Here is a 108107-nt window from a genome sequence, read left to right on the forward strand (position 1 = left end):
CTCCTGGATGAGTACATGGGACTTAATAGGATGGAGGGTTATAGGTAGGCCTAAAAGGTAGCGATATGTTCGGCACAACTTGTGGGGCCGAAGGGCCTGTTTTGTGCTGTAGTTTTTCTATGTTTCTATCCGGCACATCTTGGGACACAAGGGGCAATTTACCATGGCCAATCCACCTAACCCGCACATCTTTGGACACTAAGGGGCAATTTAGCATGGCCAATCCACCTAACCCGCACATCTTTGGACTGTGGGAGGAAACCGGAGCACCCGGAGGAAACCCACGCAGGCACGGGGAGAAAGTGCAAACTCCACACAGACAGTGACCCGAGGCCGGAATCGAACCCAGGTCCCTGGCGCTGTGAGGCAGCAGTGCTAACTTTACATTTGGTTAACCTTGTTAACCAAAAGCCCTCGCCTGCCCCGCGTGCTTCCTTGCCCAATGATTGAAGCCTTTATAAGGGACAGCACCAAAATGCCTCCAGTCAGACTCAGCGCTGTACAATATAGGTCAAGTGTAAGTGGAACTCTTAATAATTCATTCTTGCTGTTAAATGCAGCCCTGGTAATCTCTGGGAGCAATCCAGAGAGTCCTTGATGCTGCAATTGTTCAACTTGCCGTTTGCATCTTGTAAGGAGGTGACATGGAAATGTGTCACAACCCTTTTAGCTGTCTGTTGCCATGCCAACATGTCTGTTGCACCACGCAGAGAGAGAGAGAGAGAGGGAGAGAGGCGAGGGAAATGGAGAAATACTGTTGGTTTTTCCAATCGCGCCACCCCCCCCACCTCCCCACCCCCTGCCCCCCGATGGGATTGCGTCAGTGTCCTTTGGGTGTGGGGGTGTGTAGGGTGGGGGGGAGGGGAGGGGGGGGGGCGGTGGAACAACATGAGTCCTTAAAACCCCCAGGGAATCAGCACTTTGTGGAAGATGGGGATGAAGGAAAAGGTTGCTCGTTAACAAGCTGGTGAAATTGGAACACATTTCATCTTTCTATAGCAAGCTCAGAAATACTGAGAACCTAACCACACCACCAGTGAGTGCTGGAGTTACGCAGAAGGTCCTTCAACAGCTAACACACAGCCTCGCTTTTCAAACACACACCTTGCTTTAGAATTCAGTTTGTAATGTGTATCATTACTGTTTGTTTTTCTCTCTCCACCCCTTCCGCCCGCTCTTTAAGGTGTGGTACTAAACCACACAATCCTAAAGCTCTCACCCAGCCTCATCCCCATCGGAGACCGACAGTGGCTGGGCTGCACCAGTGACTCTGAAGAGCTTTGGCCCGTCTCGAGGCCATGTAAGGCACTACGTAAATGCGGCTGCCTACAACTTACAACTGATCTCAGCGCTCCTGAGGCTAAGGATGGGCTGGGGGAGGGGAGGTATCTCTAACGCAGCTGCTCCAGATTGCCACATTCCAAATATTTATCCATGGTAGATTATAAAACCATAAAATATAGCAGCAGAATTATCTGCCCGTTCTCCCGGTGTCTGCGTGGGTTTCCTCCGGGTGCACCAGTTTCCTCCCACACTCCAAAGATGTGCAGGTTTGGTGGGTTGGCCGTGCTAAATTGCCCCTTAGAGTCCTAAAAATGTGCAGGTTTGGGGGATTGGTGGGATAAGTATGTGGGGCTACAGGGATAAGGTGGGATGCTCTGTCAGAGTGTCAGTGCAGACTCGATGGGCTGAATGGCCATCTTCTGCACTGTAGGGATTCTATGATTCTACTTGTATTTAGCACTGTGGCAAGGAAGGAAATGCCACTAATGTGTGTAGGCAAACAGCATTGTGATAGTAACCAAATAACCTCTTTTAGTGATGCTGGTTGTAGGATATCACAGAATTCCTACAGCGCAGAAGGAGGCCGTTCGGCCCATCGAGTCTGCACGGACCACAATCCCACCCAGGCCCTATTCCCGTAACCCCACACATTTACCCTGCAAATCCCCCTGACACTAGGCTCAATTTAGCAATGGCCAATCAACCTAACCTGCACACCTTTGGACTGTGGGAGGAAACCAGAGCTCCCGGAGGAAACCCACGCAGACACAGGGAGAATGTGCAAACTCCGCACAGACAGTGACCCGAGGCCAGAATTGAACCAGGATCCCCTGGCGCTGTGAGGCAACAGTGCTAACCGCTGTGCCACCAGAGGAGAATGTCCCCGCTGTACTTTGTGACATGGCTTGAGAACAGAGATTGGGTAAAAGCAAAATAGCGCGGATGCTGGAAATCTGAAATAAAAGCAGAAAATGCTGGAAAAGCTCAGCAGGTCTGGCAGGGTCTATGGAGAGAGAAGCAGGGCTGGAATTCTCCGACCTCGCCCGCAGCTGGGATTCTCCAGTCCCGCTGCAGCGAATGGAGATTTGACTGAGTGCCAAATTCTGTATTCTCACTGACAGTGGTAGCAAAGCGAATGGGATTGAAGAATCCTGTCCAATGTTTGGAGTCTGGATCACTCTTCCACAGAACCAGTTCCACAAGTTCGAAACATTAACTGTGTTTTTTTTCTCCACAGATGCTGCCAGACCTGCTGCATTTATCCAGAATTTTCTGTTTTTGCCCACGTAGGCCGGGATTTGGTTTTGCATCTCATTTGAAAGACAGTGCAGCACACCCTCCGTGCGGCACTGGGAAAATGAGCAAATGTCTGGAGTGGGGTTTCATGACATTGTGACCTTGAGTGTGTTGCTAATGGCTGACTCTGTAGTTGTGTCGCATCCTGACCCGCAGATCTCGGACTATCCAACATGTCTGTGCAGATAATGGACAAGAGAGAGGAATCTAGGTTGCTTTTTGTAGATGGTTCAGCAGTCACAGAGTCATAGAGTTTACAGCATGGAAACAGACCCTTCGGCCCAACTTGTCCATGCCACCCTCTTTTTAATCACTAGGCCCCTCTGAACAGCAAACAACTAATAGAATCCCGACAGTGCAGAAGAGGCCATTCGACCATGGAGTCTGCACTCCCTCTCTGACTGTGTATTTTACTAGGTTCCTCTCCCCAGTCTAATCCCTGTAAACCCACACATTTACCATGGCTAATCCGCCTAACCTACACATCCTGGGACACTAACGGGCAACTTAGCACGGCCAATGCGCCGAGCCAGCACGCCTTTCGGACTGTGGGAGGAAACCGGAGCACCCGGAGGAAACCCACACAGACATGGGGAGAACGTGCAAACTCCACACAGACAGTGACCCGAACCGGGAATCAAATCTGGGTCCCTGGCACAGTGAGACGGCAGTGCCAACCACTGTGCCACCGTGCCACCCTAGACCTTTAAGTCTATCTCACTCATACGAATGACTGGCACACCAGATGGGATACCCTGGGAGATTGCTCCTGTTTATGTTGGTTGGGGAAATCTACAACATGGGGGCACAGTCTCAGGGTAAGGGGGTCCAATCATTTAGGACTGAGATGAGGAGAAATTCTTTCACTCAAATCTTTGGAATTCTCTATCCCAGAGGGTCGCGGATGCTCCATTGTTGAATATATTTAAGGCTGGGATAGACAGACTTTTGTCTTTTAGGGAATGCGGGGGGCACAAGTTCAAGGTAAGGGGGGAAAGGTTCAGTGAAGATGTGCGGGGGATGTTTTTTACACAGAGGGTGGCGGGGGCCTGGAACGCACCGTCAAGTGAGGTGGTTCAGGCAAATACGTTAGTCACATTTAAGACTTATCTTGATAGGCATATGAACAAATGAGGAATAGGGGGATATAAGCAGTTGGTCTAGCTGGGACAACGAGATCGGCGCAGGGCTGGAGGGCCGAAGGGCCTGTTCCTGTGCGGTACTGTTCTTTGTTCTTTGACATGGGCAGCAGGCAGGAGAATGGAATTGAAGCCCAGGACCAGCCAGGGTGGTGTTGAATGGTGAAGCAGCCTCGATGGGCAAAGTGGTCTACACCTGCCCCTATTTCTTGTATTCTTACACATACTCTTCGAGTCACTGAGGAAACTCACACGTCTTACAGTACACTCTCACCATCCACTGACATAATGTTGGCAGCTTTCGAAATAACATCTCCACACATCAGGTGTTGATATTCACTCCAAAGGGCATGGAGGAGGGAAGGATGAAGGGATGATGATTCCTTTGTGACATGGGCCTTAATTTCCTCAGTCCAGAATGCACACTGTCCCCGAAGCCCAGTCCGCACGGTGGCACAGTGGTTAGCACTGCTGCCTCACAGCGCCAAGGACCTGAGTTCGATTCCCGGCTTGGGTCACTGTGTGGGGTTTGCACATTCTCCCCGTGTCTGCGTGGGTTTCCTCTCACAGTCTGAAAGACGTGCTGGTTAGATGCATTGACCCAAGCCAGAGCTTGGTGACTAGGGGAATTTCATAGTAACTTCATTGCAGTGTTAATGTAAGCCTTACTTGTGACTAAGAAACAAACTTTTCCTCTCTCTCTCTGAATGATCATGCTTCTAGTCTGAAGTAGCAAACTAATTCAGTGCGCTGTTCCCAAATTAAATCAGAGAACTTTTACTCGGAACACAGCAGATCCTCTGGGAGTCAATCAGAGTGGCGTCAAAACAATACAATAATTTGTTCATAAATCCTCAGTCCCATATAGTATTCCATCTCAAACTGTGTTCCTTACTGTCACAAACCGCGCTGATGGTATCTGCGAGGGTGTCTCAACTTGAAACAACGCTTTGTGGTGGTGTATATTTTTGATTTGGAATGGTTTGAGGAGTCATGCGAAACACCCCGTGAGAACAACCAGCCCCGTTGTCGTGTAACATTTACTAAAGACAATTTATTAAACTAAAGAAAAGATTTGGGGTGGCACCGTGGCCCGGTGGTTAGCACTGCTGCCTCACAGCGTCAGGGACCTGGGTTCAATTCCAGCCTCGGGTCACTGTCTGTGTGGAGTTTGCACATTCTCCCCGTGTCTGCGTGGGTTTCCTCCGGGTGTCCCGGTTTCCTCCCACACTCCAAAATGTGCGGGTCAGGTGGATTGGCCGTGCTAAATTGCCCCTTAGTGTCAGGGGATTAGCAGGGTAAATATGTGGGGTTACAGGGAATAGGGTCTGGGTGGGATTGTGGTTGGCGCAGACTCGATGGGTAGGGATTCAATGATAAATACACATGGATAGCGCTATAACGCTCCAAGAGAATTAAATAAATAAATTAATAAACACACACACAGTTTATATAAAAATTACCCCTTGTTCTAAAATATATATATCTGCGATCTCTGAACTCCTTAAGACGTTGCAGTTCCCAAACAATATCCAAGTTAAATAAGTCTAGAAATCAAATCTAGTTTATAGTTACCATACAATACAAGGCAGATGATAGAGTCTGGGAAAAGTCTTTTCCTGGTTCAGTGAAGAGATTTAAACTGTTTTTGCAAAGGTTCCTGCACTATCTTTGCTCTAAGACTTATTAAATGTTAAGGTGGCCCCTCAGACTCTAAACTGTAAAACTGGCCTCTCCAGCTCTTAGATGTTACAATTGGCTGTTAGATGTTAAACTAACCTGCCTGCTTCTGCAGGCGCTAGCAATTATACCCTGGTTCTTCTGTGATTTTTCCCTTTGTGTATCTGGATTCTCTGCATCTCTCACATTCCATGACTCTTGAAATTAGCATCTGTATACCTCCACTGATCTCTCGGTCATCTAGGTAAGCTGTTTCCTGATTCTGTCTGGATGTCTGCTAATCTCGTTACTGGGAAAGGCAGCATCTCATCATCCCCTTTGAATCCTGGCTATGGCTGTTGCTCGGCAGATCTTTACCTGCTGCTGGGCAGGTTATGTTCTATCATTCCTTGTTACATTCTTGTTCCTGCTGTTACTAGGGGGCATCGAGTATAAAAGTTGGCAAATTATGTTAGTTATATAAAACATTGGTGAGGCCACATTTGGAATAATGTGTCCAATTCTGGTCACCACACTACCAGAAGGATGTGGAGGCTTTGGAGCGAGTACAAGAAAGGTTTACCAGGATGTTGCCTGGTGTGGAGGGTATCAGCTATGAGGAGAGATTGAATAAACTGTGATTGTTCTCCCTGGAAAGACCTGATAGAAGTTTATAAAATTATGAGGGGTATAGATAGGGTAAACAGTTGGAAGCTTTTTCCCAGGGCAGAAATCACAATTACAAGGGGGCACAAGTTCAAGATGAGGGGGGAAAGCTTCAGAGGAGATGTGCGGGGGAAGTTTTTTACACAGAGGGAGGTGGGGGCCTGGAATGCACTGCCAAGTGAGGTGGTTGAGGCAGACACGTTAGTGACATTTAAGACTTACCTGGATGAACAGGCGGGGAATAGAGGGATACAGGCAGCCCTAGATAGGGCAATGTGATCGACACAGGCTTGGAGGGCCGAAGGGCCTGTTCCTGTGCTGTACTGTTCTTTGATCTTTGTTCTTTGTAGGCAGATCCATAACATTTACACATCTTAATCCCATCCTTTATCTTTTAAACTCTTCAATCCCATATTAAACTCTTATCTCCTATAATCTTTGATACTGTGCTATATGTCATTTATATCCTTCAATTTTTTTAAACTAAAGAAAAATTATCAGGTTTCCCCTTGCATTTTTCCGACTTTATCTGCTTCCACACTTTCATTGAGTCATTTTATACACTCACCACATTTGATGTAATTATAGTTACCTCTAAGCCCCAATTTGCCTCCAAATTGCCCCAAATCCTGGTTAGAGTTTGTAGGTTCAGAAAACACTTCCAGACATTAATCGCATTTTAAGATTGGTAAAAAATAGTGCTGAAAATTTGCTCTGGTTGGTAAAGTGTTAATATTCATGATCTTAGTTAACAAGGATTGTGAGATGGAGACTAAACGTCAAAAGCTGCGTTGACAAACTTAAGCCATGAGGAGTTGCCCCATTGCTGCCATCGTGTGGCCTAATACAGAAATGCAGCTAAGGTGCTGGGCAATCAGGACAAAGTTGCTCAGTGTTGTAGTCACTGATTCTCCAGCTATTCACTTCAGTCGCTGGATGCTGAAGAATGGTCATCCGCCCAAAATATCAACATTGTAAATAGTCGCTTGGTAGTACGGAAACTTGAATGTCGCTGACAGAAAAAGAGAGACGTGTTGCAGAAGCTTTTCATCTTCAACAGGACGAACACAAGAGTGCCACATTTTAAACACCAGGGGTGGCACGGCGGCACAGTGGTTAGCACTGCTCCCTCACAGTGCCAGGGACCCGGGTTCGATTCTGGCCTCGGGTCACTGTCTGTGCGGAGTTTGCACGTTCTCCCCGTGTCTGCGTGGGTTTCCTCCGGATGCTCCGGTTTCCTCCCACAGTCCAAAGATGTGCGGGTTAGGCTGATTGGCCATGCTAAATTGCTCCTTAGTGTCAGGGGGACTAGCAAGGGTAAATGCATGGGCTTACAAGGGTAGGGCCTGGGTGAGATTATTGTTGGAGCAGGTTCTTTTTCCCAACGGAAAAAGATGGAAGAGAGTATGTCCGGAGTGCATGGGGTCCTTGATTATGGTGGCTGCTTACCTGAGGCAGCGGGAAGTGCAGACGGAGTCAATAAATGGGAGGCTGGTTTGCGTGATGGACTGGGCTGCGCTCACAACCCTTTGTAGTTTCTTGCAGTCTTGGGCAGAGCAGGAGCCATACCAAGCTGTGATGCAACCGGAAAGGATGCTGTCCATGGTGCATCTGTAGAAACTGGTGAGAGTCGTAGCGGACATGCCGAATTTCCTTAGCCTTCTGAGAAAGTAGAGGTGTCGGTGGGCTTTCCTAACTATAGCGTCGGCGTGGAGGGACAAGACACAGGGAGGGGCTCTTTGAGTGCTGCCAACTGCTACCAACATTACTTAGCATCATATAATGCGATCCACTGTGTGGGCTTTGTGTGTCAATGTGGTATACTGTGTGCATGGAGTAGAACCCCACAATCGGAGCCCAAAGTTCATAAGGTAAATAATAATTCCTGCATCTACAAACTGGATGAATTGTGTGGCACCAACATTGTAATGCCAAGGATAATTGATAACGTTAATACATCAAAGAGAAAAATAAATATATATATAGATATATTTATTAATTTAACCAAAAAAATACAACTAATAGTTAAGTATTAAGCACAAGACTCGGTCTAATACAAGAAGATTGGACTAGGGCATACAGCTTCTTTATATTCGCTACAGAATCTCTCCAGCCTTGTCGCCAATGCTGGGCATTAATTAGTTGTCCGTTTGTCTCACGCTCTATCCGTGACATCTCTTTCAGAAAATACTCCTTGTATGTCTGTGGAAAGCAGAAATCCAATAATTACATCAAATAAGGCCATTAAAATGTTGGGCTTTATAGATTGTCAGAACACTTACAGAATGGCACATCCGAAAAGTGACCCATGTTCATTCAATGGAGTCAGGATAGAAGAGACAGAGTTATAAAACAGCGGGGGCGCTTACTGAACTAAAATAAAACCTGCAGATGTGATAGCTGCAATCCTTGAGGCGATGGCAGCCCAGAGGGATACTTTTGTTTGGGAGTTGGACCTAAATTATTTTAAAAGCATTCAGTGGACCCTGAAAGGTTGTACAATCCATTTACTTCAGCGGATTATGAGGAAATTGTACATGAGGGATAATTAATTAAAAGGTCAGTTTGAGGACAGCCCAGAACAAGTTATGTCATCATAGAGGTGGATAGAGCTTAAGAAGGTTCTCTGGCTTCAATTTATATGGGTGGTTGCTGGAATTGCAGTTGAAAATTACAGTTAAATAGACCTGCGCTTTTAAGAGAGTAAAGAACTAATATCATCATTGACCGCGTGGAAAGCCGCTGAGAAGACACATCTCAGCTTGAGATTTGTGAAAGAGCACAAGCTTGAAAATTGTCTATCTTGAAGATGTCTTGTAAAAAGGAAGAGGGAAGCTTATGTAGGGATGAGGAAACAAGGTTCAGATGGCTTGATTGAGGGTTACAAGTTAGCAAGGAATGAGCTGAAAAAGGGGCTTAGGAGAGCTAGGAGGGGGCATGAGAAGTCCTTGGCGGGACGGATCAAGGAAAGCCCCAAGGCTTTTTACTCTTATGTGAGGAATAAAAGAATGACTAGGGTGAGGTTAGGGCCGGTCAAGGACAGTAGTGGGAACATGTGTATGGAGTCAGTAGAGATAGGAGAGGTGATGAATGAATACTTTTCTTCAGTGTTCACCAAGGAGAGGGGCCATGTTTTTGAGGAAGAGAAGAGGTTACAGGCTAATAGGCTGGAGGAAGTAGATGTTCGGAGGGAGGATGTACTAGCAGTTTTGAATAAACTGAAGGTCGATAAGTCCCCTGGGCCTGATGAAATATATCCTAGGATTCTTTGGGAGGCAAGGGATGAGATTGCAGAGCCTTTGGCTTTGATCTTTGGGTCCTCACTGTCCACGGGGATAGTGCCAGAGGACTGGAGAGTGGCGAATGTTGTTCCTCTTTTTAAGAAAGGGAATAGAAATGACCCTGGTAATTATAGGCCGGTTAGTCTTACTTCGGTGGTTGGTAAGTTGATGGAAAAGGTCCTTAGGGATGGGATTTACGACCATTTAAAAAGATGCGGATTAATCCGGGATAGTCAGCACGCATTTGTGAAGGGCAAGTCGTGCCTCACAAATTTGATAGAATTTTTTGAGGAGTAACTAAGTGTGTTGATGAAGGTAGAGCAGTTGATGTCATATACATGGATTTTAGTAAGGCGTTTGATAAGGTCCCCCATGGTCGGCTTATGATGAAAGTAAGGAGGTGTGGGATAGAGGGAAAGTTGGCCGATTGGCTATCTAATCGAAGACAGAGGGTGGTGGTGGATGGAAAATTTTCGGACTGGAGGCAGGTTGCTAGCGGAGTGCCACAGGGATCAGTGCTTGGTCCTCTGCTCTTTGTGATTTTTATTAATGACTTAGAGGAGGGGGCTGAAGGGTGGATCAGTAAATTTGCTGATGACACCAAGATTGGTGGAGTAGTGGATGAGGTGGAGGGCTGTTGTAGACTGCAAAGAGACATAGATAGGATGCAAAGCTGGGCTGAAAATGGCAAATGGAGTTTAACCCTGATAAATGTGAGGTGATTCATTTTGGTAGGACAAATTTAAATGTGGATTACAGGGTCAAAGGTAGGGTTCTGAAGACTGTGGAGGAACAGAGAGATCTTGGGGTCCATATCCACAGATCTCTAAAGGTTGCCACTCAAGTGGATAGAGCTGTGAAGAAGGCCTATAGTGTGTTAGCTTTTATTAACAGGGGGTTGGAGTTTAAGAGCCGTGGGGTTATGCTGCAACTGTACAGGGCCTTGGTGAGACCACATTTGGAATATTGTGTGCAGTTCTGGTCACCTCACTATAAGAAGGATGTGGAAGCGCTGGAAAGAGTGCAAAAGAGATTTACCAGGATGCTGCCTGGTTTGGAGGATAGGTCTTATGAGGAAAGGTTGAGGGAGCTAGGGCTGTTCTCTCTGGACCAGAGGAGGTTGAGGGGAGACTTAATAGAGGTTTATAAAATGATGAAGGGGATAAATAGAGTGAACGTTCAAAGACTATTTGCTCGGGTGGATGGAGCTATTACAAGGGGGCATAACTATAGGGTTCATGGTGGGAGATAGAGGAAAGATGTCCGAGGTAGGTTCTTTACTCAGAGAGTGGTTGGGGTGTGGAATGGACTGCCTGCAGTGATAGTGGAGTCAGACACTTTAGGAACATTTAAGCGGTTATTGGATAGGCACATGGAGCACACCAGGATGATAGGGAGTGGGATAGCTTGATCTTGGTTTCAGATAAAGCTTGGCACAACATCGTGGGCCGAAGGGCCTGTTCTGTGCTGTACTGTTCTATAAAGGAGGAATCCACAGTGGTCCTCACAGAATTTTGAGCCAAAGAAAGCAACAAGCAGATCAGCTTGAAACTTCTGAAAAGGAACCAGAACAAGGAACCCTTCAGACCAAGGAGGTCCTAGATTAAACCTCCAGTCTGTGTTGATTGTGGCCGTGAGTACTTGTAACCCTCCTGATTGCTCGTACAAATGTCCATTCTTCATGTCTGTACTGACAGAGTGTTAGCAGCACATTTGAGAGTGGAGAGATCTGCGGCTGAGCCTAGTCTTTTCTCAACCCACATGATTCAATAGGAGTCACCAGATCAGGGGAAGAAATCTGAGCTGACTTTTTCTCCTCATTTCTCTATCCTTCTATCCAATTGAAAGAAAGAACGAACTTGTATTTATGTTGGATCCCAGCTCACCCCAAAGCACTTTGCAAATAATGAACCGCTGTTGGAGTACAGTCACTGTTTTAAGATGTGAAACGTGCCAAGCAATTTGTGCACAGCAAGTAGGGGCATCACAGTGGCACAGTGGTTAGCACTGCTGCCTCACAGCGCCAGGGACCCGGGTTCAATTCCAGCCTTGGGTCACTGTCTGTGTGGAGTTTGCATGTTCTCCCCGTGTTTGCATGGGATTCCTCCAGGTGCTCCAATTTCCTCCCACACTCCAAAGTGTGCAGGTTAGGGGGATTGGCTATGCTAAATTGCCCCTTAGTGTCCCAAGATGTGCAGGTTAGGTGGATTGGCCAAACTAAATTGCCCCTTAGCGTCCAAAGATGTGTAGGTTAGGGGGGATTAGAATGTAAATAGGTGGGGTTGTGGGGATAGGCCTGGGAAAGATACTCTTTCAGAGAGTTGGCGCAGACTTGATGGGCCGAATGGCCTCCTTCTGCACTGTAGGGATTCTATGAAGATCTCACAAACAGCTATCTGCTAACAAACAGGTAATCTTGTAAGTGACATTGGTTGAGGGATAAAGATTGTCCTCCTTCAGAAAGGTGCCCTGGGATCTTCACAGGTCCCTGAGATGGCAGGTGGGGTCTTGGTTAATGTCACACCGCAAAGCGGCGCCTCTAACAGCGCAGCACTCCCTCGGTGCCGCGCCGGAGTGTCAACCTACAGCACGTGCATCTGGTGTGGACCTGCAACCAGATGTCTGAGGCGACCACGTCACTCAGTGAGCTACGGCTGACACCAACTGCAATGGTGCAACTGCTGCCTGCGCTGGTCTCAACTGATTCATCCCAGGCAGCAAGCGGGGAGAAGCTGCCAGCTCCCCTGTCAGTGGGGTTAAAATCACTTGCCCCTTTTTAAAGACACAAATTATAGAGAAATATAAGGGCGGATCATTAGAAATTAAGCAAATGGTTCAAACTAACCGCGTAAGCAGAGTCTCTCGCTTCCACTGTAGCTAGATCAGCTAGCACTGCCTTAGCAGTTGTCACTGTCGCAGTCTCTCGAGGCAAGGTTGACGTGGGTGCAGTTACCTTGGCGATGTTCTCCATACATATTTGTGAAAATTCATTGGCTGGAATTCCTGGCCAAACTCTTCAAAGGGGAATAATGAAAATAAAATGAGATGACACTGTTCACCAGCAGCACAATCAATCTCACTCTGGCACAGCTCAGGAAGAAAGTTCACCCAACACAGAGTGGATATTGGACGCGAGTGAGGGTCTTGGCGATACTCGCTTCTACATCACCATTAGTGGGAAAATATAGTCCATGCAATGACCCAGAATTCCTCATCAACCTTCCATGATGGCCTGCAGGGTAAAGTTACCACCTTGTCCTCACACACCTCCTCACCTCCTCTCCAACCTCCCTTTCCTCTCCAAAGTCCTTCAACATGTTGTCGCCTCTCTACCCTGCAATTGTACGGGGTAGGGTGCTAGTGAAGCCACACCTGGAGTATTGTGTGCAGTTTTGGTGTCCTTATCTCGCCGGCGAGATCTTGTTTCCCGATTTTACCCATCCCTTTTAAGGGGCATCTGGGCAAATAAATGAATAGGATGGGAATAGAGGGATATGGTCCCTGGAAGAGTAGGGGGTTTTAATTCAGACGGGCAGCATGGTCGGTGCAGGCTTGGTGGGCTGAAGGGCCTGCTCCTGTGCTGTAATTTTCTTTGTTCTTTGCTCCTTGCCAGTGATGTAATGAAGTCCCCGCCCTTTCTTTTGAACACATTTTAATATTATTAACACATTTCACTGCCACATGATTCCCCCCTCACTGAATATTCAAGCTCGCCAGCCTTACACCACGTTGGCGAGGTTTAGAGCAGCTTCATAAGAATGGGATTCGATCAAGGGAATCATCCCAGGGGCGCCAGGGGGTGAGGGGCATGCCTGGGCAGTACCGGGGGCACAAATTGGCATTGCCCCCAGCACAGGTTGGTACTGCCGGGTACGGTGCCAGGGAAGGCCCTCTGGGGAGTCCCATGAGTGGGGTTCCTGTTATGTGAGATGTTGTGCAGAGGAAAGGGCCTGTGACGGGATGGGGGCCGATATGCAAGTGAAAGGGGGGGGGGGGGAACTTGCCAGTGAATGAGGGCGGGGGGGGGAAGACTCACTAGTGAAGGGGGGAGGACTTGCCTGCTCTATCAGGCTCTGCCCCGCCAGACAGATGGCACGGACTGCGCCCTCAGATTTTATCCTGTCAGAGTAGCTGAAGATCTGGGCAGTACACCTGGAGAGATAGACGCTGGTTTTCAGTCAGAGCCTGACACTCCGACAGATTATGGGAAAATTCCGCCCAGTGGAGCTCTGTCAAACAGCAGCGTGTTCCACTGAAAGTCACGGCTATCGCTGTGCCCGCCAGCCCCAGCCTCCTCAGAGTGAGGCCAGGCCCTCCTGGTGTGCAGCGCCAGAGTTCAAGAGGGTGGGTTTGAGTTCGACCAGTGTACACCATGACAAGGTGCTGGAGGCTATGTGCATTGTCGAGGGCTTGGAGTGCAGGCTTGTGCCCAGGCTCATGGCGAGGCTGGTGAGGTTGTGTTCTAGGATGTGTCGGGTACAGAAGCGTTGATTTCCGAAAGAAGCAAAAAAATTTCTAAAAGGAATTGAAGCCGGGGAAGGTGGTTCGAGCAGCTGCAGGAACGGGGCAGGCAGCCCCGTTAGTCAATCTACAGCAACAACTGAACTTTATGTAGTGCCTTTTAATATTAAAACACTGCAAAGAATGAGACATGAGAACAGATACAGTTACGGTTTCCTGGATTAAGTAACAAAGAATAAAGAACAAAGAAAATTACAGCACAGGAACAGGCCCTTCGGCCCTCCAAAGCCTGTACCAAACATGCTGCCCAACTGAACTAAAACCCCCTACCCTTCCGGGGACCATATCCCTCTATTCCAATCCTATTCATGCATTTGTTAAGATGCCCCTTAAAACTCACTATCGTATCTGCCTCCACTACCTCCCCCGGCAGCGAGTTCCAGGCACCCACCACACTCGGTGTAAAAAACTTGCCTCATGCATCTCCTTTAATCCTTGCCCCTCACACCTTAAACCTGTGCCCCCTAATAATTGACTCTTCCACCCTGGGAAAAAGCTTCTGACTATCCACTCTGTCCATGCCCCTCATAACCTTGTAGACTTCTATCGGGTCGCCCCTCAACCTCCGTCATTCCAGTGAGAACAAACCAAGTTTCTCCAACCTCCCCTCTTAGTTAATGCCCTCCATACCAGGCAACATCCTGGTAAATCTTTTCTGTACCCTCTCCAAAGCCTCCACATCCTTCTGGTAGTGTGGCGATCAGAATTGACCTGATCACTACACTGCAATCTCAGCTGGAAGTACCTGTCCATGATAAGATCATTGTGGTGTCCTCTTCCTCAGCCTGTCTAAGACCCTACATTCAATACGTTACTGACACTTGGGACTATGGCTGGAATTCTCCGATCTCATTCGCCCTCCCCACACCCTCCCCCCAAACTCTCCCCACCATCGCTGCCAGAGAGAATTTGGCACTCAGCCAAATCTCCACTCACACCAGTGGGTCTGCAGAATCCCAGCCACAGCGAGGTCAGAGTATTCCGGCCTACATTTTTGGACATTTGGAACAACGACGGTACATGGAAACTCTAGACTGTCCTCACCTGGCCACCATACAGCAATTTGGCTATATTTCACCCTCCCTGAAGCGATTACCTGATTTCGTAGGCAGTCCCGACTGTGGAATTACTCTCCATCTCTTGCAGTTGGGCTCCAGCTCGCTTCTGTCGAGTTGTTTCATTTGCTGCTTCTACTGCTGTAAAATACAAAGGGGACAGAGACCACAATCAGACCGGAAGGCAGACCTTGTGATTTCTTGTGCCATTTTGTTTAGCCATATTTCTGGTGCTAGCCACTGTGCTACCATGCCACCCAGATGATCTGTGCCCCTCATTATTTTATAGACCTTGTGACTTATAAATAAATAAACTTATTTAAACCAAATAAATAAACCAAACTCAATAGGGTCTTTTAAGAGACTCCTGGATGAGTACATGGAGCTTAATAGGATGGAGGGTTATGGGTAGGTCTAGAAGGTAGGGATGTGTTCGGCACAACTTGTGGGCCGAAGGGCCTGTTTGTGCTGTAGTTTTTCTATGTTTCTATGTTTCAAATAAATGACAAGTGCTGAATGTCAACAGGTGAAGTGCTTGTGGAGCATTCTCAATATATCCCAGCTAAAAGGATATCCTTTCTCTGTGACCCTTGAAACTACTTATGTTAAATAAAAATGACTGCACAGATATATCATCAGCTTACGGGGGGTTTGGACATTGTCAGCAGTGAGGAAGTTGTCAAATTCCAAGAGGAGCTGTTCAGAGAGGGAAGAGAGTGCGACCACAAAGTCCTCAGCATGTTCGAGCATACATTTCTGTGAAGATATCAAACGATCACGTTAAGAGCATTTACAGTTGAGACCAAAAGGCAGAATTTAACAGAGACACAAGACACTGGATAGTGAAATACTCCACAAAGTGGGAATAGAATCCAGAGCTCGAGCAGCTCGCTCATGAGGCAATCAGGGAGGTTGTTCTCCAAGTAGAGTAGACTTTTACTACTTTGAAAATACTGTATAATCTGTGAAACTGTGGATATAATGGGGCATAAACTTGTCCTGGGTTAATGCGAACGGGCTGCTGATTCACCAGAGCAAAGAGGAGTTCACACCCGAACTGTTTATGGGGTTGGCATGGAATGACCTTGTGTTTCTATCGAGACCGTACAGAGATATTCATTCCTTTGGTAATGTACATATGTAGCCAAAGCCTCAAATTTATGTGGGAGTGAGGGATAGTGGGCTGTGGCAATTAGCTTCAGCTTCACTGGAGTAAAGATACAAACATATAAATCAAATAGATCCATGAGTCCTGCCATTCAATAACATCATTGGCTGATCTGATTGTGGCCTCAGCACCGCTTTCCAGCCTAAGTGCAGATCTGTATCTGATATTCTTCCGCCCTGTACCTGGGCTCTGACACACACAGTGGATCCCAAAGTGTGCTGGATAATATGATAATAGGGCGGCACGGTAGCACAGTGGTTAGCACTGCTGCTTCACAGCTCCAGGGTCCCGGGTTCGATTCCCGGCTCGGGTCACTGTCTGTGTGGAGTTTGCACATTCTCCTCGTGTCTGCGTGGGTTTCCTCCGGGTGCTCCGGTTTCCTCCCACAGTCCAAAGATGTGCGGGTTAGGTTGATTGGCCAGGTTAAAAATTGCCCCTTAGAGTCCTGGGATGTGTAGGTTAGAGGGATTAGCGGGTAAATATGTGGGGGTAGGGCCTGGGTGGGATTGTGGTCGGTGCAGACTCGATGGGCCGAATGGCCTCCTTCTGCACTGTAGGGTTTCTATGTTTCTATGTGCTCTCCATCACCTACTCACCCTTCTATCACAGTGCGATTCCTGACTCCAAAGAAATACTGCGGAGGGGTTCCCCGCCTCTGCTTCACTCTCCTCCATCCTCCCTCCCCTTTGTTATTCTCCTTTTTTTGCTTCCCTCTTTCTCTGTACTCCTTCCCTTTTGTCCACACGTCCTCCTTCTGCTCGGCTTCCTTCTCCCCTCGGGCCTACCTGTACACTGGAAAATCTCAGCTGATCTGACAGCATCTGCGGGGAGAGAATAGAGCCAATGTCTCGTGTCTGGATGACCCTTTCATCAGAGCTCTGAGATTTTCCAGCATTTTCTGTTCTTGCTTCAGATTCCAGCATCTGCAGTATTTTGCTTTTATCTACCTGTACACTGGTTTTGTCTGAGGCAGTGGGCTTTGGTCAGGGTCTGCATTTAAGCTTCACTGTGATGTTTGATTGGAGCCCATAGCTTGCCAGTTACTGTTAATGCGTTATGGGGCAGCACCGTGGTTATCACTGCTGCCTCTCAGCGCCAGGGACCCGGGTTCGATTACCGGCTTGGGTGACTGCGTGGGTTTCCTCCGGGTACTCCGGTTTCCTCCCCCACTCCAAAGGTGTGCGCGTTAGGTGGATAGGCCATGCTAAACTGCCCCTTAGTGTCAGAGGGACTAGTTAGGGCAAATGCATGGAGTTATGGGGATAGGGCCTGGGTGGGATTGTGGTCGGTGCAGACTCGATGGGTCGAATGGCCTCCTTACGAACTGTAGGATTCTATGATTCTATGAGGCCCAGTTTCAATCAGGTCAAAATAGCCACTGATGATTTCTGGAGTGGGGAGCAATCTCCTCACTGATTAACTAGCTGTTTTGGATACATGTCCAATGGCTTGGTGTGTTTATCCCCCACTCATTTCTCTAGGATCTTCATATTATCTATTAATTATCACTGCTTTTTCAACCATTGTGCACCTGCTACTAGGAACTCACTTCCCATAATCCCAACATCTTGCTACCTCCCTTTCATTCTGTTGAATGTATTGGAAAACATCTCTTTATAACCAGGCTTTCACCTTAGCCCTCTGGTTCTTAGAGAGAAAAGGTTTCTTGAGTGTCCGTGGCTCTCTGTGAGCTCACCCACGGTCACCTTGTGGCAACTACATCAGTGAAGAGCAAATCAAATTTATCTACAATTGATGTCCACATTTGCATAATCTCCAGCACAGACGGTGATCAGGAGTGAGAAGTTTGGCTCATCTTTATCCCTCCTACCTTGCCTTGAACTAAGGCCAATTATAACATCGCAACTGCCCCTACAGCTGACACTCAGGGCTTTATGTTCGATCTGTATTCAGGAACCCAATGTTCAGATAATTCCTGCGTCTTGACCCCATGCTGTAATCAGGTGATGCCCCAATTGAGCCAGCAATGAGCCTATTGCCTAATTATTGGCGTCGAGTCTTACTAGGAGGTGGATGGGAGTTGCCGACAATGAGTATGATCGTCAAAGTCAGATGGCAACCAAGATGGACCTTGCCACCGCCTTGCAACAGAAAGTAGGCAGCACCTTGAAAGGACCAGCAACCTCAACGCACACAAGTGGGTCCAAACAGCCAAATTGAAATTAAGGCAGCACGGTGGCACAGTGGCTAGCGCTGCTGCCTCACGGGACGCGGGTTCGATTCCCGGCTTGGGTCACTGTCTGTGTGGAGTTTGCACGTTCTCCCCGTGTCTGTGTGGGATTCCTGCAGGTGCTCCGGTTTCCTCCCACACTCAAAAGATGTGTGGGTTAGGTGGATTGGCCACGCTAAATTGTCCATTCGTGTTAGGGGGATTAGCAGGGTCAATATATAGGGTTACAGAGGTAGGGCCTGGATGGAATCATCGGCGCAGGCCCGATGGGCTGAATGGCCTCCTTCTGTACCGTAGGAATTCTAGGATTCCAATGTAAAGGTCCCAAATTTTTCATCATAAAATTAGCCTTAAATTTATGCCCGCATTGAATCCGGCAGCTGAGTACCAATGTGCATGTGCGTAGCTTATTAGTGGATATTGGCTAAAATTGGTGAAAATGAGTTACTGGATGTTAGGAAAGTTTTCATTGTTTTCTTGCCTTCTGGTCCTCTGCATTGCTATAAATCTCTGCAGTCTCAGTATCCTGCCTTTCCTCCTCCTCTCTGCAAAGACTTTCCAGCATCTTTAAGTTATCAGGATGACCCAAAGTTGAGCGCAACTTGTGTTTGTTGTCAGTCTAATGAAAAGAAGTAGAACAAGAGGAAAATAAGTACTATATAATGCACACAGGTCAATGTTCTTAGTCCCAATTATAATACATTCTAGTTTATTCAACATGACTGTTTTGTGAGCTCAGCAAGATAAGTGAAATGAAACACTAAAGGAGTGGGACTTTCTGTCTCCTCCCACTGACAGAATCTTCTGGTCCCGCCAAAGTCATCGGGGATTTGAATGGACCATCACATCCACTGTGGTAAAACCCACTGTGGCAAGGCCAAAAAGTTTCAGCGATGGTTTTAATTATAGATTCCATGAAAGAACAATTTACCAAAGTCCAAAGGCCATGACAAAAGATCCAAATCGCACCTCATCATCACCACACTTATTCAACCTCTTGGGAGCATTCTACGTTGGGCACCTTGGAGCGTTGAGGGTTAATGATCAACCGTTCTTGCATTTTGCAAACAACAGCCTTCTTCAAAATTGTGCCAGATTTCTTTTTATGTTCACCCAAGAAGGCGGCCTTGCTTTAATGTCTCATCCAAAAGACAGCACCTCCGACAGTGCAGCTCTCCCTCAGGAACTGCAACTGGAGTGTTCAACTCCACTCTATCATAGGGGGGTGTGAATGGATTTAGAGGCTAGGATTGGGGTGACAACAGCCCTCCAGAAACATCCAGACTGAGGAGCATGGGAGAAAAACACCTTCAAGCATCAGTAAGAAGAAAGAGGCAACAAGCATTGCTATATATTCTTTATAAATTCAGATTCTTTTCTGTTTTGTTCTCTTACCTTAGTTTTCTCCAATTGCTTTAGTTTCTCCCCATTTGTGGAACATTTTTCTGCCAAGGCCTTTGTGATAAACTCCATTTGCTTCTTGAGAACATCGTTGATTAGGAAAGGAGGTATAAAGGAGGCGAACGTCTCGAACGACTTCAACTGCTCTCTGAACTCTGAAAGAATAATAATTCTTTATAGAGACTAGAGGAGCGGTGAAATTCACTATTACAGAAAGCAGCTGAGGCCAAAACAGTGGAGGTTTGCAAGAAGGAGTTAGATATAGCTCTTGGGGCGAAGAGGATCAAAGGATATGGGGGGGGGGAAGGAGGTGGGATCAGGCTATTGAGTTGGATGATCCGCCATGGTCATAATGAATGTTGGAGCAGGTTTGAAGGGCTAAATGGCCTACTCCTGCTCCTATTTGCTATGTTCCTATGGCCTGTTGTAGTGGAAGAGGAAACCTTTTTGTGGTTATCAAAATTTGAAAGGATGGGATTGAATCCAAAAAAAACTGTCAGATTATCACAAATTATACAACCAGGGCCGTGGATTCAAGTTTAGAAGGGTTCAGATTTTTTGAGTTTTTTACAGGCATTTTTTAAAATTTCAGATTCCCAGGTTTCAACCTCGTTGCATTTAAAACTTTGGCAAAATTGGCTTTGGGAATCAGGAAAACTGTCTTGAAATTTGCTCTTTCCTTCAAGGTGAATGGCGGGGGCAACAAACTGAGAAGGGAACATATTTCCAAACCTTTAAAGAAAAATCATTGAATGGGCATGTTAAGTTTGATATTCAGAAAGTAAAATTAATGCGAGGGTGATAGAGATCCAGGAGAGGGTGGGAAAAGAGTGAAGCTGAATAGAGGCCATTTTCTTGACATTTTTGCAACGTTACATAATATTTGTGAAATATTTCATCATAAAGCTATTCCTGACATTTCAGTACCACTGACGGTCCTGTGCTGAGTTACTGACCTCAGCTAAGGTGAGGCTGAGGGCCTTGCTATTCTTGGGGTAGGGCAAGTAACAATCAATTCTTGTTCCTTACCCCTGCTGGAGAACGGGCAGGGGTAAGGAACAAGTAAGTTTGGGTCTCCTTACTTGAGAAAGGATATACTGGCACTGGAGGGGGGGCAAAGGAGATTCATGAGGTTGATTCCGGAGTTGAGAGGGTTGGCTTATGAGGAGAGACTGAGTAGACTGGGGCTATACTCATTGGAATTCAGAAGAATGAGGGGAGATCTTATAGAAACATATAAGATTATGAAGGGAATAGTTAGAATTGAAGCAGGTGAAACCAGATCTAGGGGGCAAGGCCTCAAAATAAGGGGGAGCAGATTTAGGACCGAGTTGAGGAGGAACTTCTTCACACAAAGGGTTGTGAATCTGTGGGATTCCGTGCCCAGTGAAGCAGTTGAGGCTACCTCACTGAATGTTTTTAAGGCAAGGATAGATACATTTTTGAACAGTAAAGGAATTATGGGTTATGGTGAGCGGGCGGGTAAGTGGAGCTGAGTCCACGAAAAGATCGGCCATGATCTTACTGAATGGCGGAGCAGGCACGAGGGGCCAGATGGCCTACTCCTGATACTAGTTCATATGTTCTTATGTTCAGGATTCTCCGATTTTGCCCATTCCCGCTCCACTGGCAGCGAGAACGGGGAATTTGGCGCTCAGCCAAAACTCCATTCACTGCAGCGGCACCGGAGAATCCCAGATGGGGGTGAGGTCTGAGGTTTTCGGCGCATAACTGTCAGCATTGATTGCGAGCAGAATAATATTCTTCTCTGATCAACCTCCAGTATGAAACAGCTCCTTCACACGCACTGCCTTAGGTTCCAAACTGAGAAGTGCCCACAGTGGAGTCAATGCCCATCGAACTGTAACCCAACGAGAAAAAATGCCCTCAGGACATGAAGGAGGGGGAGAAAAAAAGTAGACCAAGGGATGAAGCCAAAATACTGCGGGTGCTGGAATCTGAAACAAAGACAGAAAATGCTGGAAAATCTCAGCAGGTCTGATGGCATCTGTGGAGAGAGAATAGAGCCAACATTTTGAGTCTGGATGATCCTTTGTCAGCATGCTGTTCTCATAGAGTCATAAAGGTTTGCAGCATGGAAACAGGCCCTTCAGCCCAACTTGTCCATGCCGCCCTTTTTTTTTAAACCCCTAAGCTAATTCCAATTGCCTGCATTTGGCCCATATCCCTCTATACCCATCGTACCCATGTAACTGTCTAAATGCTTTTTAAAAGACAAAATTGTACCTGCCTCTACTACTACCTCCGGCAGCTCGTTCCAGACACTCACCACCCTCTATGCGAAAAAATTGCCCCTCTGAACACTTTCGTATCTCTCTCCTCTCACCGTAAGCCTATGCCCTTGTGGTAAACCACTGTCGTGCCTTCGGCACGGTTGAGCTGTATATATTGTTGCCACTACTGTTCGTATATGAGACACTCCCTGTTCTGTTTATTGTCTGTTCCACATCGTTCCTTTTTAGCGAATAAAAGCCTTCTGTTCCTGGCAACATCAGCCTTGTCTATTTATCAGACACGCATCAGCCCTCTAGTTTTAGACTCCCCTACCTTTGGGAAAAGATATTGACTATCTAGCTGATCTGTACCCCTCATTATTTTATAGATCACTATAAGATCACCCCTCAGCCTTCTACGTTCCAGAGAAAAAAGTCCCAGTCTATCCAGCCTCTCCTTATAACTCAAACCATCAAGTCCCGATAGCATCCTAGTAAATCTTTCCTGCACTTTTTCTAGTTTAATAATATTCTTTCTTTAATAGGGTGACCAGAACTGTACACAGTATTCCAAGTGTGGCCTTACCAATGTCTTGTACAACTTCAACAAGACGTCCCAACTCCTATATTCAATGTTCTGACCAATGAAACCAAGCATGCTGAATGACTTCTTCACCACTCTGTCCACCTGTGACTCCACTTTCAAGGAGCTATGAACATGTATCCTTAGATCTCTTTGTTCTGTAACTCTCCCCAGTGTTCTCTCTATACAGAAGCTGTCAGACCTGCTGAGATTTTCCAGCATTTGTGTGAAGTATACAAAGGGTTTTGTTTAGCTTGCTGCTTTCCTCCCCGAAAATGAACCGACACAAGCTATGAAAACTAAAAGCACACACAGGTGTATAGAAATCAAAATGTGCTTCAAGAATAATGCCCACAGTGTACAGCACCTCTGGCTCAGTAGTTACTGTGTGGAGATGCCGGCGTTGGACTGGGGTAAACACAGTAAGAAGTTTAACAACACCAGGTTAAAGTCCAACAGGTTTATTTGGTAGCAAAAGCCACACAAGCTTTCGAGGCTCTGAGCCCCTTCTTCAGGTGAGTGGGAATTCCCACTCACCTGAAGAAGGGGCTCAGAGCCTCGAAAGCTTGTGTGGCTTTTGCTACCAAATAAACCTGTTGGACTTTAACCTGGTGTTGTTAAACTTCTTACTCAGTAGTTACTTGCATACTTTGTTGAATGATGTTGATGAAGTTTTCATTTGAAATTTCCATTACCTTGCAGACAGTTATTGTAATATACACCAGACTGAGCTTGATACATCAGCATCTTCTGAGTCAACTCATCTGCACATTGTTCAAAATTGTCCTTCAGGTATTCAGGTCTGTAGACTTGGTGTCGGTCTTTCTTTCTGTAATATTCCTAAGGCAGGTTAAGAAATGGCACACTCTTTAGAGTGTTTTTTCAGTCCACAGAAACAGGGGGAATGATACATACAAAACTGTTGAGTGTTGCACAGCTATCACGGTGAGAGCGGAACAGTCACAGGACATATACATAAAAATAAATCCTTTATCCAGAAGCTTGCCAACCCTCCAGGATTGGCCTGGAGCCTCCAGGAATTGAATATCAATCTCCAGGACGCTGCTGTGGCACGGTGGTTAGCACTGCTGCCTCACAGCGCCAGGGACCTGGGTTTGATTCCGGCCTCGGGTCACTGTCTGTAGGGAGTCTGCACGTTCTCCCTGTGTCTGCGAGGGTTTCCTCTGGGTGCTCCGGTTTCTTCCCACAATCCAAAGATGTGCAGGTAAGATTCATCGGCCATGCTAAATTGCCCCTTAGTGTCTGGGGGATTAGCAGGGTAAATACGTGGGGTTATGGGAAATAGGGCCTGGGTGAGATTGTTGTTGGTGCAGACTCAATGGGCCGAATGGCCTCCTCTGCCCTGTAGGGATTCTATGAATAAAAATCATGGGGAGATTTTAAAAAATGCTTTTTTTGTCATTTTCTTTGGTTTTACCAGATATAAAAATATTGAAAAGGGGTTAACAAAAAGGCTGGTTGACTGACAGTCAATCATCATCCAACTGGGTCATGAGATGTTTGTTTTCTAATTTGGTGCAGGGAGACAGTGAGTCACAAGGATGAATGGTTGAATAATGGCTGGAATGTGGGAGCAAGTCCTGTGATGAAACCTCCAGGAATACCTTTAATTACACTTGGCAACCCTAATAAAGTCACCTTAATAACAAAACGAGAACTGAAAAGGCGTTTCAAAGATCAACGTTGTCCCTTCAACAAAGCACATACAATCTATCCGCCTGGTTTGATTTGATTTATTATTGTCACATGTATTAACGTACAGTGAAAAGTATTGTTTCTTGCGCGCTATACAGACAAAGCATACCGTTCATAGAGAAGGAAAGGAGAGGCTGCAGAATGTAGTGTTACAGTCATAGCTAGGGTGCAGAGAAAGATCAACTTAATGCAAGGTAGGTCCATTCAAAAGTCTGATGGCAGCAGGGAAGAAGCTGTTCTTGAGTCGGTTGGTACGTGACCTCAGACTTTTGTATCTTTTTCGCGATGGAAGAAGGTGGAAGAGAGAATGTCCAAGGTGCATGGTGTGCTTACTGAGGACCATATCCCATCTCCTTCATCTATTCTGCATGTATATTCCATTCTAAAGGACACCCTGGTCCCTGGCAGTAGCCTGTGGTTTTAACATTGAGCCTGGGGGAGCACTACTGCACCTGTATTCCCATTAAAAAGCTGGTTAGGTTGCATATGGACAAGATTTTCCTGAATCCATGCGAACCGGCACCATTGCAAACAGGCGACAGACACCAAGGCCAGCACGGTGGTTAGCACTGCTGCTTCACAGTGCCAGGGACCCGGGTTCAACTCCGGCTTCGGGTTGCTTTCTGTGTGGAGTTTGCACGTTCTTCTCGTGTCTGTGTGGGTTTCCGCCAGGTGCTCTGGTTTGCTCCAACAATCCAAAGATGTGCGGGTTAGGTGGATTGGCCATTTTAAATTGCCTCTTAATGTCAGGGGGATTGGCAGGGTAAATGCATGGGGTTACGGGGATAGGGGCTGGGTGGGATTGTTGCTGCAGGCTCGGTGGGCTGAATGGCCTCCCTCTGCACTGTAGGGATTCTATGATTATGCATATGCACATTGCCTGATAACTGTTACCATCACGGGCCCTGACACCCATTGCTTTGTCTGTACTAATATTGCGGGCGGCATACACCAATGACTTTAATGAACACAAGCTTCCTGCGTGCCATGTTGGAAACTGAGATGCCCATTCAGCTCCAACAACACTCAAGAATCCTGACACCATCAAGGACAAAGCAGCCCCGCTTGATTGGCACCACATCCACAAACATCCACTCCTTCCACCACCGACGCTCAGTAGCAGCAGTGTGTACTATCTACAAGATGCACTGCAGCAATTCACCAAAAATCCTTAGACAGCATCTTCCAAACCCACAAACACTTCCATCAAGAAGGACACGGGCAGCAGATACAGGGTTTTTGATTTGATTTATTATTGTCACATGTATTAGTATATAGTGAAAAGTATTATTTCTTGCACACTATATAGACAAAGCATACTGTTCACAGAGAAGGAAAATAGTGCAAAATGTAGTGTTACAGTCATAGCTAGGGTGTAGAGAACTTAATGCAAGGTAGGTCCATTCAAAAGTCTGACAGCAGCAGGGAAGAAGCTGTTCTTGAGTCGGTTGGTACATGATCTCAGACTTTTGTATCTTTTTCCTGACGAAAGAAGGTGGAAGAGAGAATGTCTGGGGTGAGTGAGGTCTTTGATTATGCTGCCTGCATTTCCAAGGCTGCGGGAAGTGTAGACAGAATCAGTGGTTGGGAGGCTGGTTTGTGTGATGGACTGGGCTTCATTCACAACCTTTGTAGTTTCTTGCGGTCTTGGACAGAGCAGGAGCCATACCAAGCTGTGATACATCCAGAAAGAATGGTTCCAAGGTGCATCTGCAAATGTTGGTAAGAGTTGAAGCGAACATGCCAAATTTCCCTATATTCCTGAGAAAGTAGAGCCATTGATGGGCTTTTGTAACTATAGTGTCGGCCTGGAGGGATCAGGACAGGTTGTTGGTGAACTGGACAACTAGAAACTTGAAGCTCTTCATCCCGTTGATGTAGACAGGGGCATGTCCTCCACTACACTTCCTGAAGTCGATGACTATCTCCTTTGTTTTGTTGACATTGAGGGAAAGATTATCGTCGTTGCACCAGTTCACCAGATTCTCTCTCTTTCCTGGACTCTGCCTCGTCATTGTTTGAGATCCGACCCACTATGGTGGTGTCACCAGCAAACTTGAAAATTGAGTTGGAGGGGAACTTGGCCACACAGTCATAGGTGTGTAAGGAGTAGAGTAAGGGGCTGAGGACGCAGTTTTGTGGGGCACCGGTGTTGAGGATGATCGTGGAGGGGGTGTTATTGCCCATCCTTACTGATTGCGGTCTGTGGTTTGAGGGAGTCTAGGATCCAGTCACAGAGGGAGGAGCCGAGGCCTGGGCCACGGAGTTTGGAGATACGTTTCGTAGGAATAATAGTGTTGAAGACTGAGTTGTAGTCAATAAATAGGAGTCTGACATAGGTGTCTTTGTTATCCAGGTGTTCCAGGTTTGGGTTTAGGGTCAGGGAGATGGCATCTGCTGTGGACCTGTTGCAGTGATAGGCGAACTGTAGTGGATCTAGGCAATCTAGGAGGCAGGAATTGATTCATGCCATGGCTTTCGAAGCATTTCACAATGATGGATGTCAGAGCCATTGGACAATAGTCATTAAGGCACGATGCCTGGCTTTTCTTTGATATCGGGATGATGGAACGGTGGGTGGCACAGAGATTAGCACTGCTGCCTCACAGCGCCAGGGACCCGGGTTCAATTCTCAGCTTGGGTCACTGTCTGTGCAGAGTCTGCACATTCTCTCTGTGTCTGCGTGGGTTTCCTCCGGGTGCTCCGGTTTCCTCCCACAGTCTGAAAGACGTGCTGTTTAGGTGCATTGGCCATGCTAAATTCTCCCTCAGTGTACCCAAACAGGCGCCGGAGTGTGGCGACTAGGGGATTTTCACTGTAACTTCATTGCAGCGTTAATGTAAGCCTACTTGTGATATTAATAAATAAACTTATTGAGAGTTTTTCAACCTTTACGTCTGATATAATATAGTTCATATTTCCTTGTTCAATAAACATTTTATTGTTTGTGTTAAAAGTTCATCGGCAGATTCCTACGAATTTTTTGGGTAACTTTCCACCATGGTTTCAAAAACACAGTTAGGATCTATCAAAGCCAGGTTTCACTCTGGGATCTGACCTGTCCAATATTAACATCAGCTGGGATCATAACAAGATGATTACTGGAAATGAGAATTCATGGCAAAATGTTCATCTCTTGTAAAGAACAGGATAAGTGCTCACCTCAGCAGCTGCCAGTAATGCATTAGTGTTCTCCCACAAAATAAATTTTACGATTTCTTTAAAATGGCTGAAAAAGACAAAAGGCTCACGTTAAAGTTTTACACATGTTGGCTCTGAGGTGTAAGTTTCAGTGGTTTGGGGGTTGGGGCGGGCAGGGTTTGGAATGGTGGCCAGTGTCTCAGGGGCGTTCACTGGGAATTCCTATTAGATGTGAGCAGAAGTTCCATCTGCTCCATTGAAGGCCTGATAGGAACAAAGATGTCACAAAGGAGGTGGTGATCGTGGACTTTACCACTGTTCCCACCTTACAACGCCTTAACAAAGCTGAGATAACAACATCTGGATGAGTGCAGCGGTAAAAATAGGTCTCGCAAGGTTGCTCTAGGCCAGAACAGCATTAGACTATAGGGAGCCACACAGCTACAAGATAAAGGGCCAGTCATTTAAAACTGAGGTGCGTAGAAATTTCTTCTCGCAGAGGATGGTGTATATCTGGAATTCTCTGCCCCAAAGTGTGATGGAGGCTGGATCATTAGAAGTGTTTAAAGCGGAGGTGGATAAGTATTTGATAGATTGAGGAATAGAGGGCTATGGGGAGTTGGCTGAGAGTGCTATGCTCATAGATCAGCCATGATCGTACTGGATAACGGGGCAGGCTTGGAGGACCAGGTGGCCGACTCCCGCTTCTATTTCTTGTCTCCTTGTGTAATATTCTGTGGCTGGTGAAGTGCTACTGAACAGCATTCTGGGGTGAAACTTTTCAAGTTACTCACTGCATGTGTACCAGTAACTGAAAGCTATTTTATAATCACTTAACACAAAAATTAAAGATACATTGCTGGCAACTAAAATAATTAGCTTGAAAATTGACATACTCAGATTCTTCTGCTGTTTCCTCAAAGACTTGATACTTTGCATCAAAACGGTTTATCTTGGAGTACTTGGTTGCACTGGAAAGATAAAAATGCTAAATTGTGATTCTAATCTGACCCTTTTTCCGCTCTGGATATGACAGCGAGTTGACCCTGCCTAGAGATTTCAGGGACAACATACAGAAGATCCTGCAAACAAATCCTAAGAAGGGAATTTGACATTAAGTCACAATTCATTGCTAGCGCTGCACAGAGGCTGTATAATAAATGGAAATTGTATGAATTCACCAATTATTAATATTTTCCATGACTTTAGGAGACTCTGGTAAATGTCACCCCCTCTGTGCAGCTGATGCTAAAGGTATGCTTCAGTTTAGAAGGACATGCTTGTTAAAGTAATAGGTCAGGAAATGAAACATTTTCTGTGCTCATAGTCACAAACCCAGCATCTAATGAAATCCTAAATGATAAGATTTAAATGTATACAGTGCAACATCATGTTGACATGTCTCGAAGCATTTCATGCAATCAATTGTCTTCAGACTGAACTGACTTGTTATGCGGATTCTAATGTCTATCCCATGGAGACTGCATGGTGGAACGGTCGTTAGCACTGCTGCCTCACAGCGCCAGGGACCCAGGTTCAATTCCAGCCTCGGGTCACTGTCTGTGTGGAGTTGCACGTTCTCCCTGTGTCTGCGTGGGTTTCCTCCGGATGCTCCGGTTTCTTCCCACAGTCCATAGATGTGTGGGTTAGGTTGATTGGCCATGCTAAATTGCCCCATAGTGTCAGGGGGATTAGCGGGATAAATATGTGGGGTCAAGGTGATAGGGCCTGGGTGGGATTGTGGTCGGTGCAGACTCGATGGGCTGAATGGCCTCCTTCTTCACTGTAGGGATTCTATGATTCTATGACAGGGAAGCAAGAGAATCAAGGCAAGCGGCAAAGGTCAGTAAATAACTATCTGCTGGCACCATATCTCATTTATTTTGTGCTCACATCTCGGTGGACAAAGACAGCAAGTTGACCTGAAATATTTTTAATCCTGGTGATGAGAGGCAACCTTATTGAGACATATCGGATTCTCAGGGGGCCAGACAGCATAGATACTGAGAAGTTGTTTCCCCTTGTGGGAGAGTCTCAGACCAGAGGGCATAGTCTCAGAGTAAGGTGGTTGCCCATTTAAGAGATGATGAGGAATTTCTTTTCTCAGAAGTTCGTGAATCTATGGAACTATTTACCGCAGAAGGCTGTAGAGGCTGGGTTGTTAAGGATGTTCAAGATTGAGGTAGACAGACTTTTAATCAGTAAGGGAATCAAAGGGATAAGGCAGGAAAGTGGAGTTGAGGATTATCACATCAGATGAGCCATGATCTCGTTGGATAACAGAGCAGACTCATAGAGTCATAGAGGTTTACAGCAAGGAAACAGGCCCTTCGACCCAACTTGTCCATGCCGCCTTTTTTTTAAAACCCCTAAGCTAATCCCAATTGCCCACATTTGTCCCATATCCCTCTATACCCATCTTACCCATGTAACTATCTAAATGCTTTTTAAAAGACAAAATTGTACCCGCCTCTACTACTTCCTCTGGCAGCTTGTTCCAGACACTCACCACCCTCTGTGTGAAAAAAATTACCCCCCTGGACACTTTTGTATCTCTCCCCTCTCACCTTAAACCTATGCCCTCTAGTTTTAGACTCCTCTACCTTTGGGAAAAGATATTGACTATCTAGCTGATCTGTGCCCCTCATTATTTTATAGACCTCTATAAGATCACCCCTCAGCCTCCTATGCTTCAGAGAAAAAAGTCCCAGTCTATCCAGCCTCTCCTTATAACTCAGTCCATCAAGTCCCAGTAGCATCCTAGTAAATCTTTTCTGCACTCTTTCTAGATTAATAATATACTTCCTATAATAGGGTGACCAGAACTGCACACAGTATTCCAAGTGTGGCCTTACCAATGTCTTATACATCTTCAACAAGACGTCCCAATTCCTGTATTCAATGTTCTGACCGATGAAACCAAGCATGCTGAATGCCTCCTTCACCACTCTGCCCACCTGTGACTCCACTCTCAAGGAGCTATGAACATGTACCCCGAGATCTTTTTGTTCTGTAACTCTCCCCAACACCCTAACATTAACTGGGTAAGTCCTGACCTGGTTCAATCTACCCAAATGCATCACCTCGCATTTATCTAAATTAAACTCCATCTGCCATTCGTCAGCCCATTGCAATCGGGATCTTGATGGGACTCGATGGGCCGAACAGCCTACTTCTGTCCCTATGTCTTATGATTGGGTTTCTGGTTGCAATGAGTGTCAGAGACTTGGTGGAGGAAACAATATTCGTTGTCTCTGCTGTATTTACCACACACTGACTAAATGACCGAAGCGGTTCCACTGTGACGTTGAAATCTGGACTCGTTGGAGAAAATTACAATGCCCTGATGCTGCGTCATGTCAGATTTTTGTTCTGCATTTTCACCCATAACCATTGATGGAGGAGCTTAATTCACAGCTGCTGTGCCAATCGCTTCAAGAATTGTGCTTAATTTCCCAAAAGGTATCAGCCACTGATTTACAAAGTTGGTGCTCAGTTTGACATCTCTTGTTTGTGGGCAGCACGGTGGCACAGTAGTTACCACTGTTGCCTCACAGCACCAGAGACCCAGGTTCGGATTACCGGCTTGGGTTACTGTCTGTGCAGAGTCTGTATGTTTTCCCCGTGTCTGCATGTGTTTCCTCCAGGTGCTCCGGTTTCTTCCCACAGTTCAAAGATGTGCGGGTTAGGTGGATTGGCCATGCTCAATTGACCTTTAGTGTCAGGGGGACTAGCTAGGGTAAATGCATGGGGTTATGGGGATAGGGACTGGATGGGATTGTGGTCGGTGCAGACTCGATGGGCTAAATGACGTCCTTCTGCACTGTAGGATTCTATGATTCTAAAAAGTAACCACGTGAAACAAAACATTTTCTGTGAGTTAGTACTCAGGAAACTATTTTTTAGGGTAGGCTGTTCATACAGTGTAGATAATAGAGGTATTAAAAATGTGTCATCTTTCTTTGAATCTGACCTTTTATCAGTTTTAGAGATACTGGAGATGGGGGTAGGATGTGGGCAGAAGGCTAGTCGCACTGCGTGGGGCAGTTGGTGGCTGGAGGTCACATGGTGAAAACTCCAGGTACGCATCCAAACTGAGTTGGCAGCTCTTGCCCACCATGTCAAGTTATGCCCTCACCCACCACCTATGGCCCCATATGGCCTTTATGCCAAGCTATGCCCTCACTCACCTCCAAAGTCCCTGTGCCAAGCTATGGCATGTCCTTGCCCATTGACCTTAACAAACCTTTACCTCTGCAATCAATTTCATGGAGAGCCAGAACTGTCAATTAAGCAATATTTTCCAGGGGGTGCAGCTGTGTCAGCAAGAGTAATGGATGTCTGGGCTCTCAGCCAAGCCTCATTATGTATGCTTTGCTGAGAGCCACGACGTCCAATGCTCTTGTTGAAACAGGCTTTGTCACTGCCCCACGCTAAAATAATTATTTTTTAACAAGACCATAAGACATAGGGGCAGAATTAGCCACTCGGCCCATCGAGTCTGCTCCGCCATTCAATCATGGCTGATATTTTTCTCATCCCCATTCTCCTGCCTTTTCCCAATAAGCCCTGATCCCCTTATTAATCAAGAACCTATCTATCTCTGTCTTAAAGACACTCAATGCCTGGCCTCCACAGCCTTCTGCGGCAAAGAGTTCCACAGATTCACCACTGTCTGGCTGGAGAAATTCCTCCTCATCTCTGTTTTAAAGGATTGTCCCTTTAGCCTGAGGTTGTGCCCTCTGATTCTAGTTTTTCCTCGCAGTGGAAACATCCTCTCCACGTCCACTCCATCCAGGCCTCGCAGTATCCTATAAGTTTCAATAAGATCCCCCCTCATCCTTCTAAACTCCAACGAGTACAGACCCAGAGTCCTCAACCATTCCTCATACAACAAGCTCTTCATTCCAGGGATCATTCTTGTGAACCGCCTCTGGACCCTTTCCAAGGCCAGCACATCCTTCCTTAGATACGGGGCCCAAAACTGCTCACAATACTCCAAATGGGGTCTGACCAGAGTCTTATACAGCCTCAGAAGTACATCCCTGCTCTTGTATTTTATCCCTCTTGACATGAATGCTCACATTGCATTTGCTTTCCCAACTGCCGACTGAACCTGCACGTTAACCTTGAGAGAATCTTGAACAATGACTCCCAAGTCCCTTTGTGTTTCTGATTTCCTAAGCATTTTCCCATTTAGAAAATAGTCTATGCTTCCATTCCTCCTTCCAAAGTGCATAACTTCACACTTTTCCACATTGTATTCTATCTGACACTTCTTTTGCCCACACTCCTAGTCTGTCCAAGTCCTTCTGCAGCCCCCCGCTTCCTCAATACTACCTCTCACTCTACATGTCTTTGTATCATCTGCAAACTTAGCAACAGTGCCTGCAGATCCTTCTTCCAAATCGTTAATGTATATTGTGAAAAGTTGTGGCCCCAGCACTGACCCCTGACCACTGACCCCGTTTTGGGATGTCTTTGGTTTCCGGTGGAGTGATCATGCATCTAAAGAAGGTAATTGGTACCCATTGAGATCAGTTACCTTGTTCTGGAAAAGGCTTGGAACCTTCAGAGGGAATCATAGAATCTCTACAGTGTAGAAGAGGCCATTCGGCCCATCAAGGCTGCACTGACTCTCTGACCCAGTACCTTGTCTAGTTTCCCTTCCCTGCCCTATTCCTGTAACCCCACACATTGCTGCCATCAGATGTTAGAATGGACCTACCTCACATTAAGTTGATCTTTCTCTACACTCCAGCTATGACTGTAACACTACATTCTGCACTCTCTCCTTTCCTTCTCCCCTGTGTGCTCTATGAACGGTATGCTTTGTCTGTATAGTGCACAAGAAAGAATACTTTTCACTGTATACTAATGCATGTGACAATAATAAATTAAATCAAATCAGATCAATTTAGCATGGCCAATCCACCTAACCTGCACATCTTTGGACTATGGGAGGAAACTGCAGCACCCGAAGGAAACCCACACAGACAGGGGGAGAACATGCAAATGGAGAGAATCGTACCAGGTTTAAATGGCTAAGGCCCTTGAAGCGAATCAAGAGAATAACTGTTCCTGCTAAAGGCTGAGAACAGCCACTGAAGCTTCTTTAATATTAAAGCAGTGGGGTAGTGAAGAGCCATCCCTTTCCTCCCCCACCACCCACCGAGCTAACTTTAAAGATGTAGTCTAAATGATAGGAATGAATGAACATTTAAAAATTAGACAAGCTAAATTAGAAACTTAAAGATTTAAATGTGACAAAAATACAAGGTTTGAGCACTAATTTACTTTTACTGACCTAGCTGATGAAGCCATCTTTTGCGCTCTGGAAGACATCCCGACAGAGCGCAAATTTGGGGAACCAGATAAAGATGACAATCGAGAACCTGTTGAAGTGAGTGAAGAAGCAAAATGATTTTTTAATGAAGCTACTGCTAACATTCCACATACCTACTGATATTCCTGGTAATGATAAAAGCTAAATACTGTGGATGCTGGAATCTGAAACAAAAACAGAAAATGCTGGAAAATCTCAGCAGGTCTGACAGCATCTGTGGAGAGAGAATAGAGCCAACGTTTCGAGTCAGGAAGGGTCACGCCGCTTCAGTAGCCCAATGTAGCATTCAGTTGATGGAACATTATCCAGGGAGAGCCAGACAAACAAGAAGGGCGGCACGGTGGTACAGTGGTTAGCAGTGCTGCCTCACAGCGTCAGGGACCCGGGTTCAATTCTGGCCTTGGGTCACTGTGTGTGTGTGGAGTTTGCATGTTCTCCCCGTGTCTGCGTGTGTTTCCTCCGGGTGCTCCAGTTTCCTCCCACAGTCCAAAGATGTGAGGGTTAGGTGGATTGGCCATGCTAAATTTACTCTAGTGTCAGGGGGATTAGCAGGGTAAATATGTAGGGTTACAGGAGTAGGGCCTGGGTGGGATTGTGATTGGTGCAGATTCGATGGGCCGAATGGTCTTCTTCGGCACTGGAGGGATTCTATGAAGTTCTATTTTCAATCTGTGCTACGTCTACTGATCTGAACAGCGATGGTGACAAGCAAATTAGTCTCATTGGACTAGATTTTAACCTTAGAGGTGGGTAGTGGAGTTGGGAGAAAGTGTTTACAAAGGAAGGGTTTCATTTGAGAGGGCAGCAGCTAATTGGATTCGGTCATGCCTCCCAAAACAGTTTGGAGGTAGGCACAGGGCTGCTCTGTGCCAAGGTCAGCTGGTTATACTGCCCACCTTGGTGCACTGGGACTTTGTTCCAGTTATTCTATTAGCCCTCACATCCTCACACACAGTCCCCATACCACTTCCATGCCAATTCAAAAACCTCTACCCACCCCCATAGCGTTTCATACCTTTCATGACAAACTCTCCAACTTTGTCAACCCACAATGGACCCCTCATACCCACTGTGCCAAGTTGTGCCCCCACCCACCACCTATGGTCCCACACGGCCCTCATGCCAAGCTATGCCCTCACCCACCTCCATGGTCCCTGTGCCAAGCTATGGCATGTCCATGCTCATTGACCTTAATAAACCTTTACCTCTGCAATCAATTTCAAGGAGAGCCAGAGCTGTCAATTAAGCAATATTTTCCAGGGGGTGCAGCTGTGTCAGCAAGAGTAATGGATGTCTGGGCTCTCAGCCAAGCCTCATTATGTATGCTTTGCTGAGAGCCAAGACATCCATTACTCTTGTTGAAACAGCAGTACCCCAGGCAAAACATTGTTAGATTGACAGCTCTGACTCTGAACTCTATGCTTACTTACCCAAGGTTAAGTGGTGTCAAGGGTTTGTGGCTTCTGGTATTAATATTTTAAAGGGCTTGGATGATTAACACTTTTATTGCTTTGTTATTATCGGGTTAATTGGCTCTATGCAGAAAGAGCAGGCTTTGATTGGTCAATTTGATCTTTTGTTCTTTGATTTGTGACCTTTGCCTTTCTTGAATCTTTGCTTCTTCAGCTGACTTGATTAACGTTTTGGTTCACGGACTTTTTTTTAAGGTTTAAAAAACAATACTGCCTTTTAGTCACGATGCTGCCGGAGCTTCCACGGACTCCCGGGAGGACTCTCACGGAACACCATGATTCCGCGGACCCCAGTTTGGGAACCCCTGCTTTAGAGCCTCTCCTGAAAATCAGACAGCCTGGGATGGAGTCGGAGGAATCTTGGAATCGGGACCTGTCTGCCATTTTTAAGGGCTCCCAAGTCATCCTGATTTGGTGAAGATTCCTCCTGGATGTCCCTGGAGAAAAAGCAGGCAGAGTTCCCATTTCTGATTGGGATTTAGAGACTTCTGCCAGGCGGTGCTTGGGCAACGCTAGGGCAGGCTCGGTCTCCGATGCATATCTTTGGGTGACGAGGAGAGATAGGGAATCAAAACTGGGAAAGAAAAAAGACATAATTTGAGAATTCCTTGGCAATTGACTAGCAAATGTGACATGTTTCCCTGACACACCCAAAATCTATTCATTCCAGGGGAGGATGTACAGTCAAATACTATAACAAAAAGACATTATGAAACAAATATGTTATGAAAATTAAGCTGGTTTAATGATTCCTCTGGGGAGTTGCCAACACTCCAGTAATCTGCACATGTGTTCGTTTCAACAGTTTCAGCAGCATATTGAATGTGGGTGATGTTAAGTTAAGCCCCCTACCTGATATGTACACATACACACTGTCTAGATGGAGGCACTGGAAAGTTGATTTATTTGAGCTCCCTACCCTAACCCAGGTGTACAATTTTCAAATTTCATAGTACATTATCACCACTTCTTCAATTTACAGATGGTGGCATTTCTTTGTTCTGCAATTTTCATTGAACCAATCAAAGAGGAAATACAAATAAACTAAACTTGCGGCCCAGCTATAACTTCTTTGTTCACTGTGTGAGTGGTGTTGAAAATGCAAAGCATTCTGTTTGTCTTACCTCTAACTGTAGATTGTTCCTCCGTTTGTTCAGCATCTGTATCAACCAATGTTTCAGATTTACGGCTCCTACAGGTTACAGACAATATGGGATTATTATATATTCAATACGGAACAAGAATTGTAGCATTGGATTACAGAAGTTTAATGTTAGATGCAACGGACCTGTTCCAACTATCTGAAAAGGCTAGTTCAATTGCCATTCCCCATTCCCTATTATGGGTGGCACGGTAGCACAGTGGTTACAGTGCCTTACAGTGCCAGGGACCCGGGTTCGATTCCCGGCTTGGGTCACTGTCTTGTGGCTTCTGATATTAAGTCTGGACGTTCTCCCCATGTCTGTGTGGGTTTCCCCCGGGCACTCTGGTTTCCTCCCACAGTCCGAAAGGTGAGTTGGTTAGGTGCATTGGCTGTGCTAAATTCTCCCTCAGTGTTACCCGTACAGGCGCCGAAGTGTGGTGACTAGGGGATTTGCACAGTAACTGCATTGCAGTATTAATGTAAGCCAACTTGTGACACTTATCAAAAAAAAATTACTTCTCCTTTTTCTAAGTATTTCAAAGTATGTATCCACTTTCCTTCGAAAGGGAAGGAAGGTGGAGTGATAATGTCATTGCACTGACAAAGCCCCAGTCTCAGGGGACATGGGTTCAATCCCACCATTGCAGCTGATGAAATTTAAATTCAATATAAAGCTGGTCTCAGTAATGGTGACCACGATTGTGTTAAAGACCTATATGGTTATTTGCCATCCTAACCTGGTCGAGGCTACATGTGACTCCAGTGGTGGGATCTTTTGGCTCCGCTGTTAATTGATTGATTTATGATTGTCACATATATTGAGATAAAGGGAAAAGTATTGCTTCTTGCGTGCTGTACGGCCAAGTATTCTTGTCAAGGGGGATTTCCTGTTGCATGGACCCCCTGCTGCCGGGAAGCCTGCAGAGGAGGTTTGCCGGCGGCGGTTCCCGCCAGCATTAACAGTCGGAAAATCAAGGAATCCTACAGTGCAGTAGGAGGCCATTTGGCCCATCGAGTCTGCACCGACCACAATCCCACCCAGGCCCTATCCCCTTAACCCCATACATTTACCCTAGCTAGTCGCCCTGATACTAAGGGTCAATTTAGCATGGCCAATCCACCTGGAGTGTGGGAGGAAACCGGAGCACCCAGAGGAAACCCATGTAGACACAGGGAGAATAATTCCAGCCCCAATTTTTAAAAAAATCTATAGCTTGTCCATTATCAACACACTTAGTTATTTTCTTGAAGAACTTGGTTAATGTCAGATTTTCCCAGGCCTATGCGCTGATTGCGTAGCGCAACGGGCCAGGAAATGTCAGCGGGAGGATGTCTCTGGCTAATAGTAATCTTCCCGTGCATTTTTTTGGATGTAATCTGCCTCGCACCGGGAAACATCACAAGGCTGATTGCAATATGCAGAAGGTGCTCTGCATCTAGTTCGTGAGCCCGGGACTCAATTGTCCAGGCTCGCTCAAGTTTCTGCCCCCATCAGTGGAGTTCCACACCAGCCTGGCACCCTGACACTGCCCAATGGGCACCCGGGCACTGTTCATTGGGATCTGGGCAGTGTCCAGTGGGTACGGAGCCTGAGAGGGACGGGGCCAGATGGTGGCAGAGCCAGACCGAGGATTAGGAGCTGAGGGAATGGCGGGAACTCTGCATCGGGGGTGGGGGCTGGTGGTGGGGTCGAGGATCAGAGTCTGGCCATCGGGGCAGGGGGGGGACAATTTGGGGGTGGGGTCGGCGATCGGGTGGCGGGGTGTCGCGCCTGCGATCTGGGGTGGGGGGCAGGAGGGGCAGCAGAGAGGGTCAGGACCAGTGATCAGGAGGCCAGCAATCAGGAAGCCGGCAATGGGAGGGGTGGGGGTGAGGTGCTTGCCAACCAATCTCTCAATATGCTGGGAGATAAGCGCATGCCCCACGCCCCCTCTGCTGTCCAAAGATGTGCAGCTTAGGTGGATTGGCCATGCTATATCGCCCTTAAGGGCCCAATTTTACCATCAAGTTGCGCCTGTTTTCGGGTGCGAAAACTTGGTAAAGTCGAGCGTGAGGCGAGTAGCGCGATCCGTGCCTGCCTCCACGCTGGTTCCCCCTTTACCAAGGCCCGAAAATGGCTGCAATCGGGACCGTGCCTGAAACAGGCACGACGGCCATTGAAATGCATTTGCATGCATTTAAATTGACTTAACGGGTAGCATGACCAAACTTTACCACCGCGTTCGTCTGTCCAGATTCAGTACGAAACAGACATGGTCCGCCAAGGTCCGATTCGGGCGGTCCGGCTTCTGGGGAAGTACGTTCAGAGCTTCCGGCGGCTCTCTGACTCAGATCGGTGGGGTTTTGGTGGGGGGGGTGGGTAGAGGGAGGCGGTCAGATGGCTCCACTCAGATCAGTGGGGAGTGGGTGGGGGGGAAGGGGGGGGCGTCCGCTGCCACTCTGCCTCTGCCCAGTGAGGGGAAAGGGGGGAGGGGGCCATTGCCACTCTGCGGGTGACCGGTGGTGGTGGTGGGGGGGGGCAATGGGGGCAGTGGGCCACGATCAGTCTGAGTAGCGAAGGGGATGGGGGGGGATAAGGGTATGTTAGGATAAGGATAATGTTGTGGGGGTGGGGCAATGTTTGTGGGGGCCAGGGGGAGGCATTACACGGCCCAGGAGCGATGTGGCAGGGGACCGTTTCTCTATCTTTTTTTCACTGCGCATGCGCAGTTGGAGGCGCCGATCGGAGCTGCAGGATTTTGGGTGCGTTAAGCCCCGCCCATAGGCTTCTGCAGCGCGACTCGGAGTCGCTCTTATTTTTTCGGGCAGAGTGCGTATGGGGGCGCCTGAGAACGGGTCTAAAAATCGGATCAGAAACACTCCCAGTTTCAAATCCGCCCAGCACTTAGAGTCAAAATGGTAAAATAGGGCCCTAAGTGTCTCAAGATGTGTAGGTAAGGGGGTTTAGTGGGGTGATGGGGATAGGGCAGGGGAGTGGACCTGGATAAGATGCTCTGTCAGAGAGTCAGTGCAGACTCAATAGGCCGAATGGCCTCCTCCTGCACTGTGAGGATTCAATGATTCCATGCTGCTGTTGGTTTCCGGCCAGTGTGAGTAAAACCATGAAGCTATTCTCACTTACGTTAGTATTTCTTTGATGACACTAATGGCCACATCATCAATGAGAGACTTTCCCTTTCTGGTGGGATGCAGCAGAGTCTCATTTACTTTACTCTCGTGGGTCTGAAATTCGACACGAGTGGCTGTGGCAATTGGTCCTTGGAAGGGGACTTCTGTTAAGGCTGGTTCCTAGGGAAAAGGAAAATGATAAAATGTCTATACAATTATGATGGACAATGGGCTATTTGGGGCATTCTGATAGATTAATGTTGATGAATGGTGTGCCCATTAAAGCTAAAAATAATAAAGCCGTGCTTATATCACATACGGGACCATCACTGTGAACAACTTGCCATTGCTGCTGAACTTGCAACATTTTTACTGCAGGATGAGAATCCAAATGACAAAGCTGGTGATGCACTATCAATCAAGCAAAGACTAGTTTGTATGCAAGAACAAATAGGCTTTTATTCGCAAAAGACTTGGAGCACACCCATGCTGATGAACTGGTCCAGCAACTGAGGCAGGGGGGTTGGGAGCAGTCATTTTTATACCGGGACCAGGGGGGGAGGAGTCTCAGGCAGGGCCGGCAGGGGCATGTCCAGGCATGTCACACACACACACAGGCAATAAGCTTAACAGTGGTTTACCACAGCTGGCACAAAATGCTGCCACCACAAGTGGCCATTTGCCTTTGCCCCAGAATGGCGACAGGGGAATCCACTCCGGAAGAGGATCTTGAGCTCTGGAAGCAGCAGAAATGGGTTACGAAAGGAGATCTATATACTGAAGCTACATCTGCACATCAGCCACTACACCTTTCCTGGAAGGGTCAATGGAAGGGGAAAAACTTGGGTCCCGCACATTTGTTGAAATGTACACACCATGCGTCTGCTTAACAGAAAGCTGACTTCACTGGAAATGCCCTGGTCAGTTCACTTTAATAAATTCTTCTTGTTTCCCTGTACACATTGGGTCGTGCCAAGAGACCATGACGATGTTAGGGATGGGGATCATAGAATCCCTAACGTGCAGAAGGAGTCCATTCAGCCCATCGAGCCTGTACCGACAACAATCCCACCCAAGCCCTATCCCTGTAACCCCATGTATTTACCCTGCTAATCCCCCTGACACTAAGACTGGAATTTTACCGGCACGCCTGCCCCGATTCCCCTTATTTTTAAACAGTGTCCCCCAGTTCTAAATTTTCACCCAAGAGGAAACATCCTCTCCACATCAATGAGTTATCAGGCAGTGTAATTTTGAGATTTCTTTTAGTTAAGAACATATGCACAAACACACACAAATGCATGGTTTTAACTTACCACCAAACATTTGAGATAGATAGCCCTCTTCTCCATCAGGTCCCGAATAATTTTGGCAAAATGATACAGTTCCTCAGGCAACACAAACTGGGGGAGATGATATCACATTTATATTACTTACAGTAACAGAACTCACACTGACTAAGCCTATTTTCACTGTCTCTGTTAAAGAATGCTAATAAAAGACATAGGGTGGGATATTACAGACTCGCTCGACCCGAGACCGGAAAACCCCCCCCGAGGTCAATGGACCTTCCCATTGTCCTCCCCTCGCCTGCTCCAATTCCCATGGCGGTAGAATTCTGGCGACAGGCCGGGATTTTCCATCGTGGCAGGATCCGCTGCGGGAGACTCGGCAGCCGAGCCAAAAGTCTATTGCCTTTCGGTGGGGCCGGATGATCCCGGTGGTGGGCAGGGCTGGAAAATCCCTGCTCCTAGTCCTGAAGTTCCGTAAAGGAGAGTCACTGTTATGAAAATGGTGGCAGAGGCCTGAACCTGGAAATCCTGCCACCAAGCATGGCAGCTACCATTTAAGAGTTTTAACAACATCAGGTTAAAGTCCAACAGGTTTATTTAGTAGCAAATACCATTAGCTTTCGAAGCGCTGCTCCTTCATCAGTGGAGTGGAAAAGTGGAAATGTGGCACATTTCCACTCCATCTGATGAAGGAGCAGCGCTCCGAAAGCTAATGGTATTTGCTACCAAATAAACCTGTTGGACTTTAACCTGGTGTTGTTAAAACTCTTACTGTATTCACCCCAGTCCAACGCCGGCATCTCCACATCATAGCTACCATTTACATAGGGAGGGGAATATGGGGGATTCCAAATTGCAATTCCTTGGTTCACAGATGCAGCTTCACATGTTAAAGCGCAGCTGCCTCAGGCTGACCTGACTTTCATTGATGAGGTGTCCAAAACACAAAGGGTGGAATTCTACCGGCACACCAGACCCGATTCCGGGGGCGGGCTCGGCTCGGAGAACAGCATTCTCCGTTGGCCTTGAGTAGGATCATAAGAACCTCGGGAGGACGTGCTGGTAAAACTTCACCCAAAGTGTGCACTTTAGACCAGGTAGGAGAAAATCTAAAGCTGCCAGAGTTACTTGGAGGGGTAGGGCACCCTTTTGGAGAGGTAAGGTACCCAGGGATAAGCAAGCTGCAAGAGTGTGGGGAATGTTAATTGTCAGAAGGCTTGCAGTTCACAAGGAGAGTGAAGGTGAGGTGTGCAATCGCTACAGAATGAGGATAAGACACGATTAAAGTGGAAAGACAGCAATGGCAATGAAGAGACACAGAATGGTGGCACAGTGGTTAGCACGGCTGCCTCACAGCACCAGGGACCCGGGTTCAATACCAGCCTTGAGTGACTGTCTGCGTGGAGTTTGCACGTTCTCCCCGTGGTTCTCCCCGTGTCTGCGTGGGTTTCCTCCGGGTGCTCCGGTTTCCTCCCACAGTCCAAAGATGTGCAGTTTAGGTGGAGTGCTAAATTGCCACTTAATCATGGTGGCACAGTGATTAGCACTGCTGCCTTACAACTCCAGGGACCTGGGTTCGATTTCTGGCTTGGGTGACTGTGTGGAGTTTGCATGTTCTCCCTGTGTCTGCATGGGTTTCTTCCAGGTGTTCTGGTTTCCTCCCACACCAAAAATGTGCAGGTTAGGTGAATTAGCCATGCTAAATTCTCCCTCAGTGTACCCGAACAGGCACCGGAGTGTGGCGACTAGGGGATTTTCACAGTAACTTCATTGCAGTGTTAATGTAAGCCTACTTGTGACTAATAAATAAATAAGATGTGTAGGTTAGCGGGATTAGTGAGGTTATGGGGATAGCACCTGGGTGGGATGCTCTGTCGGAGAGTCAGTGCAGACCTGATGGGCCGAATGGCCTCCTTCTGCACTGTGGGGGGATTCTAGGGTTCTATGATTAGAGAATTCGGACATGAGAAAAGAAATGTCCATCAGACAGCAACTATTTTTCCCCTTATATCTTTTTCACGAGAGTGCAAGAGAGACTGCAAAAGCTTCCCCAGAAAGCTAGCAATGTCTCTTCTGGGCATTCCTGGTGTGATTTTCAAACACCAGCTTGAGATGTACTTGCCTGAGATTTATTTTTCAATTGGGAGACCTCAGTAAAAGATCAAGATCAGCAACAGAGGGCACTTAAATACACCAAAATGCGCAGGAGAATAGTTGCACAGTGACTATGTCGCCAAACCTTGGTTATAAAAGCCTGGTGCTCAGGGGAGGTAAGAAAGTGGTTAAAAGATATCGACCCTGTAGACCCAATAGCAACGACCCAAGGAAAAACTTTCCAATAATTTCTCACAGGGTTAGGCTCTGACTGAAAATCACTGTTTATGGCCAGAATTCTCCGGCTGTTCACGCCGGCAGGACTCTCTGTTCCTACAACCCAGAATGGAGATTTGGCTGAGCGCCAAATTCTCCATCCTCCCTTGCAGTGGCATTAGGGCGTGAACGGCCGGAAAATTCCGGCCTATCTCTCCAGATGCAGAGCCGAGTTCTCAGGCCAGATTTTCCAGTCACTCTGAGCAAAAGAAATCTCGAGTACGCGGTTTCCTCTGGTGGGGTGGGTGGGACTGATAGAGCCATCAAGGTCTGCTCCACAGAGATCGGGGCGCCACCTTTAAACCCCGATCAGAGCCGAAAATAACCCCCACGGACATGGGGGACCTCCGCCCGCAAGCATCAGGGCGACCCCAACCACCCCCTACTTCACAATTCCTCCCCCTTCTCCCTTTTTACAGGCATGTTCCCCCCCCCCCCAGGCAAATTGCCCCTTTCACTGGCATATGTCCTTGCCACCGCCCCCCTCCACCACACATAAGGGAAACCCCACCCATGCGGCTTTCTAGAAGGCTCATCTCTGGCACTGCCCCTGGCAGAGTTGGCAGTGCCCCCTGTGCCCTGGGCAGTGCCAACCTGGGGAGGGGCAGTGCCAACCTGTGCCAGGGGCAGTGCCAACCTGTGCCAGGGTACAGTGCCAACCAGTGCCAGGCAAGAGTGCCAACCTGTGCCAGGGCATAGTGCCAAACTGTGCCAGGGGATAGTGCCAATCTTTGCCAGGGAATAGTGCCAACTTGCACCAGGGGATAGTGCCAACCTGTGCCAGGGGATAGTGCCAACCTGTGCCAGGAGACAGTGCCCTGGGATTGTCCCTCTCCCCTCAGGTTTATATTTACCTTTCTGTCTCCAGTGGGATTTCCCTGAGCGAAACCCATTTCTAAATCCCTGTTGTAAGCCTCGCTGACGGTTTGAACATTTCGTGAGGGGGGTGGCATCATGTGACAGGGAGGCCCGTTAATACGATTAAAATGTAATCAAATTTATATTTTTATTAGCATCACAAGTTGGCTTACATTAACACTGCAATGAAGTTACTGTGAAAATCCCCGAGTCGCCACACTCCAGCGTCTGTTCGGGTACACTGAGGGAGAATTTAGCATGGCCAATGCACCAAACCGGCACGTCTTTCGGACTGTGGGAGGAAACTGGAGCACCCGGAGGAAACCCATGCTGACACTGGGGGAAACGTGCAGACTCCACACAGACGGTGACCCAAGCTGGGAATTGAACCCAGGTCCTTGGCGCTGTGAGGCAGCAGTGCTAACCACTGCTGCCACAAATGTATTTAAATGATGCCCGTGCCCATTACGAGGTACGGGGAAAATCGGGAAATGAGATCTCGCCGGTGGCAATCTCGTTTCACAGTCTCGTGGGATTTTGAGCCTTCGTCGCAGTTTACGCTCGCAGCAGACACGGGTGCCAAATCGGCCCCTGCGAATAGTACAAGTGCTTTTACACTACAGGAGTACAGTCAACAAAAGATACCCGATTCTGCCTCTGTTAGCTGATACATTATCGTCTCAATGACACAGGAAACAGACAGCTTTTGTGATCCATGTGGGTTTGTGAGTGTGCTGCTGGATTAAAGCCAGAAGGTTTCAACAAACTAAGTGCAGGGATTTGGTTCTGTGGTTTTGCTCCCAGTGTCTCCATATTGCACGGTGAGGTCATATGTCAAGGGCCAGTTCCCTGGACTGAATGTAAAAAGATATAACTGTCTACGAAGGTAGACCACAGAAGGTAGACCTCCTACGACCACATCACAATACACTAAAGTGTAAAGCTGGAATGGAGCGGCACAGTTGCACAGTGGTTAGCACTGCTGCCTCACAGCTTCGGGGGCCTGGGTTCGATTGCCGGCTTGGGCCACTGTCTGTGTGGAGTTTGCACATTCTCCCTGTGGGTTTCCTCTGGATTCTCCGGTTTCCTCCCCCAGTCCAAAGATGTGCGGGTTAGGTGAACTGGCCATGATAAATTGCCCCTTAGTGGTGCGTATGTTAAAGGGATTAGCAGGGTAAATATGTGGGGATAGGGATAGTTGTTGGTGCAGACATAATGGGCTGAATGGCCTTCTTCTACACTGTAGGGTTTCTATGATTCTTTCCATCATATTGGGGAGTTAGCAGTCTATCAGAAGTGATTGTCATATTTTGATGGTGATCCAGGAAGGTCCTGGTGGTAAAAGAGGGGAACAGTCAACAGCGTAAAACAGAGAGGGAAAATAAATCACATACTGGCCTCAAACATAGAGTAATGTTTCCAAAAAAGAAGAGTTAATTCCAGTAGAAATTGCACTCACCTCTTTGTCCAGATTGGGGTGAGCACATGCATCTATCTTCCTTTCCAATTGCTCGAGGTGGGAAGTTATATCCAGGGCTTGTCTGTTGCTGAGGGCTGCCTGCAATGTAGCCATGTTAATTTAATATGAAATATCTCCCGAGAAGAGCACCTTTAGCAGCTCCAAAGCTAGCCTGGCTGAGATCCAGTAAACCAGCACAGACTGGGGATCAAACCGCGTCTGTCCCAGAGTGTACTGCACCCCAAGCAAGAAGGGAAATTATGAGTATTCCTTTCATTTCTGCATTCCCCAAGTAAAATTAGTTGGTACAGGAAGAGACTTTGTTGGGGTTGACTATGGCCAAGGCAGCTACCTATAGCCACATACAACTGAAGCACCACGGATTGAACATTATGGGACTTGACCAACTTGAGGCATTATGGGACTTGACCAACTTGAGGCATTATGGGACTTGACCAACTTGAGGCATTATGGGACTTGACCAACTTGACCATCACATTCCCATTACTGCTCAGTCACTACAGTCACGGACTGTCAAACTTGTTCAGCAAGGCCTCTCTCATCAGCACGCAGGAAACCGACTTTTTAAAAAATTCATTCATGGGACATGGGTGTCGCTGGCTGGCCAGCATTTATTACCCATCCCTAGTTGTCCTTGGAGGGCATTTGAGAGTCAACCACATTGCTGTGGCTCTGGAATCACATGTAGGTCAGACCAGGCAAGGACGGCAGATTTCCTTCCCCAAAGGACATTAGTGAACCAGATGGGTTTTTCCGACAATGGTTTCATGGTCATCAGTAGATTCTTAATTCCAGGTATTTTTTATTGAATTCAAATTCCACCACCTGCCATGACAGGATTCGAACCCGGGTCCCCAGAGCTTTGGCTGAGTTTCTGGATTAATAATCTAGCGATAATACCACTAGGCCATCGCGCTCACCCAAAATTCATTCATGGGACATGGGCGTCGCTGGCTGGCCAGCATTTATTGCCCATCCCTAGTTGCCCATAGAGAGCAGTTAGTTGAAAGTGAACCACATTGCTGTGGGTCTGGAGTCACATGTAGGCCAGACCAGATAAGGACGGCAGATTTCCTTCCCTAAAGGACATTAGTGGGAACCTGATGGGTTTTTCCGACAATGGTTTCATGGTCATCAGTAGATTCTTGATTCTAGATTTTTATTGAATTCAAATTTCACCATCTGCTGTGCAGGGTCCCCAGAGCATTACTCTGGGTCTCTGGATTACTAGTCCAGTGACAATACCACTACACCACTGTCTCCCACTGCTAAAGGAATAGGCCGGGGTGTGATTGAGATAACAAAGTCCAGAGTATAATGATTCATTGTGAAAGCCCAAAGACAATTAATGTAAGGGGGTGAATTTTACTGTCCCGCCCGCCATGGGAATCGGAACTCGCGAGGGGCAGATCATGGAAAAGTCCATTGACCTCAGGCAGAATTTTCCGGTTTCAGGGCGAGTGCCACTGTAAAATCCCACTCATGGTGTCTGGTACACAGTATGGGACAATCCAGAGCTGTCCACGAGCTAATCACGATGCCAAATTGTTAACTTGACTGGATATGTATATAATCCATTAATATTGCGATTTGTTTGTAGTCAGCTGGGATGGGCTGAAGTAAATGTAGAAGAATGTGTGATTTTCTTTGTGCAGTGGGGCAGTCGCTTGGTGGGCCCAGCTATTTGTTTCCCACAAATATGTAAAATAAAAGCCATTTGATGATCTGAACAGACCTGAGAGTTGAGTGAATTTAAGTCATTCTTCGGGGGCACGGTGGCACAGTGGTTAGCACTGCTGCCTCACAATGCCAGAGACCTGGGTTTGATTCCCGGCTTGGGTCACTGTCTGTGTGGAGTTTGCATGTTCTCCCCGTGTCTGCGTGGGTTCCCTCCGGGTGCTCTAGTTTCATCCCACATTCCAAAGATGTGCGGGTTAGGTGCATTAGCCATGCTAAATTGTTCCTGAATGTCCCAGGATGCGTAGGTTAGAGGGAATGGCGGGGTAAATATGTGGGGTCACGGAGATAGGGCCTAAGTGGGATTACTGTTGGTGCAGACTCAATGGGCTGAATGGCCTCCTTCTGCACTGTAGGGATTCTATGATTCACCAACAACTTAAATTTGGTTTTCGCAACATGCCCACCTTAACAGCCCATTGACTCAGAAAGCGTCTCTTACCTCAGTTTTAATTCTTGTTTGAGTGTTTGTCAGAAATCGTTTAATTTTCTCAATGAAGATCAGATCTGCTGTGTAACGCACAAATTTGTCTTCAACCTCTTTGATCACTCCAGTGGACTTTTTGAAAGAATAAATGAAAGTAACATATTCAAGATCACACTGTGATTCACAATTCATTAGACTTGCTTGCCATGAACGGTTGATGATCTGAAGGGGATATAGGGGTAAAATAGACCTGTCCTCAGCTATAGGGCGGGATTTTCCATGCCTGCCGCGGCATATTTTCTGGCAGCGGAGGCAGCTCACCATTGGCCAGAGGCGGGGTCTTCCAGTCCCGCTGATATCTATGACGATCTGTGTTGTTTGCCCACCCTGCTGCCGGGGAGTCCGCCACCGGTATCACCAGGAACATAAGAACATAAGAACTGGGAGCAGGAGTAGGCCATCTGGTCCCCCCGCCATTTAATAAGATCATGGCTGATCTTTTTGTGGACTCAGCTCCACTTACCCGCCCGCTCACCATAACCCTTAATTCCTTTACTGTTCAAAAATTTATCTATCCTTGCCTTAAAAACATTCAATGAGGTAGCCTCAACTGCTTCATTTTGCAGGGAATTCCACAGATTCACAACCCTTTGTGTGAAGAAGTTCCTCCTCAACTCAGTCCTAAATCTGTTCCCCCTTATTTTGAGGCCATGCCCCCTGGTTCTACTTTCACCCGCCAGTGGAAACAACTCCTCTGCTTCTATCTTATCTATTCCCTTCATAATCTTATATATTTCTATAAGATCTCCCCTCGTTCTTCTGAATTCCAATGAGTGTAGCCCCAGCCTACTCAGTCTCTTTTCATAAGCCAACCCTCTCAACTCCGGAATCAACCTAGTGAATCTCCTCTGCACCCGCTCCAGTGCCAGTATATCCTTTCTCAAGTAAGGAGACCAGAACTGTACACAGTACTCCAGGTGTGGCCTCACCAGCACCTTATACAGCTGCAACATAACCTCGCTGTTTTTAAACTCCATCCCTCTAGCAATGAAGGACAAAATTCCATTTGCCTTCTTAATTACCTGCCGCACCTGCAAACCAACTCCATGAGATTCCTGCACAAGGACACCCAGGTCCCTCTAAACATTTCTGGGTGACTGGTGAGAGCACCAATCAATGGGTCCTGTGGTGGTCAATTGTGCAAGCACTGATTCTCATTCTGAGTGGAATCTGGCAAACCCGAGGCATCTGAAAAGCTTCTCTCAGGCCAGGAAACTGGGAGAGGTCATGATCGCAATGACCTGTAATCAACTGATTTAAATACATCGCCTTCGGTGGGACTGGAAGATCTCGCTGGTGGAAAGGGTTGGAAAATCCCACCATGGGTTCAGTAGGATATTTGCAGTCAAACTCAGCTTTCTCTTTCAAATGCTGACAGGGCTGCTGTGCATTTGCCAGCCTTTGCGATTTTCCCTTTTATCTCTGCCGCTTGATTGGCATCTGGCTCAGTACATGGCCGCACGCATGCCATGTTGTGGAGGGCAATAACCTAGGCGTCCCCATTTTGCACCAGAAATATTCAGATTGGGCAGATCAAGATGTCAGTCAGCGTATACTACTGATTTGAGACTAGACCTATTTTGATCCCCACTGTTTCAGTTAATGCGCTCTTAACCAAGCCAAGCTGAGCATGAGCGACTCTCCCACCAATGCTATTGAAGGGCATCATCTTCCAACTTGTAGGTGAGTTCCTTTTTACTATCCACTTGCTATTCCTGAGTTAATGTCATCTCATAGCTGAGATGACAAGTTATCTTCGGGGGATGGAACCAGAGCTCGCTGAGGAAGCCAGCTGCAGGGCTCTTGGGGTGCCAGTGCGCAGGCGCCCCAATCACCCAGCGCTCTCCTGCCACCTCCCCCCGCGGACATTGGACTCCACCCCCCAAAACGCCTATCGCACCCCCCCCCCCCCCAATCTGCAGAGTTCCTCCTTCCCCTGCCGATCAGCCCTATCTGCAGAGTTCCTCCCTTTCCCCTCATCTATCGCCACCCCTGCAGAGTTCCCATCCATCCCAATCGCCACCTGGGCAGAGTTCCTTCCTCCCTCCCTCTCCGATCACCACCCCAGCTGAAATCCCATTCCCGTCCCCACGTCATAGCTCTACCCCCACTATGGCCCCACCCCCTTGCATAGTTAAGATGTCCAGTGGACAATGCCAGGGTGCCTGGTGGTCATTGTTCGGGTGCTGGGCAGGCAGTGCCAGGGTGCCAGGCAGGCAATGCCAGGCTGGTGCTGCCACTTGGGCAATGCCCAGCCCTGCCACTGACCACCTAGGGGGCCTCAATGACCTCCAATCCCCCCGGCAAGGCCATCACGAAGGGGTAAAGGTAAGTGATTCCAGACAATAACATCTTGGATTCGTTAATGACATTTAAATGATGTCATTAATATTTAAATCAGCTTTGCGCCCGGAAGCCGATTTCGCCGGCAAAACAGGACCGGTAAGGTCAGGGGAGGCGAGAAACCGGAAACCTTTCTTGTCGTCCGCCTCTCACCCGATCTTACCACCTCACCTCACTGAAAGTTGGTGAGAAGAGGTCGTAAGATCAGACCCTCAGCCTATTTCACATATGCATCCACATTGAGACATGGCAACTGATTGGACTGAGCTTAAATAAGCCTTTTTTCAGGCCAATTTTGTTCTAAATACATTAAAAATAATGACATCTTATTTAATAGTCAGTATGTACCTGTTCTAAGGATAGGGCCTCCATTACTTCTAAATCAACCATAATTGTCCCTTCTGTCTTGGCAATGTTGGTGGCTTTCTGCTCCACTTTCTCGTTGTATGCTGAAATTTCTTGTGGTGTATAGTTACCACCTTCTGCAAATAACCTAAAAGTCAGAGCGTCACACAGCACACTATTTGTTAGAAACTGGAAAAAGGCTGAGCATCTGAATCTCTTATGCTGGATCGATCCTATCTTCTCAACTTCTAATGGTATCACCTAATAATTCATTAATTGCCTATATACCCCCCACCTAAATTCTGGGTTTCAATGTCGTGTCTTAGAGGATAGCAACGGCTTATATTGCCATAGGAGCAATGGAGATATGAGGATAAGTTTTATCACGCAATTAGTAGTTAGGATCTAGATTGCACTACCTGAGACTGTGGAGGAGGCAGATTCGATCATGGCTTTTAAAAGGGAATTGGATTGTTATCTGAAAAGGAAGAATGTGCAGGGATATGGGGAGAAGACCGCCAAGTGGCATTGGGTAAATAACTCTTTTGGAGAGCTGGCCTAGAATGATGGGCCATTTGGCCTCCTTCTGTGCTGCAATGAGCAGCTTTATTCCACAGGTCTGTTATCAATTGTACTTCTACATTTTAAACTTGTGCACCCTAGCATTCACAGCCTTTCAACCATTCTCCCTGCCAAAAGACTAAATGGTCACTTCTGTAGCTTCTCCTCTTAACTCAGGTGTCGAATCGCAGCTATCAACTTAGTTGCCCTTCGCTGGACCACCTCCACTGCATGGATGTTCTCATACTACAGTGACTGCTCTAGAACTGTACATGATACTCTAGGAAGGAGCAGAAGAAATGACTGTGGAAAGACCTTTGCTGTATTCTCTAACTATACAGCCCAAGGTCTATTTGATTTCTTTCCTGCTACTGTGTACCATACTGATCTATCCACCAGTATCCCCAAATCTCTCTGCAATGCCATGTTCTATGGGGTACCAACGGCTTATATATAGCTTATATTGCCATTGGAGCAATGGAGATATGAGGAAAAGCTTTGTCGCGCAATTAGTAGTTAGGATCTAGATTGCATTACCTGAGACTGTGGAGGAGGCAGATTCAATCATGGTTTTTAAAAGGAAATTGGATTGTTATCTGAAAAGGAAGAATGTGCAGGGCTATGGGGAGAAGACCGCCAAGTGGCACTGGGTAAATAACTCTTTTGGAGAGCCGGCCCAGAATGATGGGCCAAATGGCCTCCTTCTGTGCTCGAATGATCTTATGATTCTGTGACTCCTTTGCAATCTCATGACTTTGCATTTGTTCATCATCCAAGACCAGACCCTTAAGTTTTTGGTTAGATCCAGTTGGGATAAAAAAACATTTTATTTCAAATGGTCGAGGTTCAAGACACATGCTCAGTGGCTAATGCCTCAAGATTCTACGGGTTTTGATCAAATATAAAGAAACTTTACAAGGTCAAAAAGAAACAACCTACAATACATATCTTATGGTCTAACAGTCAGGGTTAACACGAGTTACATGTGAATCATGGCTGTGTTTGCTGCTAACGCCGTGTATGCACAGTTGTACACTGACGGCAGACCCAGATTAGCAGCTGCCATCTTTACAGGGGGCAATGTGCAGAAGAGCTCACTCGTGGTCATCACTCTCACTGACAGCAGGCGGGGGAAATGTTGTAAATTTCTATCCTGGACTGACAATGATGGATTTTGGAAACTCCTTTTCTGGGGGGTTTGAAGGGAAGGATTTTCAGATGAGAAAGTAAAATAATTTTCTTGTGGGATATTTTTACTCATTCATGTTGCTCAGTGTTTCTGACCTCCGTCTCATTATCTCAGTAATGTAAGTGGATTATAGGTTGCTGTGAATGTTAGGCTATATTCCCTCTCCTCATTCTTCCACTGCTTGAGTTCCAGGCTGCAGACCCCAGCAGTGATGCCATTCCATTTCTCATAGAATACAATCCCTGCAGTGCAGAAGAGGTCTGCACCAACTCTCTGACAGAGTATTTTAAGCAGTGCCTCTTCCGTGCCCTATCCCTGTAACCCTGCATATTTACCATGACTAATCTATCTAACCTACACATCTTGGGACACTAAAGGGCAATTTATCATGGCTAATCAACCTAACCTACACATCTTTGGAGTGTGGGAGGAAACCGGAACACCCGGAGGAAACCCACACAGACGCGGGGAGAATGTGCAAACTCCAGACAGACAGTTACCCGAGGCTGGAATTGAACCCGGTGTTCCTGGAGCTATGAGACAGCAGTGCTAACCACTGTGTCACCATGCCACCCATGCTGGTCCACGCATGTGTGGACCAGTACGCCTGCACTGAGGGGTGTCAGTGGCCATCTAGCTTCACTGGGCTGGGACTGCTGCCAATTTCATCAAGCTCAAATCTTCCCAGTTACACCGAAATATGAATGGCTCCCAGAGCTTCTTCTGTGTCCTAACCCTTTCCAGCATAGAGCCTGTGACCTTCTGCCACTTTCTCAGCTCCCCAGGACTTCTCCTGAGCCCTAATTCACAGAGATATCAAATGGCTCCCAAGACTTCTCCTGAGCCCCAACTACACAGAACCAGCTAACAGCAACACCTTTATTGCATGGAGCCTGCTAACAGCAGCATCTTTCCGGTATAACCTTTTCCCTTATTTCAGAACACTCACACTCCCAAGCAAACACACAAGTAAATTGAAACCTCTAACTTACTTTAGCTTCACCCATCTCCATGACAAAGTAGCCTTCCAGGGCTCACTGAATGCTTTAACATTGATTGTAGCTCTATCACCCAAAACATGCGTGGACCAGCATGGGTGACATAGTGACACAGTGGTTAGCACTGCTGTCTCATAGCTCCAGGAACCCGGATTCAATTCCAGCCTCGGGTCACTGTCTGTGTGGAGTTTGCACGTTCTCCCGTGTCTGCGTGGAGTTCCTTTGCAAGCAGTGTAGACAGCTCATCTCCAATTCTCCCACTAAGCAAGCTCACTTGCTGTTTTATGATCTTATCTTTCTAGCTGTTAAACCTTCAAGTCAACACAGCCCCAACCTTTTAAGTGTAACAGTCTCCAAGCTTTGATTGCATTTATCTCATTTTCTACAGTTAAGCTTTAATTTTCCCAGAGCTACAATATTACCATGAGCCACAAACTAGGTATTTACAACATAAAATACATTCTAATTGTGCACACACTTCAAAAATATCTTTCAAACTTGATTGCACAAACGCATTTTGTGTAGGACTCCCACGGCTGCTAGACAAAGCTAACTTTTGTCCCTGCAACTTAGGAAGGACTTGAATGCAGAAACCCATCTCTCGCCCATAAGTCTCAAAACTGGAACCCTTCATTAATAAGAATTTTACACATCCCACTTGGGGCGGCACGGTAGCACAGTGGTCAGCACTGCTGCTTCACAGCTCCAGGGACCTGGGTTCGATTCCCGGCTTGGGTCACTGTCTGTGTGGAGTTTGCACATTCTCCTCGTGTCTGCGTGGGTTTCCTCCGGGTGCTCCAGTTTCCTCCCACAGTCCAAAGATGTGCGGGTTAGGTTGATTGGCCATGCTAAAAATTGCCCCTTAGAGTCCTGAGATGCGTAGGTTAGAGGGATTAGTGGGCGGATATGGGGGTAGGGCCTGGGTGGGATTGTGGTCGGTGCAGACTCGATGGGTTGAATGGCCTCTTTCTGTACTGTAGGGTTTCTATGATTCTATGATGTGCCCAAAGCTTAGAGTTCGTGACCGAGTCGAGTTCCATCGGTATTTTTTCCGTCAGTACCTGAATGATTTGATGAAATGTGTATTGTCATCCCGCAATTTTGCTTGAGATTTGTCCATCATATTCTGAAAGTTGCGAAGTAATTTGTTGACAGAGTCCATGTATTTATCTTGCCTGCTGTGTAGGGAGTTTAGCAAAGAAACCAGCCTGGGATAAAGCAAATAAAAAACAACTGATTATGTAACAAATAAATCCGGAGAACAACACTCTGACCTTAACGACAGGAAGGACAAGAGCCTGAACACCGTAGGGACGTTATCAGCCTTCAACTCACACACCACTCTGACCTGAACATGAATTGCTGTTCCTAAATTGTTGCTGAGCTAAGGTCCTGAATGAAAACAGAAAATGCCAGAAAAACTCAGTCGTTCTGACAACATCTGTGGAGGGAGAATAGAGCCAATGTTTCGAGTCAGCTCTGATGAAGGGTCATACTGACTCAAAACATTGGCTCTAATCTCTTGATAGACGATAATATCTGTATTATTACATAACACATTCTGTTAAAGTGTGGAACAACTCCGGTGTTTAGCTAACAATTTGTCATGGATGAGTCAAAAAGTATACACGTTCAAGGATACACTCTGTCTACACTTCCCGCTGCCTTGGCAAAGCAGCCAGCATAATTAAGGACCCCACGCACCCCGGACATTCTCTCTTCCACCTCCTTCCATTGGGAAAAAGATACAAAAGTCTGAGGTCATGTACCAATCGACTCAAGAACAGCTTCTTCCCTGCTGCCGTCAGATATTTGAATGGGCCTACCTCGCACTAAGTTGTTCTTTCTCTACACCCTAGCTATGTCTGTAACACTACATTCTGCACTCTCTCCTTTCCTTCTCTATGAACGCTATGCTTTGTCTGTATAGCGCACAAGAAACAATACTTTTCACTGTATGCTAATACATGTGACAATAATAAATCAAATCAAATCAAATCAAAAGGATAATTCTCTCACAAATGTCCCAACATTCTGCCTCATGGAGAATGAATTGTGGGCCATGGTCTTCTCTCTGTGATACCTGAATGATTCCCCTCCCCACACCACCTCCGCCAACATCCTACCAACGATACCCACCCCCAACCCAGCCACCACTGCCTACTGATTTCAGGTGTGCTCTCTGAGCGGAGGCGGGGTATTTCTCTAAGGGCAAGGTCAGTTGGCTCATGGTAGCATTCATGTCCCTGAGTCAGAAGGTTCTGATTTCCAAAGGTGTGAACCACTGTTGGTGGTGCCACTGGCCCTCTCAAGTAAATGAGAGGCAATATCCCAATAGCATCATGCAAAAGAGGAACAGGCAAGTTGTGCTGTGTCATTTGTCCCTCCTCTTTTCTGGGCCAACATTCATCGCTCAACCACCAAAAACAGATTATGGCACACTTGGAATACTGTGTATAGTTCTGGTCTCCCTTTTATAGAAATTATATTATTAAACTAGGAAGAGTGCAGAAAAGATTTACTAGGATGCTACCGGGACTTGATGGTTTGACTTATAAGGAGAGGCTGGATAGACAGGGATTTTTTTCCCTGGACCGTAGAAGGCTGAGGGGTGACCTTATAGAGGTCTATAAAATAATGAGGGCACAGATCAGCTAGATAGTCAACATCTTTTCCCAAAGGTAGGGGAGTCTAAAACGAGAGGGCATAGGTTTGTGGTGAGAGGGGAGAGATACAAAAGGGTCCAGAGGGGCAATTTTTTCACTCGGAGGGTGGCATGTGTCTGGAACAAGCCGTCAGAGGTAGTAGTAGAGGCGGATACAATTTTCGATAGTTACATGGGTAAGATGGGTATAGAGGGATATGGGCCAAATGCGGGCAATTGGGACTAGCTTAGTCGTTAAAAAAAGGAGCAGCATGGACAAGTTGGGCTGAAGGGCCTGTTTCCATGCTGTAAATCTCTATGATTCTATGAGATTATCTATTTATCTCATGCGCCGTTTTGGAGACCCTGCAGTTGGCAGATTAATTACCATCGTACAATCTTCCTTCTGAAACCTTCAACTTTTAAAATCCAAGCTTAGTGCCAACTACACTTTAGTCTCAGGATGTTGGCATCATTGATTGGCCAGCAGCTCTCGAGGGCGGAGCAGCCACCCACGGAGGGGCATAAGTCCCACTCTCAGCTATTCCGGCCTGCGCTGGCGTGTTGTGGCTGCGGGGTGGACATCCTTATGGAATGTCAATTGTGGATTAACTTTTCTATCGGGGGTGGCAGGGGCAAGTAGTCCCCTCCCCCCCACCTCCCCCCTTTTAAAATGCAGCCCATTGAGTGAGATTCTGACCTCCATTTGATCCTGGTGTCAGGGACCCCAAGCCAATGGGCAAAGTCTTGACCCAGGTCTGAACAGTTCCATTGGCCAATGGCCGAAAGGAAAGCTCTTTTCATTCACCTTCTGAACCTGATTTACCTGTCAGATTTATTTGCAGTTTTGAAGATTTCCTCCATGTTGTATATGCTGTCACGGAACCTCAAGATGGCTTTGCAGTGCTCTGACTGGAGTCCCTTAAAGTCTTTTTGCAGTGTTTTCAAAGCTTCATCCACCCCTTTACAGTGACGCTCCACTTTCTCCCTGTGCAGGCGCAGTTCCACTGTGAGAAAAGATCAATGGTCATTTTCACAGAGTAAGAAAGAGGAAGTGGGGGAAATTACACAGGGCATCACTCATCTGTCTGCTTTGGCAGAGGAGGGGGACAAACACCCAGAAAAATGGTGTAAATGGCGACAGTGGTTCCTGCACACTAGCCAAAAGGGAACAGGCTGTGTGGACAGATGGATAACTGTGTCATGCACCACCAAAAATGAGAGAAGAATTGCTGGTGGCTGCCTGGCAAGGGCCAAGGAGTTATGACATTTGTTTGCACATAGTTTCACAAACACTGCAGCCTTTCTTTTTAACTTATGATAACCTTTAGACAGTATATATTGACAGGCTTTTTAACTGCAAGTGGCATTACAGATAAAGCCAGTCCACACCAGACATCCATAACTATGTTCCAGCAAGAAGGCATTGAAATATAATAAGGAACAAATCCTTTGCCAGTTATTTCCACCCTCTACTCCAGGCACTGTGGGACAGTGATTAGCCCTGCTGCCTCACAGCGCCAGGGACCCAGGTTTGATTCCCAGCTTGGGTCACTGTCTGTGTGGAGTCTGCACGTTCTCCCCATGGGTTTCCTCCGGTTGCTCTGGTTTCTTCCCGCAGTCCGAAAGGCGTGCTGGTTAGGGTGCGTTGGCCATGCTAAATTCTCCCTCAGTGTAACCCGAATGGGCGCTGGAGTGTGGCGACGAGGGGATTTTCACAGTAACTTCATTGCAGTGTTAATGTAAGCCTACTTGTGACACTACTAAATAAACTTAAACTTAATTATAGCTTCCTTATTGTAACTCTGGTTGTGAGCAAAACTAGGATCTTCCAGCTATGCATGACACAATATATAATGCTAGGTTGTGCATTCACCAGCTGAAACATGGGGTAGGTGGGGAGTGGGTGGGAAGGACTACCTGAACCCATTCAGATTACATTCACTTTTGCAATAGTACTGGATCTTACCAGCTCTGACATGGAGTATGTCCATCTTAATGCGTTTTCCTCTAGGTTTATGCAGGTGCATTCGCAGGTCCAACTCTGCTTTGAACTCTTTCTTCTTGATCATAGCAATATTCTTGGCGTTTTCTATGGCTTTATCATACCAATCCTCTAAGAGTTCAAAGACATTCACGCGCATCCTGTATAGATGAAGAGTTATACGTTTGGTAGTAACAATACAACTCTAAAGTCCAATGTTGTTAAATTGAGTGGCACGGTGGCACAGTGGTTAGCACTGCTGCCTCATAGTGTCAGGGACCCGGGTTCGATTCCCAGCTTGGGTCACTGTCTGCGTGAAGTTTGCACGTTCTCTCCGTGTCTGCATGGGTTTCCTCCGGGTGCTCCGGTTCACCCCCGCAGTCTAAAGATGTGCAGGTTAGGTGAATTGGCCATGCTAAATTCTCCCTCAGTGTACCCGAACAGGCACGGAGTATGGCGACTTGGGGATTTTCACAGTAACTTCACTGCAGTGTTAATGTAAGCCTACTTGTGACGAATAAATAAACTTTAAACTGAAAGCACCTTCTGTAGAAATATATTGACTGTCTTTTGATTGTAGTCACAGACACTACATGAATACTGAGGGCGAGTTATCAGCTACTAATCCATTTGAGGAATCTAATCTTTCCAGTAAATCTCAAGTTGTTCAGAACCATTTCTCGGATCTTCAAGGTTATTGTCTCCAGTTTACAGATACACATCCTGAATCTATCTGTGAGCATCTGCGAGTGGCACAGTGGTTAGTACTGCTGCCTCACAGCGCCAGGGACCCAGGTTTAATTCCAGCCTCAGATCAATGTCTGTGTGGAATCTGCACGTTCTCCCCGTGTCTGCGTGGGCTTCCTCCGGCTGCTCCGGTTTTCTCCCACAGTCCAAAGATGTGCGGGTTAGGTTGATTGGCCATGCTAAATTGCACCTTAGTTTCAGGGGTACTAGCAGGGTAAATATGTGGGGCTATGAAGATAGGGCCTGAGTGGAATCATTGTCAGTACAGTCTCGATGGATCGAATGACCTCCCTCTGCACTGCAGGGATTCTCTGATTATGTTTGTGTGCATTGTGCCTATTATACTTTAAGCATCACACACTGATGCAAATTCCTGTGTCACACTTGAGAGAAAAGCTCGCATTTGGAGTTAATAGTGAAACAATTGGGCAATATAATATGTCAGTGCCAGAAAGTCTGCACCTTTGTAATCAAATTTCACAAACAAATTCAAGGTTATGGTTATAAGTCTAATCCTTGAATTTCGTCAAATACGTTCAGTGTTTCAGCCTGACATAGTTCATATGTTATAACAATCCTATTCCACTAAACAGCACATTCCCTGGTGTGACATTAGTGTACCTTTTTGTTTTAAATCATGTTCTCTGCCATTGTAAGCAGACCTTTTTACAGCTTGGTTTTCTCATTGTTGTCAAGCTGTCTGGAGAAGTCCTTTTATTGCTACTTAAATGGGATTTTGTTTATTTTTACAATAGGCCTCAGGTACTTTCTGGGATTAGTTTTATGACTGCATTGTGAGGAGGAAAACTGGTTGGCAGGTCAGGTGACAGAAGTCCTTTCGTTTTCAGTTTTGAGCTGCTGCTTAGTTTAGTTTTGGAAGGGACATCAAGCTGAAAAGAAGTCTCTCTCGCCCTCCCTGGTTTTGGAAATTTTGCTGGTGAGCTAAAAGCGAGGGATCTTGCCTCCCTGGAGTAGAGAGTTTGCTGTTGGCGGCTTGACCAGAGTCTCTCCCTGGTAGTCCAGGAAGCTGTTTTGACTTCAAACTGTTCTGAGGGTATCCAGAGGGCTGCTCGAAGTTACAAGCTGAGAAGTCCGATTCTCCAACCAAAGGACTCAGTTCCAGTATCACGTGAGCATTAGTCTTTGCTGTGTTAAACCTGTGTAAAAGGTTTTTTCTTTGTCTATGGGAAGTTTTTGTTTGATTGGAACATTTTAAATATATTTGCAAGGGTTATGCATTATCATGGTTGCTTTGTTTTTGTTTGTAATTGATAAAAGATAATTGCTAATTTTTTTTCCCCGACATGTTAACCATTTTCTTACATAAACATTGTTTGATAAAAGCTCCCTAATGGGTCATTCGAATCATACCTAAGGTGAAACCTATCATGCTTATCCTAGCCAAATTCAAGGTGAAAAACTTATGGTGGGTTCCATAAAACACTTTGAAGTTACTGACCTGAATCATAACACTGGTTTACAATGAACATCAACCCAGAAATCCACTGGCAAATATAAAAGTCTATGCAAGTCTATTAAATTTGCAAATTTCTTTATCACATTTTTCACCCAATTGGCTCAAGTAACATATTTATAAAGAGTAACAAATCACAAATGTGCAGGTAAGGAATGTAACATAACTAAAACAGAAACCAACGCAGACTACATACGGAAAGCTATCAACAGTCACTGGTCAAAAAGCAACCATTATCAATGAGTCATACAATGGTTACTGTCCAGAAGCTCTTTGAGTCCAGACCGATCCTCTGCAAGAGTAATAGTCCCACTCACTCACCCTTTCCCTACGGTGGCACAGTGGTTAGCACTGCTGTCTCACAGCCCAGGGACCCGGGTTCGATTCCCGGCTTGGGTCACTGTCTGTGTGGAGTTTGCACGTTCTCCCCATGTCTGCTTGGGTTTCCTCCAGGGTTTTCTCTGGGTGTTCTGGTTTCCTCCCACAGTCTGAAAGACGTGCTGGTTAGGTGCATTGGCCATGCTAAATTCTCCCTCAGTGTACCCGAACAGGCACCAGAGTGTGGCGACTAGGGGATATTCACAGTAACTTAATTGCAGTGTTATTGTGAGCCTACTTGTGACACTAATAAATAAACTTTAAACATAGCCTTGCAAATTGTTTCACTTCAGATGCTTATCCAATTCCCTTTTGAAGCAAATGAATTTGCTTCCACCACACTTTGAGGCAATCAATCAAAAAATTGATAGGACTAAATAGGAAGTGAATGGGATTACTCCAAATGTGTTTGACAATTAAAAAAGATATAGTGGCCTCAGAAATAAGTAACAAAGTATTAAGAAAGAGCAAAACCATGGTTGCACAGTGGTTAGCACTGCTGCCTCACAGCACCCGGGACCTGGGTTCGATTCCCGGCTTGGGTCATTCTCTGTGTGGAGTCTGCACGTTCTCCCCATGTCTGCATGGGTTTCCTCCGGGAACTCCGGTTTCCTCCCACAGTCTGAAAGATGTGCTGGTTAGGTGCATTGGCCATGCTAAATTCTCCCTCAGTGTACCCGAACAGGCACCAGAGTGTGGCGACTGGGGGATATTCACAGGAACTTCATTGCAGTGTTAATGTAAGCCTACTTGTGACACGAATAAATAAACCTTAAACTTTAAAAACCATTAGACAGTTATGCCAGAAGCATTAAATTATATGCATAACTGATTTAGGTGCTTGAAATGTCTTCCTTCAACACAGAACAGAAATAAAACCTGTCTGCTTCTGGTCAATACGATTCACACAGATCAAGTGCCTTTACCAACACGATCACCAGGGAATCCAAGTGAAACCATTTCAAATTAAACTCATAATTATCTGTTGTTGCGCCGGAAGCCTGGGTCTTGAGCTTCCGAGATGTCCAAACAGAATTAGTCACCATCTGGATTATAATGGGTGCAATTTTCTCAAAAAATTGCAAGTGTCAATTGGGTGAGAAAACAGGAGACTTTTCCAGCGAGACAAGTTACGTAAATTTACGGCATTCTGTGCAATACTGAGGCCATAATCTGATTCCCACCAGTGGGGGGGGGGGGGGGGGGGGGGGGGGCCTATTCATACCAGGAGGCCGGCTGCAGACTGCTAGGACTAGCTAGGTCACTCCACATTCCACCCAACAAGGACATAGCTCCCCCCACCCCCCCACACACCCCCCTCCCAATCTCCAGCCTTCTGATTGATGGGCCCAATCCCTGATGATCACCGGCCTCAACTTCCGATCGCCGGTTCCAACCCCTGTTCGCTGCCCTAACCTCCAATCAGCGGCTCCAACCCCCAATTAGCAGCCGTACCCGACCACCCCCGATACAGACTTCCCTCTTCCCTCCCCTCTTACAGACCTCCCCCCTCAGACTTCCACCACCTGGCTCTGCCCCAGTCAGGCCCCGCCCCTGCCAGACCCTACCCCCTCAGGCTCTGCCACCTTGTCACTGCCCCGTGCCTGACTGATAGTGCCAAGGTGCTCAGTGGGCAGTGCCAAGGTGCCAGACTGGCACTGCCAGGGTGCCCGGCTGGCAGTGCCAGGCTGGCCTTGCCCAAGGGGCACTGCTCGCCTCTGCCCCTGACCACCCAGAGGGCTTCAATGGCCTCCGGTTTTAGAATCATAGAATCCCTACAGTGCAGAAGGAGGCCATTCAATCCATCGAATCTGCAACGACCACAATCCCACCCAGGCCCTATTCCCGTAACCCCGGACACGAAGGGGTAATTTACCACGGCCAATCAACCTAACCCGCACATCTCTAGAGTGTGGGAGGAAACCCACGCAGACACGAGGAGAATGTGCAAACTCCACACAGACAGTGACCCAAGACTGGAACTGAACCCGGATCCCTGGCGCTGTGGGGCAGCAGTGTTAACCACTGTGCCACCGTGCCGCCCACTGGTTCCACTGGCAAGACCATCACATCAGGTCCCTGTTTGTGAGGACCTCCACTGGTGGGGCAGAAAGGCAGGTGAGGCCAGACTATTGCGTCCCGGGCTCACTAACTAGATTAAAATAAGTGAATAATTATTTAAATCAGTTTTGCGCCCAGCCCGACAGAATGGGACCAGCAATATCAGGAGTGGTGAGAAGTCAGGTGCGAGCCTGAATTTTCACCCCTCGCTCATATTTCTCACCCCGCTACGCGACTCAATCAGTGCAGTGAGGCAGATAAAATCCCACCCAATGCCTTTTGAATGGGACACTATATCAAGGACTCATTTGCTTGCTGTGTTGGATATAAAAATCTCCACTACATAATTCATAGATGAATCGGACAATTCTATAGTTCAATCCTCAACCAATACACCATAACCATTTCCACCAAGAACCAGCAATTGGACAACCTCATTTGTCCTTTGTGGGGCTTTGCTAAGCACTGTTTGGTTGTCTAGATTAGAAAATGGTAGCGACTGCAACTTTGAAAGTAAATACTTGCATGTGAAGTCCTTTGGGACATCATGAGGATTTGAACGGTGCTATAAAAATGCAAACTGTTTCCTTTTTCTCTTCTAACTTGTTTTTATAACAAGACAATGCAATACAATGAAGATACAGAGAGCAGCTCTCCCCCACTAACCTTTTCTTTAAATCTAGAAATGTTGTTTCAGCAAGGAAGGCATGTTTCACATAGTCCAGAAGATGCTGCTCAATTTGCAGAGTGGTGATCTGACTTGTGCTGGCGCTTTGAGTTGTATCAGAAATCACCGTGTAGGTGTTCCCTTTGGAGGTTCTGAAATACTCAAATTTAGAAGCACTTTCTGTTTCTTCCACAATATCCTGGAGAAACAAAGAGGGAAATTCTTACTGCACTGTGCTGCAGGGTGTAGAATGTTATTCCTGACCAACTGTCATCAAAAGAGCAGCGCCAATCTACATTTGAGTTAAAACACTTGGTAACATCAATTCCCCTAATGGTCATATGATTAGTTTTAAGTTTATTTATTAGTGTCACAAGTAGGTTTACATTAATACTGCAATGAAGTTACTGTGAAAATCTCCTCGTCGCCACACTTCGGCGCCTGTTCGGTTACACTGAGGGAGAATTTAGCATGGCCAATGCACCTAATCAACACGTCTTTCAGACTGTGGGAGGAAACCAGAGCACCCAAAGGAAACCCACGCAGACACGGGGAGAATGTGCAAACTCCACACAGACAGTGACCCAAGGCAGGTCAAACTTTGTAGCTTTGTTGCAGTGGCTGTGTGAGTCCCACAGCACAATGCTGTCCAGATGGACACTGGTGTGTGGCTGAGGGGGAAGGAGAGATCCCTGTATCCCCTGACCCCAGATGCAGTACTGATCTGACTCAGTGACACAGGAGAGTCCAGCAGCACGGTGCTGTCCAGATAAACACAGGTGTGTGGCACGATGGGTAAGGAGACCCCATTACTCCCTAACTCCAGGCACAGTACTGATCTGACTCAGTGACACAGGAGGGTCCAGCAGCACGGTGCTGTCCAGATAGCCACTGGTGTGTGGCTGAGAAGGAAGGAGAGACCCCTGTACTCCCTAACCCCAGGCACAGTACTGATCCGACTCGGTGACACAGGAGAGTCCATGGGTCCAGCAGCACGGTGCTGTCCATGACGACCAGCTCGGCATGGAGATGGAGGCAGGAACCAGTCTGCCCCGGCAGAGTGGTGAACAGCTCATCAGGAGCAGCATGGCACTATGGCAGAAAGTTGCTGCACTTCCCCCAAAGTCTCTGGCGAACTGAGGACTGCCTTGTGCGCGTCGCTCATTAGCAATCGGGTTTGATGCTGATGTAAATTCCCACTGGCGTGACGCAAGAATGGAAGGCCTGACGGGATGCCAATGGGTAGCTGTTTTAATGAGGATCTATGAGATGCAAATGAATACAAGTCACGTTTGCGCTACCTGCCAGGAGGGAAGGCAAACCACCATTAACCTGCCATTGGGAAAATTGCAACATGAATTTAAGCCGGCAGGACTCTGACTTTTTGCATCTTGCAAATTGAGAATTCTGTCCAGAGACTTCCCCACACATACTGACATGTGTGCATACTTGAATAGTATAGGGGAGATCTTATTGAAACTAACAGGATACTGCGAGGCCTGGATAGAGTGGACGTGGAGAGGATGTTTCCACTAGTAGGAAAAACTCAAACCAGAGGGCACAACCTCAGACTAAAGGGACAATCCTTTAAAACAGAGATGAGGAGGAATTTCTTCAGCCAGAGAGTGGTGAATCTGTGGAACTCTTGGCCGCAGAAGGCTGTGGAGGCCGGGTCATTGAGTGTCTTTAAGACAGAGATAGATAGGTTCTGGATTAATGAGGGGATCAGAGGTTATGGGGAAAAGGCAGGAGAGTGGGGATGAGAAAAATATCAGCCATGATTGAATGGTGGAGCAGACTCGATGGGCCGAGTGGCCTAATTCTGCTCCTATGTTTTATGGTCTTATATTGGGGTTATAATCTCCCATTCATTGAGGTGCCTCTGAAGACTTATTGTGCACCAAAGCTGCTCTGCCAGTGTAAGTAAGATGAGCTCATATGATGGCTCTCGGTAACATTAAACACAACGAGCGATCCTAGAAGTGAATGGCACCATTTCCCTCCTTATAATCTTACACTTTGGTTCCTGATTAAGAGGGAATCCAACTTCCCCTCAGACTCTTCATCAGACAGGTGCTGGCTCGTAAAAGGTGATGATTCCCCCTCTGAAAAACTATTCGTGTGTATACTTCCTCCAGCTTTCTGCTGTTTGTGGATAGTTTCGATGCTGAGGCCTAAAGCAAAGCAGAGTTAAAAATACAAAGAGGTAATGTTAGCATACATGTGTGATTGAATCTATCATTTTTCACTCTATTATTTATCATACTGTCATGAAGATAGGTTATATAAAATGTTTATTTAAATTGTCATCAGCTGGACATACATATGTATTTCTTTTGAAAAGAACACTTTACTGATAAAGACACTGGCTTACATCAGCTGCTGTGTTGGCATTGGCAAAGGACACAAGCTGCTTTCATAGAGAAACAGCATCTATGCAGCTCTTGGGTGTGATTGATGGTGGATTTTTGTACAGTCAAAGAGATTGCCATAGGGGCAACAGCTTAACTCAATGTATGTACCATCCAGGCTGCTTGGGTGAGTACCAGGAGAAAAACTCAAGCAACAGTATGGGCAACATGGTGGCACAGTGGTTAGCACTGCTGCCTCACAGTGCCAGGGACCCGGGTTCGATTCTTGGCTTGGGTCACTGTCTGTGCAGAGTCTGCACATTCTCCCCGTGTCTGCGTGGGTTTCCACCGGTGCTCCAGTTTGCTCCAACAGTCTGAAAGATGTGCTGGTTAGGTGCATTGGCCATGCTAAATTCTCCCTCAGTGTACCCGAACAGGCGCCGGAGTGTGGCGACTAGGGGACTTTCACAGTAACTTCATTGCAGTGTTAATGTAAGTTGCCTTGTGACACTAATAAATAAACCTTAAACTTTCAGATGAGCAACCAAGGAAAGGGACGGACTCTAGCTGCTATAAAAATCAAATTGTGTACAGTACTTTCTTTGTTTAGTGTTAAAAAGGCAGCAACAGCATTAAGTTTTAACAGTCAAAGTTTTTTTATTAGTTACAAGTAGGCTTACATTCGCACTGCAATGAAGTTACTGTGAAAATCGCCTAGTCGCCACACTCCAGCGCCTGTTTGGATACACTGAGGGAGAATTTAGCATGGTCAATGCACCTAACCTGCACATCTTGGACTGTGGGAGGAAACGCAGAGCATCTGGAGGAAACCCACGCAGACACGGGGAGAATGTGCAAACTCCACAAAGACAGTGACCCAAGCCGGGAATTGAACCCAGGTCCCTGGCGCTGTGAGGCAGCAGTGCTAACCACTGTGCCACCCCTGACCTCCTAGTGAATGAAATCAAGGGTGGCGAAGCGGAGAACAGTCCAGGAAGGTTTGCAGGACCCAAGGGTTGAGTGAGCATTCATAAAAAGTCATTAAACCCGGCTGCTTCAGTTCGTTAAAATTAGTGGATTAATTCAGTTCCCTTGATAGTCTATGCCAGCTCCCAAATAATGTGCAATTTGTGCTTATACAAAAATATTCAATCCAACACAAAAAAAGCCCAAAAGGGGTGGAAGAATCCAGACAGATGTTCAACGGAATTCCTTTTGAGTTTATGGTGGATTCCCATTTGAAGTGCATTCTTATTTTTACAATGTAAACCAGGGTTTGACTTAAGTTTACACAGTCTGAAAACAGTTGTTGTTTAAGATGATTTGAGGCATAGAATAATGAATACTAGTCCATAGCCTGAACTTTACGGAGCCTTCATGTTAGAGTTGCTTCGTCTGAAAATTCACACCTTCAATATGAGGGCCTTGTTCCTGCTGCAGGGGCACTGTTTCTTCTCCCTAGAACATTTTAATGGAAGTCACTGTGATTATTCATGATGAAATTTACGTTAACATGCCCCTGTTTAAAGAGGCCCTCTTAAAAAGGTGTTCCCCATGGCAACACCGCTACCAATCAGACTCTATTTGCCAACCAATCAGCATTCTCCTCTCATACAATATAAACTTGTTGATTTCCCTTACATGCGAATGTCCTGATGAGTGCAAGATGAAAAGCTTCAACAATAACGTCCAATTTTTCAGCAGTCTTAAAGAGGTACTGTTAAGATTTGGCAAACATTTTTGTTTGGGGAGGCGAAAAGTCACGTTCTATTTGTGCTATGATGAAGGTATACGAAGATTTTTCTTTAACATGAGCAGTGTTTAAATAAAGTGATAGAAGTTTACCAAACGTCCTTGTATGAAAATGGCAGCTGTTTAAAACTATCAATTTTAAAACCTGTGTACGGAACGCCACAATTTATTCACTTTGGCTTTCAGCGTTGTAGTATATCTACTGAACGTGGCAAGGATTCAGACGGAATTCTCCAATCCTGTTCGCCCCGTCACCAGAACGGAGAATTTGGTGCTCAGCCAAGACTCAGTTCACTGCAGCGGCACTGGAGAATCCCAGCCGCGGAAGAGGTCTGAGATTGGCCTCTTTGAGTATGAGCTCCCTGATTGAGGTAATGCTTGCCCAATCAGGGAGTCTCACCTGTATATATATTGAGGAGTATCAATACTCCGGATTCTGAATTTGTATCTGAAGCACTCTTAGGAGTGAAAATTAAGCTCGTAAATAAAGGTAAATAAATCTGGTGAAGGGACACCGGCCTCCGAGGAGTTATTTCAAGTTCAGAGGATTCCGGCGAATATCAGTGTGTCACAGTTCTTTGCATGGGAACTGCAACTTTAATGTACATTAGCATATTGCAAGAAATGAGAAGATCCCTTGCCAAGTGAGACCCATCCACCCCGACATTTATCTTCACATTCAGCCCCATTAGCGAATGCCATTGTGGACTGGGTGCAGTCCCAATGGTGGTCGCTATTCCTGGTGGTGCTGCTGGGAACCAGAGATTGGCTGATAACTCTCAGAAGTGGGAAGCCCCCAGTGTAAAAATCCAGCCCCACGAATCACACCAGGTGAAGTGGCAAGGACCGCCCAGTTTAACATAAATTCCTGGCCCCATCGCATGATCTTACAGTGTCAATGATGGCCGACTGGTCTGTAACCTCTTCCCTTATACTTTGACTTCCTTCGCTTCCATCTGGAATTTCACTGACTTCAGAGTAGGTAATGTTCACTGCAATAAGAGCCATAAAAAGGCAAATAATGCACACATAAATAATAGCTTTGTGACAGGTCATTGGAATTGCAGTGTGAATTGAATGCTCCATATAAGGCAGTCTTTTAAGGCACAATCCAAAAGTCCAATCTTAAATTTTTATTTTAAAAAATGAATAGTGTGAAAATGCCTGCCTTTTTCAATAATTCATTAAACCTTATTCCCAAAAATCAAACCTATGACAGTTTTGTGTTCGGTAAATCCGTTTGCAAATCCTAAATGTCAAAGACCACTATGACCAGATTTGGACAGCAGCATGCATTATATCCAGGCTGAGCTGGAAGGACACTGATTCACTCCCAGTCTCCCTGCCTATGAAGTAATTCTCTGCACAAAGTCTTCTCTCTCGCTTGGACCATTATTTTAAAAATCAGCTGCAATTGTTAAGAAACTTTCGATGTTGCTGCTCATATCTGGCCGAACGTTCTTCAGCATGTTCTTACCTATTCATACATTCCAATCAGTGTATTGAAATCCTCTGTACGCCCAAGTGTAGCAAAAGCATTTTGAAAGTGACTGGCTCACTTTTGCAGAGCAAGTTTAGAAATTAAATAACTGACACCTAGCTCGTGCTGGTCACAGAATCACAGAATACTACAGGGCAGAAGAGGCCCTTCGGCCCATCGAGTCTGCACCGAAGCATGAAATGCCCCGACCTGCCCACCCAATCCCACTTGCCAGCACTTAGACCATAGCCTTGAATGTTACGGCGTGCCAAGTACTCATCCAGGTACTTTTTAATGGATGTGAGGCATCCCGCCTCCACCACCCTCCCAGGCAGCGCATTCCAGACTGTCACAACCTGGGTAAAAAGGTTTTTCCTCAAATCTCCCCTAAACCTCCCACCCCTCACTTTTAACTTGGTCACTACTCCTGAAAGCTTCTTTGTTTGTTGTAAAGCTTGCACCTTGAAATTATGCACTTTCCATGAATGCAGTAATATGCCTTCTTGTCAACTTCCTTCATGAAGGTATTAAGCTGACACAGGTTAATAATATTGTTTAAACAGTGCTTGGCATCTCACTGTGAAATCATATTCATTACTAATACGTGCATTTATAGGAAGTTAATACTTTTCTAACTTAGAATCGATAAACGAGCATACCTTCCATTGGAGAAGGGGCTTCTATTTTTATCTTTAGTTTATTCTACAAAACAACAACAAAAGACATTAGTAGTGCGGTTTTACAATGCAAATCCCGTAACACAAAACAGTAATGGAGCTTGAAATTAATCACTGCCTGACTTGGCTAACATTTTTGAACAGTTCAGTATTGGAATGCAGTGTCTGAATATCTCTAAATACAAGCCACACGTCAAGCATGAGATTTAGCAGGTCCATTCACAATGCAAATCCCATAATGGCCATGGGGTTACAGGGGTGGTGGGCCTGGGCAAGATACTCTGTCAGAGAGTCAGTGCAGACTCGATGGTCTGAATGGCCTCCTTCTGTACTGTAGGGATTCTAAATCTCACGAGAGGGCCATAATGAGATTTGGGCCGGTGAGATCTTGGTTTGAGATCTTCCCCACTGGCAACGTAATCAAGTAAGAGTTTTAACAACACCAGGTTAAAGTCCAACAGGTTTATTTGGTAATCAAGCTCATGCCAAGAAAGGGCTTGAATTTAAATCAATTTAAATATTATTAAAAGGCTCCCAACTGTATCATCTAGCTCTACGGAATGCTTCCCCCCACCTGGCATTGTGAAATCACGCTGGTTTTTGAAAGCGAAAACCAGCAGGGAGGACCACGCGAAAGGTACAGAGGTACCTAGAGGCCCAGGGATTGAGGGCCAAGGCTGGGCAATGCCCCATGGCACCCCGGCAGTCATGATGTGGAGATGCCGGCGTTGGACTGGGGTAGACACAATAAGAAGTCTCACAACACCAGGTTAAAGTCCAACAGGTTTATTTGGTAGCAAAAGCCGCAGTGCTCCGAAAGCTTGTGTGGCTTTTGCTACCAAATAAACCTGTTGGACTTTAACCTGGTGTTGTGAGATTTCTTACTGTGTTTACCCCAGCAGTGCCAGGAGCTTTACCGGAGGCACTGAAGTAGGCACCAGATAGGGCACTGAGTTGGGTACTGCTGGCGGGTGGGGGGGGGGAATACCGTCGCTGGATTGCCATCATTGGGCATTGGTGGGGGGCGGAGATTGGGGGGGTGCGGTTTCCCCATGTGTGGTGGGGAGGGGGTTAGGGAGAGGGGTGTGCACCGAGGACAGTGCAGGTGCGGGGGAGAAGAGGGAGAGTGCTCCCTGATATTTCTGTGAGGGGAGGGGGGTGCCTCAAAGCTTGTGGAGGTGGGGGAGGTGGGGGGGGGGGGGGAGGGAGTCCATTATTTCCACAGATTGGGGCACCCTTTAAAATGGGCACACCAGTCTCTGTGGAGATTAAGACAGTTACCAGGGACAGAACTGGTGAACAGGGAAGAGAGCTTGCAGCAGGGACCAAAGACACTGGGCGGGATTTTACTGCCTTGCTCGTCCCGAAACCATAAAATCCTGTCCCAGAACAATAGACCTTTCCATTGTCCACCCCTCACTTGCTACGATTCGCATGGCGGACGGAGTGGAAACATTCTGGCAATGGGTTCAGTCTTTCCAAATTTTATTTGTAGAAAATTTGGCATTCGATATTGGATGTCAAATAACCAGCAAGACAAATCGGAGGCAATTGAGGAGTGCAAGGAAGTGGTGGTGAGACAGAGCTGAATGTTGCTGACATACATGCTGAAACTGATGTGCTTTTAGGTGATATTGCATGATGACTCAAGCCATGGTCTCATTCACTCACTTCCCAATTCCTATTTTGCCTTTGGACACAGCTCAAGGCAGCAACCCAATTGTCGTGGTCCGCCACCTGCAGGTTAGTTTTATCAGAAAAAAGCTAACACTGGGGTGGGCATCTCCGATCTCGTTCGCCCTGCCCCCACTGCCAGTGAGAACGGAGAATTTGGCGCTCAGCCAAAACTCCATTCATTGCCGCGGCACTGGAGACTCCCAACTGCGGCTGAGGTCAGAGGTCTGTGGCGAAGAAATCTAAAATTTTTGTTGATGCACAGTAGATCTCTCAGCTTCTGAATAGAGTAAGTAAAAGCATCAGTTCTGGATAAAGCTTCCAGCTTTTTGATAAAAGATCCTTGTCTGAAATACAGACTTGTTTCAACAAGTGAGAGGCATGGTGGCACAGTGTTAGCACATAGCTTTAGGGGCCCAGGTTCAATTCCAGCCTCGGGTAACTGTCTGTGGGGAGTCGCAACATTCTCCCCATGTCTGCGTGGGTTTCCTCCGGGTGCTCCCGTTTCCTCCCACACTCCAAAAATGTACAGATTAGGTGGATTGGCCATGCTAAATTGCCCCTTAGTGTTCCAAGATGTGTAGGTTAGATTGATTAGCCATGGGAAATGTGTGGGGTTGCAGGGATAGGGTGAGGAAGAGGGCCTGGGTAAGATGCTCTGGTAGAGGGATGGTGCAGATGTGATGGGCCAAATGGCCTCTTCTGCACTGTAGGGGTTCTATGAATCAGCATCCTAATGCAGACAGATTTACAGTACATTCCTAGCATTTGCTGTTTGAATTTTGGGTCAGATCTGTCACACCTCTCGAAGGGTGTAAGTTATATAGCCTTAGGGGTCCTGTTGCAACAATTAGTTTTATTAGCGTCACCAGTAGGTTTACATTAACACTGCAATGAAAATCCTCTTGTCACCACACTCCGGCGCCTGTTCGGGTACACTTAAGGAGAATTTAGCATGGCCAATGCACCTAACCAGCTCATCTTTGGAGTGTGGGAGGAAACCGGAGCACCCGGAGTAAACCCATGCAGACATGGGGAGAACGTGCAGATTCTGCACAGACAGTGACCCAAGCCGGGAATCGAACCCGGGTCCCTGGCACTGTGAGGCAGCAGTGCTAACCACTGTGCCACCGTGCCGCCCCGAGCCCCGTACTGAGCAAGGAGAAAAGGAAATATATAAATATTTTCCCAAGTACAGTATTTTATTATTTCTGTCAGTTTGGTACAAGGTTGAAGAGTTCACATACCGATTTATAGATTTCTGTTACATCGAAGCATTTACTGATCACAGCACTGAACCTTTGCAGCTCCTTTTCTGACATGGCAGGGTAATTTTGAACTATCTTCAGCTGCTTTTGAAAAAAGCTAACATATCTGTGTATAGAATAAAACCCAAGTTAAAACAGGTTACAGTGTTACACGAGAGTGAAATAATCAGGATACCAGAAAGCTGAGTTAAAAACAGAAATACTCAGCCGGTTGGGCAGCGTCTGTGGAGAGAGAAACAGAGTTAACCTTTCAGGTTGACCTTTCGTCAAAGCAGCATTGTATTGTTACACTGAACACATTAAAATGAACGCGATAAGGGTAAGGATAGAATTGGCTGTCAAAAGTAGGCTTCACAAATAAAAAAATTGCAAGACAAGTTATTGAAAAAGGGTAGGAATAGCAGTCAGGGTTGACAGGAAAATTGTGATAGACTCACAGGACCAGCCTTTTCAAATTGGAGATCATTTCCCCAAAAACAAATGAACTTAGTGACTCTCAAAACAGGGGCTGAAACAGAAATGTATGGAGAGGAGTGTGAGCACTTTACTCGTGACAGATTGTGGGGAGGATTTAGTGGGACTGATGGGGGTGTCGTCCACTGGAGAACCAGTGGGAAACCCCTATCAACACTGTGCAGGAGGTCCGACAGAATGAAGTGTCCATCAGGCACATAACTAACCATCACAGGGTCTCCCCTGGGACTGTGGATCCCAAGGACGGAAATCCTGCTTGCTGAGGGTTGCCAATCAATCAGAGGCCGGCACCTCCTCACTGCAATTGGCGCCACTGGGAGCACTGGCCGCTGCCGGTAGTGCATCCACCAGAGGTCCAGGGTCAAGGAGGGACACTGTGTCAAAGGTGAGCAAGGTTGGGGTAGGAGTCACAGGAAGGAGGAGGGGTAACAGGAGATAGGGAGGCAGGGTGGTCAGAAGCAAGGACAGGGGATACTTTCAGCAATCTGCCCCTTTCTGATCTGGGTCCCTGAATTAGGTACAGAATCTGTGCCCCCGAGGGGTTGGTGGAAAATCCATAGGGCTTCAGGAGATGTGAAAAAGTAATGTGGCTCCCATTTAATCCCTGAGTCGCCACTAAATAGCTATGGGCTCCAGGATAACTGGTGTCAGTTGGCACGTCAATGAGCCTGATTGATATTCTGCCAAAGGTGGGCAGGATTCCCGCATTGAATCCTCCCTGCCCAAAATTCCCAACATTGGGAATCCAATGCAGGTATTCCTGCCCAATTCTCACAGCCCCCAGTGATCATGCCTGCTCTGGTGGGGCTCAGTTAAATTCTGCCCATGTTTCAACCATGGCGATATATTCTTAATAACGATGCCATAAGTTTATAAAGGAACCTACAACCTTCACAAAAATTCAACAGAAAAATATGGTATGGGGTGTGATGCTGGGGTGAGGGAAGAGGGATTTTAAAGTTTATTTATTAGTGTCACAAGTAGGCTTACATTAACACTGCAATGTTAATGTAAGCCGACTTGTGACACTAATAAATAAACTTTAAACATCCAAATGCACTTCCCAAAGATATAATCAGACAATATTTAGCATCCAACTACACACGGAGATATCAGAACAAATGTTCAAAGACTTGGTCAAAGTAATTGGTCTTAAGGTGCATCTTAAAAGTTATTATGAAAATCCCCCAGTCGCCACAGTCCGGTGTCTGTTCGGGTACACTGAGGAAGAATTTAGCATGGCCAATGCACCTAACCAGCGCGTCTTTCGGACTATGGGAGGAAACCAGAGCACCCGGAGGAAACCCATGCAGACACGGGGAGAACGTGCAGCCTCCGCACAGACAGTGACCCAAGGCGGGAATCGAACCCGGGTCCCTGGCGCTGTGAGGCAGCAGTGCTAACCACCGTGCCACCCACTGGTGGACACTGAAGTGGGAGGTGGGGGGGTGGGGGGTGGTTGGCTTGCAATTTTCACAGACCAAATAATTCTTCATGCTCAAATTTTGCATTTATTGAAAATACAGTGATTTAGTTGAAACTGACAGCCAGTGAGCAGAATAACTGGTCAGAAGTAGCAACTAACTGGAAGGAAATCTTCATATTTGAGAGTCAACGTGAATGATTATTCCTACTGAAATACTGGCCAGCGTCTTTCTCTGTGCATCGGAACAATTGTTTAACTGGCAGATCTTAGCATGGGCTTTTCAACTGAAGGCCATCAAATTCATTGAGAGAGCTAACAAAAAGAACAGCAGAGAAACTTATTTTTTAAACAAAGCCTTGCAGGGTCGAAATACTTGCCCCTTTCTGATCCCATCCAGCAGGCAAATGGCCTTCTTGTGGTCTGACTTCAGCTCTGCTTCTGTGTTTCTCTGTCGCAGCTGATCAATAAGCTGGTCCAGATTTGCTTCCCTCGCCTGATAAAAGATTTATACTTTTAACAGAAACACAAATACTTGAATTTTGGTATGAAATGTTTGACGACTTAAAATCTAAAAGCTCTGTTTTCGTCTGGAAGAAGCATGTGGAATAAGTACGGCCAATAGATGGTACACACAACCCTTTTTTTTAAACATGATTCTGTTTGTGTCGTTAAATCTGGGAATATTGCCAATTTCTACTATTTCAAGACATCAAGGAAACCACTAGTCACTTTAATTAACTGCATTTGCTGATGCAAAAACCATGGCTGGGATTTTACCCGGAATCGGGGCGGGTGAGGCTTGCAGAACGGCATTCTCGATGGCCTCGGACGGGATCTTACGAGCCTCACGCGGGCGAGGCGGTAAACTTCCAGTACATAACACCAGATAGGATCTTAGATGTGACTTCACTTAGAGAAAGCTCTCCTGAAGTTTCTCTTCAACCTTGTGAAACACATAATTAGATCCAGTTTGCCTTGTCACTTTTCCACATGCCTCTCTGTACACCCTCCTACTTGTCTTACAAGGTGCATTTTGCAGTACCAGTACAACCTTGGACCCCGGAACACAACAGCGGTGGGTGGGCGGAGCATCTACAAGTGGATCTTACAGATTCAGTGTCATCGAGGAGGTCAAATGAGTATTGTGAGCAGTTTTGCGCCCTGTATCTAAGGAAGGATGTGCTGGCCTTGGAAAGGGTCCAGAGGAGGTTCACAAGAATGATTCCTGGAATGAAGAGCTTGAAGTTTGAGGAACAATTGAGGACTTTGGTCTATGCTCGTTGGCGTTTAGAAGGATGAGGGGGATCTTATTGAAAATTACAGGATACTGCGAGGCCTGGATAGAGTGGATGTGGAGAGGATGTTTCCACTAGTAGGAAGAACTAGAACCAGAGGGCACAATCTCAGGCTAAAGGGATGAACCTTTAAAACAGAGATGAGGAGGAATTTCTTCAGCCAGAGAGTGGTGAATCTGTGGAACTCTTTGCCGCAGGAGGCTGTGGAGGCCAGATCATTGAGTGTCTTCGAGGCAGAGATAGATAGGTTCTTGATTAATAAGGGGATCAGGGGATAATGGGGAAAAGGCAGGAGAATGGGGATGAGAAAAATATCAGCCATGATTGAATGGCGGAGCAGACTCGGTGGGCCGAGTGGCCTCATTCTGCTCCTATGTCATATTGTCTTATGGTCCATCTTCCGGCTGTAGAGTGTTCCTGGAGATCCATCTTCTCCCTTCAATGTTGGGTCAGTGATATTGGGTAGCTTTTTAATATGGCACCCAGATATGATAGCAGGACTTGTGCCATCATGCCCGTCCTGCCATCGAGTATGGCACTAAACCCCTGGGTGCATAATCAATGAAGGTGGGGCTGGAAGATGGTGCGGTTTTCCACCAGCATCTGCAGTGGGAAATATTCCACAGTCCCACCCCTGCCCTGCGACTTAGTTCCAGGGGGGAGAATTCTGCCCATTTATACTGGCCTTGCTGGTCATTTATTCCATATTATGTTTTGCATGATAAAGATCTACTTGACCTCCCTACAAGTTTAGAGTGATCATCTACAGTTGATGACGGGGATGGAACATTATTGCCAATACCGACTTACCCTATTTTGTGAGATTGTGTGGTCACTTAGCAAAATAAAAAGACAATGGTGGTAATTTCCAATCTACTGTGGAGATTAAACCATCATTATGAGTCAGAAACAGTCTCTTATAGAAATTTAAAGCTGCATTGTCAGATCCTCCTGGGAGCAGGAACAGAGTTGGACAGAGCCGGAACATGTCAGCGTTGGCAGATATGCCAGTTTCCAGCTATTACACACATTGGCTATTTTAGGGTTGGCAGTACAGGACTGGCAGGGCTACCCACTGGCAAGTTACAGATAGCCAATTAGTCTTGTTAAGAGCCTTGTTAATGTCAATTGAATGAACGTGACGGGCAATTTCCTGCACTGGTGGGGGACAGATTAGGTGCCCTTACTGCCTGCCTGGGTGAAGCAGCTACTGCATGCTGCCCTGTGGAGGGACTCCCAATGGTGGCCTGACTGCAAGAACTATTTCTACTAGTTTTTAATTAAAGTTTTAGAAGTTAGTGCAAGGAAGCCGCCGGTGTTGAAACACCCTCTCTGTTACTTACAAAGAACAGTACAGCACAGAAACAGGACCTTTGGCCCTTCAAGCCTGCGCCGAACACGTTTACCTCTCTAAACCAACCGCTTATATCCCTCTATCCCCCTGCCACCTCAGCCTGCTGCTCCTCTCAAGCTTGAAGGTCTCCAATTGGCGCTCATGCAGCGAGATCCTTCATTAGAGAGACAACTTGTCTGTATGCCAATTACAAGGACTCCGCTCCAACCAATGTTTGTATCCCTCCCCTGAGATGGGTTTGAGAATAGGAAGTAGTTACAATTTCTCTTTCCTACCCCCGTAAGGACAACCCAGCCCTTAATTTCCATTTGTTTCAATGGAAAGGGAATTGATTCAATTTCCATAATGTTGGCTTTGTGCTGCAATGGTGAGTTGCAAATTCTCCACAATGGGATTCCACACCGGGCACCCACCCTTCACCCACCTGATTTACTTTATCGTGCTTCTTCCGACAGCCATCCAGCTGCTCTTTCAGTTGGTTTTCGTGGTCGGCCAGGTTTAATTGGTGCTCCTCCCAAAGCTGAATGGCTTCCTTGCTAACGTTGTATATAGCCTTGCACTGCAAGTCCATCTCGTGGGCTAAATTCTCCATTTGTTTCTATCGAGGTGGGATAAATGGAAGACAAGCTACATCAGGGAGGTTGCAGTCGCTGCATGGAAACATTCAGAGCATCTTCCTGGCATTTTACCATTTAACGATTTCCTCCTAAAAATTACTATGGCGGCTCCCAATGGCTTGGCAGTGTTGAGTTAGCTGATCTTACTTAGGGGTCTCAGCACATTGCCCTCAACCAGGGAGAGCCCAGATATCTGTTCCAATCACTATTTTAAAAATTCCAGTGTGTGTGAGTGCCAGGGAAGAACAGGATTAGCTTTAATGGTTCACTCTGTCCCTCACAGCCCACTACCACACTTGGAATACTGTGTACAGTTCTGGTCACCCTATTATAGAAAGGATACTATTAAACTAGAAAGAGTGCAGAAAAGATTTACTAGGATGCTACTGGGACTTGATGGTTTGAGTTTTACGGAGAGGCTGGATAAATTGGGACTTTTCTCCCTGGAGCGTAGGAGGCTTAGGGGGTGATCTTTGCAATTTTGGTCCCCGTATTTGCAGAAGGATGTATTGGCCTTGGAGGGAGTACAGAGAAGGTTCACCAGGTTGATACCGGAGATGAGGGGGTTAGCTTATGAGGAGAGATTGAGTAGATTGGGCCTGTACTCGTTGGAGTTTAGAAGGCTGAGGGGAGATCTTATAGAGACATATAAGATAATGAAGGAGCTAGACAGGGTAGAGGCAGAGAGATTCTTTCCACTTAGAAAGGAAACAAGAACTAGAGGACACAGCCTCAAAATAAGGGGGAGTCAGTTTAGGACAGAGTTGAGGAGGAACTTCTTCTCTCAGAGGGTAGTGAATCTCTGGAATTCTCTGCCCATTGAAGTAGTGGAGGCGACCTCGTTAAATATGTTTAAGTCACAGGTAGATAGATTTCTGATCAATAAGGGAATTAAGGGTTATGGGGAGTGGGCGGGTAAGTGGAACTAAACCACTATCAGATCAGCCATGATCTTATTGAATGGCAGGGCAGGCTCGAGGGGCTAGATGGCCTACTCCTGCTCCTATTTCTTATGTTCTTATCTTATAGAAGTCTATAAAATAATGAGGGGCATAGATCAGCCAGATAGTCAACACCTTTTCTCAAAGGTAGGGGAGTCTAATACTAGAGGGCGTAGATTTAAGGTGAGAGGAGAGAGATAAAAAAGGGTCCAGAAGGGCAATTGTTTCACACCGAGGGTGGTGAGTGTCTGGAACAAGCTGCCAGAGGTAGTAGAGGCGGATACAATTTTGTCTTTTAAAAAGCGTTTAGACAGTTACATGGGTAAGATGGGTAGAGAGGGATATGGGCCAAACGCGGGCAATTGGACTCGCTTTGGGGTTAAAAAAAGGCATGGACAAGTTGGGCCAAAGGGCCTGTTTCCATGCTATAAACCTCTATGACGAGGTTTACAAATGAGGGATGTCCACTGCAGCAAGGTATAACGAGTACCCACAGAACCATATTCCATCAAGAATAAATGCTTTTAGGAGGGAGGAACATGTGCAATGGCCCAGTGGTATACAACAAAAAGCCCCAAGGGTCAATTATTACTTGCCTATACTTATACTTCCATTCACACCCAGTCTGGCTGCAAGATGCTACCAGAGTATAGATTTTATGATATATTCCTCTCTTTACCTTTAGTAAAAACGAAACCAAAGATGTTAGGTTATCTCACATTCCATGTAGCAACTGAAAAGACCCCAAATAAAATAAACTGATACATAGAAACCAGAAGCAGGAGTAGGCCATTCGGCCCTTCGAGTCTACACCATCATTCATTTTGATCATTGTCATGTGAGTGTACCATTAAGAAAGGTCTTTTTTAAAAAATCATGCAGCTTACAGCTTCAGTGATGTCATGGGGGCGGTCAAGCTAAGCTGTGGCAGTCAGGTGATAGGGGTTTTTTTCTTTGGGCTTTTAGTTTCATTTTGGGAAGCAGCAAGCTAAGAAGCGGTCTCTTTCTCTCCCTGTTTTTTTTTCTTTGTTTGGTTCTGCCTTAAATAAGCTGTGTTTTGGAAAATAGATTTGACTACAACCTCTTCTGAGTTTCTTCACAAGGGATTTTCGGCATTCGACCCAGGAGATGGGATTCCTGTAACAAGTGGGCATTAACCTATGCTGTATTGTGTTTATTTGGAGGATTTGTGTATTGGATGTTGGCTTTGGTTGGAACACACTAGAGATATTTCCTTAGGAGTTATACATTATCGTGGTTATGGTGTTTCTTGTTTGTAATTGTTAAAAGTTCTTGCTCATTGCCTTACTATACATGTCAACAACATTCTTAATTAAATTTTGTTTTTGATAAAAGCTCCTCGTGGGTCAGTTGAATCACACCTGAAGTAAAACCTCTCATGCTCATCCTAGCCAAATTCAACATAAAACATTACAGGTCAGGCGAACTTCGTAGAACACCTTGAAATATCCGACCTGACTTGTAACATCCTGGCTGATCATTGAATTCAATATCCTTGATCCACCCCCTCCCCCCCCCCCCCCCCCCCCGCCGCCCCCCCATATCCCTTAATCCTTTTAGCCCCAAGAGCTCTATCCAATTTCTTCTTGAAATCGCACAATGTTTTGGCCTCAACTACGTTCCATGGTAGTGAATTCCACACATTCGCCGCCCTCTCGGTGAAGAAATTTCTCCTCATCTCAGTTCAGCTCATTGTGAAGCAGAATATACCAAGCGTTGGAATGTTCACCCACTAATAAGGAACGTGAGCTGGGCATTAGAACGTCGTGAGACAGGTTAGTCTTACCCGACTGATGATTACAAAGTGATGTTGCAATAGTAATCCTGCTCAGTACGAGAACCGCAGGTTCGGACATTTGGTGTGGGTGCTTGGCGGAGGAGCCAATGGTGCGAATCTGTGGAATTATGACTGAACACCTCTAAGTCAGAGTCCCGTCTAAAAGTTCTAAAAGGTTTACCCCTTATTGAAACCTAAAAGCTATGAACATATCCACTGCCTCTATTCTTCTCCCTCTAGTGGGGAGAATATCATTGAAACCAGCTGCTCAGTATGTGGGGAAGTCTAGGTGGCGACCTGAGTTCCATTACTCCATACTCCAGTATTCCTGAGGGCGTCTCTCAAGGAGGATGTTGTTTGCCATTGTGACCTTTGGTGTACTAAAATTCCTGCCTCTTCCCACGGCAGAACAATTCACCACAAAACTACTCCACAGTTGTCTCACGGTTGTGTGGAATTCACTACCATGGAAAAGAAGGGTTTCATCCCTTCAGTCTGAGCAGGATTTTAATTTAGTTCCGACCGCGTGCAATGGCTTCCCACTGGAATCGCCCAGTTTATTCAATTACCAAGGACCCTTTGGTGCTCCTGGTTGTTCAAATACAAATAAACATACTTACATCCACGGTGGACTGCTCGTTTTCACACTGACGTTGCAAATTGCCAACAATTGGAAGAAAGTCGGACATTATCAGCTGTCTGGCCTCCTCCTTTGAACACACCTCTAAGCTCACAAGCATCTCCTGAATCATGTTGTACACAGAACATATATTAGTGTGAATAATGCGATAACTAACCTGACACAGTACAGAACCTCAAACACCTGTACCAGAAAATGATTCAAATTGCAGAATGTACTTTGGCCGGCTTGTAAAGACAGAAGGGAACAAGCCAGGATTTTTCACTGATTTTCTTGCAGCGTGCTATTGGGGAAGGTGACATTGTAAACAGTCACTTCTTTTAATGCTTGTTCTCAACATACGTGCAACGCTGAAAAGGTCACAATTAATGCATCCCTGGTCATATTCCTGATAGTGGGCCGATAGAATTAAAAAGGAAAATAGTTTATTGGCTTCTTTAGAATCATAGTATCCCTACAGGGCAGAAGGAGACCATTCAGCTCATTGAGTATGCACCGACCACAATCCCACCCAGACTCTATCCCCATTACTCCATGCATTTACCCTAGCTAGTCCCCCTGACACTAAGGGGCAATTTAGCACGGCCATTCCACCTAACCAGCACATTTTTGGACTATGGGAGGAAACTGGAGCACCCGGAGGAAACCCACGCAGACACGGGGAGAACGTGCAAACTCCACACAGACAGTGACCCAAGCCGGGAATCGAACCGGTCCCCTGGTGCTGCAAGGCAGCAGCGCTAACCACTGTGTCACCGTGCTGTCCCCCCAGGATATTTAGCGAGGGACCAAATCTGTATAAAACTGACCGACCGGGCTAAATGAAAAATGTTCTTGTCATCATCAGAACCACCCAGATCTGGACAAAGAATGACAAGAGGCTATCAAGTGCACCGGCAATAAGACTCTTCCACTTCCATTTCCCAGTAATGCTGGAACCTGGAATAGTTAAGGATTGAATAATTGCCTTACCACAATGGCATTGCCACCATCGTCACTCACCCAGCCTCAGCAGCACTGTTATAATTAATATGGGGTGGTGCTGGGGGATTTTACACTCCCATTTTCGGGGGAGCAGGAACAGCAGAGGTGGGGGACAATCGAGCAGTAGAGGACTTTCCCTCTCGATTGACCCCCCCCCCCCCCCCACCCCATGCCAGTGACCTAAAGGGAATAAGTCGGGATCCATATTTGCATCTATTTAACTATACGTTAGGATTTTACACCTGATAGCAGCGCCCCCTCAATTCACGTCGGTGTGCTGACAGGTTCTCTCCACAACATGCATCTGGTGACCAGAACCTGCCGGAGGCGCACAGGTGAGTACAGCCCCAGGGGTCAGAGCCGGGGGGCTGCTGGGGCGGAGGGGGCTCCAAGGGGGAGATACTGGGGTTAGGGGGGGGTGTTCTGATGGGGAAGAGCTGTGGGGGTTCTGTGGGGGAGGTGCTGGGGGGTTCTGTGGGGGAGGTGCTGGGGGATTCAGTGGGGGAGGTCCTGGGGGTGTTCTGTGGGGGAAGTGCTGGGGGCTTCTATGAGGGAGGTGCTGGGGGTCATGTGGGGGAGGTGCTGCGGGGTTCTGTGGGGGAGGTGTTGGGGGGTTCTGTGGGGGAGGTGCTGGGGGGTTCTGTGGGGGAGGTGCTGGGGGGGGTTCTGTGGAGGAGGTGCTCGGGGGGGGGTACTGTGGCAGAAGTGCAGTGGAGGCAGGGGGTTGGTTCCATGGGGAAGGTGCAGGGGGATTTCATGGTGATGGGGGGAGAATTCTGTGATGAGGCATTTTTATTTACATTGTGGCGCTCTTTAAAAACGACGCCCCAATCTTTCAAAAGCTGGATTTGCTGGCGGGGAGGGCTCATCCACCAGCGTGAGTGACATCGTGGGAGCTGGCGCTTGGATTTTTATTGACAAAGTGTCTAAAAATACGGCAGCAAAAGCTGGCACCTACTCTCTGCTTTTCACACCCAAGGTGACACTTTGCCCACGGAGTGCTGTAAATCTCTCCAACATTTGAACCACCTTCAAAAGGTGTTCTTCCGTGTCCGGCGTGGCTTTCCTCGGGATACTCGGGTTTCCTCCCACAGTCCAAAAGAAGTGTATGGGCCGTGCTAAATTCTCCCTCAGTGTACCCGAACAGACGCCGGAGTGTGGCGACGAGGGGATTTTCACAGTAACTTCATTGCAGTGTTAATGTCAGCCTACTTGTGACACAAATAAACAAACTTAAGACATGTACCCACCTCTACATTTTCAATTTCTGTCATCCAATCACGATAGAGTCTTTCATAATATGCCTGCAATTTACTTGTGTATTGAATATGTAGTGAATCTAGAAAGAAAAGATGTTTAAATGTGTTATTATTAAAGCTTCTGTATTGTAAGGGTATATTGTATCACTTCATACAGGAGTAAATTGCTTCCCAAACTGCAGCATGCTTTTATTTTCAATCCTGAGCTCTATATCTGAAGCACAACTATGGAGATATTTAATTGTGCCAAACTATTAGGTGGGGTAGTGATGGCCAAATGGCATTCATGTATATTTTTTCATTAAAAAGAAGTTTAGTAAAGCTCTCCTATTTTTCCAATATTAAAATAAAATTCATTTTACATACAATTTACAGCACAGAAACAGATCATTTGACCCAGCTGAAACTGTGGGCAGAGTCCTCCCATGACCCTGGTAGCGGGATCAATGGTGGGCACGGGGGAAATTCAGCGGAAAGCAACGCCGGAGTGAATTTCACAGTGGGATCTCCCCACCCGATCCATGTCGGATCAGGAAAGCCACTGGAGGCTGGCATGAAACCGATTTGCATCCCACGAATGGATGCAAATGAAGGCATGACTGGAATCTTCTCCCAAAGCCCGAATTTCCACGAGGCTGGCGGGAAAACACACCGGTCCGGAACATATCTGGACAAATGTGGTGCACAAAAGGCAGGACTTACCCGAAGAAAGGATATTATTAAACTAGAAAGAGTGCAGAAAAGATTTACTAGGATGCTACCGGGACTTGATGGTTTGAGTTTTGAGGAGAGGCTGGATAGACTGGGACTTTTTCCCCTGGAGAGTAGGAGACCTAGGGATGATCTTATAGAGGTCTATAAAATAATGAGGGGCATAGATCAGCTAGATAGTCAATATCTTTTCCCAAAGGTAGGGGAGTCTAAAACTAGAGATCATAAGTTTAAGGTGAGAGGAGAAGAGATACAAAAAGGTCCAGAGGGGCAATTCTTTCACACAGAGGGTGGTGAGTGTCTGGAACAAGCTGCCAGAGGTAAAAGTAGAGTGGGTACAATTTTGTCTTTAAAAAGCATTCAGACAGTTACATGGGTAAAATGGGTATAGAGGGATATGGGCCGAACACGGGCAATTGGGACTAGCTTAGGGGTTAAAAAAAGGGCGGCCTGGGCCAAAGGGCCTGTTTCCATGCTCTAAACCTCTATGACCCTAAAGCTTGGGGCTGCCTTTGCAGTTCGGGAAGGAGGCTTGGATCCTGGAATGCCACAGCAGTGGGTGCAGGGTGAATCTACCAGGTGGGTCTTAGAGTTTCAGTGTTATTAAGGAGGCCTGCCTTCTTTCTTCATTGGTGGGTCAATGATGTCGAGAACCTTCTTAATATGGTACCTGCATATGATGGCAGGATGAGTGCTATCAAGCCCACCCCACCATGTAATACTACGCAAAATCCCCAGATACATAATTAATTATGCTGGGGATGGAAGGTATAGCGTGGTTTTCCGTCATCCTCCACAGTGGGAAACACTCCTCTTCCCTGTCCCCCTGCCCCCGTCACTGGATTTAGTCCCGGGTTGGAGAATTCTGTCCTGTGCTTCTGTCCCACATGAGATAATTCCCACTCTCCTTCATCTAACTTTATCTGCATATCTTCCTGTTCCTTTCTCTTTAAGATATACTTACCTAACCTCTTCTCCTTAGTTGCATTGATGCTATTCGCCTCAAAAACTCTATGTGGTATCAAATGCCACTTGCTAACCGTTCTTCAGTTAAAGAAGTTTATCCTGCGTTTGTTATAGAACTTGTTAGTGACTATCTTAGAGTTATGGTCCAGTTTTGCAATCCCCCTCCCCAGTCCCCAGTGGAAACACCGGATTGGATTTCCACCCAGTCAGGATGATTTGAGAGCCCTTTAGAAATGGCCGGCAGATCCCAGTTCCAGGATTCACGACTCAGTTCCCGGGTTTCCGATTTTCAGCTGTGTCTTTTAAGGGTGCAGGCTGGTTCAAGTCACAACCCCGCACCCTGTATTCCCAACCTGGCCACTCCATTGTGGAGAGAGGCGTGTCCTGGTCCTTTACGGAACTGGGCCAGTTGGGTTCAGGAGGTTCAATAGGCTAATGGATTCCTGGGCTCACAGCCATGCCTCATTATGTATCCTGAAACACCTGGTCCAGTACTGGTGACAGTGTCCATGGAAATAATGCACTCGTTAGCACACTTATCTTACAAGTTTACAACTGATTTAAAAATCACTAAGAAATGTTATGTGATTTTGTTAACCTGCATCCTGCATGAAAGAACGTTTTGAAAGGTAATTCAAAAGTTCCTCCTCATGCTCCCATGCCAAGACATGCCACCCACACACCCTCTGTGGCCACTCATGCCCCTCATGAAAAGGTATGCTCCCCAAGCAACTTCTGTAGCCCCTCATGCCCCAATGCCAAGGTATGGCCCATAACTAACCCCCATGGCAAGCAACAGCATTTCCATGCACACTTATTTGGAGGGTCAAAGGGCCTGTTTCCTGTGCTGTACTGTTCTTACCCATAACGTAATAGAACCAATGAACCCCATAGTGACAGTGGAATGTGTAAAAAAAGGCTTTAAAAAGGTAATTCTTGATAAATTTCTATTTTCTTAAAAAACATCCTCTATTTTATTATAGGCCAATAAAAGTGCCAATCATCCAGGCCCATTAGAGTATCAATAGTTGAAACTGCAAGTACCTGAAACCTCTTTGTCTAGCGTAAACAAACATTGCAAAATTAACAAATTGATCAGAGAACCAGAGCTGTCAATCAAGTAATGTTTGCCCTAGGGCTCAGGTCGTTCAATAGGCTAATGGATTCCTGGGCTCACAGCCATGCCTCATTATGTATTCTGAAACAGCTGGTCCAGTACTGGGGCCAGTGTCCATGGAAATAATGCACTCATTAGCACATTTATCTTACGAGTTTAGAACTGATTTAAAAATCACTAAGGAATGTTCTGCGATTGTGTTTACTTGCGTCCTATCAAAAGGAAATCAAAGCTCCTGATGATTTCTGTCCACTTCAGTTATATATGCTTACCTATCTCTTGATTTAAAGCTCGTACAGAGTTATACCACTCAGCCAGCATGGTTTTGTTGAAGTCAAAAGGCTTCACGTTTCTGCATAAACCATAAATAAAACCAATGACAAACAGAAAGGTTTACATTCCAAGTATACATTAAATAAGATATACTCAGCGAGAGAAATGCGTCCCAATCAAAAAGAGCTAAAAATGTTTCGACCAGGTTTGCCCAACCTATTTGTCAGTGTGTGTGTGGGAGCGGGCGGGGGGAGGGGGGGGGGCACATTTCAGTATTTCTGTCACTCAAGGGGCCAATGAGCAAATTTCGGACAGATAATCATGGAATCATAGAATCTACGGCACGGAGACAGGCCCTTCGGCCCAAACTGGTCCATGCTGACCAAAATGCCCATCTAAGCTAATCCCAGTTGCCTGCATTTGGCCCATATCCCTCAAAACCTTTCCTATCCATGTATCTGTCCAAATGCCTTTTAAATGTTGTCAATGTCCCTTCCTCCGGCAGCTCATTCCACATATGTACCATCCTCCGTATAAAAAAGTTGCTCCTCAGGTTCCCATTAATTCTTTCCCCTTTTAACTTATGCCCTCTGTTCTCAATTCCCAACCCTGGGGAAAAGACTGAGTGTATTCACCCTATCCATGATCTTATAGACCTCTATAAGTTCACCCCTCAGTCTCCTACGCTCCAAAGAAAAATGTCCCAGCCTGTCCATTCTCTCCCTATAACTCAGTCCCTTGTGTCCTGGCAATATCCTTGTATATCTCTTCTGCGCTCTCTCCAGTTTAATAACATTTTTCCCAAAACTAGGTAACCAAAACTGAACACAATAGTCTAGATGCGGCCTCACCAACATCCTGTACAACTGCAACATAACTTCCCAACTTCTATACTCAATGCCCTGACTGACGAAGGCTAGCATGCCAAAAGCCTTCTTCCCTGCCCTATCTACCTGTGACTTCACCTTTAGAGAACCGTGCACCTGAACTCCAAGGTCCCTCTGTTCCACGATACTCCCTAAGGTCTTACCATTCACTGTGAAAGTCCAACCTTGATTTGACTTTCCAAAATGCAACACCTCACACTTACCTGTATTGAACTCCATTTGCCATTTCTCAGCCCACTTTCCCAGGTGATCAAGATCCTGCTGCAATTTTTGATAACCTTTCTCACCATCTACAATACCACCTATTTTAGTGTCATCTGCAAACTTACTGATCATGCCTTGTACATTTTCATCCAAATCGTTGATATAGATAACAAACAGCAACAGGCCCAGCACTAACCCCTGATGCACACCACTAGTCACAGGCCTCCAGTCCAACAAGCATCCTTCCACCATTATCCTCTGCTTCCTACCATCAAGCCAATTGTACATCCAATTAGCTAGTTCTCCCTGGTTTCCATGTGACCTAACCTGCCAGAGCAGTCTACCATGTGGAACTTTATCAAAGGCCTTACTGAAGTCCATATACACTACGTCTACTGCCCTGCTCTCATCACCTTTCCAGGTCACTTCATCAAAGAACTCTACCAATTTTGTCAGGCATGATCTCCCATGCACAAAGCTGTGCTGACTACTCCTAATCAAGCCCTGTCTTCCCAAATGCCTGTATATCCTATCCCTCAAAATCCTCGCTAGTAAATTACCCATCACAGATGGTAGGCTTACCGGCCTATAATTCCCAGGTTTTTCTTTGCAGTCTTTCTTAAATAAGGGCACAACATTTGCTACCCTCCAGTTTTCTGGTACCTCACCTGTGGCTAACGATGATGCAAATATCTCAGCCAGGGTTCCCACAATTTCTTCTCTAGTCTCACACAGTGTTCTTGGATATATCTGGCCAGGACCAGGAGATTTATCCACCTTCATACATTTTAATGCACCCATTACCTCTTCTATTGTAATGTGAACTGTCCCCAATATATCGCCATTAACTTTCCCAGGTTGCCAAGTCTTCAAGTCTTTCTCCACGGTAAACACAGAGGAGAAATATTCATTGAGAACCTCACCCATCTCCTGCGGCTCCACACATATATGTCCACTTTGGTCCTTGAGGGGTCCTATTCTCTCTCTAGTTATTCTTTTTCCTTTAATATACTTAAAGAATCCCTTTGGATTCACCTCAATCCTCTCAGCCAAAGCTACCTCATGCCCCCTTTTTGCCCTCCTAATTTCTTCATAAGTATACTCGTACATCCCCTGTACATTTCCAGGGAATCCCTTGATTGCAACTGCACGTACCTGAGCCATGCCTCCTTCTTTTTCCTGGCCAAAACCTCAATATGTTTTGCCAAGCAGGGTTCCCTACTCCTGCCAGCCTTGCCCTTCACCCTAACAGGCACATATAGACCCTGAACTCTAGCTATTTCACTTTTAATGGCCTCCCACTTGCCAGAGGTCCCTTTTCCCTCAGAGAAGCTACTCCAATAAACCCTTGCAAGCTCCTGTCTAATTCCATCAAAATTCACCTTGCCCCAATTTAGAATTTGCATCTGTGGACCAATTTTGTCCCTTTCCATAAATATGTTAAAATTAATAGAACTATAGTCACTGGTCCCAAAGTGGTCCCCCACCGTCACCTCAGTCACTTGCCCTGCCCTATTTCCCAAGAGTAGGTCAAGTTTTGCTCTTTCCCGAGTAGGACCCTCTGCATACTGCCTGAGGAAACTTCCCTGAACACACGTAATACCACCCTGTGTAGCCCTTAACATCTAATGCCCTCTTGCATCGAAATAGATGCCATTTAATCCAACAGGTTTTCCCCACTCCCTGTCGTGCTCCTATCATCTTTATTCAGCTTGCCATTGCTGAATACTGCATCTCCGTTCAGCCCCTCATTTGCTTCCCTGCTGCTGAGGGTCCCACCCCCTTGCCAATTTAGTTCAAGCCCTCCCATGTAGCACTAGCAAATCTGCCCCCCAGGATACTCGCCCCAAGACCGGAAAATCCCACCCGAGGTCAACAGACCTTTGCATGGTCCCCACCACCACCCCCCTCCCCTCAGTGGCGACTCCCCCAGCAGGCTGACCGCCCCCCAGGCTGACCCGCCCCACTCCAGCCCGCCCCAAGACCGCTGTCTTCCTTCCGTCCCCATCGATCCCTATGCAGAGTGCCAGCAGGACTCCTCCAGACCCACCGATCGCCCCCTAGGCCCCGCCCCATCCAGCCCCGCCCCCATATGCTCCAGCCCCTTGGCACTGCCCCATGCCCGATGGGCAGTGCCAAGGTGCCTCCTGGGTATTGGCACTTTGCCCCTTGGGCAGGGCCAGGGGGCTCAGGCTGGCAGTGCCAGGGTGCCCATGCCCAGGGGGAACCCAGCCACCGCCCAACCCTCTGGGGGGCCCCAATTTCCCCCCCCCCCCTTCATTCCAACAGGGTCGAGCCGCCAGCTCCCTGAAAATGGAGAGCTACTGTATTCCCCGCCGGAGTGAAATACTCTGACGGGGTGGGAGATGCGAGCGGGCCCAAAGACTTCAGTCCTAGGCCCGCTAATCGTATTTAAATTATATTACAATGGCCATGGTAAATTGTCTTTGCACCTCCCCGCCGATTTCCGGCGTGGAGCTGACACTACCGGAAATCTGGTGCTGGAAGACGCAAGCGGGGCGCGAACGCTCGCGCGAATCCTGCGGATCGGCTGATGTGAGAATGTCCCGGCCCGCTCCACTAATTTTCTTGCGCAGCGGGATGGCAGAATTGCGGCTCATATCTTATCTAAATCAATGCCACCACTCTTTCCCTCAATGCACTCACAGGAAAACCCTTTTCCCAGACGAGAATGAAGAGAAAAATAGCATATCTTGGAATTCTGAAATCACAACACAATGTCAGAAATGTGTCTGCCAGCATCTGAAAGAGATAGGCTAATATTCTAGGTGTGTCCCTTCATCAGAAACGTGTTTTTAAAAATCTTACGCAATATCCTCAAGACGCTGGATGCGTTTGGCATTTAGTTTTTGTTGTTCTTTCATTAATTTCTCCTTCTCCGTTGCCAATCCAGCATTCCAATCCTTGGCTAAAAATTCTCTGTGAACGGAACAAGTAAAACAAATTCAATTTGTTCAATACAGCCAAACAAATCTGATAGCAATGTGGTAATATTCAATGCTGAAAGCTGTTTGATGTTATATAAAACTCTACCGATTCTTGTCATGGTGCTCATTATCAGGGAGTGAGAACAGGAACAGGCGGAGAATGAAAATCCTGATTTCCTGTCACCATGTCCAGTATTTACAGTGATTGAGCTCATTAAAAAGCACACTGAGAACTTATTTATAGAGGGTGATGTTCAGATTCTGGTGGGGGCAATAGGCTGCACGCTGGGTTTGACACAAGCTAGGTGAAGTCAGATACAAGGCAGTGAGACAGCCATGACCTGACATGGGACCGGGCCCCAGGAAACGCAGACTGGCACAGAGGGAAACTCGGTCTTTGGCACACAGAGGCTATCATGACATTGCAGGGTGCAAAGTTTAGTTTATTTAATATTGTCACAAGTAGGCTTACATTAACACTGCAGTGAAGTTACTGTGAAAATCCCCTAGTGACCACACTCCGGCGCCTGTTCGGGTACACTGAGGGAGAATTTAGTACGGTCAATGCACCTAACCAGCACGTCTTTCGGACTGTGGGAGGAAACTGGAGCACCCAGAGGAAACCCACGCAGGCACGGGGAGAATGTGCAGACTCTGCACAGACAGTGACCCATACCAGGAAGCAAACCCAGGTCCTTGGCACTGTGAGGCTGCAGTGCTAACCACTGTGCCACCGAGTGAGTCGTCGAAGAGCATTTGGACATTCTGCTGATGGTACAGGGGCGTTAGAGGAGATGAGGGGGTGCGGGGGAGGGAGGTGGGGAGGGGAGACAGCCAACCACAACTGGGAGGCCACATGAGCACAAGAAAGGCAGCAGTTGGCAATTCAAGCGTGACTCTCAGGTTTTGGGTCCAGTGTTGTTGAGCAGGAACATCCTCTGCGGGAAGGGCAGCGTATGTCCAAGCTGAAAGCAGTAGGAGAAAAGATGAGGTAAATTAAGATATCAAGGTAATGTGTTTTGATTTTAAAATCTTGGAAACTGCGGGTGAAGGAAAGACTGAATGAGGTAAAGAGCCTTATGGTTTTGACTTCCTGGGAAAGAATAAGTTGAAGTAAACGAACTTGATTTCAACTCAGCAAGCTTGCAGGGAGAGGAAATACACACACACACACACACACACACAATGGCATTTGACTGATAGCAAAATTCCAAGATGCAATGACCAAAACAAAATTGATAAAGATGGTGACCGTTTTTACTTTTAGAATCATAGAACATAGAACATTACAGCGCAGTACAGGCCCTTCGGCCCTCGATGTTGCGCCGACCAGTGGTACCAATCTAAAGCCCCTCTAATCTACACTATTCCAATATCATCCATATGTTTATCCAATAACATAGAATCTTCTCAAGGGCAATTAGGGATGTGCAATAAATGTTGGCCTGGCTTAATGTGACACTCACATCCAATGAGTGAATAAAATAAATTGTGCCACCTTGCAGAGTGGCACAGTGGTTAGCACTGCTGTCTCACAGCGCCAGGGACCTGGGTTCGATTCCCGGTTTGGGTTACTGTGGAGTTTGCACGTTCTCCCCGTATCTGCGTGGGTTTCCTCCCACAGTCCGAAAGACGTGCTGGTTAAGTGCATTGGCCGTGCTAAATTCTCCCTCAGTGTACCCGAACAGGCGCCGGAGTGTGGCGACTGGGGGAATTTCACAGTAACTTCATTGCAGTGTTAATGTAAGCCTACTTGTGACACTAATAAAGTTAAATGTAAACTTTTTTTTAAAAAGAAATTAAATTAACCAGCTCAGCAGAAACATGAAAAAGTCCTTTCTTTCTACAATTGTAACTGTGGTAACACAGAGACTTACCTGAATTTCTGAAGGATGTCATTCTTCTTGAAAGCATTCAGCTTTTGCACTTTAGCATTATGTTTCTGACGCTCTGCCATCTCTTGCATCAGATTGGCTTCCATCAGATTCACATACAGTTTATTCATTGCTCTCTGATTTGCTAGCAAGGCCTGGTTTACCAGCTGTGCCAAATCAGGACAGAATTGTTATTCAGAGCAAGTATGTTTTTTATATTACACCTAAATTATATTTTGCCCTAAGTTTGAGCCTGCATTCCTACTTCATTGCCTCAACTTGTCGCCATGACCAGCAATCATATGTATTTCCGCTCGAGTGATATTTTGCTTACAATGCTCTACAACTTTGAATGAAGCCTATAACTGCTATGACACACCCACGATTACTGAAATCTGATGGACACACTGGAACACACTAGGACGGTTAACAAATGTTGTTAATGTCACAATACATCAGCGGGGCAGGATGTGAGCTAATGAAGTGACTCAACTATCCATTTTTACAGTGCCTCATAGGCTGTGGTGCTCTTGGTTAGAGACTGTCTTTTACAAAACTCAGCTTACATGAACAAAGCACAAAGAAAATTACAGCATAGGAACAAACCCTTCCGCCCTCCAAGCCTGCACCGATCATGCTGCCCGACTGAACTACTCTTCTGGGGACCATATCCCTCTATTCCCATCCTATTCATGTATTTGTCCAGACGCCCCTTAAAAGTCGCTATCGTATCTGCTTCCACTACCTCCCCCGGCAGCGAGTTCCAGGCACCCAGCACCCTGTGTGTAAAAAACTTACCTCGTACATCTACATGATGCCATGCCTTTTTCCTTCAGTGATGTTCAGAATGGGAACAGTTACCTGAGCGCACTCCATTCATAATATTAATGCTGTCACCAGAGCTGTCAATACTAAACAAATCCTCAGTCACAGTTAAGCATGAGGAGTCCATTCATTTGAGAATATAAACACGACTAAAGGCTGAGTCCATTGCATTGGTTGTGAAGATGGCCACGAAGCTGTAATATATTCATCTACTCTCCTCTTTCTTATCTTGAGGCTGGGTCCATCTGATGAATACAAATGCAACACTGCTTGTGGGCCAGGAGGAGCGAGAGTGCTTCCTCCAGGTCCAGTAAGCTTATCTGTAAACAGATTCCATCCACCTCCAAGGTCTTCCCTGAACAACATTCCTGCTGAACTCCAGCCGGAATACACAGTTCCATATTACTAGTGCACAGCTGCACAAAAAGATAAAAGATGCCATGTACGGAGCAAAACTGGCCACGCGTAACAAAGCTTTGCAAGAAACATTGCCTGGCCCGTCCCATCACTGTCCACTCTCACGTCACCTTCGCTGACTCCCTCTGACCCACCTCCACAATTACAGTTCATTCTGAAATGAAACGGATGGAATTATTTTGTTCTTACCATGGCTTCTTTATCAATAAATCGATAAATATCGCCTGTCGGTACGAAAGCGATCTTCTCTAAAGCCTCCAAGCAGTCCTTAAACACAGTTGTTATCTGAATCACAGATATACATTGATATTATTGAAATTCTCTGTGTATCATTTTGGCTCATTAGAACACTACTGATCCTTAACCAGTCAATAAGATCCCAGAGACAAAAACAAATTACTGCGGATGCTGGAATCTGAAACCAAAAGAGAAAATGCTGGAAAATCTCAGCAGGTCTGGCAACATCTGTAAGCCACGACGTGGAGATGCCGGTGTTGGACTGGGGTGGGCACAGTAAGAAGTCTCACAACACCAGGTTAAAATCTAACAGGTTTAGGGGAGAAAAAAACCAGAGGGCATGGGTTAAGGGTGAAAGGAGAAAAGTTTAAAGGGAACATTAGGGGGGGCTTCTTCATGCAGAGTGGTGGGAGTGTGGAATGAGCTGCCAGATAAAGTGGTAAGTGCGGGGTCACTCTTAACATTTAAGAAAAACTTGGACGGGTTCATGGATGAGAGGGGTGTGGAGGGATATGGTCCAAGTACAGGTCAGTGAGACTAGGCATAAAATGGTTCGGCACAGACAAGAAGGGCCAAAAGGCCTGTTTCTGAGCTGTAATTTTCTATGGTTCTATGGTTTATTTGGATCACAAGCTTTCGGAGCGTTGCTCCTTCATCAGGTGCGTGGCTACATAGAGTCTTTCTACGTCTTTTAGCTTTGACAAAGGGTCATCTGGACTCGAAACGTCAGCTCTTTTCTCTCCTTACAGATGCTGCCAGACCTGCTGAGATTTTCCAGCATTTTCTCTTTTGGTTTCGGATCCCAGAGACACATCATGAAGAGGTAAGACAGATTGGTATCAATCCACAGCATTGACATTGGAAGCAAAGTACTATTGCATATTAACAGACTTCTAATCATCAGAATTAGGCTGTAACACTACATTCTGCACTCTCTCGTTTCCTTCTCTATGAACGGTATACTTTGTATAGCGCTCAAGAAACAATACTTTTCACTGTATGTTAATACATGTGACAATAATAAATCAAATCAAATCAAAAACAATCAACATGATTTTCCCATCAGCCTCCAGGTTTCACAAGCGCTGAGCCAGTTTACTTAACCAGAGGTGGCCTCCTAATGGGAGACAAGATTGGGGTGGGGTGTGGGCAGCAGGGCCCAACAGGTCCAGAGGTCATCCCTGCTTGCCTGGGTGCTGCAGCAGCCACAGACAGCCCTGTTCATCATGCACATCGTATATAGTAATGAACTGGCTGCAAAAGCAGGTTGGAGAATGGACACGATCATTGTGAAGCACACTATCCTTTGCTTACCTTCTAATACAGCCTCCTGCTCCTGTCAAGCTTGAAGGTCTCCAGATGGCCCTCTGGCTTTGAAAGTGTGTCCACCATCCTTAATTGGACAGCGAACCTATCCTTTGGCCACTAATTGCCCACCCTGGGAAAAATCATAATGAGCAACTGTTTCCAACACAGTGCAGGCTTCAACCCACACTGAATCTGATGGTAGGGGTTAGAGTCTGTTCAGGGAAAACCCTGCTCTATGTTTCCGAGTGATCAAATTTGAACAGTAATGATGAAATCAGGAAAGGTCATTAACCTGAAATGTTTGCTGGAATTTAGTTTGAGTTTGGTGTCGATGGGGTCATTTCATCAGACTGGAGAGTGGGCACCCCACCAACTTCCTGACTCCACCCCAATTAAGGTTGCAAAGAACAAAGAAAATTACACATAGGAACAGACCCTTCGGCCCTCCAAGCCTGCACCAACCATCTGAACTAAACCCCCAACCCTTCCGGGGACCATATCCCTGTATTCCCATCCTATTCATGTATTTGTCCAGACGCCTCTTAAAAGTCACTATCGTATCTGCTTCCACTACCTCCCCCGGCAGCAGGTTCCAGGCACCCAACACCCTCTGTGTAAAAGACTTGCCTCGTACATCTCCTTCAATCATTGCCCCTCGCACCTTAAACCTGTGCCCCCTAGTAATTGACTCTTCCACCCTGGGAAAAAGCTTCTGGCTATCCACTCTCCATGCCTCTCATGGTCTTGTAGAATTCTATCAAGTCACCCCTCAACCTCACATCATCCCCTTCAGAATCAGAACTTGGAGTTGAAATGTGATTTCACCTGACGCAGGACATTTCTTAAACGATTATGTTTGGACTTCCAGTGAGAACAATCCCAGTTTATTCAATCTCTCCTCATAGCTGATACCCTCCACACCAGGCAACATCCTGGTAAATCTTTTCTCTACCCTCTCCAAAGCCTCCACATCTTTCTGGTAGTGTGGCGACCAGAACTGAACACTATATTCCAAGTAATTGAGGCCCTTCGTGTGACAGACAGGGGTGAGGAGTTCATCATGTGGGAGCAAGCAAGTAAACGTGGGCAGAGTTGTTTGCAGGCTCATGGGGCGGGGAGGGAGTGGCTGTCCCTCATTCAAAAGCATTCAGTGCCAAATCGATGGACACTGCCTCAGGAAGGGGGTCCACTGAGAGTTACTGTCTGCTGCGGCTACCGATCCCCGTCTGCTGCAACCCCTGTCCCACAACCTCCATCCCACCAACTGTATCCAGCAACAATCCGAGGCCTCAGGTGGGTATCGTACCAGCGGCAGCCAGCATCTCCCTGGTGATACTGCTGCTCAATAGATCCTCTGATTGGCTTGCAGCTTTCAGCGAGCGGGTGGGACTTCTGCCCCCGAGATCACTGACCCCGGGGAAAGGCCCATCACTGATCTGTCAGGTGCCTGAGTGCTATATGATTCAGTGGCCCTATGCCTGAAAGAGGCAATGTAGAGCTTCCACCAGTTCTTTAGCCAGTGGCTGAGACACTCCATTCCCTCCATACAATTCAGGGCAATACCTCTGTTTCTTTCACCTGAGATGCTGTCTGATCATAGAATCATACAACCCCTGCAGTGAAGAAGGAGGCCATTTGGCCCATCGAGCCTGCATCGACAATAATCCCACACAGGCCCTATCCTGTAATCCCATGTATATTCCCTGCTAGTCCCCCTGACACTAAGGGGCAATTTAGCATGGCCAATCCACCTAACCCGCACATCTTTGGACTGTGGGAGGAAACTGGAGCACCCAGAGGAAACCCACGCAGACACGGGGAGAATGTGCAAATTCCGCACAGTCACCCAAGGCTGTAATCAAACCCAGATCCCCGGCGCTGTGAAACAGCAGTGCTAACCCCTGTGCCACCGTGCCGCCCCAATCTGCTGAGTATTTCTTGAGTTTTCTGTTTTCATTTCAGATTTCCAGCAAGATAATATTGTGTCAGCTACCCAAATGGAAGTAGGTATATCATTGCAGGGAACCATTTTTGTTACCGCAACTAACCTGGAGAACATGGTAATAAATCAAAAATGATGAATGATCAACAGTCGGATGGAAAGCCATCTTGTGCAATGTCTGGGACAATTTTGTGCGATTGTCTGGAATTTCTGTTTGAAAACCCGTGGATTTCATAGAATTTGTAGATACCCCAAAAGCTCAAACTACATGAAACTCAGAGGTGAGGGGCTTTGCACAGGGCCAGGGTAAATATGAGGCACGCAGAAAACAGAATTCCGACAATAACTCAAAAACTATTTACCCGCTTCACTCTTTCCCTTTCAAATTCCTTGTAAGTTCGATCGAGTTTCTTGATCAATTTTCTCCTCCGCAGCGACTGGTTCACAATCGCTTCCCATATTTCCTGCAGTTTCTACAAACAGAAGTAAGGTTTTGAAAGAACTGATATATTAAGAGAGACGGGGAGAAGAAACAACACTGTAAAGAGGTGCAGGTCTTTGAAAGACATAGCTCAGTATTGCTAAAAAAAAAGACACACATTGTCGAAGTTTTTCATCTCGCACTCATCAGGACAATTTGCGAGAGTAGCAAATTTAAAAGGAACAGCAACTTATGCTCCATGAGAAGAGACTGCTGATGGACTGGCAATGGAATTCTGATTGATAGAGGCATTGGGGTCCGGGTCCATAGCACTCTAAAATCGGCCCCGCAGGTGGAGGAGGTAGTTAAGAAGGCGTATGGTGTGCTGGCCTTTATCAATCGAGGGATTGAGTTTAGGAGTCCGGGGATAATGATGCAGCTATATAAGACCCTCGTCAGACCCCACTTGGAGTACTGTGCTCAGTTCTGGTCGCCTCATTACAGGAAGGATGTGGAAAAGATTGAAAGGGTGCAGAGGCGATTTACAAGGATGTTGCCTGGATTGAGTGGCATGCCTTATGAAGATAGGCTGAGGGAGCTCGGTCTTTTCTCCTTGGAGAGACGTAGGATGAGAGGAGATCTAATAGAGGTATATAAGATGTTGAGAGGCATAGATCGGGTGGACTCTCAGAGGCTTTTTCCCAGGGTGGAAATGGTTGCTACGAGAGGACACAGGTTTAAGGCGCTGGGGTGTAGGTACAGGGGAAGTGTTAGGGGGAAGTTTTTCACACAGAGGGTGGTGGGCGAGTGGAATCGGCTGCCGTCAGTGGTGGTGGAGGCAAACTCAATAGGGTCCTTTAAGAGACTCCTGGATGAGTAGATGGGACTTAATAGGATGGAGGGTTATAGGTAGGCCTAAAAGGTAGGGATATGTTCGGCACAACTTGTGGGGCCAAAGGACCTGTTTTGTGCTGGATTTTTCTATGTTTCTATTGCCATGGAGAATACACCAGTTAACTCTTGACCAACAGTTAACTGCCAAGCTTTGTTTAAATTGAAACTAGGCAGGTCAACTCTGATCAGCCAAAGCATTGCCCTGGGAAAGGAGAGAATGGCTTTTGCTCATTTCGTTTAGCTTAAATAGACACAATGTGGATGCGTGTTTTTTTATGTCTGCAAAGAAATATACTTGATTAAAGACTGAGTGCACACCGGGGAGTTTGGTGAGGAGGGAAAGGAGGTGTTCCTTTCCTTTCGTCTTTCCTAGCTTTTTCACCCTGCAGGAATTTGTTCTTACTCTGCGAAAGGGAAAGAAATGAGGGGCGGGATTTTACAGCCTCGCTCAACCCGAGACTGGAAAATCCCACCCAAGGTCAACAGACCTTCCCCTCCAATTTGATCTTCAAGTTTGCTGACAACACCACTGTGGTGGGTCGGATCTCAAACAATGACGAGACAGAGTACAGGAATGAGATAGAGAATCTAGTGAACTGGTGCGGCAACAATAATCTCTCCCTCAATGTCAACAAAATGAAGGAGATTGTCATCGACTTCAGGAAGCGTAAAGGAGAACATGCCCCTGTCTACATCAACGGGAACGAAGTAGAAAGGGTCGAGAGCTTCAAGTTTTTAGGTGTTCAGATCACCAACAACCTGTCCTGGTCCTCCCATGCCGACACTATAGTTAAGAAAGCCCACCAACGCCTCTACTTTCTCAGAAGACAAAGGAAATTTGGCATGTCAGCTACGACTCTCACCAACTTTTACAAATGCACCATAGAAAGCATTCTTTCCGGTTGTATCACAGCTTGGTATGGCTCCTGCTCTGCCCAAGACCGCAAGGAACTACAAAAGGTCGTGAATGCAGCCCAATCCATCACGCAAACCAGCCTCGCATCCAGCTGCGTACAGAGTGGCCAAAAATAGTGGAGAAACAAGTGATTGGGAAAAATTTAAGAAACAACAAAGAGAGACTAAGAAAGCGATAAAGAAAGGAAGGATAGACTATGAAGCTAGGCTAGCAATTAATATAAAAAATGATAGTAAAAGTTTTTATAAATATATAAAAAGGAATAGAGTGGCTAGAGTGAATGTTGGACCCTTGGAGGACGAGAGGGGGGAGTTAATAGTGGGAAATGAGGATATGGCTGAGTCTTTAAATAAGTTTTTTGTGTCGGTCTTCACGGTGGAGGACACAAATAGTTTGCCAAATATTAACGATAGAGGGTTGGCAGCAGGAGAAATACTTAATACGATTAATGTTACCAGAGAGGCAGTGCTGGGTAGACTAATGGGACTGAAGGTGGACAAGTCCCCGGGTCCGGATGGAATGCATCCCAGGGTATTGAAAGAAATGTCAGAGGTAATAGTGGATGCGTTAGTGATTATTTATCAAAACTCGTTGCATTCTGGGGTAGTGCCGGTTGATTGGAAAACGGCTAATGTTACGCCGCTGTTTAAAAAAGGAAGGAGACAAAAGGCGGGTAACTATAGGCCGGTCAGCTTAACGTCTGTAGTAGGGAAAATGCTGGAATCCATTATTAAGGAGGAGATAGCAGGGCATCTGGATAGAAATGGTTCGATCAATCAGACGCAGCATGGATTCATGAGGGGAAAGTCGTGCTTGACGAACATGTTGGATTTTTATGAAGATGTGACTAGGGCGGTTGATGGAGGAGAACCGGTGGATGCGGTGTTTTTGGATTTCCAAAAGGCGTTTGATAAGGTGCCCCATAAAAGGCTGCTGAAGAAGATTAGGGCACACGGAGTTGGGGGTAGTGTGTTAAAGTGGATTGGGGACTGGCTATCCGACAGGAAGCAAAGAGTCGGAATAAATGGGTGTTTTTCCGGTTGGAGGAAGGTAACTAGTGGCGTGCCGCAGGGATCGGTACTCGGGCCGCAACTGTTTACCATTTATATAGATGATCTGGAGGAGGGGACGGAGTGTAGGGTAACGAAGTTTGCAGACGACACAAAGATAAGTGGAAAAGTGAATCGTGTGGAGGACGGAGAAGATCTGCAAAGAGATTTGGACAGGCTGAGTGAGTGGGCGAGGATATGGCAAATGGAGTATAACGTTGATAAATGCGAGGTTATACACTTTGGAGGAAATAATAACAAATGGGATTACTATCTCAATGGAAACAAATTAAAACATGCTACCGTGCAAAGGGACCTGGGGGTCCTTGTGCATGAGACGCAAAAGCCCAGTCTGCAGGTACAACAGGTGATCAAGAAGGCAAATGGGATGTTGGCCTATATTGCGAGGGGGATAGAATATAAAAGCAGGGATGTCTTGATGCACCTGTACAGGGCATTGGTGAGGCCGCAGCTGGAATACTGTGTGCAGTATTGGTCCCCTTATATGAGGAAGGATATATTGGCATTGGAGGGAGTGCAGAGAAGGTTCACCAGGTTGATACCGGAGATGAGGGGTTTGGATTATGAGGAGAGGCTGAGGAGATTGGGTTTGTACTCGTTGGAGTTTAGAAGGATGAGGGGGGATCTTATGGAGACTTATAAGATAATGCGGGGGCTGGATAGGGTGGAGGCGGAGAGATTCTTTCCACTTAGTAAGGAAGTTAAAACTAGAGGACACAGCCTCAAAATAAAGGGGGGTCGGTTTAAGACAGAGTTGAGGAGGAACTTCTTCTCCCAGAGGGTGGTGAATCTCTGGAATTCTCTGCCCACTGAGGTGGTGGAGGCTACCTCGCTGAATATGTTTAAAGCGCGGATGGATGGATTCCTGAGCGGTAAGGGAATTAAGGGTTATGGGGATCAGGCGGGTAAGTGGTACTGATCCACGTCAGATCAGCCATGATCTTATTGAATGGCGGGGCAGGCTCGAGGGGCTAGATGGCCTACTCCTGCTCCTATTTCTTATGTTCTTATGTTCTACACTTCCCGCTGCCTCGGCAAAGCAGCCAGCATAATTAAGGACTCCATGCACCCCGGAAATTCTCTCTTCTTCCTTCGGGAAAAAGATACAGAAGTCTGAGGTCACGTACCAACCAACTCAAGAACAGCTTCTTCCCTGCTGCTGTCAGACTTTTGAATGGACCTACCTTGCATTAAGTTGATCTTTCTCTACACCCTAGCCACGACTGTAACACTACATTCTGCACCCTCTCGTTTCCTTCTCCACGAATGGTATGTTTTGTCTGTATAGCGCGCAAGAAACAATACTTTTCACTGTATGTTAATACATGTGACAATAATAAATCAAATCAAATTATCCACCCCTAGCCTGCTCTGATTCCCGTGGCAGGCAGGGTGGTGGAATTCTGGCCTCTGTTTGGTAAGTATCTGGTGAGTGGTTAACATCTATTCCAATCCTATGGTTCAACATTGTATACGAACCCGTGATAAAGTTAATAAAATACATAAAAAAGGAAAATAAGTAAGTGAATAATATAATTAACCTGCTAATTGAAGCATCTTAGGATGGCAGGACAGGTGACGTGTCAAGGCTGCAGCATGAGCAGATCCTGGATGCTAGTGTGATCCAGGGCAAACATGTCTGCAGTTAGTGTTTGCGGATCAAGGAACTTCAGCTCATTGAGCTGGAGGCTGAGCTGTGGACACCATGACACATCAGAGGGGGGAAAGTTACCTGGGTGCTTTGTAGAATCAGAGAATCATAGATTCTACAAAGCATCCTGGTTAACCTCCCCCTCCCTGATGTGTCACGGTGTCTGCAGCTCAGCCTTGTACTTGGAGGGAGTCACACCTCTAAGGACAGGATCTTCTGATTTGGTCAGTGGTCGTGGGCAAGACGGTATGGGGACCCAGAGGGCAGGAGAGCAGGAGCCTCAGCCTTTGTAATTATCCAAAAGATCTGAGGCTCTTTCAGTCGGTTTGGATGAGACTGGGGTCTGCAGGGTGGGTGAGATCTGACCATGGTACCGTGATACAGGAAACCATTCAAGTGTGGGGAGCACAAAGGAATGTAATGGTAATAGGGGACAGTATATTGAGGGGAATTGATACTGTGCTCTACAGAAAACAGAGAGAGTCCAGATGGCTATGTTGCCTGCTCGTTGCCATAGTTCAGGACATCTGCTGAGGGCTGAAGAAGAACTTGCAGTAGAAGGAGGAGGATCCAGTTATCATGGTCCATGTAGGTATCAATAACATAGGTAGAACCAGGAAAAGATTCTGTATAGAGCGTATGAGAATCTAAATTAAAAAGCAGAACCTGAAAGGTAATTATCTCTAGATTATTACCTGAGCCACTTACAAGTTGGCTCGGGTCCGTAACATTAGAGAGATGAATGTTTGGTTCAAAGACTGCTGTGGCAGAAGTGGGTTCCAGTTCCTTGGGCATTGGCACCAGTGCAGGGAAAAGTGGGATCTGTGCCATTGGGATGACAAACACCTGAACCATGCTGGGGATGGTGTTCCAGCAAGCTGCATAATTAAGGAAGTAGAGAGGGTTTTGAACTAAAGGGGGAGGGGAGGGCAAAATATGGGAAAATATGGTAAATGAATGAATAGAGGCAAGACAAGAGGAAAAGGTATTAATGTGGGACATAATAAACAGACCATGACAGGAAGGAGCAGAGTGTACATGGAATACAAATCTGCGTGTAAATCAATAAGGCCAGATGTTACAAAAATAACAAAAGGACAAAACTAAAGGCTCTATATCTAAATGCATGTAACATACAAAATAAAACAGATGAACTGATAACGCAAATAGAAATATGTAAGTATGACCTGATAGCTATTACAGACAAGAGTACAGGATAGCATAGATTGGGGCCTGAATATTAAAAGATGCATGGCATTTAGGAAGGAGAGGAAGCTAGGAAAAGTTGGAAGGGTTGCTCCATAATGATGGTATTAGCACAATAGAGAGGGTTTACCTAAGTTTAGGAAACCAGGATGTCGAAACAGTTTGGGTTGAAACGAGAAATGATGAAGGCAAAAAGTCACTGGTAGGAGTGGTGTGTCAATTTCAACAATTATATGTTGAGGAGGAATGAGTCCAAAGTTAACCAGGGCCTCAAATAGGTTTATTTTCAAGACAGCAAAGCCACACAGACTTTCCCAATTCCTCCTCCCCTCAGTGTTCCAGCTGTCTCCATTTATACTCTTTTGAGCACATCTATCAACCACTGTCCCCAATACCCATCACCCATTTAACAATGCAATGGCCATTAAACCTTGGCTATGTAATTGACATTTAACAAAGCAGTTGCTATTGGACTTTAACAATGAGGCATTGGGCGGAATTTTATGGCCCGTCAGGGTGAAGCCAGAACATGCAGCAAGCCGTTTAAAAGTCCATTGACTTCGGCAGGACCGGGAAATCCCACTGGTGGGAGGGGCTGCAAAATTCCGCCATTAACATGGTGTACAGGCCCCAAACAGTAACTATACGGTAGGACAGAGTATAAAAGAGATAATGAGAACGTGTCAGAAAGGCACAGCGATAATCATGGGGGATTTTAATCTACATATAGACTGGTAAAAACAGATAGGCAAATGTAGCCTAGATGAGAAATTCATAGAATGTTCTCTTAATACAGCACCTTCTGATACCAACCATAGAGGAGGCTATACCAGACTTGGGGTTGTGCAATGTGACAGGATTACTTAATGACCTCATTACAGCCTTGGTCCAAACAGGGAAAAAAAGAATTGAACTCAAGAGCTGAGGTGAAAATAACTGCCTTTGACATCAAGACAACATTAGATTGAGTGTGGCATCAAGGAGCACTAGCAAAGCTGAAGTCAAAGAGAATCAGGGAGAAAACTCTCCACTGGCTGAGGTCAAATGTAGCACAAAGGAAGATAGTTGTTGAAGGTTAATCATCTCAGCTTTGAGACATTACTGTAGTTCCTCAGGGCAGTGTCCTACGCCCAACCATCTTCAGTTGTTTCATAAACGATCTTCCTTCCATCGTAAGGTCAGAAATGGGGATGTTTAAGGACAATTGCACAATGTTCAGCACAATTTGAAACTCCTCAGATACTGAAGCAGTCCTCGGTCTGATAGTGGCAAGTAACATTCGCACCACACAAGCTGCAGGCAATGACCATCTCCAAGAGAAAATCTAACCATCTCCCCTTGACACTCAATGGCCTCACCATCACTAAATCCCCCACTATCTGCAGGTTACCATTGACCAGAAACTGAATTGGACCAGCCATGTAAATCCTGTGGGTACGAGAACAAGTCAGAGTCTGGAAATTCTGCAGAGAGTAACTCACCTGCTTACTCCCAAAGCCTGTCTACCATCTACAAGACAAAGTCAGAAGTGTGATGGAATGCCTTCCACTTGCCTGGATGAATGCAGCTCCATTAACATTCAAGAAGCTCGACACCATCCAGGACAAAGCAGCCTGCTTGATTGGCACCCCATCCACCACCTTCAACATTCACTCCTTCAATCACTAACACAGTAGTAGCAGTGTGGACCATCTACAAGATGCACAGCAGCAACTCATCAAGGCTCCTTTGATAGTACGTTCCAAACTCACTGTCTCTAGCACCTAAACGGACATGGGCAGATGCACGGGGACACCAACACCTGCAACTTCTTCTCCAAGTTACACACTGTCCTGACTTGGAACTATATCCCCATTCCTTCATTGTTGTTGGGTAATCCTGGAACTTCCTTCCTAACAGCACTGTGGGTGTTTCTACAACACGTGGACTGCAGTAGTTCAAGAAGGCAGCTCGCCACCACCTTCTCAAAGGCAATTCAGCATGTGTAATAAGTGCTGGCCTAGCCAGTGATGCCCAGATCCCCATGAATGGATAATTGTGGAGCAGTGGAATGTGCCTATCTCTACGATGGAGCCAACCAGGTCGGGAGAGCCAGTTGCGGGCTTTTGAAGGAACAAGCTTTTGCCCTTTAAAGACACTCCTGAAAATCACACAGCCCGGGAATGGGGTTGGGAATCCCAGAACCAGGACCTGTCCACCATTTTTAAAGGACTCCCAAGTTACCCCGACTAGATGAAAATTCAGCCCAATCTATCAGTCATTTCATTAAAATGTTTTTGTATACTACACCTTGTACTCTAACTTTACCATTAGAATTATAATGAAAGCATATCAAAATAATTTTCCACACAGAACAAAATATGCATTCAAAATATTTTGCACTAACAGTAAAAGCATTGACCACCGTAGCTCTAATATCTTAGGAATTGATTCTTTTTTCCGGATCATTTATGAATAGTTTTACAGCAGTTCAACAGAGCAGATCATTATTCACTTGATAACGTTTTGCAACAGCTAATTAATTACAAAGAGAGAAATCCTCAGGGAAGTGAAGTCTGTCACAACCACTGTGTTTTCCAGCACTAATCAACACCGTAGCAGGAAAACTTGAATTTTAAATTTAATTTGATATTCTTGGTTGCTGGTAGGACCGAAAGAACGACAACTTATATTTAGATAAAATTATTGCCATTGGTTAATAATTTGGTGAAAGAAGTAGGTTGTAAGGGGTGTTTTGAAAGAGAAAAATGAGGCAAAAAGGTGGAGGCCATAGAGCTTGGGGCCTAGGCAACTGAAGACATGGCCATAAATGGTAGAGAGAGTAAAATCAAGAATGCATAAGAGGCCACAATTAGGGGACAGATATCTTTGAGGATTCATAGAATCTACAGTGCAGAAGGAGGCCATTTGGCTCATCAAGCCTGCACAGACAACAATCTCACCCAGGTCCCATCCCAGTAACCCCACATATTTACAGTCCTAATCCCCCTGACACTAAGGGGCAATTTATCATGGCCAATCAACCTAACCCACACATCTAACCCTGAGCACCCACAGGAAACCTATACAGACACAAGGAGACCAGTGGTTAGCACTGCTGCTTCACAGCTCCAGGGTCCCGGGTTCGATTCCCTGCTCGGGTCACTGTCTGTGTGGAGTTTGCACATTCTCCTCGTGTCTGCGTGGGTTTCCTCCGGGTGCTCCGGTTTCCTCCCACAGTCCAAAGATGTGCGGGTCAGGTTGATTGGCCAGGTTAAAAATTGCCCCTTAGAATCCTGAGATGTGTAGGTTAGAGGGATTAGCGGGTAAAATATGTGGGGGTAGGGCCTAGGTGGGATTGTGGTCGGTGCAGACTCGATGGGCCGAATGGCCTCCTTCTGCACTGTAGGGTTTCTATGATTCTATGATTCTAGAACGTGTAAACTCCACACAGGGAGAACGTGCAAACTCCACAGTCACCCGAGGCCGGAATTGAACCCGGGTCCCTGGCGATGTGAGGCAGCAGTGCTAACCACTGCGCCACCGTGCCACCCCACCGATTGTGAGGCTGTTGAAAATTGTAGAGATAGGGAAGGTGAGGCCTGAGAGGGAAATGAAAACACAAATGAGAATTTGAAAATCAAGATGTTGCTTAACCAGGAGCCAATGTAGGTCAGCAAATGCAGGAGGCTGGTGAATGGGATTTGGTGGGAGTTAAGACACAAGCAGCGGAGTTTTGGATGACCTTCAGTGTATGAAGAATAGAAACAAAGACAGAAACTGCTGGAAAATTTCAGCAGGTCTGACAGCATCTTTGGAGAGAGAGAATCGAGCCAATGTTTTGAGACGGGATAACCCTTTGCCAGAGCTATGAAGAATAGAATGTTGGAGACCAGTCTGGGGTATGGAATAATTAAGTTTAGAGTTAACAAAGCTGTGGGTCTCAACAGTTGTTGAGCTGGATTGGGGCAGTCAGTCAATTTATTGATGTAGAAAAGGCGACCTCAGTGGCAGTATGAATACGATGTGACAGCGAAGGTTGCAAACAGACTGGTTTAATCCCAGACTGTTGCCACGGACAGGGATGGAACCATAGGTGGAATGGAGACATAGGGCGCGATAGTGCCACCCGTTCACGCCATGCTCCGGCTGCAGCGAGGTCGGAGAATTTGGCGGCCAGCCAAATGTCCGTTCACCACGTCAAGATGGGAAAATTCTGGGCAAAGAGAATGTAACTGGGAATCAGTAGGGAAGTCACATAATTTCCACAGACCCAGAGGAAAAAGCACCTTGTGTCCCAGGTACACTTGAGGGCACAACAAGGACGAGAAGGCATATCGAGTGTGGATGGTGCAGTTATTTAATTTGATAAATTTCCTTGCTTTTTTCTGATTTAGTCTTCTATCAATTGCGCCCTTTAAATAGAAAACACACTTGTTAAATTTTACTTTTTTGTTTGCTGACAACAGGGCAGCCCAGTGTCTCTTTCTCATTCATTAAGAAAAGATGTTCCTCCAAAAGCTGGTTCCAGCAACCCCTTGATCCAGCACAGTAAGAAGTCCAGCAGGTTTATTTGGAATCACGAGCTTTCGGAGCGCTGCTCCTTCATCAGGTGAGTGGAGAGGTGAGTTCACAAACACGGCATATATAGGCACAGACACAACTGCAAGCTAATGTTTGGAATGCGATTCAGCAAGCAATCATTAACTCTGCATTTGAAGATCAAACACTTTACACGTCGTTCAAACTGCTGTGAGATTCCTCCTGTGGTATTAGAAATGAAAAGAGCTCAGTACCGTACCTCAAGTGTTAATGGAGAACTCTCGCTGACATTCTCTGTCTTTGACCACTGTTTCTGATCGGTTTGGTAAGACACCTCCACTTCCTGCAGTAGATGTTCTGCACTTTCAACAAAACGCTTCTCCAAATCCTGGAAGATTCAAACGGCAAAGCTTATTACTGCCCGTGAAATATAAATAAGGAAAAGACTGCACTTAAGGCTAAAGGTCGGACATTGGGCCTGTGCTCTGAACAGAAGAATGCCAATGCTCTGTTTCGGTACCTGGTAAATGGGCCAACCTGTTGAAAGGATTTTGGGGCATCTATAGCCGGTCGGACAACTCACTGGTAGGAATAGGATTAGTTAGGAATGAAATTATAGTTCATTTTTAACGCATTTATTTATTCACATGACAAAAGCTGTTTGCTACATTCTCTTCCAATTCACTTACAACTGCAGCTGCAAAATCCC

At 46.4% G+C, this 108107-nt stretch overlaps 1 protein-coding gene across 1 annotated transcript; it reads right to left on the minus strand.

The window, feature by feature from the left end:
* Window positions 1-8069: 8069 nt before the first annotated feature.
* LOC144503046 (coiled-coil domain-containing protein 180-like) lies at window positions 8070-96885 on the minus strand. Its single transcript, XM_078227548.1, has 34 exons — window positions 96826-96885; window positions 93422-93517; window positions 91994-92157; window positions 89998-90108; window positions 86077-86156; window positions 83002-83090; window positions 80748-80870; window positions 77196-77369; window positions 74500-74615; window positions 72202-72328; window positions 69263-69305; window positions 68015-68163; window positions 66781-66829; window positions 65037-65194; window positions 63020-63219; window positions 57679-57854; window positions 56536-56716; window positions 54127-54273; window positions 50321-50465; window positions 47585-47701; window positions 45385-45483; window positions 40722-40808; window positions 39419-39585; window positions 36278-36345; window positions 33643-33730; window positions 28232-28306; window positions 27357-27423; window positions 23174-23318; window positions 19656-19816; window positions 18742-18879; window positions 15546-15657; window positions 14943-15042; window positions 12171-12339; window positions 8070-8246 (listed from the first exon to the last, which is right to left on the minus strand). The coding sequence occupies exons 1-34, from the start codon at window positions 96883-96885 to the stop codon at window positions 8070-8072; spliced, it is 4158 nt and encodes a 1385-aa protein (XP_078083674.1).
* Between the last annotated feature and the right edge of the window lie 11222 nt (window positions 96886-108107).

Source organism: Mustelus asterias, chromosome 13, assembly GCF_964213995.1.
Source record: "Mustelus asterias chromosome 13, sMusAst1.hap1.1, whole genome shotgun sequence".
NCBI lineage: Eukaryota > Metazoa > Chordata > Chondrichthyes > Carcharhiniformes > Triakidae > Mustelus > Mustelus asterias.

Bases quoted from the DNA above. Each gene is read 5' to 3' on its own strand.
- LOC144503046 (XM_078227548.1), bottom strand. From the start codon at position 96,885: ATGGCTTTCCATCCGACTGTTGATCATTCATCATTTTTGATTTATTAC. The intron at 77,370-80,747 runs GTAAGTATGTTT...CCACCTCGATAG, and splicing joins ACGAGCAGTCCACCGTGGAT to AAACAAATGGAGAATTTAGC. The intron at 27,424-28,231 runs GTATGTCAATTT...TGTCTTTTTCAG, and splicing joins GAAACAGCAGAAGAATCTGA to CCATTTTAAAGAAATCGTAA.